The sequence below is a fragment of the Takifugu rubripes genome, unplaced genomic scaffold, assembly GCF_901000725.2.
Source record: "Takifugu rubripes unplaced genomic scaffold, fTakRub1.2, whole genome shotgun sequence".
Classification (NCBI taxonomy): Eukaryota; Metazoa; Chordata; class Actinopteri; order Tetraodontiformes; family Tetraodontidae; genus Takifugu; species Takifugu rubripes.
This window is the reverse complement of record NW_021821648.1, coordinates 513-143,010: the sequence shown is the minus strand read 5'-3', so window position 1 is coordinate 143,010 and position 142,498 is coordinate 513. Positions and strand designations below refer to the sequence as shown.

The window sequence follows — 142,498 nt, the reverse complement described above, 5'->3', positions numbered from 1 at the left end:
GAGAGCGAGCAGCAGACTGACGGAGTTGAGAGAGGAAGCTTGAACTGCTCGTCAGCTCTCCCTTGCAAGGCCTCTTGTTGTCTGTGTGGTTGATCTGAGTCTAGTAAACGAACAGCGCGGGTGACCAAACATCACCCTCACAGAGGACCACAGCTATCTCACAGCTAATTTTAATAAATCCTAATTTAAGATGGCTCATGGAGGTCCACAAATCTCTGAGTTCCAGTGACACCCAATCTTTGACTGTATTGGCTTCAGCAACCATAGGTCCCAAGGCCTTAGCCTGTCCTCCCATCGCTACGGCTAGTGTGATGTGTGGTGCTGAATCAGTACCCATCTTGTAATGTTGGAGTTGTTCTGGTGTAAGATGCACTGGTGTGACCACACCCTGCGGTCCAGGACGATGCCAGATACAGACACCACCCAATGCTGCCCATCCAGACTAGAGTTGAACCATTCTTGATATGTCAGGTCATTATCTTTATCATAAAAAGCGTCACATGTGGGGGGTCTGGAGGTGGCGAACAGGCCCAAAACTCCCTGATGAGGGGGCCCCACGTGCGAAACGCAGCCATGAGCGGGTTGTCCACAGGTCCCGTAAGAAGTCCCCAATAAATGTCAGCAGTGAGGAGGTCCCCGGGGTTTTCTGTGCCCAGCCACAGAAGAGTCTGAGTGTGTGCAGCCTTGTCGGAGCAGTGGAAGGATTCGCCATTGCGGAAGGTGATGACGGTCCCCCCGCCTTGATCAATGTCAATGTTGCAGCCCAAAAGTGTGAAAATGTCTCGCCCCAGAAGGTTAACAGGACAATCAGGACCATAGAGAAACGTGTGGCTGAAAGATTGTGCTCCTATTCGAACATCCAATGGGGCAGTTCGTTGCATGTACAGGCGTCAGCCTTCCACTCCCCTTAGTGGCACCTGCTCCGATGACAATGGCGGATCAGTTCCATGTTGCAGTGCAGACCATGTTGCACCCGTGTCCACTAGAAACAGTTTTTCAACACCATCCACCATCAGAGGAAGGAGGGGCTCGGCCAGGTTCCCTCCAGTGCCAGCTGGACCCCTCTACGGTACATTCCTCGTCCTTGAGGCGGGCCCCATCTGGGCTCGCCCCCATTTTGAGTCTCTTGGACCCCTCTTCCGGGACCTCTCCGAGCCCTGCAGTCCCTCGCCCAGTGTCCGAACCTACCGCAGTTGCCACACCTGTCACCCGGCGTGGACCCCTCCGCACACCCCATCGTCCCCCACGGTTCTGTCCCCATTGATTAATTGAGGGTGTGGCCTGATGTGTCATCCCCTGAAAAGCCGCCATTGGCGAGGCCTGAGCTCCTCCTGAGTTCTTTTTGCTTGTTTGTTTAACCTGTTCTAGCTGAATGTGTACCAAGCTGTTAGCTGCTGCTTGTTGTGATTGTGCTTGTTGGTGTATTTTCTCCCAGTGTTTCTGTAGCAGGGTGACGAGACACTGTGACCACTGGGACCATGGTGATCTAGCCATTAAAGGATTATCTAAAAGTTTTTCTTTTACTGGTGGTGGAACATTATTCAATAGTTTATCTTTGAGCATCACCATCGTGGGAGTATTATCAACTGGGGGCTCCCCGTCATCTGTACCCATTTCTGGCGAGCCTCGTGTAACCAAGTCTCTGGACTCACAGAACCATCATCCTTCCAGCGATGGAAAAATCTTCGATAGCCGCCACGCTAATTGGGAAGTGTAATCTCAGTGCATCACAGAAAGCGCCGATGTGGTCTGCAAATGGTGTAGTGTCTGGGCTCTGTTTCCCCCGTACTGAGGTGCCTGCCAGCTGCTCCACCCCGGCCAGCTTTTCTAATCCAACACATGCAGCTACAACCATGCGGCCATCCCCCATGCTAAGGGCACGCCCATTGTCAGTGCCTTGAAGGCTGCTATCCACGGTGCTGCTCCATTGGGAAGCGAGGGCAGCTCCAGCCTCAGGGCTGATCAATCCTGCAGTTTCCATGGTTTATACTGCGGGGCTCCCCCGCCTTGACTGGCCACCAGGGGGTATTGTCCTCCCACAGCTTCCTCCACTCGGGACCTGGTTACAGGTCCACCTCCCTGGGTGGGGGGGGCTGGAGTTTCTGATTGACTCGTGGCCCCGCCCTGTGGGGGGTTTCCCCACATGCGTTGGGGCCGCCTGCTGTGGAGGCGGCTCCCAGTTGAGCGTCAGCCCGTCACATGCCTTCACTCCGCCTCCAGTGCCTTCTTCCTCATCCTCACTCTCTTCCTCATCCTTACGTTTACGCCTGCCTTTCTTCCGTGCCTTAGCTCCACCCTCGTCTCGGGCCTTCACCAACATGTTCTCAATTCTCACTATCCATCCGACGATTCATGTCGTCCGATGCACTCTTCTGGTTTTTTTGTTCCTCTATCATGCTCCGCTGCGCAGCCAACCATCCATCGTCCTGTCCGCCCTCCTGTGTCGGACAGGACGAACGGGTTAACTGAAGACAAAGGTTGTTCAAACTCTCCCACTGTCAGCCATAATTCAGACCGCTCCTCCAGAACCAAGAAAACGTCTACAAATTTGGACCAATCTGTCCAAAAGCCAGGACCAACGTCCTCCAAACCCAGACCAAGCTGTCCAGAACCAAATTCGGACCAATCTGTCCGTAAACCAAGACCAATCTGTGGTTACTTCTCGGTCAAAACGGCCAAATGCCTCTCTTTACTCGTTTATTTTTTAAAATTTCAACGATCAACACAGTTCACTTGACATCATTCAGCACTTTCGATTTAACAGGCAGTGATTACCTCTTTAGTCAGGCGCCTTTTTCCGGATGATGCCAAGGACCGGTCGATCTGGGCCTTCGACGTGCGCGCCCGTCCTACTCTCCTCTGGAGCAGATCACGTCGGGGTCACCAAATTGTCGTCGAAATCTTCAGAAGTGTACTCAGACAGGCGCACGACCCTTCTCACATTTATCCATGAAACTACTCTACTTTAATTAAAATAGCTATAGCATAAAAGGCAATTCGCGATATTTTACAACAAACTACATCAAAATTTGACAAAATAATGAAAGAAAATAATTTTTTAAAGTCTGCTAGAATACTTACAAATTTATTACTGAACTGTTACAAACCAAAGGTGGTTCTTTAAAAATAAAACCTTCATGAGTTTGTCAATACTTGTAGTTTTCTTAGAAAACTCCCTCTATGTTTCAGGAAGTGGCGTAGGAGAATATTAGGAATGTCAGTGGATAAAGAAAGTACATATAATTCCTACTAGAGCAGACATATCATACATTACATTTTGCTTCGACCGATTCAGGGTGTTAATCGCGGGCAAATAACCAATGTAAGGTAAACAGTTAATATTTTTGGATTAGTGCATGCTTGGAATTTGACTTTGCACTTGCTAGCAGCTAGTCAAACAGTTTATTCTATCGTTGATTGTAAAAGAAATATACATAATAGTAATTATATTCTACAGTTGTGTTTGTGACGGTGAGGCCATGCTAGTGCTAATAATCGGCGGAGTCCTGTTTTTTTTTTAATATGGATTATTTCTCCTTGTTGTTATCGAGTGATTAGAATTCCCGAGTATTCAATTTTAAAGAAGTTTAAATAAAAGTGAAACCAACACACACGCACCCACGAACATTGAGAAGACAGGAAGTGACGCAATACGTTACCCAACGGAAGCAGGCCCGACCCTGCTTAGCTTCCCACTAAAGTTGTACATATAAAATAATCACCATCTGAGTTTAATCGGTGCTGAAGGCACACGATAGAGAAGGGGGTACTGTCATTCAACAGACTAACTTCATGTTATCTTAAAGTCTTTTTGGATGGATGAAAAAGTGTTAAGGTTTCGGTTTTTACAGGACCCGAAAGCAGGCAAAACGCAGTGATAAAAAGTCCAAAACTAGTCTTTATTTAACAAAATCAAACTGGCAATCCTCCTGGACCGCAGGGAAGCACTCGTCCAGTCTTCCGGGGCGCACAAAGAGCTCCAGAGCGGACCCAACACAGGAGTCAAGTCCTGCGCGTTCTCTAGTCCAGCAGGGCGGCGTGGAGACCTCAAACGAGCTGGGCTGGGGTGGGGTGGGGGAAACACCCAAACTCTCCGACGGTAGGGCAGGCGCCCTCCCAGGCTTATCCGGGTGGGCGCAGTAGAAGTCTCGGAGGAGGCTGTTGTCCAGTATGAAACGGCGGGGGACCCACGATCGCGTACCCCTCCCAGTCGACCAGGAACTGGAACTCTCGTCCTCGGTGACGGACGTCCAGGATGCTCCGACTGTGTCAGCAGGCCCCCCATCTACAACACGGGGGGGAGGGACCAGATCCGACTCAGCGACCGGCTTCACCTTGGAGACATGGAAACTTTTATGTGACAACATGGGCTTTGCTTATCTGACTATCTTAACTAGGTTAACTAGTCTTGAATGATCCGAATTTGTTTGAAATCCTAAAGGGCAAGAATGGCATCAATTGGAAAAGATGAAAAGAGATGATTGTAAGATTTACTGTTTTCTATATAATATGTGTGGTCAAAGGCAGGTGAGGAAGATATAAATAAAGTAGTTTATCAGCCTACATAAAAAAGACCTTGTGAAGCCTCCAAAACCCCTAATTTTACTTATTCTTGAAGAGAAATCTGCTGTTGAGTTCACCAAGGGGAAGTATAGAATTACTCTGAAAGACAGAGACCCCATGATTCCTTTCAGCTTGAGTCCAGGGGTGAGGTCTCTGGAATCAGGTCGGATGAAGTCTGCAAAAAGGGAAAAGCTTCTGCAAAGAAGGTGATGGATTTAATCAAGGAACATGATGTTTCTGAGATTAAAGACAAATTCCTTCTTTGTCGAGGTGATCTGTGGCAGACTGAAAAATTAGTGACAGTGACCCTGCAACAATAAAAAAATTAACAGTTTTCATTTACAAAAGTAAAGCTAACAATATAATGAAGTTATTTTTTAATAAAATGTGTGTCCCAGAGGCAGAATTTGAATGTGCAAATAATGCCGTTAAGTGCTGCTGATCAAATGCTGAATAATCTACTGTGTTCAGTTTATTTATTAGTCTGATGTGTTATTAACTTTGAAAAATAGTTCTTGAACTATCTCTCATGAGACTGAATTGACTGTCATGATCTGCCTATAAATGACATCCAGAACCACAGCCAACTGGGAAACGGTTGAACCGAGCTTTACGTGGATCCACTTCCCATCTTTTTCTGAACCTTTTATTGTGTATTCAGGCTCTCCCTCCCCAAAATCCAGTGTTTCCTCTCACCTGTTTTGAACCATTTCTCTCCACATTCTGGTCTTTACCAGAACGTTACAAGTCAATTTTGTTTAAAGGTTAACTTGTATCTTACAGGAGGTGACCCACTGGTGCTCCAGGACTTATGGGATTCTAAAATCAAGATGTCTTCAAGTGATGAAGGTAATTTTTAAGTTTTGAAAACTATTGTACACCTCAGTTACATCAGTGTAGTGATGAAATAGTAAAGTATTGAAGTCAATATATAAAGTTGAATTTATTAGGTTTATTTTATTTTTCTTCTGTATATTAAGATCAAAGTTCTCTGTGTATTTTGTTTCAGTGGCAGCTGAACTCACACTTGTGTTAGTTGGTGACACCAATTCCATGAAGACAGGATCACAAAACATCTTATTTGACCATGACAAGCAAGCAAATGTGAGCAGATTTCAGAGGGACTGTACGACTTATGTGGTCGTCACATCTCAGTCATTAATCTGCTCGGTCACCAAAACAGTGAAACGTGTCAGTTGAATAAAGGCGTTCATGCCTTTATTTTACTGGTGTCCAACAGTCATCATGAAAGCTCTTATAGAGCAGGACGTCAGTGGTTAGAGAAAGCTTTTGGAGAGGAATCGTTGCCATATTTGCTGACAGTTGTGACTCACGAGTCTGATGAACAATGTAAAAGTGCGTTGACAAACCTGAAAAGAGACGATAGTTTTAATGACAAAAGATACCACACATGCAAAAAAGGTATGACAGACCAGAGAAATGGTGACACTGTTGGAAAAGGTAGACGTCATGGTCCAAGAAAATAATCCCAGCTGTTACACCCGACCCAAGTGTGAGGGAGCCCATGAAGAAGACAAGATCAAGTCCTCAGAGTTCCAGGGAAATGAACAAGGTAAGTTTGACAGAGAGAGAGAGAGAGAGATGAAATAAGTGTAAATTACTCAGTTACATTGAGCAGCAAAAACAATCCCTCCAGCAATGTAATTAAAACTAATCTGAAAACAATCTCAAATTTCACTGCAACATTTTAAGAGAGGAAATCCACATTTTGGACAGCAACAATCAGGTTGGACTGTTAATATTGAGACACTTCCCATTAAGGTAACTCAAAACGTTCGTTGAGTTTTGAAAATAAGCTGTGGCTTGAATCTCCTGCAAAGGTCACTGTTTACACATGTATTACATGGTAATAAAGTCAGTATCAACAAAGGGTCAGACTTCAGATGGTTCATCACGTTAAACTGTTCCTCTCTCATCTCGTTCTGACTTTGTAATAATCACATTTAATATGTTTCAGATTCTTTACATCCAGCTATGGATGAAACCAGGAGAAAGGTAAAAAAAAAAACCCTCTAAATTCAGACACAGGAACAGTTCATTCGCATTCTGCAGTATTGTGCTACCTCGGGCTTCACAACATGCACAATTCTCTGCTTATTTGTAGCAGTTTGCCCAAGTCGTCTGATGAGTCTACTATGAAGAGACGAGAAGCTGAATTCTCCAGTCTCCTGGGAAGACTTTGCCTTCAAGACAAGTACAGACAGAAGTTGACTCCTGCTGACTTCCTTAAAATACGTCCACCTCTGGAAACAGGAGCCCTGGCACATGTGAGAAGGATGTTGTTCTTATGTTTTCACAGAGGTTGATGTTGTTAGACTACACAGCCAGATATATTCCTATCACACAAGATGATCCAGATCCAGGACAGTCAGATCTTGTTCCACAGTCCAGCACTGTTGAGGCAGAAAAAGATGGTTTTTGCTGCATTTTCTTGGTGTTCCAGACAGTATTGAATCAAAAACAGCAAAGTGTGCATCCCATGGACATACAAATGGCACTTTTCACTGCTCAGACAGCTTTTTAAAGCAGAATCTAATACTAAATTATCCCAGTGTCATACGCCCTACCTTTGCTTGTTCCTGACCCAGTCACGATGGATATCCAATGTCCATTGTGGACTTTCAGACAAATAAAGAAAACAAGGAAAGCAACAGGAAACCAAGATAAATTCAACACTGTCACATTGAAGACTGTGCCAATCTGCAACGCCAAGACACCCATGGTGTCATTTTTCCGCCTGGGTTCACTGTCGCTCTCCAAGTCTCAGCTGATAAACAATTTGATCAGCAGGCCGTCATAACAACCTTCTACCACAGAGACTGCCAGGGAAGCACCAACACTCGCCATTTGATGGAAGGAGTAGCAGAGATTGCCTGGTACTTGCCCTGCTGGTAAATCCAACGATGCGTTCACTGACTGCACTGCTTTCTGTAACCTTCACGGTGATGCTCGGCTTCTGGAAAAGCAGCGCAGCATACTGAGTGAAAAATCCTCAGTCACTGTTGTTCTCATCTCTGCTCGGACTGACAGAAGTGACAGAAACTTATCGAAAGACCTCATGAAGTCTACAAAGCCTCTAATTTACTTATTGTTGAAGAGAAATCCAATACTGTTCAGTTCAACCGAGGGGAAGTATTCATTGGTCTGAAAGACAGAGGCCAGTCAAATGTTTCTGAAGAGTTGAAAAGAATCATTCAAAATATTCTAGCTGGACCCCATGAGTTCCTTCAGCTTGAGTCCATGGCTACGGTCTCTGGAATCAGGCTGGATGAAGAAGACAAGCCTGCCAAAAGGGGAAAAGCTGCTGCAGAGAAGGTGATGGATTTAATCAAGGGACATGATGTTTCTTCTGCGATTAAAGAGAAATTCCTCACTTGTCAAGGTGAAATGTGGCAGAAGTGGTGTGACACAAACAAGAAACAGTATCGCCTCAAAGACCAAGCTGAGATGGATAAAAGCCAAAAGCAGCAGAAACTGAAAAGAAATTAGAGAAAGTCAATGTAGGATTATTTGTGGTGAACTTGTAAATGTATTTGTTGAAGGCATCTCATCTCTGACGCCCAGTGAGAAAGAAGTAATTTCCTGAAATGACCCAGCTCTTAATAGACGACCTCACCACAGAGAATGTCTCTTCAATTCTCCAAAACTATCATGGCACATGGTCAGAGGTGTTGATGTTGAAAGAGAAAAACTGAGCAGTCCGATCAGCTCAGAGCAAAGCAACAGGAGCTTGAACAAATATCAGAGAAACTACATAAAGCAACGTTCGGGCTTGGAGCACATCTATAGAGAAATGGGTCAGATCTATGAAGCCCATGCATCTCTGCAGAAACAACCACTGACAGGACAAACAGACTGGTCCCAGTACCCTGAACTGGCTGCAGAGCTGATGATATCAGGGCACCCAATCGAGCTGATGGATGGTGATGCAGGTCATGTGCCTATAACATGGATCCCAAGACTTTTAGAAGAAGTCATCCAAAAACTGGGTGACAAGAGAGTTTTTGTTTTGTCCGTTTTAGGCATCCAGAGCAGTGGAAAATCAACAATGCTGAATGCCATGTTTGGATTACAGTTTGCAGTGAGTGCTGGCAGATGCACAAAAGGTGCATTTATGCAGCTGCTCAAAGTGTCAGACGAGATGAGGGACCGTCCTGAGTTTGATTATGTTCTGGTGGTGGACACTGAAGGACTTTCGTGCTCTTGAGCTAGCAGGTGATAGTACTCTTCATCGTGACAATGAACTGGCCACATTTGTCGTAAGGTCTGGGAAACATGACACTGATCAACGTCTTTGGAGAGAACCCCTCTGAGATGCAGATGTTTTGCAAATTGTCGTCCAGGCTTTCATGAGGATGAAGGTCGTTAAACTTTCTCCCAGCTGTGTGTTTGTTCACCAGAATGTTGCAGATGTAGCAGCTGCAGACAAGAACATGGAGGGAAGGCGACGTCTGCAAGAAAAACTGGACAAGATGGTTCAACTAGCTGCAGAAGAGGAGGTTTATGACGCTCAAAGCTTCAGTAGAGTCATTTCATTTAATGTGCAGGAAGATGTCAAATACTTTGCCCAGTTGTGGGAGGGAAGCCCACCCATGGCTCCTCCCAATCCAGGTTACAGTGAAAGCATCCAAGATCTGAAGAACTTTATCATCTCTAAAGCTTCACAGTCCACTGGGATTACTTTAATCACAGTTCAAAAGCAAGTTCAGGACCTGTGGAATGCTCTGTTGAATGAAAACTTTGTTTCAGCTTCAAGAACACTTATGAAATATCAGTGTACAGAAAACTTGAGGTAGCGTATGGGAACTGGACCTGGACCCTGAGAAACAAGATGTTGGCTGTTGAAAAACCAGCTTTAACGTCAAAATTGAAAACAGGAAAAGTTGACAAAATCAGTCACCCTGATCTTCATAACCAACTCAACGAAGCATGGGAAAAAATAACAAAAAGTATGACAGATTATTTTGACAAGGATGGAGACAGTGAAGTACTGGCTCAGTGGCGAAGCCGGTTTGAGACCAAAATCAAAGAGTTTCTTGATGGAATGGTGGAGCAAGTTGCAAAAAAATTAAATGCTGTTATCCAACAGAAAGAAGCTTGTAAAAAACTTGATGAAAGGAAGACAGAGCTTGAGAAATCCTGCTACAGAAGAGCAAAGAGCTCGCTGTGACGTTAAAGGACAAAGATGAAGAGGAACTTCAGAAACACTTAACTCTCTTTGGACTGAATGGATTTCAGAACTAACAGCACACACAAACCGATTGCTGATATCAACATAGCAGACGATGTAACAGTCGTTCTGATGGAGCTCGGTTTTGAATGGAAAATGATTCATCAAAAAAGACCAGCGGCAGTTACAAACAAATCCCAGAGGCTGGAAATTACAGCTGTTATGTGACTAGAAAGCACAATAATCAAGACGAAGACCAAGTAAAAGAATATGCACGAATACGTTTGAACGAGCTAGACAATTTTTCATGAACGGAGGTCTGTCTAATGAGGAACAGAAACTGATCAGAGACTTGATCAGTGCCGTTGAAGAAGAGGCTCTCCACAACAATACAAGCAAACAAGTGGCAATAACAGGCTATAATATTACATACTTCATGAAGTAGGCAAAAATGTAATAAAAGAAGTGGAAGCCTTTCACTCTGGGAAGAAATTCACTCTGAACAAAGAGTTTAGTATTAAGCTGGTTTGTATGTATGTGAACAGATTAAAGAACTGGCTCGAAAACTCCCACAAAAATTCAAACACAACAACGATGTATCCATTTATGCTGAAAGCAAGAAACCACAATTCTTTAAAGCTTTCAAAGCCTTCTGCAAAGACAGCTCATCATCTGTGGTCTTTGGAGGATTGATCTGTGACCAACTGAAGGGTTCCACCATCGAGGCCTCCTATATCGACTCAGCCACAAATCTAGCTGATGAGATGAGATGTAACCATCCAGTGTTCAATGGGAACAGGACGAACCTGGAGAAGCACATGATGAAATTGTTGGCTGAGGATGAAGACGTTGATGGTTTCCATGACCTACATCCATACACCGAAGAAATATATGAAGACATTCATTGGAAAAGAAGTAGAGAAATACATCAAAGACAATAGATGAGGTACAAAATATTCTCAAGAGGAATGTTGAAAACATCACAAAGCTTCTGATAAAGCTTTGCACAATGCAACAAAAGCAGTAAAACACAGAGAGGAAACATTGAGATGTGGGTGAAAGAATTTTCCAGGCTGACTCAGCATAAGGTTAAATTGAGTATTAGTTGTGAAAGTTTCAGTGACATAGACAATTTTGACTTTCTTGAAGAGCAGATAGAAACAGGTCTCACATCCAACAAGGAGATGATGGGAGATCTCTCACCTGATGAGATCAAGAAATACAGGCTGCAGCCTGATCAGATCCTGATTGACCAGCTGTGTAACTGCTGCTGGGTCACTTGTCCATTCTGTTCAGCTGTTTGCACCAACACGGTAAAGGACCACAGTCCTGACAAACACAGCGTCCCTTTTCACAGACCCACTGGGGTCAACAGTTTCCGATATCGTGACACCAATATTTTTGTCGTTGATTCCTGCACAACTTTGGTTGCGAGTGACTGGGTCTTCTGCCCTGATCATGATCCAGATGTGTCCATACCTTACAAGCAATATCAAACAGCTGGAGAGTGGTATGCCTCATGGGAGATTACTTCTGATGGATCATTGCTGCCTTTTTGGAAATGGTTCACCTATCGATTTCAAAAGGAGCTTGAGAAGCGCTACGGCTTACGTTTCACTGGGAAAGGAGAAATCCCCAATAACTGGGGGAGAAATTAAGAAAGAAGATGCCATCAAAAGTCTGGATGAACTGTAGCCTCAAACACAAGCCTATGGTGGAGAACTGGAGGGTTGGTTGAAATCTTGGAGCAACAGCAACACTGAGCATGAAGCTATTCTCCAGTCTTTTGATGCAGAGTGGAAGGGAAGAGAAAACTGCTGACAAAATACTTTTGTTCCCTTTACAGCAGTATACATTCTTCATATAAAGCCTGCTTTAGAAGTGTTGCTATGATGATGTCTTGAAAAAATTCTATGTTAAATTCTATAAAAAATTGGATGTAAATTGAGTGACAGGATTTGACAAAAATGATTTGAAAATGTTGGGTTTCAAAATTCATGTATGATGTTTTGCTTTGAATGAAAAGGCAAAATGTTTTGGCTTCATTAAAGAAAGATAAGAGATTCATCTCTTTTGATTAGCTGGACTTTAAATCTAGTTTGCAAATTGTGCTTAAATTAAATAATCACCTTTGTGTTAGTTTTTGTTCTCACCTTTCATCAAATTGGGAAGGATCTTAGAAATCTGTTTTTTCTAGTTTTACACTTGTTTTTGTGTTCAGTTGTATTCAGAACTATAAAGTCACTTGCTGTCATCAGTAAATGTTAATCATCATGTTAATAATTCCAACATGTTGGCTTCACCTGCAGGTGAGGATCAAAGTGGGCAGGATGAAATATTATCCTCATTATTATCATCAACAGTTTAAAGGCTGTAAAATTAGGAACATTTTCAATAATAAATATATTACAGAATAATTAAAGTGTTGATTGATTTCTTTTTTACACACATTTTCTGTTGATATAAGAGCTGTCAGATTAATCAGGAATTGCCCTTTTTTTTACATTTCTTCCCTATTTTATTGGATTGGGGATGGATGGAAATGAAAGTGAACAGTTCAGCACTGATGTCCTTCAGCAAGGCCTCTACAACACCACCAGCCTCCTGCAGACATCAAGCATCGAGCATGGCTGGACACAGATTTGAACGGACCCACAAGATGCTACCAACGTCCTTTTTGACTCTTTTAGTTCTGATTGAAGGGGTTTAGCTAAGGTCTCAGCTTTTGATACACTGATGAGTTAAATGTATTTTTTAGTCAGCTCAAATTTCAACCTGCTCGGATCCACTGGTAAAAATACACATACACATTTGTGTATGAGCAAATATTCAGTGATCAAAAGCAGAACTCAACTTGGTTCAAATTTGACAGACCCTGTAAAAATCGAACCTACAATGTCAAACATTTTTCTTGTCCTATTTAGCTCCTTTTTGATCAACTACTTGGCTTAAAAAAGGAAACACACAACGATCTGAGATTTAAATGGTTTATGTTTCTCTGTCCTTGTGAATATTTATGGAATCGTAACCATCTAAATCCTTTAGTGATTATTGCCCTCCAGTGGAAGAGTCTGACCATGTAAGTATCTCTTAGCAGATCTTCAAAGATGTCAGTTTTGAAGTCTCCACCAATCCTGATGTAACTGATGACATCAACACTCTCCTGGTTTGGAAACTTGAATTCATGGTCATCGGTAATTTCCACTTCAAACACATCTCCAGCCAGCTTCAACACAATCTGAAGAAGAAAACAGAATAAATTAGAATGAAATGAGGTTCTGCTCCAGGCTGGTTATCACGATGTGATTGAGGGAATAGGTCTGCATTTCTTTCTATAAACTGTGGCAGCTTTTAGGACAAAAACATGACAACAACTCTCAACAAATCTCTCTTACCTTGGCTTCCTTGCCTCTGTGTAAGGGGTTGGGTGTTTCCCTTCTCACTTCACCGCAACACCCAGCTGTCTTTCAGTTAAAAACCAGAACAGATCCATCAGCGTTGTCATGGAAACGAGGGTTAAAATGGAGTGCCAGGTCATTTGCATCATTGCCATTTGGGAGGCAGGATGCGGTCAGGCAAGGAACAGGACTCCCCTAGGGGGAATAGACAAGAAAGGGCACCTGCTTGACTTTTCAAGAGCCTGTGCGACAGATTAGAGTGAAGTTAAAGTGACTAAAAAACAGAGCCCACCTGGTCTGATACAAGTGGGTGTTAGACGAGAAAAAAAGTGAGCTCTTCCTTCATTTTCTGCAGTATTGCAGTACTTCTCTTCACAACATGCATGATTCTCTGATTATTTGGACAGAAGATGACTCCTAGTGACTTCCTTAAAATATTTCAACCTCTGAAACAGGAGCCTGACTCATGTAAGAAGGATCTCGCTCTTACTTTTCTACAGAAGCTGATGTTGTTAGAGGTCCCTTGATATCAATGCTCTTGTGTTTGGAAACTTGGAAACAGGAATTTCCAGAATAAAATGAGGTTTTGCTCAAGGCTGGTTGTCAATATGTGATTGAGGAAATAGGTCTTTGTTTGTGGCAGCTTCTAGGACAAAACATGATGACATTTCTCAGCAACTCTCTCTTACCTTACCTTACCTTACCTCCTACCTCTTGTTTGATCCCAAATGAGATTATTAATCTGTATATTTTTAATATATTTATAAATAATATTAAAAGAACTATACATATATTACATGAAAACATATCACAAACAAATACAGGTTTGATTAAATATTAAAGCATTATACAGTTCTTAAAAACAAAAAAGTAAAAACCCGACAGTCACATTTCAGCTGAAACACACTTCGCTTATTTATTTTCTTATTTTTTGGCCAAAAATGTAAAGGTTACTCGATTGCATAACCTCAGTGGACCGAATCTTTGAGAATCTCCTCATTGTTATCAGCCTTTGTACTCATTTATTTGGCTTCTGCTCATTTTTGCTTAGTTCTAATTAGAGCAGAAAGTAGATGAGCTTGCGCTTATCAAATGGGTGTCATCAGCAGATGATGACCTCAGTCAGGAGGTAAAGTTGTTTGGTTTGTTCCCTGTATATAGTGTACAAGTAGACAGACGTACTGAATATGCTAATTGCGACAGGTATACCTTCTTGATTTGTTCTAGTCCCTACATCTGTGATCATGACAGGACATTTTAAGATGGGTGTTTCTGGGGAGGGTCCCTAGCAGGGGCTTATGGACACCTCAGATTCAGTAGATCTCAGCCCTCGTCACCAAGGTATTGAACCTGATCGACAACCTTGACTGACTACCGATTTACAGCAGCAATTTATTGCTGCTCCTACAGAAGGGGTTCTGGATCATTGAACTAAAGATCAGCTTCTAAAAATCACAATGGCGTGCAAAAATCAAACTGGCTCTGGCAGTGGTTTGAGAAGAGGAGATGCGAAAAACGTCTCAAAGGCAAACTGTTTGTAGAGTTACAACAGCATTGCCTGTTTTATTTTCAATCACGACAAACTTTTTCTGACCTGTAATACAGCAAAATGTATCTAAGTAAAATGCACAAGGTGTTTAACTGTGTCAAAAAGATCATTGTACCCAGATTGTGAATTGGAGTTTGCCTGTGCTTTATGACTTGTGTCAGTGGATAATGATCACCTGTCCTCGTGTCTGCTGAGTCACAGCTTTAAGAGAAAAGGAGCTGAATTTTACTTTCACTTGTGGCTCACGCAAAAACAAGAGTTCACTGAATGGCTAAAATGCACAGTGTGATCTCATGTAAAGCAACAGCAGAACCTAATCCATCGGATCAGCCTCCTTTGTTCCATGGTTCACCTCTGATGCTAAATAGGGAGAAACTGTATATTCTTAAGTTGTGCATATAAAATAATCACCATCTGAGATTCATCGGTGCTGAAGGCACACGAAGAGAAGGTGAGTGTTCTCATTCAACAGACTAACAAAATTGATATTATGCAAATATGCCATTAATGACTTCTAAATTTGAGGTCTGAGTAAAGAGCTACACACACAAAATTCCAACTATCTTCAATCATTATTCAAACTTGACACTTTGTGACAACATGGGCTTTCTGCTTATCTGACTATCTAACTAGTCTTGAATGATCCGAATTTGAAATCCTAAAGAGCAAGAACGGCATGAATTGGAAAAGATGATTTACTGTTTTCTGTATAATATGTGTGGTCAAAGGCAGGTGGGGAAGATATAAAAAAATAGTTTATCAGCCTACATAAAAAAGACCTTGTGAAGCCTCCAAAACCCCTAATTAGAGAAATCTAATGCTGTTGAGTTCACCAAGGGGAAGTATAGAATTACTCTGAAGACAGAGACCCATGATTCCTTTCAGCTTGAGTCCAGGGGTGAGGTCTCTGGAATCAGGTCGGATGGAGTCTGCAAAAAGGGAAAAGCTTCTGCAAAGAAGGTGATGGATTAATCAAGGAACATGATGTTTCTGAGATTAAAGACAAATTCCTTCTTTGTCGAGGTGATCTGTGGCAGACTGCAAAATTAGTGACAGTGACCCTGCAACAATAAAAAAAAAAAAGTTTCATTTACAAAAGTAAAGCTAACAATATAATGAAGTTATTTTTTAATAAAATGTGTGTCCCAGAGGCAGAATTTGAACGTGCAAATAATGCCGTTAAGTGCAGCTGATCAAATGCTGAATAATCTACTCTGTTCAGTTTATTTATTTATATGTCTGATGTGTTATTAACTTTGAAAAAATAGTTCTTGAACTATTTCTCATGAGACTGAATTGACTGTCATGATCTGCCTATAAATGACATCCAGAACCACAGCCAACTGGGAAACGGTTTGAACCGAGCTTTACGTGGATCCACTTCCCATCTTTTTCTGAACCTTTTATTGTGTATTTAGGCTCTCCCTCCCCCAAAATCCAGTGTTTCCTCTCACCTGTTTTGAACCATTTCTCTCCACATTCTGGTCTTTACCAGAACGTTACAAGTCAATTTTATTTAAAGGTTAACTTGTATTTTACAGGAGGTGACCCACTGGTGCTCCAGGACTTATGGGATTCTAAAATCAAGATGTCTTCAAGTGATGAAGGTAATTTTTGAAGTTTTAAAAACTATTGTACACCTCAGTGTAGTGATGAAATAGTAAAAGTATTGAAATCAATATATAAAGTTGAAATTTATTAGGTTTATTTTATTTTTTCTTCTGTATATTAAGATCAAAGTTCTCTGTGTATTTTGTTCAGTGGTAGCTGAACTCACACTGTGTTAGTTGGTGACACCAATTCCATGAAGACAGGATCACAAAACATCTTATTTGACCATGACAAGCAAGCAAATGTGGAGCAGATTTCAGAGGGACTGTACGACTTATGTGGTCGTCACATCTCAGTCATTAATCTGCTCGGTCACCAAAACAGTGAAACGTGTCAGTTGAATAAAGGCGTTCATGCCTTTATTTTACTGGTGTCCAACAGTCATCATGAAAGCTCTTATAGAGCAGGGACGTCAGTGGTTAGAGAAAGCTTTTGGAGAGGAATCGTTGCCATATTTGCTGACAGTTGTGACTCACGAGTCTGATGAACAATGTAAAAGTGCGTTGACAAACCTGAAAGGAGACGATAGTTTTAATGACAAAAGATACCACACATGCAAAAAAGGTATGACAGACCAAAGAGAAATGGTGACACTGTTGGAAAAGGTAGACGTCATGGTCCAAGAAAATAATCCCAGCTGTTACAAACAAACACCCGACCCAAGTGTGAGGGAGCCCATGAAGAAGACAAGATCAAGTCCTCAGAGTTCCAGGGAAATCAACAAGGTAGTTTTGACAGAGAGAGAGAGGGAGATGAAATAAGTGTAAATTACTCAGTTACAATGAGCATCAAAAACAATCCTTCCAGCAATGTAATTAAAACTAATCTAAAAAGAATCTCAAATTTCACTGCAACATTTTAAGAGAGGAAATCCACCATTTTGGACAGCAACAATCAGGTTGGACTGTTAATATTGTGACACTTTCCCATTAAGGTAAAATCAAAACGTTCATTGAGTCTTGAAAATAAGATGTGGCTTGAATCTCCTGCAAAGGTCACTGTTACACATGTATTACATGGTAATAAAGTCAGTATCAACAAAGGTTTAACTTCAAACTTGTTCTGACTTTGTGATAATCACATTTAAATATGTTTCAGATTCTTTACATTCAGCTATGGATGAAACCAGGAGAAAGGTAAAAAAAAAAAAAACCCTCTAAATTCAGACGCAGGACATTTCATTCACATTCTGCAGTATTGTGCTACCTCTGGCTTCACAACATGCACAATTCTCTGCTTATTTGTAGCAGCTGCCCAAGTCGTCTGATGAGTCTACTATGAAGACACGAGAAGCTGAATTCTCCAGTCTCCTGGGAAGACTTTGCCTTCAAGACAAGTACAGACAGAAGCTGACTCCTGCTGACTTCCTTAAAATACGTCCACCTCTGAAACAGGAGCCTGGCACATGTGAGAAGGATGTTGTTCTTATGTTTTCACAGAAGTTGATGTTGTTAGACTACACAGCCAGATATATTCCTATCACACAAGATGATCCAGATCCAGGACAGTCAGATCTTGTTCCACAGTCCAGCACTGTTGAGGCAGAAAAAGATGTTTTTGCTGCATTTCTTTATATGCCAGACAGTAGTGAATCAAAACAGCAAAGTGTGCATCCCATGGACATACAAATGGCACTTTTTCACTGCTCAGACAGCTTTTTTAAAGCAGAATCTAATAACTAATTATCCCAGTGTCAGTACGCCCTACCTTTGCTTGTTCCTGACCCAGTCACGATGGATATCCAATGTCCATTGTGGACTTTCAGACAATAAAGAAAACATGGAAAGCAACAGGAAACCAAGATAATTCAAACACTGTCACATTGAAGACTGTGCCAATCTGCAACGCCACGACACCCATGGTGTCATTTTTCCGCCTGGGTTCACTGTCGCTCTCCAAGTCTCAGCTGATAAACAATTTGATCAGCAGCCGTCATAACACCCTTCTACCACAGAGACTGCCAGGGAAGCACCAAAACTCGCCATTTGATGGAAGGAGTAGCAGAGATTGCCTGGTACTACTGCCCTGCTGGTAAATCCAACGATGCGTTCACTGACTGCACTGCTTTCTGTAACCTTCACGGTGATGCTCGGCGTCTCGAAAAGCAGTGCAGCATACTGAGTGAAAAATCCTCAGTCACTGTTGTTCTCGTCTCTGCTCGGAGTGAAAGTGACAGAAACCTTATTGAAGACCTCATGAAGTCTACAAAGCCTCTAATTTTACTTATTGTTGAAGAGAAATCCAATACTGTTCAGTTCTCTGAGGGGAAGTATAGAATTGGTCTGAAAGACAGAGGCCAGTCAAATGTTTCTGAAGAGTTGAAAAGAATCATTCAAAATATTCTAGCTGGACCCCATGATTCCTTTCAGCTTGAGTCCATGGCTACGGTCTCTGGAATCAGGCTGGATGAAGAAGACGAAGCCTGCCAAAAGGGAAAAGCTGCTGCAGAGAAGGTGATGGATTTAATCAAGGGACATGATGTTTCTGCGATTAAAGAGAAATTCCTCACTTGTCAAGGTGAAATGTGGCAGAAGTGGTGTGACACAAACAAGAAACAGTATCGCCTCAAAGACCAAGCTGAGATGGATAAAAGCCAAAAGCAGCAGAAACTGAAAGAAATTAGAGAAATTCAATGTAGGAATTTTGTGGTGAACTTGTAAATGTATTTGTTGAAGGCATCTCATCTCTGACGCCCAGTGAGAAAGAGTATTTCCTGAAATGGACCCAGCTCTTAATAGACGACCTCACCACAGAGAATGTCTCTTCAATTCTCCAAAACTATGATGGCACATGGTCAGAGTTGTTGATGTTGAAAGAGAAAACTGAGCAGTCCGATCAGCTCAGAGCAAAGCAACAGGAGCTTGAACAAATATCAGAGAAACTACATAAAGCAACGTTCGGCTTGGAGCACATCTATAGAGAAATGGGTCAGATCTATGAAGCCCATGCATCTCTGCAGAAACAACCACTGACAGGACAAACAGACTTGTCCCAGTACCCTGAACTGGCTGCAGAGCTGATGATGTCAGGGCACCCAATCGAGCTGATGGATGGTGATGCAGGTCATGTGCCTATAACATGGATCCCAAGACTTTTAGAAGAAGTCATCCAAAAACTGGGTGACAAGAGAGTTTTTGTTTTGTCCGTTTTAGGCATCCAGAGCAGTGGAAAATCAACAATGCTGAATGCCATGTTTGGATTACAGTTTGCAGTGAGTGCTGGCAGATGCACAAAAGGTGCATTTATGCAGCTGCTCAAAGTGTCAGACGAGCTGAGGGACCTCCTGAAGTTTGATTATGTTCTGGTGGTGGACACTGAAGGACTTCGTGCTCTTGAGCTAGCAGGTGATAGTACTCTTCATCGTGACAATGAACTGGCCACATTTGTCGTAGGTCTGGGAAACATGACACTGATCAACGTCTTTGGAGAGAACCCCTCTGAGATGCAAGATGTTTTGCAAATTGTCGTCCAGGCTTTCATGAGGATGAAGGTCGTTAAACTTTCTCCCAGCTGTGTGTTTGTTCACCAGAATGTTGCAGATGTAGCAGCTGCAGAAAGGAACATGGAGGGAAGGCGACGTCTGCAAGAAAAACTGGACAAGATGGTTCAACTAGCTGCAGAAGAGGAGGTTTATGACGCTCAAAGCTTCAGTAGAGTCATTTCATTTAATGTGCAGGAAGATGTCAAATACTTTGCCCAGTTGTGGGAGGGAAGCCCACCCATGGCTCCTCCCAATCCAGGTTACAGTGAAAGCATCCAAGATCTGAAGAACTTTATCATCTCTAAAGCTTCACAGTCCACTGGGATTACTTTATCACAGTTCAAAAGCAAAGTTCAGGACCTGTGGAATGCTCTGTTGAATGAAAACTTTGTTTTCAGCTTCAAGAACACTTATGAAATATCAGTGTACAGAAAACTTGAGGTAGCGTATGGGAACTGGACCTGGACCCTGAGAAACAAGATGTTTGCTGTTGAAAACCAGCTTTATGTTAAAATTGAAAATGGAACAGTTGACAAAATCAGTCACCATGATCTTCATAACCAACTCAACGAAGCATGGGAAAAAATAACAAAAAGTATGACAGATTATTTTGACAAGGATGGAGACAGTGAAGTACTGGCTCAGTGGCGAAGCCGGTTTGAGACCAAAATCAAAGAGTTTCTTGATGGAATGGTGGAGCAAGTTGCAAAAAAATTAAATGCTGCTATCCAACAGAAAGAAGCTTGTAAAAAACTTGATGAAAGGAAGACAGAGCTTGAGAAAATCCTGCTACAGAAGAGCAAAGAGCTCGCTCTGATGTTAAAGGACAAAGATGAAGAGGAACTTCAGAAACACTTTAACTCTCTTTGGACTGAATGGTTTTCAGAACTAACAGCACACACAAAACCGATTGCTGATATCAACATAGCAGATGATGTAACAGTCGTTCTGATGGAGCTCGGTTTTGAATGGAAAATGATTCATCAAAAAAAGACCAGCGGCAGTTACATAAAAATCCCAGAGGCTGGAAATTACAGCTGTTATGTGACTAGAAAGCACAATAATCAAGATGAAGACCAAGTAAATTATGTACAGCAAGGTTATAAATGGGTTAAACAATGTATCAGCAGAGGTCTTTCAAATGAGGAACAGAAACTGATCAGAGACTTGATCAGTGCCATTGAAGAAGAGGCTCTCACAACAATACAAGCCAAACCAGTGGCAATAACAGGCTATAATATTACATACTTGCGTGAAGTAGGCAAAAATGTAATAAAAGCAGTGGAAGCCTTTGACTCTGGGAAGAAATTCACTCTGAACAAAGAGTTTAGTATTAAGCTGGTTTTGTATGTATGTGACAGATTAGAGAGCTGGCTCGAAGACTCCCACAAAAAATTCAAACACAACAACAATGTATCCATTTATGCTGAAAGCAAGAAACCACAATTCTTTAAAGCTTTCAAAGCCTTCTGCAAAGACAGCTCATCATCTGTGGTCTTTGGAGGATTGATCTGTGACCAACTGAAGGATTCCACCATTGAGGCCTCCTGTATCGACTCAGCCACAAATCTAGCTGATGAGATGAGATGTAACCATCCAGTGTTCAATGGGAACAGGACGAACCTGGAGAAGCACATGCTGAAATTGTTGGCTGAGAATGAAGACTTTGTTGGTTTCATGACCTACATCCATACACCGAAACCATATATGGAGACATTCATTGGAAAAGAAGTAGAGAAATACATCAAAGACAATAGAGATAAGGTACAAAATATTCTCAGGAGGAATGTTGAAAACATCACAAAGCTTCTGATAAAAGCTTTGCACGATGCAACAGAAGCAGTAAAAACACAGAGAGGAAACATTGAGATGTGGGTGAAAGAATTTTCCAGGCTGACTGAGCATAAGGTTAAATTGAGTATTAGTTGTGAAGGTTTCAGTGACATAGACAATTTGGACTTTCTTGAAGAGCAGATAGAAACAGGTCTCACATCCAACAAGGAGATGATGGGAGATCTCTCACCTGATGAGATCAAGAAATACAGGCTGCAGCCTGATCAGATCCTGATTGACCAGCTGTGTAACTGCTGCTGGGTCACTTGTCCATTCTGTTCAGCTGTTTGCACCAACACAGTAAAGGACCACAGTCCTGACAAACACAGCGCCCCTTTTCACAGACCCAATGGGGTCAACGGTAGAAGGATTCGTGGCACAAATAATATCGTCGTTGAGTCCTGCACAACTTTGGTTGCGAGTGACTGGGTCTTCTACCCTCATGATTCAGATGTGAATTTTCCTTACAAACAATATCAAACAGCTGGAGAGATGTTTGCCTCATGGGAGATTACTTCTGATGGATCATTGCTGCCTTTTTGGAAATGGTTCATCTATCGATTTCAAAAGGAGCTTGAGAAGCGCTTCGACTTACATTTCACTGGGAAAGGAGAAATCCCCAATAACTGGGGAGAAATTAAGAAAGAAGATGCCATCAAAAGTCTGGATGAACTGTAGCCTCAAACACAAGCCTATGGTGGAGAACTGGAGGGTTGGTTGAAATCTTGGAGCAACAGCAACACTGAGCATGAAGCTATTCTCCAGTCTTTTGATGCAGAGTGGAAGGGAAGAGAAAACTGCTGACAAAATACTTTTGTTTCCCTTTACAGCAGTATACATTCTTCATATAAAGCCTGCTTTAGAAGTGTTGCTATGACGATGTCTTGAAAAAATTCTATGTAAATTCTATAAAAATTGGATGTAAATTGAGTGACAGGATGTGACAAAATGATTTGAAAATGTTGAGTTTCAAAATTCATGTATGATATTTTGCTTTGAATGAATAGGCAAAATGTTTTGGCTTCATTAAAGAAAGATAAGAGATTCCTCTCTTTTGATTTGCTGGACTTTAAATCTAGTTTGCAATTGTGCTTAAATTAAATAATCACCTTTGTGTTAGTTTTTGTTCTCATCTTTCATCAAATTGGGAAGGATCTTAGAATTCTGTTTTTTCTAGTTTTACACTTGTTTTTGTGTTCAGTTGTATTCAGAACTATAAAGTCACTTGCTGTCATCAGTAAATGTTAATCATCATGTTAATTATTCCAACATGTTGGCTTCACCTGCAGGTGAGGATCAAAGTGGGCAGGATGAAATATTATCCTCATTATCATCAACAGTTTAAAGGCTGTAAAATTAGGAACATTTTCAATAATAAATATATTACAGAATAATTAAAGTGTTGATTGATTTCTTTTTTACACACATTTTCTGTTGATATAAGAGCTGTCAGATTAATCAGGAATTGTCCTTTTTTTACATTTCTTCCCTATTTTATTGGATTGGGGATGGATGGAAATGAAAGTGAACAGTTCAGCACTGATGTCCTTCAGCAAGGCCTCTACACCACCAGCCTCCTGCAGACATCAAGCATCGAGCATGGCTGGACACAGATTTGAACGGAGCCACAAGATGCTACCAACGTCCTTTTTGACTCTTTTAGTTCTGATTGAAGGGGTTTTAGCTAAGGTCTCAGCTTTTGATAAACTGATGAGTTAAATGTATTTTTTAGCCAAGTTCACTGAATGAATTAAAATGCACAGTGTGATCTCATGTAAAGCAACAGCAGAAACTAATCCATCGGATCAGCCTCCTTTGTTCCATGGTTCACCTCTGATGCTAATTAGGGAGAAACTGTATATTCTTAAGTTGTGCATATAAAATAATCACCATCTGAGATTCATCGGTGCTGAAGGCACACGAAAGAGAAGGTGAGTGCTCTCATTCAACAGACTAACTTCATGTTATCTTAAAGTCTTTTTGAGTGGATGAAAGGAAAACAACAAAATTGATATTATGCAAATATGCCATTAATGACTTCTAAATTTGAGGTCTGAGTAAAGAGCTACACACAAAATTCCAACTATCTTCAATCATTTATTCAAACTTTTATGTGACAACATGGGCTTTCTGCTTATCTGACTATCTAAACTAGTCTTGAATGATCCGAATTTGAAATCCTAAAGAGCAAGAATGGCATAAATTGGAAAAGATGAAAAGAGATTGATTGTAAAGATTTACTCTTTCTATATAATATGTGTGGTCAAAGGCAGGTGAGGAAGATATAAAAAAAATAGTTTATCAGCCTACATAAAAAAGACCTTGTGAAGCCTCCAAAACCCCTAATTAGAGAAATCTAATGCTGTTGAGTTCACCAAGGGGAAGTATAGAATTACTCTGAAAGACAGAGACCCCATGATTCCTTTCAGCTTGAGTCCATGGGTGAGGTCTCTGGAATCAGGCCGGATGAAGTCTGCAAAAAGGGAAAAGCTTCTGCAAAGAAGGTGATGGATTTAATCAAGGAACATGATGTTTCTGAGATTAAAGACAAATTCCTTCTTTGTCGAGGTGATCTGTGGCAGACTGCAAAATTAGTGACAGTGACCCTGCAACAATAAAAAAATTAACAGTTTTCATTTACAAAAGTAAAGCTAACAATATAATGAAGTTATTTTTTAATAAAATGTGTGTCCCAGAGGCAGAATTTGAATGTGCAAATAATGCCATTAAGTGCTGCTGATCAAATGCTGAATAATCTACTCTGTTCAGTTTATTTATGAGTCTGATGTGTTATTAACTTTGAAAAATAGTTCTTGAACTATCTCTCATGAGACTGAATTGACTGTCATGATCTGCCTATAAATGACATCCAGAACCACAGCCAACTGGGAAACGGTTGAACCGAGCTTTACGTGGATCCACTTCCCATCTTTTCCGAACCTTTTATTGTGTATTTACACTCTAAAAAAAGACCGTGAAATGTACATAAAAACATTGTAAAATCCCTACAAAAAAATCTTGTAAACCCAAATACATATATTTTTTGTTTAAATCACTGTGAAATTTTGTAAACTATTAAACAGAATTTTTTGTTAGATTTACTACAACAATATGTGATTTAAATGGAATTTATTTGTTAAAATTACAAATATTGGTAAAAGAAACCGGGAAATACTGCAATACTCATAACAAAGCAACTTTGATAAATTGACGTGCAAATATTGCAAAAACTATTGTTTTAGTCTTTTTTAAAAAAAAAAAATACAAAAACTATATGTTATTCCCTTCACAAGTTTGTTCTTTTATCAAAATTATTCCTTTTAACATTGATGAAATTATGTTAATTGAGGTCAACCAAATGTGATTTCACACAAAATTTCATTGTAACGTGAAACCGTTTACTGCCTATCTATTTATATTTTTTAAAAATATAAACGTATAATGACATTGTTTTTAGTAGCCTATTGTACTGTTCAATCTTAACCCTTGCTTTATATATTTTTTGTCTTTAAATTTTAATGCATTACAGCCCATTATTATTATTGTTGTTATTATTATTAATAATACAATGATAATTATTAATATTATTGTATTTATTTATATAATAATTCAAATAGAAAGCCAGTACTGGTACAATATTCATAATACTCATAATGGGCAGTGCATCGTCATCACTGGCTAATCAACCTAACAGCGCCTCTCTCCAGAGGCTGATACCTGTGCAATAAAGCCGCCTCCTTCCGAGACTTATTTTTTTGAGTTTAAAATTGCGCGGGTTAAGCTCGTCTCTGATTGGATAATGATGGAAAGGCGCGAGCTCCTCGTTGACGGACACAACGGACACCACTCGCGAACGGGTCGGAACAGAGCAGAAATCGCAGAAATTTTTCATTTCAAAAGATTTTACAAAAAATCGACACACTACATACAAGATTTTGCAGGGTCTATAGTGACTGCGCAATTGGAAAGTCTAAAGTTTGCACGGTAAGTTTTCTTACTTTCTTTGGGAGACCTAGCAAAAATGTGTGCTAATAGCAAATGGCTTAAGTTAGCAATTCTCCATATTTCAGTACATCAGTTCGTAATTATTAAGCAGAAAGAGACAGACAAACACTTGAAATTTTAAAAATGATCACCTGTGTCTTTTGTAAAAAGAAATTGGTTACGTTAAGATGCTATGTGCAACATTGCAGAGTGCATAGGAATGAGCCACGCTGTCTTTTCAAATGTGTTGGCGCCAACTGTAATAAAACCTTTACTACTTACTCGGCTTTCAAGGGCCATTTTTACCGTGTGCACAATATACTTGAGCCACAAGCTGTACCTGTTGTTGTGGATTTAAAATGTGCGGTTTCTTTGTGTGTCCGCCATTTTCAAACAGTGAAAGAGCTAGTGTCACACTTAAAGGATCACATTGGTGAAGGCAGGTCTGTGTCATGTCCAGTAAGTGGTTGTAAGCACGTTTTTACAAAAAAATCCACATTTACTTCTCACATGTGTAGGAATCATAAAGAATGGATTTGAAGGGAAAAAGGCTTCTCAACTGCTTGACCACAGTTTGTGTCCACAAGAGCAAGAGATTCCATCAGACTTATGCAAGGCTTCAGAGGATGCAGGGACAGCATAGTGGCTGCTCAGAAGATGTGAAGGAGATGCTGCTGCTTCTGCTCAGCTACTTTGATGAGAAGGAGGAGTCCATGTTCTTCCATGTAGATGATACATGTCTGGCAGAAGAGGTTGAGCTAGGGCAGGTGCCTCTGACACCCACTATTATTGTCTCTGGTAAGTCTCTTGCATATGTGTCTGAATTTGTTATGTGAGTGACTGAGCTATGACCACCACACACTTATTAATATAACCTGTTAAATTATAGGCCAGTCCTGCTATTCCTCAACAAGGTACATGCTGAGTCTGGATCGGAACCTTGTCAACACAAACATCTCTTCCTTCATTTCTGCATTGTGGCTAATGTTTGGGAGCTACTACTGTTTCAACATCCATTATCCATCTGAGCTGGCTTCTACACTGGAGTTTCTTCAAAGGTGAGTAAACATTTCCTGGGACCTGGAGTCCGGACTGCACCCAGAGCCAAGGCCAAGAGTCAGACCCAGACTAAGAGCCGTAATCACACCTGGTCTTGGTGTGGGTCTGATTCTCGGCCTTGGCTCTGGGTGCAGCATTGGTTTTGATATGACTTTGAGTCTTGGCTCGGACCCAGACTCAGACTGTTTGTTTATATATGGATGTGTGTATTCATTCATTCCTATAGTCTCCTTTTACCTCATTAAAATGCTTAATATGTTTTTATATGCTTTTATTCTACTGGTGTTTTTTCTTGATAAACCCAGAAAAGGAACCAAAGTAGAGAATAAAAACTCAAAGCGTCGTCTCAACGTGAACCCTCGAGTTCTGACCCTGATGCAGGATCTCGCTGATCATGAGTGGCGTGAAGGCTAAACAAGCTGAGTGCACAGCACCCCTCGGCCTCCACGCTGGTTCTGGAAGCCGGCATCAACGACCTCAAATTCCAGCAGTCGGAGGTTCTGAAGCAGGACTTCATCTCCCTGGTGGACCGTCTGCTGGACACGGGGAAGCGGCTAATTATCTCCGGCCCGCTTCCCCCACCTCGCTACGGTGACGTCGTCACCAGCCGCCTCCGCCAGCTGCACCTGTGGCTGAAGGGGTACTGCTTGGGCAACAGTATCCCCTTCGTTGACAATTTTGCTGCCTTTTTAAATAGACCCCATCTTTTTAAACGGGACGGCCTTCACCTAAACCACGCGGGGTCCCGGCTTCTATCTTTGAACATTGACTTGACTGTCCGTTCCTGCGCAACACCCACCTCCTGACTATTGGTTAAAACACATGCACGCCAACACTCTGCCCCCCACTCACACTCACATATAGGCTCACCCCCCGCACGCCCCACCATACATGCCCCTCCACCACTACTCCCATGTCTGCCATCAACATCACAGATCACTCACTCCATTGACACCATCACTTCATACAGACAGAAACCCAGGACTGTTCCCAGACGTGACAGTGCTTTTATTATTCCTATAAAAAGACATGATGAGTGCACGTCCGGCGCGGACATAAAGATGGCCGTGCTGAACGTGCGCTCTCTTTTAAACAAATCTTTTATAATAAACGATTTAATTCTAGACAAAAACCTTGATGGTATTCTCCTTACTGAGACATGGCTTGGCACTGATGCACCTGCTGTTCTCACAGAGGCTTGCCCCCCAGATTTTAACTTTTTATTTTCTACAAGGGGGGGTAGGAAAGGAGGTGGAACCGCCTCAATAACAAGGACCGAAATGTCTTCACGCGAGGTCTCTTTTAATACGTTTCCATCATTTGAGCATCATGCGTTTGTTTTTAGCAGCCCTCCGATTTTAAGCATAACAGTTTACAGACCACCCCAATACTCCACCTCTTTTATCAGTCAATTCTCAGAATTTTTATCAATCATTTATGCTAAATACAATAGGATTTTAATAACTGGTGATTTTAATCTACACCTCAACAACGCCTCGGACCCAGTGTCCAGAGAATTTTTAAACCTCCTTCACAGTCTGGATTTTAAACAACATGTCACGCAGCCGACCCACAACAGAGGTCGCACCCTGGACCTGGTCATAACCTATGGCCTGTCCGTGGGTGGGTCCTCTGTTGTGGATCTGGCCGTGTCTGACCACTTTTGCGTGTTTTTTAACATCACCAGTTTTAATCAGCGGGGGGCCCCTGTGAGAGCGGTGAGGAGACGCTACCTGACTCCTGAAGTGGCTGCAAATTTTATCCAGATTTTACAGAGCACTCCTGCAGAAATTTTACCAGCACCGTGTGATTTTATTGTTGACACTTTTAACAATAAATTAAAGTCAACGCTGGACTCTGTGGCTCCACTTGTCACAAAAACTGTACGAACAAAACGTGCACCACCGTGGAGAAATGAAGAAACTAGAATACTGAAAAGAACCTGCAGGAGTGCTGAGAGGAGGTGGAGGAAATCCAAACTGACCATCCATAAAGAAATATTTTATCAACACCTCAAAACCTACAATAACACAATCAAGCAGGCAAGAACTTCTCATTTCAAAAAACTAATCTCCAACAATAAAAACAACCCCAAATTTCTATTCCACACCATTGAGCTTTTAACCAACGGTAATTTTAACAAGTGTCCCACAACAACGACTGACACCCTCTGCGAGGCCTTTGCAGACCACTTCAGGAGTAAAATCGATAATATTAGATCCAGTCTTTTATCACAGCAAATTTTTATCAACAACACCCCTGGATCATTGCTTCCACCTGAGGAGACACTGGAGAGTTTTGTCCTGGTTGATGCGAGGACACTTGGTCGAGTTTTCTCCCAAGTTAGGCCCACAACCTGCCTTTTAGATCCAATTCCCACACCGTTTTTCAAAACATTTTATGGATTCTTTGAGGAACATCTCTTATATATGGTGAATTGCTCTCTTCAGACAGGTGTCTTCCCCACCTCCTTTAAAACAGCGGTGGTGAAGCCCCTTCTGAAGAAGAGCAATCTAGACCACAGCGTTTTAAATAACTATCGGCCAGTATCCAACCTACCATTTTTAAGTAAGATTTTAGAAAAACTTGTTTTTAACCAAGTAAATGATTTTTTAAACTCAAATGATATTTTAGAGAGGCATCAGTCTGGTTTTAGGATGAACCACAGTACAGAGACAGCCCTTTTAAAGATTTTAAATGACATCAGGTGTAACCTAGACAACAAAAAGCTCACGGTGTTGGTTCTGCTGGATCTGACCGCCGCTTTTGATACAGTAGACCACCATATTTTATTGAATAGACTGAAGAACCTGGTCGGCCTCTCTGGTACTGTTCTTAACTGGTTCACCTCCTACCTTAGTGATCGAAGCTTCTTTGTAAGTATGGATACATGTTCCTCGAGAATCCATGAGACAAAGTGTGGGGTTCCCCAAGGGTCAATTTTAGGTCCAACCCTTTTTAATCTTTACATGCTTCCTCTTGGGGATGTCATCAGGAGCCACGGCATCAGCTTCCACAGCTATGCTGACGATACGCAACTGTACATTGCCGTGGCTCCTGATGACACAGGGCCAGTTGATGCCCTTTTTAACTGTATTTTAGATATCCAGTCATGGATGGCAGAAAACTTCCTACAGCTCAACCAGGACAAAACAGAAGCCTTAGTTATTGGTCCTGAAGGTCAGAGAGAGAAGATTTTTCCAAAATTGAAGGATTTTAAGCCATCTCAATCTGTAAAAAATCTGGGTGTGATCCTTGACTCTGAGCTTAGTTTTATTCCACACATCAAAAACATAACCAAGGTAGGTTTTTACCACCTGAAGAATATAGCCAGAGTCCGCCCGTTTCTCTCTCAGGCCAGCACGGAGGTACTGATGCACGCTTTTATCTCCTGTCGTTTAGATTATTGTAATGCCCTGCTCTCTGGTCTTCCAAAAAAGAGCATCACAAACCTACAATTACTACAAAACTCAGCTGCACGAGTGCTGACGAGGACCAGAGGGCGGGAGCACATCACACCAGTTTTAGAATCGCTGCATTGGCTACCCGTGCGTTTCAGGATCGATTTTAAGGTTCTTTTATTAGTTTTTAAATGTCTTAATGGTCTTGGCCCGACTTATTTATCTGACCTGCTTTTATTCTATCATCCCTCGCGGACTCTGAGGTCCTGCGACACCGGCCTTTTAACCATTCCACATGTAAGCACTAAAACGCACGGGGAAGCGGCCTTCAGTTATTATGGTCCCCGACTGTGGAACAGCCTGCCGGAGAACCTCAGGGCCGCAGAGACTGTTGAGATTTTTAAAAAGAGGCTCAAGACACACCTTTTTAATCAAGCCTTTAATTGATTTTCTGATTATTTTAAATTTATGTCTTATCCTTACTTTACTTGACACTTTTACTGTTTTACTCCCTCAGTTCTTAGTCTCTCAGTTTTTATTCTTTACACCTTTCATCTCATTTACTGTTTTAGTCTGTTTTAGTCTTAGTGCTGTTTTACTCCCTCAGTTCTTATTCCCAGTTTTTAGTCTTTACACCTTTTATCCCATTTACTGTTTTAGTCTGTTTTAGTCTTAGTACTGTTTTACTCCCTCAGTTCTTATTCCCAGTTTTTAGTCTTTATACCTTTTATCCCATTTACTGTTTCAGTCCTTCGGTCTTTAGCTCCAGTGTCTCCTCATGGTGTTTCCTCATGGGGGCCTGCCAGGCTGGGAGATGTTTCCGGTCTACCGCTGGAGGTGCTGTCCCATTGTCGACCCTGGCCTGGGTGGTTAGGGGGCTCTGTGCTTTGGTGTGAAGCCTCCGGTCTGTCCGGGTCGGGGTGGTCTTTGTGGCGGTACCACCTGTGGTCGCGGACCGTGACCTCCCTCGGCCTGGTGGGCCTCCAAAGGTGGCGTCTCCTTCGCCTCAGGTCTCGGTGCCCAGCCATGTCTCAGCTTGCCTCAGCTTGCTTATGTGTGTGGGTGTGTGTGTAAGTGTGTTGTATGCATGTGTGTGTGTCTGTCCTTTTCTTAATTCTGTTGTTCTCTTTGCTGTTTTTATCCTTTGTGAGGCACTTTGTGCTACCTAGCGTATGAAAAGTGCCATATAAATAAAGATTGATTTGATTTGATTTGATTTGAAGGACTCTGTGTTGACTCCTAGAGAAGAGGTGCTGTTAATTTTCACTTTGTTAAATGTACAACATGCAAGTTTTGTTTTAAAGGTGCATTTTGTAACTTTCTATGAAGAGGTTCTGCCACCTGCTTGTTGTCCTTGTTATCCAACAATGTTCCACAGTATTGTAAAAATCTTGTCTATCTTCAATTACTCAAATAGAATATGTTTTAGCAAAAAATAACACAGATAAAGTATGACTTGTAACTCTGTCTGTTCAGCAGTTAAAAAGAGCCAATGCTTGAAAGTTCTTTGTGTTGGGGTCCAGGGTTGTGTTGCTGGTTTCTTCCTGCAGTGGCGTGGAGGAGCCACTCATCAGCCACAGCTGGCGCCGCATGCAGACGCACCTGCGGGCTCTCTTCAATCTACCGTGCTATTTACCATGCTATCTTCCCTGCTTGTTCGAGGTCTCCATGTCGTCTGCTGGACCTGTGAATGTGCAGAATCGGACTCCTGAGATTCCTGCAGTCCAGGACTGCCTTTGTGTCCTTGGTGAACGTTCGCAGGTCCAGCAGACGACATGGAGACCTCGAACAAGCAGGGAAGACGCAAGGGAAACAGGCAGAACAAAGCATCAAAGCCACAACACACAGGGGTTCTGTCCTTAAATGGCACGGTAGATTGAAGAGAGCCCGCAGGTGGGTCTGCCTGTGGCGCCAGCCGTGGCTGATGAGTGGCTCCTCCACGCCACTGCAGGAAGAAACCAGCAACACAACCCTGGACCCCAACGTCTTTGCATGCTCTATATTTTGAAAAAATGAATCTAATTGTTTGCAACTAATCACAATGGCTGTTCAATAAATTTCCTAAAAGTGATATTCTCTTGTCTTTTATCATGATGTATTTTTGCATTTTTTTGGTGTAGTTCTAATCATTTTAAACTGATTATTAAAACATACAACTACTGCATATAATGAGTAGCTTGTATGTAGAATATACAGAACAGCTCCATTTAACATGCAAAGTTTTACTGTTCTACCAGTTTAAATCGTTTTTTGCCTGGTAGTTCCACATTAATTTTACAATTTATTGACGCATAATAAGTAGTTACATGTAAAAAGTACAGGAAATGATCTATTTATATACAACAATGATCCATGAAATTGATAGATTTTTTTTGTAGAATTAACAGTTCAGCCTTGGCATTCACTGTAAAACCATTTACATATTTTCTTTGTAAATTTATCTACTGTCCTGTTGGTTTTTTTACAGGAATTCTCTGGTAACCCCAGCTGCCAGCGTTTTCCTGTAAAAACGACGGTCTTTTTCTAACAGTGTAGGCTCTCCCTCCCCAAAATCCAGTGTTTCCTCTCACCTGTTTTGAACCATTTCTCTCCACATTCTGGTCTTTACCAGAACGTTACAAGTCAATTTTGTTTAAAGGTTAACTTGTATTTTACGGGAGGTGACCCACTGGTGCTCCAGGACTTATGGGACTCTAAAATCAAGATGTCTTCAAGTGATGAAGGTAATTTTTGAAGTTTTAAAAACTATTGTACACCTCAGTTACATCAGTGTAGTGATGAAATAGTAAAAGTATTGAAGTCAATATATAAAGTTGAGATTTATTAAGTTTATTTTATTTTTCTTCTATATATTAAGATCAAAGTTCTCTGTGTATTTTGTTTCAGTGGCAGCTGAACTCACACTTGTGTTAGTTGGTGACACCAATTCCATGAAGACAGGATCACAAAACATCTTATTTGACCATGACAAGCAAGCAAATGTGGAGCAGATTTCAGAGGGACTGTACGACTTATGTGGTCGTCACATCTCAGTCATTAATCTGCTCGGTCACCAAAACAGTGAAACGTGTCAGTTGAATAAAGGCGTTCATGCCTTTATTTTACTGGTGTCCAACAGTCATCATGAAAGCTCTTATAGAGCAGGACGTCAGTGGTTAGAGAAAGCTTTTGGAGAGGAATCGTTGCCATATTTGCTGACAGTTGTGACTCACGAGTCTGATGAACAATGTAAAAGTGCGTTGACAAACCTGAAAGGAGACGATAGTTTTAATGACAAAAGATACCACACATGCAAAAAAGGTATGACAGACCAAAGAGAAATGGTGACACTGTTGGAAAAGGTAGACGTCATGGTCCAAGAAAATAATCCCAGCTGTTACACCCGACCCAAGTGTGAGGGAGCCCATGAAGAAGACAAGATCAAGTCCTCAGAGTTCCAGGGAAATCAACAAGGTAAGTTCAACAGAGAGAGAGAGAGATGAAATAAGTGTAAATTACTCAGTTACATTGAACAGCAAAAACAAACCCTCCAGCAATGTAATTAAAACTAATCTAAAAAGAATCTCAAATTTCACTGCAACATTTTAAGAGAGGAAATCCACCATTTTGGACAGCAACAATCAGGTTGGACTGTTAATATTGTGACACTTTCCCATTAAGGTAAATCAAACGTTCATTGAGTCTTGAAAATAAGATGTGGCTTGAATCTCCTGCAAAGGTCACTGTTACACATGTATTACATGGTAATAAAGTCAGTATCAACAAAGGTTTAAACTTCAAACTTGTTCTGACTTTGTGATAATCACATTTTAAATATGTTTCAGATTCTTTACATTCAGCTATGGATGAAACCAGGAGAAAGGTAAAAAAAAAACCCTCTAAATTCAGACACAGGAACAGTTCATTCACATTCTGCAGTATTGTGCTACCTCGGGCTTCACAACATGCACAATTCTCTGCTTATTTGTAGCAGCTGCCCAAGTCGTCTGATGAGTCTACTATGAAGACACAAGAAGCTGAATTCTCCAGTCTCCTGGGAAGACTTTGCCTTCAAGACAAGTACAGACAGAAGCTGACTCCTGCTGACTTCCTTAAAATACGTCCACCTCTGGAACAGGAGCCTGGCACATGTGAGAAGGATGTTGTTCTTATGTTTTCACAGAGGTTGATGTTGTTAGACTACACAGCCAGATATATTCCTATCACACAAGATGATCCAGATCCAGGACAGTCAGATCTTGTTCCACAGTCCAGCACTGTTGAGGCAGAAAAAGATGTTTTTGCTGCATTTTTTTGTGTTCCAGACAGTAGTGAATCAAAACAGCAAAGTGTGCATCCCATGGACATACAAATGGCACTTTTTCACTGCTCAGACAGCTTTTTAAAGCAGAATCTAATAACTAAATTATCCCAGTGTCAGTACGCCCTACCTTTGCTTGTTCCTGACCCAGTCACGATGGATATCCAATGTCCATTGTGGACTTTCAGACAAATAAAGAAAACAAGGAAAGCAACAGGAAACCAAGATAATTCAAACACTGTCACATTGAAGACTGTGCCAATCTGCAACGCCAAGACACCCGTGGTGTCATTTTTCCGCCTGGGTTCACTGTCGCTCTCCAAGTCTCAGCTGATAAACAATTTGATCAGCAGCCGTCATAACACCTTCTACCACAGAGACTGCCAGGGAAGCACCAAAACTCGCCATTTGATGGAAGGAGTAGCAGAGATTGCCTGGTACTGCCCTGCTGGTAAATCCAACGATGCGTTCACTGACTGCACTGCTTTCTGTAACCTTCACGGTGATGCTCGGCTTCTGGAAAAGCAGCGCAGCATACTGAGTGAAAAATCCTCAGTCACTGTTGTTCTCATCTCTGCTCGGAGTGAAAATGACATAAACCTTATTGAAGACCTCATGAAGTCTACAAAGCCTCTAATTTTACTTATTGTTGAAGAGAAATCCAATACTGTTCAGTTCACCAAGGGGAAGTATTCAATTGGTCTGAAAGACAGAGGCCAGTCAAATGTTTCTGAAGAGTTGAAAAGAATCATTCAAAATATTCTAGCTGGACCCCATGATTCCTTTCAGCTTGAGTCCATGGCTACGGTCTCTGGAATCAGGCTGGATGAAGAAGACGAAGCCTGCCAAAAGGAAAAAGCTGCTGCAGAGAAGGTGATGGATTTAATCAAGGGACATGATGTTTCTGCGATTAAAGAGAAATTCCTCACTTGTCAAGGTGAAATGTGGCAGAAGTGGTGTGACACAAACAAGAAACAGTATCGCCTCAAAGACCAAGCTGAGATGGATAAAAGCCAAAAGCAGCAGAAACTGAAAGAAATTAGAGAAATTCAATGTAGGAATTTTTGTGGTGAACTTGTAAATGTATTTGTTGAAGGCATCTCATCTCTGACGCCCAGTGAGAAAGAGTATTTCCTGAAATGGACCCAGCTCTTAATAGACGACCTCACCACAGAGAATGTCTCTTCAATTCTCCAAAACTATGATGGCACATGGTCAGAGGTGTTGATGTTGAAAGAGAAAACGGAGCAGTCCGATCAGCTCAGAGCAAAGCAACAGGAGCTTGAACAAATATCAGAGAAACTACATAAAGCAACGTTCGGCTTGGAGCACATCTATAGAGAAATGGGTCAGATCTATGAAGCCCATGCATCTCTGCAGAAACAACCACTGACAGGACAAACAGACTGGTCCCAGTACCCTGAACTGGCTGCAGAGCTGATGATATCAGGTCACCCAATCGAGCTGATGGATGGTGATGCAGGTCATGTGCCTATAACATGGATCCCAAGACTTTTAGAAGAAGTCATCCAAAAACTGGGTGACAAGAGAGTTTTTGTTTTGTCCGTTTTAGGCATCCAGAGCAGTGGAAAATCAACAATGCTGAATGCCATGTTTGGATTACAGTTTGCAGTGAGTGCTGGCAGATGAACAAAAGGTGCATTTATGCAGCTGCTCAAAGTGTCAGACGAGCTGAGGGACCTCCTGAAGTTTGATTATGTTCTGGTGGTGGACACTGAAGGACTTCGTGCTCTTGAGCTAGCAGGTCATAGTGCTCTTCATCGTGACAATGAACTGGCCACATTTGTTGTAGGTCTGGGAAACATGACACTGATCAACGTCTTTGGAGAGAACCCCTCTGAGATGCAAGATGTTTTGCAAATTGTCGTCCAGGCTTTCATGAGGATGAAGGTCGTTAAACTTTCTCCCAGCTGTGTGTTTGTTCACCAGAATGTTGCAGATGTAGCAGCTGCAGAAAGGAACATGGAGGGAAGGCGACGTCTGCAAGAAAAACTGGACAAGATGGTTCAACTAGCTGCAGAAGAGGAGGTTTATGACGCTCAAAGCTTTAGTAGTGTCATTTCATTTAATGTGCATGAAGATGTCAAATACTTTGCCCAGTTGTGGGAGGGAAGCCCACCCATGGCTCCTCCCAATCCAGGTTACAGTGAAAGCATCCAAGATCTGAAGAACTTTATCATCTCTAGATCTTCACAGTCCACTGGGATTACTTTATCACAGTTCAAAAGCAAAGTTCAGGACCTGTGGAATGCTCTGTTAAATGAAAACTTTGTTTTCAGCTTCAAGAACACTTATGAAATATCAGTGTACAGAAAACTTGAGGTAGCGTATGGGAACTGGACCTGGACCCTGAGAAACAAGATGTTGGCTGTTGAAAACCAGCTTCACGTTAAAATTGAAAACGGAACAGTTGACAAAATCAGTCACCCTGATCTTCATAACCAACTTAATGAAGCATGGGAAAAAATAACAAAAAGTCTGACAGATTATTTTGACAAGGATGGAGACAGTGAAGTACTGGCTCAGTGGCAAAGCCGGTTTGAGACCAAAATCAAAGAGTTTCTTGATGGAATGGTGGAGCAAGTTGCAAAAAAATTAAATGCTGTTATCCAACAGAAAGAAGCTTGTAAAAAACTGGATGAAAAGAAGACAGAGCTTGAGAAAAACCTGCTACAGAAGAGCAAAGAGCTCGCTCTGACGTTCAAGGACAAAGATGAAGAGGAACTTCAGAAACACTTTAACTCTCTTTGGAGTGAATGGATTTCACAACTAACAGCACACACAAAACCGATTGCCAATATCAACATAGCAGACGATGTAACAGTCGTTCTGATGGAGCTCGGTTTTGAATGGCAAATGATTGATCAAACAAAGACCAGTGGCAGTTACAAAGAAATCCCAGAGGCTGGAAATTACAGCTGTTATCTGACTAGAAAGCACAATAATCACGACGAAGGCGAAGTAAAAAAATATTTCCGGATACATTTTGAATGGGCCAAACAATTTTTCATGAGCGGAGGTCTTTCTAATGAGGAACAGAAACTGATCAGAGACTTGATCAGTGCCGTTGAAGAAGAGGCTCTCACAACAATACAAGCCAAACAAGTGGCAATACCAGGCTATAATATTACATACTTGCATGAAGTAGGCAAAAATGTAATAAAAGCAGTGGAAGCCTTTCACTCTGGGAAGAAATTCACTCTGAACAAAGAGTTTAGTATTGAGCTGGTTTTGTATGTATGTGACAGATTAAAGAGCTGGCTCGAAGACTCCCACAAAAAATTCAAACACAGCAACGATGTATCCATTTATGCTGAAAGCAAGAAACCACAATTCTTTAAAGCTTTCAAAGCCTTCTGCAAAGACAGCTCATCATCTGTGGTCTTTGGAGGATTGATCTGTGACCAACTGAAGGATTCCACCATTGAGGCCTCCTGTATCGACTCAGCCACAAATCTAGCTGATGAGATGAGATGTAACCATCCAGTGTTCAATGGGAACAGGATGAACCTGGAGAAGCACATGATGAAATTGTTGGCTGAGAATGAAGACTTTGTTGGTTTCATGACCTGTATCCGTAAACCGAAAACATATATGGAGACATTCATTGGAAAAGAAGTAGAGAAATACATCAAAGACAATAGAGATAAGGTACAAAATATTCTCAGGAGGAATGTTGAAAACATCACAAAGCTTCTGATAAAAGCTTTGCACGATGCAACAAAAGCAGTAAAAACACAGAGAGGAAACATTGAGATGTGGGTGAAAGAATTTTCCAGGCTGACTGAGCATAAGGTTAAATTGAGTATTAGTTGTGAAGGTTTCAGTGACATAGACAATTGTGACTTTCTTGAAGAGCAGATAGAAACAGGTCTCACATCCAACAAGGAGATGATGGGAGATCTCTCACCTGATGAGATCAAGAAATACAGGCTGCAGCCTGATCAGATCCTGATTGACCAGCTGTGTAACTGCTGCTGGGTCACTTGTCCATTCTGTTCAGCTGTTTGCACCAACACGGTAAAGGACCACAGTCCTGACAAACACAGCGCCCCTTTTCACAGACCCACTGGGGTCAACGGCAGAAGGTTTAGTGGCACAAATAATATCGTCGTTGAGTCCTGCACAACTTTGGTTGCGAGTGACTGGGTCTTCTACCCTCATCATGATTCAGATGTGACCATACCTTACAAACAATATCAAACAGCTGGAGAGATGTTTGCCTCATGGGAGATTACTTCTGATGGATCATTGCTGCCTTTTTGGAAATGGTTCATCTGTCGATTTCAAAAGGAGCTTGAGAAGCGCTTCGACTTACGTTTCACTGGGAAAGGAGAAATCCCCAATAACTGGGGAGAAATTAAGAAAGAAGATGCCATCAAAAGTCTGGATGAACTGTAGCCTCAAACACAAGCCTATGGTGGAGAACTGGAGGGTTGGTTGAAATCTTGGAGCAACAGCAACACTGAGCATGAAGCTATTCTCCAGTCTTTTGATGCAGAGTGGAAGGGAAGAGAAAACTGCTGACAAAATACTTTTGTTTCCCTTTACAGCAGTATACATTCTTCATATAAAGCCTGCTTTAGAAGTGTTGCTATGACGATGTCTTGAAAAAATTCTATGTAAATTCTATAAAAATTGGATGGAAATTTAGTGACAGGATGTGACAAAATGATTTGAAAATGTTGAGTTTCAAAATTCATGTATGATGTTTTGCTTTGAATGAAAAGGCAAAATGTTTTGGCTTCATTAAAGAAAGATAAGAGATTCCTCTCTTTTGATTTGCTGGACTTTAAATCTAGTTTGCAATTGTGCTTAAATGAAATAATCACCTTTGTGTTAGTTTTTGTTCTCATCTTTCATCAAATTGGGAAGGATCTTAGAATTCTGTTTTTTCTAGTTTTACACTTGTTTTTGTGTTCAGTTGTATTCAGAACTATAAAGTCACTTGCTGTCATCAGTAAATGTTAATCATCATGTTAATAATTCCAACATGTTGGCTTCACCTGCAGGTGAGGATCAAAGTGGGCAGGATGAAATATTATCCTCATTATTATCATCAACAGTTTAAAGGCTGTAAAATTAGGAACATTTTCAATAATAAATATATTACAGAATAATTAAAGTGTTGATTGATTTCTTTTTTACACACATTTTCTGTTGATATAAGAGCTGTCAGATTAATCAGGAATTGTCCTTTTTTACATTTCTTCCCTATTTTATTGGATTGGGGATGGATGGAAATGAAAGTGAACAGTTCAGCACTGATGTCCTTCAGCAAGGCCTCTACACCACCAGCCTCCTGCAGACATCAAGCATCGAGCATGGCTGGACACAGATTTGAACGGACCCACAAGATGCTGCCAACTTCCTTTTTGACTCTTTTAGTTCTGATTGAAGGGGTTTTAGCTAAGGTCTCAGCTTTTGATAAACTGATGAGTTAAATGTATTTTTTAGTCAGCTCAAATTTCAACCTGCTCGGGATCCACTGGTAAAAAAATACACATACACATTTGTGTATGAGCAAATATTCAGTGATCAAAAGCAGAACTCAACTTGGTTCAAATTTGACAGACCCTGTAAAATCGAACCTACAATGTCATCAAACATTTTTTCTTGTCCTATTTAGCTCATTTTTGATCAACTACTTGGCTTAAAAAAGGAAACACACAACAATCTGAGATTTAAATGGTTTATGTTTCTCTGTCCTTGTGAATATTTTATGGAACTGTAACCATCTAAATGCTGTTAGTGATTATTGCCCTCCAGTGGAAGAGTCTGCCATGTAAGTATCTCTTAGCAGATCTTAAAAGATGTCAGTTTGAAGTCTCCACCAATCCTGATGTAACTGATGACATCAACACTCTCCTGGTTTGGAAACTTGAATTCATGGTCATCGGGAATTTCCACTTCAAACACATCTCCAGCCAGCTTCAACACAATCTGAAGAAGAAGAAAACAGAATAAATTAGAATGAAATGAGGTTCTGCTCCAGGTTGGTTATCACTATGTGATTGAGGGAATAGGTCTGCATTTCTTTCTATAAACTGTGGCAGCTTTTAGGACAAAACATGACAACAATTCTCAACAAATCTCTCTTACCTTGACTTCCTTGCCTCTGTGTAAGGGTTTGGGTATTTCCCTTCTCTCTTCACCCCAACACCCAGCTGTCTTTGAGTTAAAAACCAGAACAGATCCATCAGCGTTGTCAAGGAAACGAGGGTTAAAATGGAGTGCCAGGTCATTTGCATCATTGCCAAGGTCAATATGGAACCTGGTTTGATCCCAAATTAGATCATTAAAGTGTTGGAAATATATCTATGAAAGTATATTAGGTGTGTTTGTTTTACCTGTCTGCATCATGCAAAACAAACCCCTTAATCTTCAGCTGATCTCCAGTTCTCAGCATCACATCCTTTAATTCAAGTAGCTGTAGACATAGATATTAACGTTTGTTTTACCAACATTGTTTTATAAGCTCAAACGAAGTCATAAACAGTCAAGCATCAAACAGACATGAGAAAAATACATCTATAACCACTTTTTAAAAAACAACTGTATAATTATTATATATTTTTAAAAAAATACTGTACCATGCTCATTTTGGGTGTGGTTCAGACCTCTGGAGATATGGAAGCAGTTGATGGCAGCATCAATACGTCCTAGAAAGCAATATTGTACTTTTGAGACTGATGTTTTTCTCACTATATAGGGGGAGGAACAACAGCTCCTCTGAAGAGATTCTATGCATCTTTCTTTCGATATGACAGTTAATTGGATCATTTATTTCAGAACAACACTATACAATCTTTGTTATTTTCTTGCCAAACAGTTAATCTGATAATGATTAACACATAAAACGCTGTAAAAAAATGTCGCCTGTTTACCCGTGGATGCTATTTTATTGCAAAAACTTTATTACATTTGCATTGAGTTGTTCTTTATCTTTGATTAATGTCCAATGTCTCCCCTCTTGTGGTCAATACGGTAAACTGTTCCTCAACTCCAAGGCCACGCCCTTTACTTCCGGTATAAAAAACGTAACAAAACAGTCGAATCGGTCGAAATGGACACAATTTTTGAACATTCATCATAAACATTATTTCGTAACATTAACGTTTTTCCTGCTTATAACCACCTAGAGGAAATATATATGTATATGGAACTACATCAAATGTTGACAAAATAATGAAAGAATTTTTTTTTTAAGTCTGCTAGAATATTTACAAATTTATTACTGAACTGTTACAAACCAAACTTGTTTCTTTAAAAAAATAAAAACCTTCATGAGTTTGTCAATACTTGTTGTAGTTTTCTTACAGAAAACTCCCGCTTTGTTTCAGGAAGTGACGTTGGAGAACATTAGGAACTGTCAGTGGATACAGAAAGTACATATAATTCCTACTAGAGCAGACATATCATTACATTTTGCTTCGACCGATTCAGGGGTGTTAATCGCGGGCAAATAACCAATTTAAGGTAAACAGTTAATATTTTTGTATTAGTGCATGCTTGGAATTTGACTTCGCACTTGCTAGCAGCTAGTCAAACAGTCCAAAAACTAGTCTTTATTTAACAAAATCAAACTGGCAATCCTCCTGGACCGCAGGGAAGCACTCGTCCAGTCTTCCGGGGCGCACAAAGAGCTCCAGAGCGGACCCAACACAGGAGTCAAGTCCTGCGCGTTCTCTAGTCCAGCAGGGCGGCGTGGAGACCTCAAACGAGCTGGGCTGGGGTGGGGGAAACACCAAGACTCTCCGACGGTAGGGCAGGCGCCCTCCCAGGCTTATCCGGGTGGGCGCAGTAGAAGTCTCGGAGGAGGCTGTTGTCCAGTATGAAACGGCGGGGGACCCACGATCGCGTACCCCTCCCAGTCGACCAGGAACTGGAACTCTCGTCCTCGGTGACGGACGTCCAGGATGCTCCGGACTGTGTCGGCAGGCCCCCCATCCACAACACGGGGGGGAGGGACCAGATCCGACTCAGCGACCGGCTTCACCTTGGAGACGTGGAAACTTTTATGTGACAACATGGGCTTTCTGCTTATCTGACTATCTTAACTAGGTTAACTAGTCTTGAATGATCAGAATTGTCATGTGACAGTGACCCTGCAACAATAAAAAAAAAAAAGTTTTCATTTACAAAAGTAAAGCTAACAATATAATAAAGTTATTTTTTAATAAAATGTGTGTCCCAGAGGCAGAATTTGAATGTGCAAATAATGCCGTTAAGTGCTGCTGATCAAATGCTGAATAATCTACTCTGTTCAGTTTATTTATTTATTAGTCTGACGTGTTATTAACTTTGAAAAATAGTTCTTGAACTATCTCTCATGAGACTGAATTGACTGTCATGATCTGCCTATAAATGACATCCAGAACTACAGCCAACTGGGAAACGGTTGAACCGAGCTTTACGTGGATCCACTTCCCATCTTTTTCCGAACCTTTTATTGTGTATTTAGGCTCTCCCTCCCCAAAATCCAGTCTTTCCTCTCACCTGTTTTGAACCATTTCTCTCCACATTCTGGTCTTTACCAGAACGTTACAAGTCAATTTTGTTTAAAGGTTAACTTGTATTTTACAGGAGGTGACCCACTGGTGCTCCTGGACTTATGGGATTCTAAAATCAAGATGTCTTCAAGTGATGAAGGTAATTTTTGAAGTTTTAAAAACTATTGTACACCTCAGTTACATCAGTGTAGTGATGAAATAGTAAAAGTATTGAAGTCAATATATAAAGTTGAGATTTATTAGGTTTATTTTATTTTTCTTCCATATATTAAGATCAAAGTTCTCTGTGTATTTTGTTTCAGTGGCAGCTGAACTCACACTTGTGTTAGTCGGTGACACCAATTCCATGAAGACAGGATCACAAAACATCTTATTTGACCATGACATGGAGCAGATTTCAGAGGGACTGTACGACTTATGTGGTCGTCACATCTCAGTCATTAATCTGCTCGGTCACCAAAACAGTGAAACGTGTCAGTTGAATAAAGGCGTTCATGCCTTTATTTTACTGGTGTCCAACAGTCATCATGAAAGCTCTTATAGAGCAGGACGTCAGTGGTTAGAGAAAGCTTTTGGAGAGGAATCGTTGCCATATTTGCTGACAGTTGTGACTCACGAGTCTGATGAACAATGTAAAAGTGCGTTGACAAACCTGAAAAGAGACGATAGTTTTAATGACAAAAGATACCACACATGCAAAAAAGGTATGACAGACGAAACAGAAATCTTGGCACTGTTGGAAAAGGTAGACGTCATGGTCCAAGAAAATAATCCCAGCTGTTACACCCGACCCAAGTGTGAGGGAGCCCATGAAGAAGACAAGATCAAGTCCTCAGAGTTCCAGGGAAATCAACAAGGTAAGTTCAACAGAGAGAGAGAGAGAGAGATGAAATAAGTGTGAATTACTCAGTTATATTGAGTTTATTCTATCGTTGATTGTAAAAGAAATATACATAAATAGTAATTATATTCTATAGTTGTGTTTGTGACGGTGAGGCCATGCTAGTGCTAATAATCGGCGGAGTCTTGTATTTGTTTAATATGGATTATTTCTCCTTGTTATCAAGTGATTAGAATTTCCCGAGTATTCAATTTTAAAGAAGTTTAAATAAAAGTGAAACCAACACACACGGCGCACCCACGAACGTTGAGAAAACAGGAAGTGACGCAATACGTTACCCAACGGAAGCAGGCCCGACCCTGCTTAGCTTCCCACTAAAGTTGTACATATAAAATAATCACCATCTGAGTTTAATCGGTGCTGAAGGCACACGGTAGAGAAGGGGGGTACTGTCATTCAACAGACTAACTTCATGTTATCTTAAAGTCTTTTTGGATGGATGAAAAAGTGTTAAGGTTTCGGTTTTCACAGGACCCGAAAGCAGGCAAAACGCAGTGATAAAAAGTCCAAAAACTAGTCTTTATTTAACAAAATCAAACTGGCAATCCTCCTGGACCGCAGGGAAGCACTCGTCCAGTCTTCCGGGGCGCACAAAGAGCTCCAGAGCGGACCCAACACAGGAGTCAAGTCCTGCGCGTTCTCTAGTCCAGCAGGGCGGCGTGGAGACCTCAAACGAGCTGGGCTGGGGTGGGGGAAACACCAAGACTCTCCGACGGTAGGGCAGGCGCCCTCCCAGGCTTATCCGGGTGGGCGCAGTAGAAGTCTCGGAGGAGGCTGTTGTCCAGTATGAAACAGCGGGGGACCCACGATCGCGTACCCCTCCCAGTCGACCAGGAACTGGAACTCTCGTCCTCGGCGACGGACGTCCAGGATGCTCCGGACTGTGTCGGCAGGCCCCCCATCCACAACACGGGGGGGAGGGACCAGATCCGACTCAGCGACCGGCTTCACCATGGAGACGTGGAAACTTTTATGTGACAACATGGGCTTTCTGCTTATCTGACTATCTTAACTAGGTTAACTAGTCTTGAATGATCAGAATTGTCATGTGACAGTGACCCTGCAACAATAAAAAAAAAAAAGGTTTTCATTTACAAAAGTAAAGCTAACAATATAATAAAGTTATTTTTTAATAAAATGTGTGTCCCAGAGGCAGAATTTGAATGTGCAAATAATGCCGTCAAATGCTGAATAATCTACTCTGTTCAGTTTATTTATTTATTAGTCTGACGTGTTATTAACTTTCATGAGACTGAATTGACTGTCATGATCTGCCTATAAATGACATCCAGAACCACAGCCAACTGGGAAACGGTTGAACCGAGCTTTACGTGGATCCACTTCCCATCTTTTTCTGAACCTTTTATTGTGTATTCAGGCTCTCCCTCCCCAAAATCCAGTGTTTCCTCTCACCTGTTTTGAACCATTTCTCTCCACATTCTGGTCTTTACCAGAACGTTACAAGTCAATTTTGTTTAAAGGTTAACTTGTATTTTACAGGAGGTGACCCACTGGTGCTCCAGGACTTATGGGATTCTAAAATCAAGATGTCTTCAAGTGACGAAGGTAATTTTTGAAGTTTTAAAAACTATTGTACACCTCAGTTACATCAGTGTAGTGATGAAATAGTAAAAGTATTGTAGTCAATATATAAAATTGAGATTTATTAGGTTTATTTTATTTTTCTTCTGTATATTAAGATCAATGTTCTCTGTGTATTTTATTTCAGTGGCAGCTGAACTCACACTTGTGTTAGTTGGTGACACCAATTCCATGAAGACAGGATCACAAAACATCTTATTTGACCATGACAAGCAAGCAAATGTGGAGCAGATTTCAAAGGGACTGTACGACTTATGTGGTCGTCACATCTCAGTCATTAATCTGCTCGGTCACCAAAACAGTGAAACGTGTCAGTTGAATAAAGGCGTTCATGCCTTTATTTTACTGGTGTCCAACAGTCATCATGAAAGCTCTTATAGAGCAGGACGTCAGTGGTTAGAGAAAGCTTTTGGAGAGGAATCGTTGCCATATTTGCTGACAGTTGTGACTCACGAGTCTGAAGAACAATGTAAAAGTGCGTTGACAAACCTGAAAAGAGACGATAGTTTTAATGACAAAAGATACCACACATGCAAAAAAGGTATGACAGACCAAAGAAAAATGTTGGCACTGTTGGAAAAGGTAGACGTCATGGTCCAAGAAAATAATCCCAGCTGTTACACCCGACCCAAGTGTGAGGGAGCCCATGAAGAAGACAAGATCAAGTCCTCAGAGTTCCAGGGAAATCAACAAGGTAAGTTTGACAGAGAGAGAGAGAGATGAAATAAGTGTGAATTACTCAGTTACATTGAGCAGCAAAAACAATCCCTCCAGCAATGTAATTAAAACTAATCTGAAAACAATCTCAAATTTCACTGAAACATTTTAAGAGAGGTGCCAGAAAATCCAACATTTTGGACAGCAACAATCAGGTTGGACTGTTAATATTGTGACATTTTCCCATTAAGGTAAATCAAACGTTCGTTGAGTTTTGAAAGTAAGCTGTGGCTTGAATCTCCTGCAAAGGTCACTGTTACACATGTATTACATGGTAATAAAGTCAGTATCAACAAAGTTTCAGACTTCAGATGGTTCTGGCTTTGTGATAATCACATTTTAAATATGTTTCAGATTCTTTACATCCAGCTATGGATGAAACCAGGAGAAAGGTAAAAAAAACAACCTCTAAATTCAGACACAGGAACAGTTCATTCACATTCTGCAGTATTGTGCTACCTCGGGCTTCACAACATGCACAATTCTCTGCTTATTTGTAGCAGCTGCCCAAGTCGTCTGATGATTCTACTATGAAGAGACGAGAAGCTGAATTCTCCAGTCTCCTGGGAAGACTTTGCCTTCAAGACAAGTACAGACAGAAGCTGACTCCTGCTGACTTCCTTAAAATACGTCCACCTCTGGAACAGGAGCCTGGCACATGTGAGAAGGATGTTGTTCTTATGTTTTCACAGAAGTTGATGTTGTTAGACTACACAGCCAGATATATTCCTATCACACAAGATGATCCAGATCCAGGACAGTCAGATCTTGTTCCACAGTCCAGCACTGTTGAGGCAGAAAAAGATGTTTTTGCTGCATTTCTTTATATGCCAGACAGTAGTGAATCAGAACAGCAAAGTGTGCATCCCATGGACATACAAATGGCACTTTTTCACTGCTCAGACAGCTTTTTAAAGCAGAATCTAATAACTAAATTATCCCAGTGTCAGTACGCCCTACCTTTGCTTGTTCCTGACCCAGTCACGATGGATATCCAATGTCCATTGTGGACTTTCAGACAAATAAAGAAAACATGGAAAACAACAGGAAACCAAGATAATTCAAACACTGTCACATTGAAGACTGTGCCAATCTGCAACGCCAAGACACCCATGGTGTCATTTTTCCGCCTGGGTTCACTGTCGCTCTCCAAGTCTCAGCTGATAAACAATTTGATCAGCAGCCGTCATAACACCTTCTACCACAGAGACTGCCAGGGAAGCACCAAAACTCGCCATTTGATGGAAGGAGTAGCAGAGATTGCCTGGTACTGCCCTGCTGGTAAATCCAACGATGCGTTCACTGACTGCACTGCTTTCTGTAACCTTCACGGTGATGCTCGGCTTCTGGAAAAGCAGCGCAGCATACTGAGTGAAAAATCCTCAGTCACTGTTGTTCTCATCTCTGCTCGGAGTGAAAGTGACAGAAACCTTATTGAAGACCTCATGAAGTCTACAAAGCCTCTAATTTTACTTATTGTTGAAGAGAAATCCAATACTGTTCAGTTCACCAAGGGGAAGTATAGAATTGGTCTGAAAGACAGAGGCCAGTCAAATGTTTCTGAAGAGTTGAAAAGAATCATTCAAAATATTCTAGCTGGACCCCATGATTCCTTTCAGCTTGAGTCCATGGCTACGGTCTCTGGAATCAGGCTGGATGAAGAAGACGAAGCCTGCCAAAAGGGAAAAGCTGCTGCAGAGAAGGTGATGGATTTAATCAAGGGACATGATGTTTCTGCGATTAAAGAGAAATTCCTCACTCGTCAAGGTGAAATGTGGCAGAAGTGGTGTGACACAAACAAGAAACAGTATCGCCTCAAAGACCAAGCTGAGATGGATAAAAGCCAAAAGCAGCAGAAACTGAAAGAAATTAGAGAAATTCAATGTAGGGATTTTTGTGGTGAACTTGTAAATGTATTTGTTGAAGGCATCTCATCTCTGACGCCCAGTGAGAAAGAGTATTTCCTGAAATGGACCCAGCTCTTAATAGACGACCTCACCACAGAGAATGTCTCTTCAATTCTCCAAAACTATCATGGCACATGGTCAGAGGTGTTGATGTTGAAAGAGAAAACTGAGCAGTCCGATCAGCTCAGAGCAAAGCAACAGGAGCTTGAACAAATATCAGAGAAACTAGATAAAGCAACGTTCGGCTTGGAGCACATCTATAGAGAAATGGGTCAGATCTATGAAGCCCATGCATCTCTGCAGAAACAACCACCGACAGGACAAACAGACTGGTCCCAGTACCCTGAACTGGCTGCAGAGCTGATGATATCAGGGCACCCAATCGAGCTGATGGATGGTGATGCAGGTCATGTGCCTATAACATGGATCCCAAGACTTTTAGAAGAAGTCATCCAAAAACTGGGTGACAAGAGAGTTTTTGTTTTGTCCGTTTTAGGCATCCAGAGCAGTGGAAAATCAACAATGCTGAATGCCATGTTTGGATTACAGTTTGCAGTGAGTGCTGGCAGATGCACAAAAGGTGCATTTATGCAGCTGCTCAAAGTGTCAGACGAGATGAGGGACCTCCTGAAGTTTGATTATGTTCTGGTGGTGGACACTGAAGGACTTCGTGCTCTTGAGCTAGCAGGTGATAGTACTCTTCATCGTGACAATGAACTGGCCACATTTGTCGTAGGTCTGGGAAACATGACACTGATCAACGTCTTTGGAGAGAACCCCTCTGAGATGCAAGATGTTTTGCAAATTGTCGTCCAGGCTTTCATGAGGATGAAGGTCGTTAAACTTTCTCCCAGCTGTGTGTTTGTTCACCAGAATGTTGCAGATGTAGCAGCTGCAGAAAAGAACATGGAGGGAAGGCGACGTCTGCAAGAAAAACTGGACAAGATGGTTCAACTAGCTGCAAAAGAGGAGGTTTATGACGCTCAAAGCTTCAGTAGAGTCATTTCATTTAATGTGCATGAAGATGTCAAATACTTTGCCCAGTTGTGGGAGGGAAGCCCACCCATGGCTCCTCCCAATCCAGGTTACAGTGAAAGCATCCAAGATCTGAAGAACTTTATCATCTCTAAAGCTTCACAGTCCACTGGGATTACTTTATCACAGTTCAAAAGCAAAGTTCAGGACCTGTGGAATGCTCTGTTGAATGAAAACTTTGTTTTCAGCTTCAAGAACACTTATGAAATATCAGTGTACAGAAGACTTGAGGTAGCGTATGGGAACTGGACCTGGACCCTGAGAAACACGATGTTGGCTGTTGAAAACCAGCTTTACGTCAAAATTGAAAATGGAACAGTTGACAAAATCAGTCACCATGATCTTCATAACCAACTCAACGAAGCATGTGAAAAAATAACAAAAGGTCTGACAGATTATTTTGACAAGGATGGAGACAGTGAAGTACTGGCTCAGTGGCGAAGCCGGTTTGAGACCAAAATCAAAGAGTTTCTTGATGGAATGGTGGAGCAAGTTGCAAAAAAATTAAATGCTGTTATCCAACAGAAAGAAGCTTGTAAAAAACTGGATGAAAGGAAGACAGAGCTTGAGAAAAACCTGCTACAGAAGAGCAAAGAGCTCGCTGTGACGTTAAAGGACAAAGATAAAAAGGAACTTCAGAAACACTTTAACTCTCTTTGGGCTGAATGGTTTTCAGAACTAACAGCACACACAAAACCGATTGCCAATATCAGCATAGCAAAAGATGTAACAGTCGTTCTGACGGAGCTCGGTTTTGAATGGAAAATGATTAATCAAACAAAGACCAGCGGCAGTTACAAAAAAATCCCGGAGGCTGGAAATTACAGCTGTTATGTGACTAGAAAGCACAATAATCAAGACGAAGGCCAATTAAATTATGTACAGCAAGGTTATAAACGGGCTAAACAATTTTTCATGAGAGGACGTCTTTCTAATGAGGAACAGAAACTGATCAGAGACTTGATCAGTGCCGTTGAAGAAGAGGCTCTCACAACAATAAAAGCCAAACCAGTGGCAATAACAGGCTATAATATTACATACTTGCAAGAAGTAGGCAAAAATGTAATAAAAGCAGTGGAAGCCTTTGACTCTGGGAAGAAATTCACTCTGAACAAAGAGTTTAGTATTAAGCTGGTTTTGTATGTATGTGACAGATTAAAGAGCTGGCTCGAAGACTCCCACACAAAATTCAAACACAACAACGATGTATACATTTATGCTAAAAGCAAGAAACCACAATTCTCTAAAGCTTTCAAAGCCTTCTGCAAAGACAGCTCATCATCTGTGGTCTTTGGAGGATTGATCTGTGACCAACTGAAGGATTCCACCATTGAGGCCTCCTGTATCGACTCAGCCACAAATCTAGCTGATGAGATGAGATGTAACCATCCAGTGTTCAATGGGAACAGGACGAACCTGGAGAAGCACATGATGAAAATGTTGGCTGAGAATGAAGACTTTGATGGTTTCATGACCTACATCCGTAAACCGAAAACATATATGGAGACATTCATTGGAAAAGAAGTAGAGAAATACATCAAAGACAATAGAGATAAGGTACAAAATATTCTCAAGAGGAATGTTGAAAACATCACAGAGCTTCTGATAAAAGCTTTGCACGATGCAACAAAAGCAGTAAAAACACAGAGAGGAAACATTGAGATGTGGGTGAAAGAATTTTCCAGGCTGACTGAACATAAGGTTAAATTGAGTATTAGTTGTGAAGGTTTCAGTGACATAGACAATTGTGACTTTCTTGAAGAGCAGATAGAAACAGGTCTCACATCCAACAAGGAGATGATGGGAGATCTCTCACCTGATGAGATCAAGAAATACAGGCTGCAGCCTGATCAGATCCTGATTGACCAGCTGTGTAACTGCTGCTGGGTCACTTGTCCATTCTGTTCAGCTGTTTGCACCAACACGGTAAAGGACCACAGTCCTGACAAACACAGCGCCCCTTTTCACAGACCCAATGGGGTCAACGGTTTCCATTTTTGTGGCACAAGAATTTTTTCCGTTGAGTCCTGCACAACTTTGGTTGCAAGTGACCAGGCCTTCAAGCCTCATCGTGATTCAGATGTGACCATACCTTTCAAACAATATCAAAAAGCTGGAGAGAGACATGCCTCATGGGAGATTACTTCTGATGGATCATTGCTGCCTTTTTGGAAATGGTTCACCTGTCGATTTCAAAAGGAGCTTGAGAAGCGCTACGACTTACGTTTTACTGGGTATGGAGAAATCCCCAATAACTGGGGAGAAATTAAGAAAGAAGATGCCATCAAAAGTCTGGATGAACTGTAGCCTCAAACACAAGCCTATGGTTGAGAACTGGAGGGTTGGTTGAAATCTTGGAGCAACAGCAACACTGAGCATGAAGCTATTCTCCAGTCTTTTGATGCAGAGTGGAAGGGAAGAGAAAACTGCTGACAAAATACTTTTGTTTCCATTTACAGCAGTATACATTCTTCATATAAAGCCTGCTTTAGAAGTGTTGCTATGATGATGTCTTGAAAAAATTCTATGTAAATTCTATAAAAATTGGATGTAAATTGAGTGACAGGATGTGACAAAATGATTCGAAAATGTTGAGTTTCAAAATTCATGTATGATGTTTTGCTTTGAATGAAAAGGCAAAATGTTTTGGCTTCATTAAAGAAAGATAAGAGATTCCTCTCTTTTGATTTGCTGGACTTTAAATCTAGTTTGCAATTGTGCTTAAATTAAATAATCACCTTTGTGTTAGTTTTTGTTCTCATCTTTCATCAAATTGGGAAGGATCTTAGAAATCTGTTTTTTCTAGTTTTACACTTGTTTTTGTGTTCAGTTGTATTCAGAACTATAAAGTCACTTGCTGTCATCAGTAAATGTTAATCATCATGTTAATCATTCCAACATGTTGGCTTCACCTGCAGGTGAGGATCAAAGTGGGCAGGATGAAATATTATCCTCATTATTATCATCAACAGTTTAAAGGCTGTAAAATTAGGAACATTTTCAATAATAAATATATTACAGAATAATTAAAGTGTTGATTGATTTCTTTTTTACACACATTTTTTGTTGATATAAGAGCTGTCAGATTAATCAGGGATTGCCCTTTTTTTTTACATTTCTTCCCTATTTTATTGGATTGGGGATGGATGGAAATGAAAGTGAACAGTTCAGCACTGATGTCCTTCAGCAAGGCCTCTACACCACCAGCCTCCTGCAGACATCAAGCATCGAGCATGGCTGGACACAGATTTGAACGGACCCACAAGATGCTACCAACGTCCTTTTTGACTCTTTTAGTTCTGATTGAAGGGGTTTAATCAAACTGGCTCTGGCAGTGGTTTGAGAAGAGGAGATGCGAAAAACATCTCAAAGGCAAACTGTTTGTAGAGTTACAACAGCATTGCCTGTTTTATTTTCATCCATCCATCCATCCATCCTCGGCGGTAGAGGATGGATGTTTTATTTTCAATCACGACAAACTTTTTCTGACCTGTAATACAGCAAAATGTATCTAAGTAAAATGCACAAGGTGTTTAACTGTGTCAAAAAGATCATTGTGCCCAGATTGTGAATTGGAGTTTGCCCGTGCTTTATGACTTGTGTCAGTGGATAATGATCACCTGTCCTCGTGTCTGCTGAGTCACAAGCTTTAAGAGAAAAGGAGCTGAATTTTACTTTCACTTGTGGCTCACGCAAAAACAAGAGTTCACTGAATGGCTAAAATGCACAGTGTGATCTCATGTAAAGCAGCAGCAGAACCTAATCCATCGGATCAGCCTCCTTTGTTCCATGGTTCACCTCTGATGCTAAATAGGGAGAAACTGTATATTCTGATAGCTTTCTCTCAGAGCAGCACTGATTTTCTTTAGCAGTTTGAACTACAGTCACATGACCTCCCAGACCAGCTTCCACTCCAGGAATGTAGCGACGAGCCCTGGCTGCTCAGGACCCTTCACCACGGCTACTTCATTCAACCCCTTTTGAATGACCCTTGCCATTGCAGTGTGACCCTAATCAAATTAATTTAACCCTTTACATTAACTCTTTTTTGAAAATATTATTAATATTGCTATTGCTGCTGTTACTATGTTGTTGTATAACTATAAATAGGATTATTTTAGGATAATAATAATTATAAGAAGAAGAAGAATTAGTTTACAAGAAAGCAGACTGGCATTTACTTTTACCATTTTAAATGTGCACAGGTTTAGGGTTAGGTGATTGTTTTATATGCACAACTTCAGTGACCCTTGCACTGAAGTTGTGCATGTAAAATAATCACCATCTGATATTAATCGGTGCTGAAGGCACACGAAAGAGAAGGTGAGTGCTCTCATTCAACAGACTAACTTCATGTTATCTTAAAGTCTTTTTGAGTGGATGAAAGGAAAACAACAAAAATTGATATTATGCAAATATGCCATTAATGACTTCTAAATTTGAGGTCTGAGTAAAGAGCTACACACACAAAATTCCAACTATCTTCAATCATTTATTCAAACTTTTATGTGACAACATGGGCTTTCTGCTTATCTGACTATCTAAACTAGTCTTGAATGATCCGAATTTGAAATCCTAAAGAGCAAGAATGGCATAAATTGGAAAAGATGAAAAGAGATTGATTGTAGAGATTTACTGTTTTCTATATAATATGTGTGGTCAAAGGCAGGTGAGGAAGATATAAAAAAATAGTTTATCAGCCTACATAAAAAAGACCTTGTGAAGCCTCCAAAACCCCTAATTAGAGAAATCTAATGCTGTTGAGTTCACCAAGGGGAAGTATAGAATTACTCTGAAAGACAGAGACCCCATGATTCCTTTCAGCTTGAGTCCAGGGGTGAGGTCTCTGGAATCAGGTCGCATGAAGTCTGCAAAAAGGGAAAAGCTGCAAAGAAGGTGATGGATTTAATCAAGGAACATGATGTTTCTGAGATTAAAGACAAATTCCTTCTTTGTCGAGGTGATCTGTGGCAGACTGAAAAATTAGTGACAGTGACCCTGCAACAATAAAAAAATTAACAGTTTTCATTTACAAAAGTAAAGCTAACAATATAATAAAGTTATTTTTTAATAAAATGTGTGTCCCAGAGGCAGAATTTGAATGTGCAAATAATGCCGTTAAGTGCTGCTGATCAAATGCTGAATAATCTACTCTGTTCAGTTTATTTATAAGTCTGATGTGTTATTAACTTTGAAAAATAGTTCTTGAACTATCTCTCATGAGACTGAATTGACTGTCATGATCTGCCTATAAATGACATCCTGAACCACAGCCAACTGGGAAACGGTTGAACCGAGCTTTACGTGGATCCACTTCCCATCTTTTTCCGAACCTTTTATTGTGTATTTAGGCTCTCCCTCCCCAAAATCCAGTGTTTCCTCTCACCTGTTTTGAACCATTTCTCTCCACATTCTGGTCTTTACCAGAACGTTACAAGTCAATTTTGTTTAAAGGTTAACTTGTATTTTACAGGAGGTGACCCACTGGTGCTCCAGGACTTATGGGATTCTAAAATCAAGATGTCTTCAAGTGACGAAGGTAATTTTTTAAGTTTTAAAAACTATTGTACACCTCAGTTACATCAGTGTAGTGATGAAATAGTAAAAGTATTGTAGTCAATATATAAAGTTGAGATTTATTTTATTTTTCTTCTGTATATTAATATCAAAGTTCTCTGTGTATTTTGTTTCAGTGGCAGCTGAACTCACACTTGTGTTAGTTGGTGACACCAATTCCATGAAGACGGGATCACAAAACATCTTATTTGACCATGACAAGCAAGCAAATGTGGAGCAGATTTCAGAGGGACTGTACGACTTATGTGGTCGTCACATCTCAGTCATTAATCTGCTCGGTCACCAAAAGAGTGAAACGTGTCAGTTGAATAAAGGCGTTCATGCCTTTATTTTACTGGTGTCCAACAGTCATCATGAAAGCTCTTATAGAGCAGGACGTCAGTGGTTAGAGAAAGCTTTTGGAGAGGAATCGTTGCCATATTTGCTGACAGTTGTGACTCACGAGTCTGATGAACAATGTAAAAGTGCATTGACAAACCTGAAAAGAGACGATAGTTTTAATGACAAAAGATACCACACATGCAAAAAAGGTATGACAGACCAAAGAGAAATGTTGGCACTGTTGGAAAAGGTAGACGTCATGGTCCAAGAAAATAATCCCAGCTGTTACACCCGACCCAAGTGTGAGGGAGCCCATGAAGAAGACAAGATCAAGTCCTCAGAGTTCCAGGGAAATCAACAAGGTAAGTTTGACAGAGAGAGAGAGATGAAATAAGTGTAAATTACTCAGTTACATTGAACAGCAAAAACAATCCCTCCAGCAATGTAATTAAAACTAATCTAAAAAGAATCTCAAATTTCACTGCAACATTTTAAGAGAGGTGCCAGAAAATCCAACATTTTGGACAGCAACAATCAGGTTGGACTGTTAATATTGAGACACTTTCCCATTAAGGTAAATCAAACGTTCATTGAGCCTTGAAAATAAGCTGTGGCTTGAATCTCCTGCAAAGGTCACTGTTACACATGTATTACATGGTAATAAAGTCAGTATCAACAAAGGTTCAGACTTCAGATGGTTCATCACGTTAAACTGTTCCTGTCTCATCTCGTTCTGACTTTGTAATAATCACATTTTAAATATGTTTCAGATTCTTTATATCCAGCTATGGATGAAACCAGGAGAAAGGTAAAAAAAAAAATTCAGACACAGGAACAGTTCATTCACATTCTGCAGTATTGTGCTACCTCGGGCTTCACAACATGCACAATTCTCTGCTTATTTGTAGCAGCTGCCCAAGTCGTCTGATGAGTCTACTATGAAGACACCAGAAGCTGAATTCTCCAGTCTCCTGGGAAGACTTTGCCTTCAAGACAAGTACAGACAGAAGCTGACTCCTGCTGACTTCCTTAAAATACGTCCACCTCTGGAACAGGAGCCTGGCACATGTGAGAAGGATGTTGTTCTTATGTTTTCACAGAGGTTGATGTTGTTAGACTACACAGCCAGATATATTCCTATCACACAAGATGATCCAGATCCAGGACAGTCAGATCTTGTTCCACAGTCCAGCACTGTTGAGGCAGAAAAAGATGTTTTTGCTGCATTTCTTTATATGCCAGACAGTAGTGAATCAAAACAGCAAAGTGTGCATCCCATGGACATACAAATGGCACTTTTTCACTGCTCAGACAGCTTTTTAAAGCAGAATCTAATAACTAAATTATCCCAGTGTCAGTACGCCCTACCTTTGCTTGTTCCTGACCCAGTCACGATGGATATCCAATGTCCATTGTGGACTTTCAGACAAATAAAGAAAACAAGGAAAGCAACAGGAAACCAAGATAATTCAAACACTGTCACATTGAAGACTGTGCCAATCTGCAACGCCAAGACACCCGTGGTGTCATTTTTCCGCCTGGGTTCACTGTCGCTCTCCAAGTCTCAGCTGATAAACAATTTGATCAGCAGCCGTCATAACACCTTCTACCACAGAGACTGCCAGGGAAGCACCAAAACTCGCCATTTGATGGAAGGAGTAGCAGAGATTGCCTGGTACTGCCCTGCTGGTAAATCCAACGATGCGTTCACTGACTGCACTGCTTTCTGTAACCTTCACGGTGATGCTCGGCTTCTGGAAAAGCAGCGCAGCATACTGAGTGAAAAATCCTCAGTCACTGTTGTTCTCATCTCTGCTCGGAGTGAAAGTGACATAAACCTTATTGAAGACCTCATGAAGTCTACAAAGCCTCTAATTTTACTTATTGTTGAAGAGAAATCCAATACTGTTCAGTTCACCAAGGGGAAGTATTCAATTGGTCTGAAAGACAGAGGCCAGTCAAATGTTTCTGAAGAGTTGAAAAGAATCATTCAAAATATTCTAGCTGGACCCCATGATTCCTTTCAGCTTGAGTCCATGGCTACGGTCTCTGGAATCAGGCTGGATGAAGAAGACGAAGCCTGCCAAAAGGGAAAAGCTGCTGCAGAGAAGGTGATGGATTTAATCAAGGGACATGATGTTTCTGCGATTAAAGAGAAATTCCTCACTTGTCAAGGTGAAATGTGGCAGAAGTGGTGTGACACAAACAAGAAACAGTATCGCCTCAAAGACCAAGCTGAGATGGATAAAAGCCAAAAGCAGCAGAAACTGAAAGAAATTAGAGAAATTCAATGTAGGAATTTTTGTGGTGAACTTGTAAATGTATTTGTTGAAGGCATCTCATCTCTGACGCCCAGTGAGAAAGAGTATTTCCTGAAATGGACCCAGCTCTTAATAGACGACCTCACCACAGAGAATGTCTCTTCAATTCTCCAAAACTATCATGGCACATGGTCAGAGGTGTTGATGTTGAAAGAGAAAACGTAGCAGTCCGATCAGCTCAGAGCAAAGCAACAGGAGCTTGAACAAATATCAGAGAAACTACATAAAGCAACGTTCGGCTTGGAGCACATCTATAGAGAAATGGGTCAGATCTATGAAGCCCATGCATCTCTGCAGAAACAACCACTGACAGGACAAACAGACTGGTCCCAGTACCCTGAACTGGCTGCAGAGCTGATGATATCAGGTCACCCAATCGAGCTGATGGATGGTGATGCAGGTCATGTGCCTATAACATGGATCCCAAGACTTTTAGAAGAAGTCATCCAAAAACTGGGTGACAAGAGAGTTTTTGTTTTGTCCGTTTTAGGCATCCAGAGCAGTGGAAAATCAACAATGCTGAATGCCATGTTTGGATTACAGTTTGCAGTGAGTGCTGGCAGATGCACAAAAGGTGCATTTATGCAGCTGCTCAAAGTGTCAGACGAGATGAGGGACCTCCTGAAGTTTGATTATGTTCTGGTGGTGGACACTGAAGGACTTCGTGCTCTTGAGCTAGCAGGTCATAGTGCTCTTCATCGTGACAATGAACTGGCCACATTTGTTGTAGGTCTGGGAAACATGACACTGATCAACGTCTTTGGAGAGAACCCCTCTGAGATGCAAGATGTTTTGCAAATTGTCGTCCAGGCTTTCATGAGGATGAAGGTCGTTAAACTTTCTCCCAGCTGTGTGTTTGTTCACCAGAATGTTGCAGATGTAGCAGCTGCAGAAAGGAACATGGAGGGAAGGCGACGTCTGCAAGAAAAACTGGACAAGATGGTTCAACTAGCTGCAGAAGAGGAGGTTTATGACGCTCAAAGCTTTAGTAGTGTCATTTCATTTAATGTGCATGAAGATGTCAAATACTTTGCCCAGTTGTGGGAGGGAAGCCCACCCATGGCTCCTCCCAATCCAGGTTACAGTGAAAGCATCCAAGATCTGAAGAACTTTATCATCTCTAGAGCTTCACAGTCCACTGGGATTACTTTATCACAGTTCAAAAGCAAAGTTCAGGACCTGTGGAATGCTCTGTTGAATGAAAACTTTGTTTTCAGCTTCAAGAACACTTATGAAATATCAGTGTACAGAAGACTTGAGGTAGCGTATGGGAACTGGACCTGGACCCTGAGAAACAAGATGTTGGCTGTTGAAAACCAGCTTTACGTCAAAATTGAAAATGGAACAGTTGACAAAATCAGTCACCCTGATCTTCATAACCAACTCAACGAAGCATGTGAAAAAATAACAAAAAGTCTGACAGATTATTTTGACAAGGATGGAGACAGTGAAGTACTGGCTCAGTGGCGAAGCCGGTTTGAGACCAAAATCAAAGAGTTTCTTGATGGAATGGTGGAGCAAGTTGCAAAAAAATTAAATGCTGTTATCCAACAGAAAGAAGCTTGTAAAAAACTTGATGAAAGGAAGACAGAGCTTGAGAAAAACCTGCTACAGAAGAGCAAAGAGCTCGCTCTGATGTTAAAGGACAAAGATGAAGAGGAACTTCAGAAACACTTTAACTCTCTTTGGGCTGAATGGATTTCAGAACTAACAGCACACACAAAACCGATTGCTAATATCAACATAGCAGAAGATGTAACAGACGTTCTGATGGAGCTCGGTTTTGAATGGAAAATGATTGATCAAACAAAGACCAGCAGCAGGTACAAAAAAATCCCAGAGGCTGGAAATTACAGCTGTTATGTGACTAGAAAGCACAATAATCAAGACGAAGGCCAATTGAATTATGTACAGCAAGGTTATAAACGGGTTAAACATTTTATCAGCGGAGGAGGTCTTTCTAATGAGGAACGGAAACTGATCAGAGACTTGATCAGTGCCGTTGAAGAAGAGGCTCTCACAACAATACAAGCCAAACCAGTGGCAATAACAGGCTATAATATTACATACTTGCAAGAAGTAGGCAAAAATGTAATAAAAGCAGTGGAAGCCTTTCACTCTGGGAAGAAATTCACTCTGAACAAAGAGTTTATTATTGAGCTGGTTTTGTATGTATGTGACAGATTAAAGAGCTGGCTCGAAGACTCCCACAAAAAATTCAAACACAGCAACGATGTATACATTTATGCTGAAAGCAAGAAACCACAATTCTTTAAAGCTTTCAAAGCCTTCTGCAAAGACAGCTCATCATCTGTGGTCTTTGGAGGATTGATCTGTGACCAACTGAAGGATTCCACCATCGAGGCCTCCTATATCGACTCAGCCACAAATCTAGCTGATGAGATGAGATGTAACCATCCAGTGTTCAATGGGAACAGGACGAACCTGGAGAAGCACATGATGAAATTGTTGGCTGAGGATGAAGACTTTGATGGTTTCATTACCTACATCCATACACCGAAGAAATATATGAAGACATTCATTGGAAAAGAAGTAGAGAAATACATCAAAGACAATAGAGATAAGGTACAAAATATTCTCAGGAGGAATGTTGAAAACATCACAAAGCTTCTGATAAAAGCTTTGCACGATGCAACAAAAGCAGTAAAAACACAGAGAGGAAACATTGAGATGTGGGTGAAAGAATTTTCCAGGCTGACTGAGCATAAGGTTAAATTGAGTATTAGTTGTGAAGGTTTCAGTGACATAGACAATTTTGACTTTCTTGAAGAGCAGATAGAAACAGGTCTCACATCCAACAAGGAGATGATGGGAGATCTCTCACCTGATGAGATCAAGAAATACAGGCTGCAGCCTGATCAGATCCTGATTGACCAGCTGTGTAACTGCTGCTGGGTCACTTGTCCATTCTGTTCAGCTGTTTGCACCAACACGGTAAAGGACCACAGTCCTGACAAACACAGCGCCCCTTTTCACAGACCCACTGGGGTCAACGGTAGAAGTTTTCGTGACACAACAATTTTTGTCGTTGAGTCCTGCACAACTTTGGTTGCGAGTGACCAGGCCTTCTACCCTCATCATGATTCAGATGTGACCATACCTTTCAAACAATATCAAACAGCTGGAGAGGAATGTGCCTCATGGGAGATTACTTCTGATGGATCATTGCTGCCTTTTTGGAAATGGTTCAACTATCGATTTCAAAAGGAGCTTGAGCAGCGCTATGACTTACGTTTTACTGGGGATGGAGAAATCCCCAATAACTGGGGAGAAATTAAGAAAGAAGATGCCATCAAAAGTCTGGATGACCTGTAGCCTCAAACACAAGCCTATGGTGGAGAACTGGAGGGTTGGTTGAAATCTTGGAGCAACAGCAACACTGAGCATGAAGCTATTCTCCAGTCTTTTGATGCAGAGTGGAAGGGACGAGAAAACTGCTGACAAAATACTTTTGTTTCCCTTTACAGCAGTATACATTCTTCATATAAAGCCTGCTTTAGAAGTGTTGCTATGACGATGTCTTGAAAAAATTCTATGTAAATTCTATAAAAATTGGATGTAAATTGAGTGACAGGATGTGACAAAATGATTCGAAAATGTTGACTTTCAAAATTCATGTATGATGTTTTGCTTTGAATGAATAGGCAAAATGTTTTGGCTTCATTAAAGAAAGATAAGAGATTCCTCTCTTTTGATTTGCTGGACTTTAAATCTAGTTTGCAATTGTGCTTAAATTAAATAATCACCTTTGTGTTAGTTTTTGTTCTCATCTTTCATCAAATTGGGAAGGATCTTAGAAATCTGTTTTTTCTAGTTTTACACTTGTTTTTGTGTTCAGTTGTATTCAGAACTATAAAGTCACTTGCTGTCATCAGTAAATGTTAATTATCATGTTCATAATTCCAACATGTTGGCTTCACCTGCAGGTGAGGATCAAAGTGGGCAGGATGAAATATTATCCTCATTATTATCATCAACAGTTTAAAGGCTGTAAAATTAGGAACATTTTCAATAATAAATATATTACAGAATAATTAAAGTGTTGATTGATTTCTTTTTTACACACATTTTCTGTTGATATAAGAGCTGTCAGATTAATCAGGAATTGTCCTTTTTTTACATTTCTTCCCTATTTTATTGGATTGGGGATGGATGGAAATGAAAGTGAACAGTTCAGCACTGATGTCCTTCAGCAAGGCCTCTACACCACCAGCCTCCTGCAGACATCAAGCATCGAGCATGGCTGGACACAGATTTGGACGGACCCACAAGATGCTACCAACTTCCTTTTTGACTCTTTTAGTTCTGATTGAAGGGGTTTAGCTAAGGTCTCAGCTTTTGATAAACTGATGAGTTAAATGTATTTTTTAGTCAGCTCAAATTTCAACCTGCTCGGTAAAAAATACACATACACATTTGTGTATGAGCAAATATTCAGTGATCAAAAGCAGAACTCAGCTTGGTTCAAATTTGACAGACCCTGTAAAATCGAACCTACAATGTCAAACATTTTTTCTTGTCCTATTTAGCTCCTTTTTGATCAACTACTTGGCTTAAAAAAGGAAACACACAACGATCTGAGATTTAAATGGTTTATGTTTCTCTGTCCTTGTGAATATTTTATGGAACTGTAACCATCTAAATCCTGTTAGTGATTATTGCCCTCCAGTGGAAGAGTCTGACCATGTAAGTATCTCTTAGCAGATCTTAAAAGATGTCAGTTTGAAGTCTCCACCAATCCTGATGTAACTGATGACATCAACACTCTCCTGGTTTGGAAACTTGAATTCATGGTCATCGGTAATTTCCACTTCAAACACATCTCCAGCCAGCTTCAACACAATCTGAAGAAGAAGAAAACAGAATAAATTAGAATGAAATGAGGTTCTGCTCCAGGCTGGTTATCACTATGTGATTGAGGGAATAGGTCTGCATTTCTTTCTATAAACTGTGGCAGCTTTTAGGACAAAACATGACAACAATTCTCAACAAATCTCTCTTACCTTGACTTCCTTGCCTCTGTGTAAGGGGTTGGGTATTTCCCTTCTCTCTTCACCCCAACACCCAGCTGTCTTTGAGTTAAAAACCAGAACAGATCCATCAGTGTTGTCATGGAAACGAGGGTTAAAATGGAGTGCCAGGTCATTTGCATCATTGCCATTTGGGAGGCAGGATGCAGTCAGGCAAGGAACAGGACTCCCCTAGGGGGAATAGACAAGAAAGGGCACCTGGCTCGACTTTTCAAGAGCCTGTGCGACAGATTAGAGTGAAGTTAAAGTGACTAAAAAACAGAGCCCACCTGGTCTGATACAAGTGGGTGTTAGCCGAGAAAAAAAGTGAGCTCTTCCTTCATTTTCTGCAGTATTGCAGTACTTCTCTTCACAACATGCATGATTCTCTGATCGTTTGGACAGAAGATGACTCCTAGTGACTTCCTTAAAATATTTCAACCTCTGAAACAGGAGCCTGACCCATGTAAGAAGGATCTCGCTCTTACTTTTCTACAGAAGCTGATGTTGTTAGAGGTCACCTTGATATCAATGCTCTTGTGTTTGGAAACTTGGAAACAGGAATTTCCAGAATAAAATGAGGTTTTGCTCAAGGCTGGTTGTCAATATGTGACTGAAGAAATAGGTCTTCGTTTGTGGCAGCTTATAGGACAAAACATGATGACATTTCTCAGCAACTCTCTCTTACCTTACCTTACCTTACCTTACCTTACCTTACCTTACCTTACCTTACCTTACCTTACCTTACCTTACCTTACCTCCTACCTCTTGTTTGATCCCAAATGAGATTATTAATCTGTATATTTTTAATATATTTATAAATAATATTAAAAGACTATACATATATTACATGAAAACATATCACAACAAATACAGGTTTGATTAAATATTAAAGTATTATACAGTTCTTTAAAAAACAAAAAAAGTAAAAACCCGACAGTCACATTTCAGCTGGAAAACACTTCGCTTATTTATTTTCTTATTTTTTTGCCAAATGTAAAGGTTACTCGATTGCATAACCTCAGTGGACTGAATCTTTGAGAATCTCCTCATTGTTATCAGCCTTTTGTACTCATTTATTTGGCTTCTGCTCATTTTTGCTTAGTTCTAATTAGAGCAGAAAGTAGATGAGCTGCGCTTATCAAGTGGGTGTCATCAGCAGATGATGACCTCAGTCAGGAGGTAAAGGTGTTTGGTTTGTTCCCTGTATATAGTGTACAAGTAGACAGACGTACTGAAACATGCTAATTGCGACAGGTATACCTTCTTGATTTGTTTCTAGTCCCTACATCTGTGATCATGACAGGGCAGTTTAAGATGGATGTTTCTGGGGAGGGTCCCTAGCAGGGGCTTATGGACACCTCAGATTCAGTAGATCTCAGCCCTCGTCACCAAGGTATTGAACCTGATCGACAACCTTGACTGTCTACCGATTTACAGCAGCAATTTATTGCTGCTCCTACAGAAGGGGTTCTGGATCATTGAACTAAAGATCAGCTTCTAAAATCACAATGGCGTGCAAAATCAAACTGGCTCTGGCAGTGGTTTGAGAAGAGGAGATGCGAAAAACGTCTCAAAGGCAAACTGTTTGTAGAGTTACAACAGCATTGCCTGTTTTATTTTCAATCACGACAAACTTTTTCTGACCTGTAATACAGCAAAATGTATCTAAGTAAAATGCACAAGGTGTTTAACTGTGTCAAAAAGATCATTGTACCCAGATTGTGAATTGGAGTTTGCCCGTGCTTTATGACTTGTGTCAGTGGATAATGATCACCTGTCCTCGTGTCTGCTGAGTCACAAGCTTTAAGAGAAAAGGAGCTGAATTTTACTTTCACTTGTGGCTCACACAAAGACAAGAGTTCACTGAATGACTAAAATGCACAGTGTGATCTCATGTAAAGCAGCAGCAGAACCTAATCCATCGGATCAGCCCCCTTTGTTCCATGGTTCACCTCTGATGCTAAATAGGGAGAAACTGTATATTCTGAAGTTGTGCATATAAAATACGGTAATCACCATCTGAGATTCATCGGTGGTGAAGGCACACGAAAGAGAAGGTGAGTGCTCTCATTCAACAGACTAACTTCATGTTATCTTAAAGTCTTTTTGAGTGGATGAAAGGAAAACAACAAATTGATATTATGCAAATATGCCATTAATGACTTCTAAATTTGAGGTCTGAGTAAAGAGCTACACACACAAAATTCCAACTATCTTCAATCATTTATTCAAACTTTTATGTGACAACATGGGCTTTCTGCTTATCTGACTGTCTAAACTAGTCTTGAATGATCCGAATTTGTTTGAAATCCTAAAGAGCAAGAACGGCATAAATTGGAAAAGATGAAAAGAGATTGATTGTAAAGATTTACTGTTTTCTATATAATATGTTTGGTCAAAGGCAGGTGAGGAAGATATAAAAAACATAGTTTATCAGGCTACATAAAAAAGACCTTGTGAAGCCTCCAAAACCCCCTAATTTTACTTATTCTTGAAGAGAAATCCAATGCTGTTGAGTTCACCAAGGGGAAGTATAGAATTACTCTGAAAGACAGAGGCCCCATGATTCCTTTCAGCTTGAGTCCAGGGGTGAGGTCTCTGGAATCAGGTCGGATGGAGTCTGCAAAAAGGGAAAAGCTTCTGCAAAGAAGGTGATGGATTTAATCAAGGAACATGATGTTTCTGAGATGAAAGACAAATTCCTTCTTTGTCAAGGTGATCTGTGGCAGACTGAAAAATTAGTGACAGTGACCCTGCAACAATAAAAAAATTAACAGTTTTCATTTACAAAAGTAAAGCTAACAATATAATGAAGTTATTTTTTAATAAAATGTGTGTCCCAGAGGCAGAATTTGAATGTGCAAATAATGCCGTTAAGTGCTGCTGATCAAATGCTGAATAATCTACTCTGTTCAGTTTATTTATTTATTAGTCTGACGTGTTATTAACTTTGAAAAATAGTTCTTGAACTATCTCTCATGAGACTGAATTGACTGTCATGATCTGCCTATAAATGACATCCTGAACCACAGCCAACTGGGAAACGGTTGAACCAAGCTTTACGTGGATCCACTTCCCATCTTTTTCTGAACCTTTTATTGTGTATTTAGGCTCTCCCTCCCCAAAATCCAGTATTTCCTCTCACCTGTTTTGAACCATTTCTCTCCACATTCTGGTCTTTACCAGAACGTTACAAGTCAATTTTGTTGAAAGGTTAACTTGTATTTTACAGGAGGTGACCCACTGGTGCTCCAGGACTTATGGGATTCTAAAATCAAGATGTCTTCAAGTGATGAAGGTAATTTTTGAAGTTTTAAAAACTATTGTACACCTCAGTTACATCAGTGTAGTGATGAAATAATAAAGTATTGAAGTCAATATATAAAGTTGAGATTTATTAAGTTTATTTTATTTTTCTTCTATATATTAAGATCAAAGTTCTCTGTGTATTTTGTTTCAGTGGCAGCTGAACTCACACTTGTGTTAGTTGGTGACACCAATTCCATGAAGACAGGATCACAAAACATCTTATTTGACCATGACATGGAGCAGATTTCAGAGGGACTGTACGACTTATGTGGTCGTCACATCTCAGTCATTAATCTGCTCGGTCACCAAAACAGTGAAACGTGTCAGTTGAATAAAGGCGTTCATGCCTTTATTTTACTGGTGTCCAACAGTCATCATGAAAGCTCTTATAGAGCAGGACGTCAGTGGTTAGAGAAAGCTTTTGGAGAGGAATCGTTGCCATATTTGCTGACAGTTGTGACTCACGAGTCTGATGAACAATGTAAAAGTGCGTTGACAAACCTGAAAAGAGACGATAGTTTTAATGACAAAAGATACCACACATGCAAAAAAGGTATGCCAGACGAAACAGAAATCTTGGCACTGTTGGAAAAGGTAGACGTCATGGTCCAAGAAAATAATCCCAGCTGTTACACCCGACCCAAGTGTGAGGGAGCCCATGAAGAAGACAAGATCAAGTCCTCAGAGTTCCAGGGAAATCAACAAAGTAAGTTCAACAGAGAGAGAGAGAGATATGAAATAAGTGTAAATTACTCAGTTACAATGAGCAGCAAAAACAATCCCTTCAGCAATGTAATTAAAACTAATCTAAAAAGAATCTCAAATTTCACTGCAACTTTTTAAGAGAGGTGCCAGAAAATCCACCATTTTGGACAGCAACAATCAGGTTGGACTGTTAATGTTGTGACACTTTCCCATTAAGGTAAATCAAACGTTCGTTGAGTCTTGAAAATGAGCTGTGGCTTGAATCTCCTGCAAAGGTCACTGTTACACATGTATTACATGGTAATAAAGTCAGTATCAACAAAGGTTCAGACTTCAGATGGTTCATCACGTTAAACTGTTCCTGTCTCATCTCGTTCTGACTTTGTAATAATCACATTTTAAATATGTTTCAGATTCTTTACATCCAGCTATGGATGAAACCAGGAGAAAGGTAAAAAAAAAAACCCTCTAAATTCAGACACAGGAACAGTTCATTCACATTCTGCAGTATTGTGCTACCTCGGGCTTCACAACATGCACAATTCTCTGCTTATTTGTAGCAGTTGCCCAAGTCGTCTGATGAGTCTACTATGAAGACACGAGAAGCTGAATTCTCCAGTCTCCTGGGAAGACTTTGCCTTCAAGACAAGTACAGACAGAAGCTGACTCCTGCTGACTTCCTTAAAATACGTCCACCTCTGGAACAGGAGCCTGGCACATGTGAGAAGGATGTTGTCCTTATGTTTTCACAGAAGTTGATGTTGTTAGACTACACAGCCAGATATATTCCTATCACACAAGATGATCCAGATCCAGGACAGTCAGATCTTGTTCCACAGTCCAGCACTGTTGAGGCAGAAAAAGATGTTTTTGCTGCATTTTTTTGTGTTCCAGACAGTAGTGAATCAAAACAGCAAAGTGTGCATCCCATGGACATACAAATGGCACTTTTTCACTGCTCAGACAGCTTTTTAAAGCAGAATCTAATAACTAAATTATCCCAGTGTCAGTACGCCCTACCTTTGCTTGTTCCTGACCCAGTCACGATGGATATCCAATGTCCATTGTGGACTTTCAGACAAATAAAGAAAACAAGGAAAACAACAGGAAACCAAGATAATTCAAACACTGTCACATTGAAGACTGTGCCAATCTGCAACGCCAAGACACCCATGGTGTCATTTTTCCGCCTGGGTTCACTGTCGCTCTCCAAGTCTCAGCTGATAAACAATTTGATCAGCAGCCGTCATAACACCTTCTACCACAGAGACTGCCAGGGAAGCACCAAAACTCGCCATTTGATGGAAGGAGTAGCAGAGATTGCCTGGTACTGCCCTGCTGGTAAATCCAACGATGCGTTCACTGACTGCACTGCTTTCTGTAACCTTCACGGTGATGCTCGGCTTCTGGAAAAGCAGCGCAGCATACTGAGTGAAAAATCCTCAGTCACTGTTGTTCTCATCTCTGCTCGGAGTAAAAGTGACATAAACTTTATCGAAGACCTCATGAAGTCTACAAAGCCTCTAATTTTACTTATTATTGAAGAGAAATCCAATACCGTTCAGTTCTCGGAGGGGAAGTATTCAATTGGTCTGAAAGACAGAGGCCAGTCAAATGTTTCTGAAGAGTTGAAAAGAATCATTCAAAATATTCTAGCTGGACCCCATGATTCCTTTCAGCTTGAGTCCATGGCTACGGTCTCTGGAATCAGGCTGGATGAAGAAGACGAAGCCTGCCAAAAGGGAAAAGCTGCTGCAGAGAAGGTGATGGATTTAATCAAGGGACATGATGTTTCTGCGATTAAAGAGAAATTCCTCACTTGTCAAGGTGAAATGTGGCAGAAGTGGTGTGACACAAACAAGAAACAGTATCGCCTCAAAGACCAAGCTGAGATGGATAAAAGCCAAAAGCAGCAGAAACTGAAAGAAATTAGAGAAAGACAATGTAGGGATTTTTGTGGTGAACTTGTAAATGTATTTGTTGAAGGCATCTCATCTCTGACGCCCAGTGAGAAAGAGTATTTCCTGAAATGGACCCAGCTCTTAATGGACAACCTCACCACAGAGAATGTCTCTTCAATTCTCCAAAATTATGATGGCACATGGTCAGAGGTGTTGATGTTGAAAGAGAAAACAGAGCAGTCCGATCAGCTCAGAGCAAAGCAACAGGAGCTTGAACAAATATCAGAGAAACTACATAAAGCAACGTTCGGCTTGGAGCACATCTATAGAGAAATGGGTCAGATCTATGAAGCCCATGCATCTCTGCAGAAACAACCACTGACAGGACAAACAGACTGGTCCCAGTACCCTAAACTGGCTGCAGAGCTGATGATATCAGGGCACCCAATCGAGCTGATGGATGGTGATGCAGGTCATGTGCCTATAACATGGATCCCAAGACTTTTAGAAGAAGTCATCCAAAAACTGGGTGACAAGAGAGTTTTTGTTTTGTCCGTTTTAGGCATCCAGAGCAGTGGAAAATCAACAATGCTGAATGCCATGTTTGGATTACAGTTTGCAGTGAGTGTTGGCAGATGCACAAAAGGTGCATTTATGCAGCTGCTCAAAGTGTCAGACGAGATGAGGGACCTCCTGAAGTTTGATTATGTTCTGGTGGTGGACACTGAAGGACTTCGTGCTCTTGAGCTAGCAGGTCATAGTACTCTTCATCGTGACAATGAACTGGCCACATTTGTCGTAGGTCTGGGAAACATGACACTGATCAACGTCTTTGGAGAGAACCCCTCTGAGATGCAAGATGTTTTGCAAATTGTCGTCCAGGCTTTCATGAGGATGAAGGTCGTTAAACTTTCTCCCAGCTGTGTGTTTGTTCACCAGAATGTTGCAGATGTAGCAGCTGCAGAAAAGAGCATGGAGGGAAGGCGACGTCTGCAAGAAAAACTGGACAAGATGGTTCAACTAGCTGCAGAAGAGGAGGTTTATGACGCTCAAAGCTTCAGTAGAGTCATTTCATTTAATGTGCAGGAAGATGTCAAATACTTTGCCCAGTTGTGGGAGGGAAGCCCACCCATGGCTCCTCCCAATCCAGGTTACAGTGAAAGCATCCAAGATCTGAAGAACTTTATCATCTCTAGAGCTTCACGGTCCACTGGGATTACTTTATCACAGTTCAAAAGCAAAGTTCAGGACCTGTGGAATGCTCTGTTGAATGAAAACTTTGTTTTCAGCTTCAAGAACACTTATGAAATATCAGTGTACAGAAGACTTGAGGTAGCGTATGGGAACTGGACCTGGACCCTGAGAAACAAGATGTTGGCTGTTGAAAACCAGCTTTACTTTAAAATTGAAAATGGAACAGTTGACAAAATCAGTCACCGTGATCTTCATAACCAACTCAACGAAGCATGTGAAAAAATAACAAAAAGTATGACAGATTATTTTGACAAGGATGGAGACAGTGAAGTACTGGCTCAGTGGCGAAGCCGGTTTGAGACCAAAATCAAAGAGTTTCTTGATGGAATGGTGGAGCAAGTTGCAAAAAAATTAAATGCTGTTATTCAACAGAAAGAAGCTTGTAAAAAACTGGATGAAAGGAAGACAGAGCTTGAGAAAAACCTGCTACAGAAGAGCAAAGATCTCGCTGTGACGTTAAAGGACAAAGATGAAAAGGAACTTCAGAAACACTTTAACTCTCTTTGGACTGAATGGATTTCAGAACTAACAGCACACACAAAACCGATTGCCGATATCAACATAGCAGAAGATGTAACAGAGGTTCTGAAGGAGCTCGGTTTTGAACAGCAAATGATTAATCAAAAAAAGACCAGCGGCAGTTACAAAAAAATCCCAGAGGCTGGAAATTACAGCTGTTATGTGACTAGAAAGCACAATAATAAAGACGAAGGCCAATTAAATTATGTACAGCAAGGTTTTAAACAGGCTAAACGATTTTTCATGGGAGGAGGTCTTTCTAATGAGGAACAGAAACTGATCAGAGACTTGATCAGTGCCGTTGAAGAAGAGGCTCTCACAACAATACAAGCCAAACCAGTGGCAATAACAGGCTATAATATTACATACTTGCATGAAGTAGGCAAAAATGTAATAAAAGCAGTGGAAGCCTTTCACTCTGGGAAGAAATTCACTCTGAACAAAGAGTTTAGTATTAAGCTGGTTTTGTATGTATGTGACAGATTAGAGAGCTGGCTCGAAGACTCCCACAAAAAATTCAAACACAACAACGATGTATCCATTTATGCTGAAAGCAAGAAACCACAATTCTTTAAAGCTTTCAAAGCCTTCTGCAAAGACAGCTCATCATCTGTCTTTGGAGGATTGATCTGTGACCAACTGAAGGGTTCCACCATCGAGGCCTCCTATATCGACTCAGCCACAAATCTAGCTGATGAGATGAGATGTAACCATCCAGTGTTCAATGGGAACAGGACGAACCTGGAGAAGCACATGATGAAATTGTTGGCTGAGGATGAAGACTTTGATGGTTTCATGACCTACATCCATACACCGAAAACATATATGGAGACATTCATTGGAAAAGAGGTGGAGAAATACATCAAAGACAATAGAGATGAGGTACAAAATATTCTCAGGAGGAATGTTGAAAACATCACAAAGCTTCTGCTAAAAGCTTTGCACGATGCAACAAAAGCAGTAAAAACACAGAGAGGAAACATTGAGATGTGGGTGAAAGAATTTTCCAGGCTGACTGAGCATAAGGTTAAATTGAGTATTAGTTGTGAAGGTTTCAGTGACATAGACAATTTTGACTTTCTTGAAGAGCAGATAGAAACAGGTCTCACATCCAACAAGGAGATGATGGGAGATCTCTCACCTGATGAGATCAAGAAATACAGGCTGCAGCCTGATCAGATCCTGATTGACCAGCTGTGTAACTGCTGCTGGGTCACTTGTCCATTCTGTTCAGCTGTTTGCACCAACACGGTAAAGGACCACAGTCCTGACAAACACAGCGCCCCTTTTCACAGACCCACTGGGGTCAACGGTTTCCGTTTTCGTGGCACAACAATTTTTTTCGTTGAGTCCTGCACAACTTTGGTTGCGAGTGACTGGGTCTTCTACCCTCATCATGATTCAGATGTGCATTTTCCTTTCAAACAATATCAAACAGCTGGAGAGAGATATGCCTCATGGGAGATTACTTCTGATGGATCATTGCTGCCTTTTTGGAAATGGTTCACCTGTCGATTTCAAAAGGAGCTTGAGCAGCACTACGAGTTACGTTTTACTGGGTATGGAGAAATCCCCAATAACTGGGGAGAAATTAAGAAAGAAGATGCCATCAAAAGTCTGGATGAACTGTAGCCTCAAACACAAGCCTATGGTGGAGAACTGGAGGGTTGGTTGAAATCTTGGAGCAACAGCAACACTGAGCATGAAGCTATTCTCCAGTCTTTTGATGCAGAGTGGAGGGAAGAGAAAACTGCTGACAAAATACTTTTGTTGCCCTTTACAGCAGTATACATTCTTCATATAAAGCCTGCTTTAGAAGTGTTGCTATGACGATGTCACGAAAAAATTCTATGTCAATTCTATAAAAATTGGATGTAAATTGAGTGACAGGATGTCACAAAATGATTCGAAAATGTTGAGTTTCAAAATTCATGTATGATGTTTTGCTTTGAATGAAAAGGCAAAATGTTTTGGCTTCATTAAAGAAAGATAAGAGATTCCTCTCTTTTGATTTGCTGGACTTTAAATCTAGTTTGCAATTGTACTTAAATTAAATAATAACCTTTGTGTTAGTTTTTGTTCTCATCTTTCATCAAATTGGGAAGGATCTTAGAAATCTGTTTTTTCTAGTTTTACACTTGTTTTTGTGTTCAGTCGTATTCAGAACTATAAAGTCACTTGCTGTCATCAGTAAATGTTAATTATCATGTTAATAATTCCAACATGTTGGCTTCACCTGCAGGTGAGGATCAAAGTGGGCAGGATGAAATATTATCCTCATTATTATCATCAACAGTTTAAAGGCTGTAAAATTAGGAACATTTTCAATAATAAATATATTACAGAATAATTAAAGTGTTGATTGATTTCTTTTTTACACACATTTTCTGTTGATATAAGAGCTGTCAGATTAATCAGGGATTGCCCTTTTTTTTTAACATTTCTTCCCTATTTTATTGGATTGGGGATGGATGGAAATGAAAGTGAACAGTTCAGCACTGATGTCCTTCAGCAAGGCCTCTACACCACCAGCCTCCTGCAGACATCAAGCATCGAGCATGGCTGGACACAGATTTGAACGGACCCACAAGATGCTACCAACGTCCTTTTTGACTCTTTTAGTTCTGATTGAAGGGGTTTTAGCTAAGGTCTCAGCTTTTGATAAACTGATGAGTTAAATGCATTTTTTAGTCAGCTCAAATTTCAACCTGCTCGGGATCCACTGGTAAAAAATACACATACACATTTGTGTATGAGCAAATATTCAGTGATCAAAAGCAGAACTCAGCTTGGTTCAAATTTGACAGACCCTGTAAAATCGAACCTACAATGTCATCAAACATTTTTTCTTGTCCTATTTAGCTCCTTTTTGACAAACTACTTGGCTTAAAAAAGGAAACACACAACGATCTGAGATTTAAATGGTTTATGTTTCTCTGTCCTTGTGAATATTTTATGGAATCGTAACCATCTAAATCAGGGGTTTCCAAACTTTTTGCAAAGAGGGCCTGATTTGCTAACGTGAAGATGCCCGGGGGCCAGTAGATCCTTCTGATGTTTTTTTAACCAGAAAAGTTACATGCAAATGTACACTATTATAAAACAATTTTCATTGTCACAATTCTCTTTATTTTTCAAATGGCAATGTAACCAAATATAAGCCACTCAGGCAGACGTGAACGACTCTAAAAACACAATTCTGCCTTTAATTCATATCTGGAGAGTCAGATAACATTGAACACTGAACTGTATGGAATACCTTAAATTTCCATGAGTTTGATAAATGTAATGCAAAGTTGTCTGTTATCATTCACGTTTAAAACAAGTAAATTTTGCTCTTTTACAAGATCTACAAGAAAGGAGGAATTACATTTTAGTGATTTATTTTTTCTGTTAGTGCCAGCGGGCCATAAATAATACACTGTAAGACTGAAGTTGCGGGCCGTATGAAATCTTACCGCAGGCCGTGATTGGCCCCCGGGCCGGACTTTGGACATGCCTGATCTAAATCCTGTTAGTGATTATTGCCCTCCAGTGGAAGAGTCTGACCATGTAAGTATCTCTTAGCAGATCTTAAAAGATGTCAGTTTGAAGTCTCCACCAATCCTGATGTAACTGATGACATCAACACTCTCCTGGTTTGGAAACTTGAATTCATGGTCATCGGGAATTTCCACTTCAAACACATCTCCAGCCAGCTTCAACACAATCTGAAGAAGAAGAAAACAGAATAAATTAGAATGAAATGAGGTTCTGCTCCAGGCTGGTTATCACTATGTGATTGAGGGAATAGGTCTGCATTTCTTTCTATAAACTGTGGCAGCTTTTAGGACAAAACATGACAACAATTCTCAACAAATCTCTCTTACCTTGACTTCCTTGCCTCTGTGTAAGGGGTTGGGTATTTCCCTTCTCTCTTCACCCCAACACCCAGCTGTCTTTGAGTTAAAAACCAGAACAGATCCATCAGCGTTGTCATGGAAACGAGGGTTAAAATGGAGTGCCAGGTCATTTGCATCATTGCCAAGGTCAATATGGAACCTGGTTTGATCCCAAATTAGATCATTAAAGTGTTGGAAATACATCTATGAAAGTATATTAGGTGTGTTTGTTTTACCTGTCTGCATCATGCAAAACAAACCCCTTAATCTTCAGCTGATCTCCAGTTCTCAGCATCACATCCTTTAATTCAAGTTGCTGTAGACATAGATATTAACGTTTGTTTTACCAACATTGTTTTATAAGCTCAAACGAAGTCATAAACAGTCAAGCATCAAACAGACATGAGAAAAATACATCTATAATCACTTTTTAAAAAACAACTGTATAATTATTATATATTTTTTAAAAATACTGTACTATGCTCATTTTGGGTGTGGTTCAGACCTCTGGAGATATGGAAGCAGTTGATGGCAGCATCAATACGTCCTAGACAGCAATATTGTACTTTTGAGACTGATGTTTTTCTCACTATATAGCGGGAGAAACAACAGCTCCTCTGAAGAGATTCTATGCATCTTTCTTTCCTTATGACAGTTAATTGGATCATCTATTTCAGAACAACATAATCTATATAATCATTGTTATTTTGCTGCCAATCAGTTGATCTGATAATGATTAACACATAAAACGCTGTAAAAAAAAAAAAAGTCGCCTGTTTACCCGTGGATGCTACTTTATTGCATTTGCATTGAGTTGTTTTAACTGCCATAAATATCATTTATGTTGTCATTTTATGTCTGTAGAATATTTTATTTAACATTGTTTATTTTTATGAATATTTAATTCCTTTATTTAACACATCATACAGGCGGAAGTGGTTTCTGTTCTTTGTTTAGTGACGGACCTTTAATGTGGTACTCCACTTCACGAACTTTTATTTGAGGTAATACTGCAAGAAGAGGAAGTTGCAGAAGACATTCTTTTTAAGACATTTTTCTTTGCTCATGGTGGACTCATTCCCTCAGGGGTGCAGCCAGCGAGGTAATCTGTTTTTCTTATGTTGCGTTTGTACGTGTTGTATATGTGAAACCTGTTTAATTGTGTCTTGTGCTAAACAGTTCGACGGTGGTGATGGTGTTTACGGCGATGTCGTGCCAATAAATCATCTGTGTCAAAAGAACTGTGGTCCGTGCTTCTCTGACGGGAGTGATAGTCGAACTCGAGTCTGCTTCGACGGACCTGCTCGGGCCCAGCAAGGAGGCGCAGACGGCTCGTCAAGAAGGAAAAGCAGATAAGCCGATGTTTAACAAGAAGACACATGTTCAACGGTTTCCCATGAACGTCCACAAGTCAGACACACAAGTTAAAATGCTCTGAAAAGGGACACAAGTCTGGAAAACCACAAGGGACTGTGAAGTTTAGTGACAGTAGTCATAAGTTTAATGAGCAATTAATGTCGTTTACGTTTGATGTCTTATTTGAGCACCTCATTCGTTAAAGGGGTAATCTGTACATTTTGAAAGGTTTGAAATAATTCATGAGCATTTAAGTTTAGTCCTTTAATGCTTGCTTTAAGGGTTAATTAGAAGCAAAATTATCTTTAAGTTTATTGACCTGAGTGCCTCAAGAACATGTTTAGGGCTAAACTGCTTATGTCAGACAAGCTAATGACGTATAGTTAATTTCTAAGTAATTCATTTGTCAAAAGTAAAAACTGTCACTCTGAAGTAGCCTTCAAATGGCAGAACCAGAGCAGATAGATGAGCCTGATGATGCACAAGTAGTCCAGTTTGAAGAGCCTCGTAGAAGTGAAAGAGAAAAAGGAAAAGAATTTCACAAGGAAAAGACTAAAGGGCTACTTCTACGCTTTGACAGCATTTATGACCGCTGGAAAGCTCTCAGCAAGGTTGCTAAAAGGTCTGTAATAAAAGAGGACCCTAGCAACATTCTAGAAGAACATATCAGTACTGTTCAAAGGGAGTTGTCAGAGCTGAATATTGTTTATGATGAATATCGGAGGACTGACAGCCCAGAACATGAAATGCGCCGCAAGATGGATAAGTGTGTATCTGTCACAGGGATTGTGGTTCAGAATGCCCAATTTCAAATGCAAGGAACAGCAGAGAAGATTGTTTGGCCTGATGCTGGTTCTGTATTTGCGTCGTCTGTATCAAGCGGCTCACATTCAGCCTCTAAGTATTCTAAAGCTAATTCTGTTGTCTCTAATGTATCCTCAGCCAAAAGACAAGAAGCTGCAGCAGAATATGCAGCCACACAAGCTGTACTGAAGATTATGGCTGAACAAGAGGGTCACCAAGAGAAACTGCAAAGACTTGAGGTCGAGGACAAGCTGATAGCTGCAGACCAAGAAGCAGCTGCAGTATCTCGCCGTCTACAAGCAGAAAAGGAAGAAACTGAACGCAAAATAGAAAGAGAGAGAAAAGAAGCTGCACTTTTAAAGCAACAAGAAGAAGAAAGTGCAGCAAGAAAAAGGTCAGTCAAAGACTTAAAAAGAGAACTTGAGCGTTTGGAGGAGCTGAAAAGACTGAACTCAGCCAGAGCAAAGCTTCAAGTTTATGATGAAGGTGAGATGCTACACAATACAGAACTATCTACAGATATGCAAGCAACCAATCAGATGAATCCTGTGTATCAACACACACAACAAAGTGATTCAGCTCCAAGACATGTTGTTCAAGATAATTCAGGAGAGCTTGTCAAAGTTTTGGCTGAGGCCATATCAGCAAATAGGCTACCTATCCCAGAGCCTATCATCTTTAGCGGTGATCCACTCAAGTTTAACCACTGGAAGTCATCCTTCCATACACTGATTGAGAGGAAAAATATTCCAGCAGCAGAAAAAATCTTTTTCCTTCAGAAATATGTAGGAGGAGCTGCTAAAGAGGCTTTAGAAGGATATTTTTTGACTGATTCAGAAGACTCGTATCACGCAGCATGGGACTTGCTTAATGAACGATATGGTGAGCCCTTTGTAATTGCTAAAGCCCTCCGAGACAAACTACATGCTTGGTCAAAAATAGGCCCAAAGGAGAGTGCTGAACTGAGAAAGTTTGTGGATTTTTTACGTAACTGTAAATCTGCCATGACCCATAATGAGAGTTTAAATGTTCTTAATGATGGAATTGAGAATCAGAAACTTACTGCCAAGCTACCTGACTGGCTAAGTACCAGATGGAATCGGAAAGCTACTCAGTATCAGCTGGAACACAGAAGGTTCCCAAGCTTTGATTATTTTGTGACTTTCCTAAGCATGGAAGCTAGCATCGCATGTAACCCTATAATTTACAGCAGAGTGAATCTGAGAGACTAAAAGTTAAGAACCAAACCACAGTTGTTTTCAAGAATAGAACTGTTGGTGCAAAGATCCTCACAACTAACACTAGTGAGAAGAGCATAGTCACATGTGTGTTTTGTCAGAAAACAGGACGCAGCTTATATAAGTGCAGAAGATTCATTGAAAGGCCTCTATCTGACAGAGTAAAGTTTATTCAAGTCGAGAAATTGTGTTTTTGATGCTTAAGTCATGGCCATCAATCCAAGAGCTGCAGTAAGCGAATGGTGTGTGACATCTGCTCAAAACGTCACCCTACATGTCTTCATGAAGATCGCTTAAAACAAGAATCAAAGAAAGAAAATTCTGAAGCACAAAGTGTAACCAAAGAAATCACATCTAACAGAGTTGTACAAGACAGTAATAATACTCAGACTTCAACAATTATACCTTTTTATGTATCAACCTCAAGTGATTCAAGCAAGGAAGTTCTCATCTATGCACTGCTTGATTCACAAAGTGACTCGTCATTCATTCTTGAGGATGTGGCAGTTGTTCTAGATGTGAATTCAGAGCAAGTTAAACTGAAACTCTACTATGACATCAAAGAAAACAGTAGTCATATGTAAAAGACTGAAAGACCTACAAATAAGAGAGCTATTCTCCTCTAAGAAAATCACAGTGCCAACAACTTACACTCGTGAATTCATTCCTGCTAATCGCTCACACATTCCAACACCAGAGACTGCCAAGGCATGGCCTCACCTGATGCATCTTGCAGAGCACATTGCTCCACTATTGGAATGCGAGATTGGCCTACTGATCGGTTACAACTGCCCACAAGCACTGATGCCCAGAGAAGTTGTAATTGGGGAAGAGAACCAACCATTTGCTCAGAGAACTGATTTAGGTTGGAGCATAGTGAGTTATGGTGAACAAAAAGAAAATGAGATTGATGCAATTGGTGTAAGTCACCGCATCATTGTAAGGCAGGTAATACCAGCACACAAACCAACAGTCAAGCTCAAGAGTGAAGTTCACTATGTTTGTAACACTCGTATCAAAGAAGTGGTTACTCCAGATGATGTAATCAAAGTGCTGGAATCAGACTTCAGTGAGCGAGTGGGAGAAGAAGCAGTCTTCTCTCAGGAAGATCTCCAGTTCTTGAACAAGCTGAAAGATGGAATCAAACATAAACCGGATGGTCATTATGAAATGCCCTTACCCTTTAAACAAGACAAGCCAGACTTACCCAATAACATGCCATGTGCTGTTCATCGTTTGAAGTGTCTAGAACGAAAGCTCAAGAGAGACAAACAATACTGCATGGATTACATTAACTTCATGCAAGACATCATCACATGTGGTGATGCAGAAAAGGTCCCAGAAGAAGAACTCAACAATCATCCAGCCTGGTATATTCCCCACCATGGGGTATACCACCCTCAAAAGCCTGGGAAAATTGGTGTAGTCTTCGATTGCTCAGCGAGGTTCCAGGACACATAATTGAATGATCACCTTCTTACTGGACCAGATCTAACAAACAGCCGGGTGGGTGTCCTTTGCAGATTCCGTAAGGGCCCTGTTGCTGTTATTTGCGATGTTGAACGAATGTTTCATCAGTTCCATGTGAGACCTGAGGACCAAGACTACTTGAGGTTCTTATGGTGGGAGAATGGTGATCTCGAGTCTCCACCATCAGTTTTTCGGATGAGAGTTCATCTCTTTGGGGCAGCCTCTTCACCTGGGTGTGCCAATTTTGGTCTGAAACACATAGCTCTTGAAGGTCAAGACCAGGTTAGTCAAGACACTGTGAAATTTGTTCAGCAGAATTTTTATGTGGATGATGGGCTTGTTAGTGTGATGTCTGACTCAGAGGCTATCCAGCTTGTCGAAGAAGCTAGGAAGCTTTGCAGTGTAGGCAAGTTGAGGCTACACAAGTTCATCTCCAACAGTGACAAAGTGTTAAAGTCGATACCCAAGGAAGAATGTGCAGAAAGCGTGAAAAACCTGGATATGGCTTTTGGAGAGCCACTGATGGAATGTGCACTCGGCGTGCAGTGGTGCGTCTTCTCTGATGATTTTCAGTTCAGAGTTACTGTCAAGGAACGCCCACTGACCAGAAGAGGCGTGTTATCCACTGTAGCTTCCATCTATGACCCATTAGGGTTTGTTGCACCATTCATCCTCCGTGGAAAACTGCTTTTACAACAAATGTGTCGAGACAAAGTTGACTGGGATGAGCCACTCCCTGAAGAGCTCAGATCACAGTGGGAGTTATGGCTACAAGATCTTCAGAATTTATCTCGTGTAAAAATTAGGAGATGTTACATTCCAGAAAGGTTCACAGATGTTGAGAAGTACAAACTCCATCACTTTTCCGACGCCAGTGTCAAAGGTTATGGTGAGTGTAGTTATCTCAGAGCAGTTAGTGCTGAGGGAGAGGTTCATTGCTCGCTAGTGATGGCGAAAGCGCGTGTTGCTCCCACCAAAGTAACTACTATACCGCGCCTTTAGTTGTCTGCAGCGGTGGTAGCAGCAAAGATGAGTGTCATGCTCAGAAATGAGCTTGATATAGATGGTCTTCAAGAATATTTTTGGACAGACTCCAAGGTCGTTCTTGGATATATAAACAATGATGCCAAAAGGTTTCAAGTGTTTGTCGCAAACAGAATCCAGAGAATTAAGTCCATCACTGATGCTGAGCAATGGCAGTATGTGAAATCTGAAGATAACCCGGCAGATCACGCTTCAAGGGGCCTGATGGCACATCAGCTTGTCAGTTAAAATTGGCTCACTGGCCCAGAATTTCTATGGAAACAGGACCTACCTGCAGGAAATATCAAGGTGGGAGAAATCCAAGATGATGATCCAGAGCTATGGAAAGTTCAGGTTCTAAACACAAAAGCAAAGGAAGAGAAGACTTTGCTTGATTGTTTATCAAAGTTTTCTGACTGGAGAAGAGCTGTGAAAGCCATCGCCTGTCTTAAAAGATATGTACAGCAAAGAAAGGGTCTCAAAGCTAAGACTAATGAAACCACAAACATTGAAGAAAGACAGGAAGCGGAGCTTTTCATTATTAAACTGGTCCAAGAGGAAGCATTCAACTCTGAGATCAAAGGTATAAAGCAATGCAAGGAAGTAAGACCTAAGGATAAAACAAACAACTTACACAAGCTAAGTCCATTCTTGGATGAGCATGGTGTGCTCAGGGTAGGAGGACGTTTGACAAGGTCTAGTCTTCACCCACATGTCAAGCATCCTGTCATTTTGCCTAAGACAAGCCATGTATCTTTTTTACTTATCAAGCATTACCACCAAAAGGTGCATCATCAAGGAAGAGGCATAACTGTAAATGAACTAAGATCGAGTGGAATATGGATCATAGGCTGCAGTAGTGCAGTTGCCTCACACATCCACAAATGTATGATGTGCAGAAAGTACAGAAGAAACACACAAGATCCAAAGATGGCAGATTTGCCAGAAGACAGGATGGAAAGTACTCCTCCATTTACATATTGTGGCTTAGATTGCTTTGGACCATTCTACATGAAGGAAGCAAGAAAAGAACTCAAGAAATATGGTCTCCTTTTTACATGTATGTGTTCAAGAGCCGTACATATAGAAATGTTGGATGATCTTACCACAGATGCTTTCATCAATGCGCTGCACACATTCATTGCAATCCGTGGAAATGTGAGACAGCTGAGATGTGATCAAGGCACAAACTTTGTAGGGGCGAAAAGAGAGTTCATGAATGCAATGAAAGATCTGAACCATGAACAAATGAAGGGATATGGATGTGAGTTCCTAATGAACACCCCATCATCAAGCCATATGGGAGGTGTATGGGAAAGACAAATAAAGACAATCAGAAGTGTTCTCACTGCAATCCTGGATGAATCTGCTAAAAGACTTGACACTGCTTCATTTCGCACATTTCTGTATGAGGTGATGGCTGTTATAAACAGCAGGCCTCTAACAATTGAACACTTAAATGATCCCACAAGTGTCGAACCTTTGACTCCCAACCACATTCTCATGATGAAGTCTAGCATAGTGTATCCCCCTCCTGGTCAATTTGTGAAGCAGGATCTGTATATGCGTAAGAGGTGGCGACAGGTGCAGTTTCTGTCAAATGAGTTTTGGGTTAGGTGGAGGAAAGAATATCTCCTTAATCTTCAGCAGAGACAAATCTGGCAAACAGATAAGAGAGATACAAAGGTTGATGACATAGTTATCATTTGTGAGGACAGTTCTCCAAGAAATCAGTGGAAACTGGCAAGAGTGACAGAAGTGTATCCCAGTGCAGATGGAAAGGTTAGAAAAGTGAAACTGTTAGTCAGTGACTCAACCTTAGACAAACAAGGGAAGCGTAATACTAAGTCAGTGTATCTTGATCGGCCTGTGCAAAAGATTGTTGTATTGGTTGAAGCAGAATAAGTGTCATAGTTCACTTGTTACGTTAAATGTTACGTTAAAACGTAAGGTTGTAGCAAAGGTGTAAAGTGTGTATTGAAATCACAATAACTGATTTGGTGGGAGTTTAACTGCCATAAATATCATTTATGTTGTCATTTTATGTCTGTAGAATATTTTATTTAACATTGTTTATTTTTATGAATATTTAATTCCTTTATTTAACACATCATACAGGCGGAAGTGGTTTCTGTTCTTTGTTTAGTGACGGACCTTTAATGTGGTACTCCACTTCACGAACTTTTATTTGAGGTAATACTGCAAGAAGAGGAAGTTGCAGAAGACATTCTTTTTAAGACATTATTCTTTGCTCATGGTGGACTCATTCCCTCAGGGGTGCAGCCAGCGAGGTAATCTGTTTTTCTTATGTTGCGTTTGTACGTGTTGTATATGTGAAACCTGTTTAATTGTGTCTTGTGCTAAACAGTTCGACGGTGGTGATGGTGTTTACGGCGATGTCGTGCCAATAAATCATCTGTGTCAAAAGAACTGTGGTCCGTGCTTCTCTGACGGGAGTGATAGTTGTTCTTTATCTTTGATTAATGTCCAATGTTTCCCCTCTTGTGGTCAATACGGTAAACTGTTCCTCAACTCCAAGGCCACGCCCTTTACTTCCGGTATTAAAACGTAACAAAACAGTCGAATCGGTTGAAGAGGACACAATTTTTGAACATTCATGATAAACATTATTTCGTAACATGAACCCTTTTCCTGCTTGTAACCACCTAGAGGAAATATATATGTATATGGACAAAATAATGAAAGAAAATAATTTTTTTAAGTCTGCTAGAATACTTACAAATTTATTACTGAACTGTTACAAACCAAACGTGGTTCTTTCAAAAATAAAAACCTTCATGAGTTTGTCAATACTTGTAGTTTTCTTACAGAAAACTCCTGCTATGTTTCAGGAAGTGACGTAGAAGAATATTAGGAACTGTCAGTGGATAAAGAAAGTAAATATAATTCCTACTAGAGCAGACATATCATTAATTACATTTTGCTTCGACCGATTCAGGGGTGTTAATCGCGGGCAAATAACCAATTTAAGGTAAACAGTTAATATTTTTGTATTAGTGCATGCTTGGAATTTGACTTCGCACTTGCTAGCAGCTAGTCAAACAGTTTATTCTATCGTTGATTGTAAAAGAAATATACATAAATAGTAATTATATTCTACAGTTGTGTTTGTGACGGTGAGGCCATGTTAGTGCTAATAATCGGCGGAGTCCTGTATTTTTTTTAAATATGGATTATTTCTCCTTGTTGTTATCGAGTGATTAGAATATCCCGAGTATTCAATTTTAAAGAAGTTTAAATAAAAGTGAAACCAACACACACGGCACACCCACGAACATTGAGAAGACAGGAAGTGACGCAATACGTTACCCAACGGAAGCAGGCCCGACCCTGCTTAGCTTCCCACTAAAGTTGTACATATAAAATAATCACCATCTGAGTTTAATCGGTGCTGAAGGCACACGATAGAGAAGGGGGGTACTGTCATTCAACAGACTAACTTCATGTTATCTTAAAGTCTTTTTGGGTGGATGAAAAAGTGTTAAGGTTTCGGTTTTTACAGGACCCGAAAGCAGGCTAAACGCAGTGATAAAAAGTCCAAAACTAGTCTTTATTGAACAAAATCAAACCGGCAATCCTCCTGGACCGCAGGGAAGCACTCGTCCAGTCTTCCGGGGCGCACAAAGAGCTCCAGAGCGGACCCAACACAGGAGTCAAGTCCTGCGCGTTCTCTAGTCCAGCAGGGCGGCGTGGAGACCTCAAACGAGCTGGGCTGGGGTGGGGTGGGGTGGGGGAAACACCCAAACTCTCCGACGGTAGAACAGGCGCCCTCCCAGGCTTATCCGGGTGGGCGGAGTAGAAGTCTCGGAGGAGGCTGTTGTCCAGTATGAAACGGCGGGGGACCCACGATCGCGTACCCCTCCCAGTCGACCAGGAACTGGAACTCTCGTCCTCGGTGACGGACATCCAGGATGCTCCGGACTGTGTCGGCAGGACCCCATCCACAACACGGGGGGGAGGGACCAGATCCGACTCAGCGACCGGCTTCACCTTGGAGACGTGGAAACTTTTATGTGACAACATGGGCTTCCTGCTTATCTGACTATCTAAACTAGGTTAACTAGTCTTGAATGATCCGAATTTGTTTGAAATCCTAAAGAGCAAGAATGGCATAAATTGGAAAAGATGAAAAGAGACTGATTGTAGAGATTTACTGTTTTCTATATACCGTAATATGTGTGGTCAAAGGCAGGTGAGGAAGATATTGAAAAAATGGTTTATCAGCCTACATAAAAAAGACCTTGTGAAGCCTCCAAAACCCCTAATTTTACTTATTCTTGAAGAGAAATCCAATGCTGTTGAGTTCACCATGGGGAAGTATAGAATTACTCTGAAAGACAGAGGCCCCATGATTCCTTTCAGCTTGAGTCCGGGGGTGAGGTCTCTGGAATCAGGTCGGATGGAGTCTGCAAAAAGGGAAAAGCTTCTGCAAAGAAGGTGATGGATTTAATCAAGGAACATGATGTTTCTGAGATTAAAGAGAAATTCCTTCTTTGTCGAGGTGATCTGTGGCAGACTGAAAAATTAGTGACAGTGACCCTGCAACAATAAAAAAAATTAACAGTTTTCATTTACAAAAGTAAAGCTCACAATATAATGAAGTTATTTTTTAATAAAATGTGTGTCCCAGAGGCAGAATTTGAATGTGCAAATAATGCCGTTAAGTGCAGCTGATCAAATGCTGAATAATCTACTCTGTTCAGTTTATTTATTTATTAGTCTGATGTGTTATTAACTTTGAAAAATAGTTCTTGAACTATCTCTCATGAGACTGAATTGACTGTCATGATCTGCCTAGAAATGACATCCAGAACCACAGCCAACTGGGAAACGGTTGAACCGAGCTTTACGTGGATCCACTTCCCATCTTTTTCCGAACCTTTTATTGTGTATTTAGGCTCTCCCTCCCCAAAATCCAGTGTTTCCTCTCACCTGTTTTGAACCATTTCTCTCCACATTCTGGTCTTTACCAGAACGTTACAGGTCAATTTTGTTTAAAGGTTAACTTGTATTTTACAGGAGGTGACCCACTGGTGCTCCAGGACTTATGGGATTCTAAAATCAAGATGTCTTCAAGTGATGAAGGTAATTTTTTAAGTTTTGAAAACTATTGTACACCTCAGTTACATCAGTGTAGTGATGAAATAGTAAAAGTATTGAAGTCAATATATAAAGTTGAGATTTATTAGGTTTATTTTATTTTTCTTCTGTATATTAAGATCAAAGTTCTCTGTGTATTTTGTTTCAGTGGCAGCTGAACTCACACTTGTGTTAGTTGGTGACACCAATTCCATGAAGACAGGATCACAAAACATCTTATTTGACCATGACATGGAGCAGATTTCAGAGGGACTGTACGACTTATGTGGTCGTCACATCTCAGTCATTAATCTGCTCGGTCACCAAAACAGTGAAACGTGTCAGTTGAATAAAGGCGTTCATGCCTTTATTTTACTGGTGTCCAACAGTCATCATGAAAGCTCTTATAGAGCAAGACGTCAGTGGTTAGAGAAAGCTTTTGGAGAGGAATCGTTGCCATATTTGCTGACAGTTGTGACTCACGAGTCTGATGAACAATGTAAAAGTGCGTTGACAAACCTGAAAAGAGACGATAGTTTTAATGACAAAAGATACCACACATGCAAAAAAGGTATGCCAGACGAAACAGAAATCTTGGCACTGTTGGAAAAGGTAGACGTCATGGTCCAAGAAAATAATCCCAGCTGTTACACCCGACCCAAGTGTGAGGGAGCCCATGAAGAAGACAAGATCAAGTCCTCAGAGTTCCAGGGAAATCAACAAGGTAAGTTCAACAGAGAGAGAGAGAGATGAAATAAGTGTAAATTACTCAGTTACATTGAACAGCAAAAACAATCCCTCCAGCAATGTAATTAAAACTAATTTGAAAAGAATCTCAAATTTCACTGCAACATTTTAAGAGAGGTGCCAGAAAATCCACCATTTTGGACAGCAACACTCAGGTTGGACTGTTAATATTGAGACACTTTCCCATTAAGGTGAATCAAACGTTCGTTGAGTTTTGAAAATAAGCTGTGGCTTGAATCTCCTGCAAAGGTCACTGTTACACATGTATTACATGGTAATAAAGTCAGTATCAACAAAGGTTCAGACTTCAGATGGTTCATCACGTTAAACTGTTCCTGTCTCATCTCGTTCTGACTTGGTAATAATCACATTTTAAATATGTTTCAGATTCTTTACATCCAGCTGTGGATGAAACCAGGAGAAAGGTAAAAAAAAACTTCTAAATTCAGACACAGGAACAGTTCATTCACATTCTGCAGTATTGTGCTACCTCGGGCTTCACAACATGCACAATTCTCTGCTTATTTGTAGCAGTTGCCCAAGTCGTCTGATGAGTCTCCTATGAAGACACCAGAAGCTGAATTCTCCAGTCTCCTGGGAAGACTTTGCCTTCAAGACTTCAAGTACAGACAGAAGCTGACTCCTGCTGACTTCCTTAAAATACGTCCACCTCTGAAACAGGAGCCTGGCACATGTGAGAAGGATGTTGTTCTTATGTTTTCACAGAAGTTGATGTTGTTAGACTACACAGCCAGATATATTCCTATCACACAAGATGATCCAGATCCAGGACAGTCAGATCTTGTTCCACAGTCCAGCACTGTTGAGGCAGAAAAAGATGTTTTTGCTGCATTTTTTTGTGTTCCAGACAGTAGTGAATTAAAACAGCAAAGTGTGCATCCCATGGACATACAAATGGCACTTTTTCACTGCTCAGACAGCTTTTTAAAGCAGAATCTAATAACTAAATTATCCCAGTGTCAGTACGCCCTACCTTTGCTTGTTCCTGACCCAGTCACGATGGATATCCAATGTCCATTGTGGACTTTCAGACAAATAAAGAAAACATGGAAAACAACAGGAAACCAAGATAATTCAAACACTGTCACATTGAAGACTGTGCCAATCTGCAACGCCAAGACACCCATGGTGTCATTTTTCCGCCTGGGTTCACTGTCGCTCTCCAAGTCTCAGCTGATAAACAATTTGATCAGCAGCCGTCATAACACCTTCTACCACAGAGACTGCCAGGGAAGCACCAAAACTCGCCATTTGATGGAAGGAGTAGCAGAGATTGCCTGGTACTGCCCTGCTGGTAAATCCAACGATGCGTTCACTGACTGCACTGCTTTCTGTAACCTTCACGGTGATGCTCGGCTTCTCAAAAAGCAGCGCAGCATACTGAGTGAAAAATCCTCAGTCACTGTTGTTCTCATCTCTGCTCGGAGTAAAAGTGACATAAACTTTATCGAAGACCTCATGAAGTCTACAAAGCCTCTAATTTTACTTATTGTTGAAGAGAAATCCAATACCGTTCAGTTCACCAAGGGGAAGTATTCAATTGGTCTGAAAGACAGAGGCCAGTCAAATGTTTCTGAAGAGTTGAAAAGAATCATTCAAAATATTCTAGCTGGACCCCATGATTCCTTTCAGCTTGAGTCCATGGCTGCGGTCTCTGGAATCAGGCTGGATGAAGAAGACAAAGCCTGCCAAAAGGGAAAAGCTGCTGCAGAAAAGGTGATGGATTTAATCAAGGGACGTGATGTTTCTGCGATTAAAGAGAAATTCCTCACTTGTCAAGGTGAAATGTGGCAGAAGTGGTGTGACACAAACAAGAAACAGTATCGCCTCAAAGACCAAGCTGGGATGGATAAAAGCCAAAAGCAGCAGAAACTGAAAGAAATTAGAGAAAGTCAATGTAGGGATTTTTGTGGTGAACTTGTAAATGTATTTGTTGAAGGCATCTCATCTCTGACACCCAGTGAGAAAGAGTATTTCCTGAAATGGACCCAGCTCTTAATAGACGACCTCACCACAGAGAATGTCTCTTCAATTCTCCAAAACTATCATGGCACATGGTCAGAGGTGTTGATGTTGAAAGAGAAAACAGAGCAGTCCGATCAGCTCACAGCAAAGCAACAGGAGCTTGAACAAATATCAGAGAAACTACATAAAGCAACGTTCGGCTTGGAGCACATCTATAGAGAAATGGGTCAGATCTATGAAGCCCATGCATCTCTGCAGAAACAACCACTGACAGGACAAACAGACTGGTCCCAGTACCCTGAACTGGCTGCAGAGCTGATGATATCAGGGCACCCAATCGAGCTGATGGATGGCGATGCAGGTCATGTGCCTATAACATGGATCCCAAGACTTTTAGAAGAAGTCATCCAAAAACTGGGTGACAAGAGAGTTTTTGTTTTGTCCGTTTTAGGCATCCAGAGCAGTGGAAAATCAACAATGCTGAATGCCATGTTTGGATTACAGTTTGCAGTGAGTGTTGGCAGATGCACAAAAGGTGCATTTATGCAGCTGCTCAAAGTGTCAGACGAGATGAGGGACCTCCTGAAGTTTGATTATGTTCTGGTGGTGGACACTGAAGGACTTTGTGCTCTTGAGCTAGCAGGTGATAGTACTCTTCATCGTGACAATGAACTGGCCACATTTGTCATAGGTCTGGGAAACATGACACTGATCAACGTCTTTGGAGAGAACCCCTCTGAGATGCAAGATGTTTTGCAAATTGTCGTCCAGGCTTTCATGAGGATGAAGGTCGTTAAACTTTCTCCCAGCTGTGTGTTTGTTCACCAGAATGTTGCAGATGTAGCAGCTGCAGAAAAGAGCATGGAGGGAAGGCGACGTCTGCAAGAAAAACTGGACAAGATGGTTCAACTAGCTGCAGAAGAGGAGGTTTATGACGCTCAAAGATTCAGTAGTGTCATTTCATTTAATGTGCAGGAAGATGTCAAATACTTTGCCCAGTTGTGGGAGGGAAGCCCACCCATGGCTCCTCCCAATCCAGGTTACAGTGAAAGCATCCAAGATCTGAAGAACTTTATCATCTCTAAAGCTTCACAGTCCACTGGGATTACTTTATCACAGTTCAAAAGCAAAGTTCAGGACCTGTGGAATGCTCTGTTGAATGAAAACTTTGTTTTCAGCTTCAAGAACACTTATGAAATATCAGTGTACAGAAAACTTGAGGTAGCGTATGGGAACTGGACCTGGACCCTGAGAAACAAGATGTTGGCTGTTGAAAACCAGCTTTACGTCAAAATTGAAAACGGAAAAGTTGACAAAATCAGTCACCCTGATCTTCATAACCAACTCAACGAAGCATGGGAAAAAATAACAAAAAGTATGACAGATTATTTTGACAAGGATGGAGACAGTGAAGTACTGGCTCAGTGGCGAAGCCGGTTTGAGACCAAAATCAAAGAGTTTCTTGATGGAATGGTGGAGCAAGTTGCAAAAAAATTAAATGCTGTTATCCAACAGAAAGAAGCTTGTAAAAAACTTGATGAAAGGAAGACAGAGCTTGAGAAAATCCTGCTACAGAAGAGCAAAGAGCTCGCTGTGACGTTAAAGGACAAAGATGAAGAGGAACTTCAGAAACACTTTAACTCTCTTTGGACTGAATGGATTTCAGAACTAACAGCACACACAAAACCGATTGCTGATATCAACATAGCAGACGATGTAACAGTCGTTCTGATGGAGCTCGGTTTTGAATGGAAAATGATTCATCAAAAAAAGACCAGCGGCAGTTACAAACAAATCCCAGAGGCTGGAAATTACAGCTGTTATGTGACTAGAAAGCACAATAATCAAGACGAAGACCAAGTAAAAGAATATGCACGAATACGTTTTGAACGAGCTAGACAATTTTTCATGAACGGAGGTCTTTCTAATGAGGAACAGAAACTGATCAGAGACTTGATCAGTGCCGTTGAAGAAGAGGCTCTCACAACAATACAAGCCAAACAAGTGGCAATAACAGGCTATAATATTACATACTTGCATGAAGTAGGCAAAAATGTAATAAAAGAAGTGGAAGCCTTTCACTCTGGGAAGAAATTCACTCTGAACAAAGAGTTTAGTATTAAGCTGGTTTTGTATGTATGTGACAGATTAAAGAACTGGCTCGAAAACTCCCACAAAAAATTCAAACACAACAACGATGTATCCATTTATGCTGAAAGCAAGAAACCACAATTCTTTAAAGCTTTCAAAGCCTTCTGCAAAGACAGCTCATCATCTGTGGTCTTTGGAGGATTGATCTGTGACCAACTGAAGGGTTCCACCATCGAGGCCTCCTATATCGACTCAGCCACAAATCTAGCTGATGAGATGAGATGTAACCATCCAGTGTTCAATGGGAACAGGACGAACCTGGAGAAGCACATGATGAAATTGTTGGCTGAGGATGAAGACTTTGATGGTTTCATGACCTACATCCATACACCGAAGAAATATATGAAGACATTCATTGGAAAAGAAGTAGAGAAATACATCAAAGACAATAGAGATGAGGTACAAAATATTCTCAAGAGGAATGTTGAAAACATCACAAAGCTTCTGATAAAAGCTTTGCACAATGCAACAAAAGCAGTAAAAACACAGAGAGGAAACATTGAGATGTGGGTGAAAGAATTTTCCAGGCTGACTCAGCATAAGGTTAAATTGAGTATTAGTTGTGAAAGTTTCAGTGACATAGACAATTTTGACTTTCTTGAAGAGCAGATAGAAACAGGTCTCACATCCAACAAGGAGATGATGGGAGATCTCTCACCTGATGAGATCAAGAAATACAGGCTGCAGCCTGATCAGATCCTGATTGACCAGCTGTGTAACTGCTGCTGGGTCACTTGTCCATTCTGTTCAGCTGTTTGCACCAACACGGTAAAGGACCACAGTCCTGACAAACACAGCGTCCCTTTTCACAGACCCACTGGGGTCAACAGTTTCCGATATCGTGACACCAATATTTTTGTCGTTGATTCCTGCACAACTTTGGTTGCGAGTGACTGGGTCTTCTGCCCTGATCATGATCCAGATGTGTCCATACCTTACAAGCAATATCAAACAGCTGGAGAGTGGTATGCCTCATGGGAGATTACTTCTGATGGATCATTGCTGCCTTTTTGGAAATGGTTCACCTATCGATTTCAAAAGGAGCTTGAGAAGCGCTACGGCTTACGTTTCACTGGGAAAGGAGAAATCCCCAATAACTGGGGAGAAATTAAGAAAGAAGATGCCATCAAAAGTCTGGATGAACTGTAGCCTCAAACACAAGCCTATGGTGGAGAACTGGAGGGTTGGTTGAAATCTTGGAGCAACAGCAACACTGAGCATGAAGCTATTCTCCAGTCTTTTGATGCAGAGTGGAAGGGAAGAGAAAACTGCTGACAAAATACTTTTGTTTCCCTTTACAGCAGTATACATTCTTCATATAAAGCCTGCTTTAGAAGTGTTGCTATGATGATGTCTTGAAAAAATTCTATGTAAATTCTATAAAAATTGGATGTAAATTGAGTGACAGGATTTGACAAAATGATTTGAAAATGTTGGGTTTCAAAATTCATGTATGATGTTTTGCTTTGAATGAAAAGGCAAAATGTTTTGGCTTCATTAAAGAAAGATAAGAGATTCATCTCTTTTGATTAGCTGGACTTTAAATCTAGTTTGCAATTGTGCTTAAATTAAATAATCACCTTTGTGTTAGTTTTTGTTCTCACCTTTCATCAAATTGGGAAGGATCTTAGAAATCTGTTTTTTCTAGTTTTACACTTGTTTTTGTGTTCAGTTGTATTCAGAACTATAAAGTCACTTGCTGTCATCAGTAAATGTTAATTATCATGTTAATAATTCCAACATGTTGGCTTCACCTGCAGGTGAGGATCAAAGTGGGCAGGATGAAATATTATCCTCATTATTATCATCAACAGTTTAAAGGCTGTAAAATTAGGAACATTTTCAATAATAAATATATTACAGAATAATTAAAGTGTTGATTGATTTCTTTTTTACACACATTTTCTGTTGATATAAGAGCTGTCAGATTAATCAGGAATTGCCCTTTTTTTTTTACATTTCTTCCCTATTTTATTGGATTGGGGATGGATGGAAATGAAAGTGAACAGTTCAGCACTGATGTCCTTCAGCAAGGCCTCTACACCACCAGCCTCCTGCAGACATCAAGCATCGAGCATGGCTGGACACAGATTTGAACGGACCCACAAGATGCTACCAACGTCCTTTTTGACTCTTTTAGTTCTGATTGAAGGGGTTTAGCTAAGGTCTCAGCTTTTGATACACTGATGAGTTAAATGTATTTTTTAGTCAGCTCAAATTTCAACCTGCTCGGGATCCACTGGTAAAAAATACACATACACATTTGTGTATGAGCAAATATTCAGTGATCAAAAGCAGAACTCAACTTGGTTCAAATTTGACAGACCCTGTAAAATCGAACCTACAATGTCAAACATTTTTTCTTGTCCTATTTAGCTCCTTTTTGATCAACTACTTGGCTTAAAAAAGGAAACACACAACGATCTGAGATTTAAATGGTTTATGTTTCTCTGTCCTTGTGAATATTTTATGGAATCGTAACCATCTAAATCCTGTTAGTGATTATTGCCCTCCAGTGGAAGAGTCTGACCATGTAAGTATCTCTTAGCAGATCTTCAAAGATGTCAGTTTGAAGTCTCCACCAATCCTGATGTAACTGATGACATCAACACTCTCCTGGTTTGGAAACTTGAATTCATGGTCATCGGGAATTTCCACTTCAAACACATCTCCAGCCAGCTTCAACACAATCTGAAGAAGAAAACAGAATAAATTAGAATGAAATGAGGTTCTGCTCCAGGCTGGTTATCACGATGTGATTGAGGGAATAGGTCTGCATTTCTTTCTATAAACTGTGGCAGCTTTTAGGACAAAACATGACAACAACTCTCAACAAATCTCTCTTACCTTGGCTTCCTTGCCTCTGTGTAAGGGGTTGGGTGTTTCCCTTCTCACTTCACCGCAACACCCAGCTGTCTTTCAGTTAAAAACCAGAACAGATCCATCAGCGTTGTCATGGAAACGAGGGTTAAAATGGAGTGCCAGGTCATTTGCATCATTGCCATTTGGGAGGCAGGATGCGGTCAGGCAAGGAACAGGACTCCCCTAGGGGGAATAGACAAGAAAGGGCACCTGGCTTGACTTTTCAAGAGCCTGTGCGACAGATTAGAGTGAAGTTAAAGTGACTAAAAAACAGAGCCCACCTGGTCTGATACAAGTGGGTGTTAGACGAGAAAAAAAGTGAGCTCTTCCTTCATTTTCTGCAGTATTGCAGTACTTCTCTTCACAACATGCATGATTCTCTGATTATTTGGACAGAAGATGACTCCTAGTGACTTCCTTAAAATATTTCAACCTCTGAAACAGGAGCCTGACTCATGTAAGAAGGATCTCGCTCTTACTTTTCTACAGAAGCTGATGTTGTTAGAGGTCACCTTGATATCAATGCTCTTGTGTTTGGAAACTTGGAAACAGGAATTTCCAGAATAAAATGAGGTTTTGCTCAAGGCTGGTTGTCAATATGTGATTGAGGAAATAGGTCTTTGTTTGTGGCAGCTTCTAGGACAAAACATGATGACATTTCTCAGCAACTCTCTCTTACCTTACCTTACCTTACCTCCTACCTCTTGTTTGATCCCAAATGAGATTATTAATCTGTATATTTTTAATATATTTATAAATAATATTAAAAGACTATACATATATTACATGAAAACATATCACAACAAATACAGGTTTGATTAAATATTAAAGCATTATACAGTTCTTTAAAAAACAAAAAAAGTAAAAACCCGACAGTCACATTTCAGCTGAAACACACTTCGCTTATTTATTTTCTTATTTTTTTGCCAAATGTAAAGGTTACTCGATTGCATAACCTCAGTGGACCGAATCTTTGAGAATCTCCTCATTGTTATCAGCCTTTTGTACTCATTTATTTGGCTTCTGCTCATTTTTGCTTAGTTCTAATTAGAGCAGAAAGTAGATGAGCTGCGCTTATCAAATGGGTGTCATCAGCAGATGATGACCTCAGTCAGGAGGTAAAGTTGTTTGGTTTGTTCCCTGTATATAGTGTACAAGTAGACAGACGTACTGAAATATGCTAATTGCGACAGGTATACCTTCTTGATTTGTTTCTAGTCCCTACATCTGTGATCATGACAGGACATTTTAAGATGGGTGTTTCTGGGGAGGGTCCCTAGCAGGGGCTTATGGACACCTCAGATTCAGTAGATCTCAGCCCTCGTCACCAAGGTATTGAACCTGATCGACAACCTTGACTGACTACCGATTTACAGCAGCAATTTATTGCTGCTCCTACAGAAGGGGTTCTGGATCATTGAACTAAAGATCAGCTTCTAAAAATCACAATGGCATGCAAAATCAAACTGGCTCTGGCAGTGGTTTGAGAAGAGGAGATGCGAAAAACGTCTCAAAGGCAAACTGTTTGTAGAGTTACAACAGCATTGCCTGTTTTATTTTCAATCACGACAAACTTTTTCTGACCTGTAATACAGCAAAATGTATCTAAGTAAAATGCACAAGGTGTTTAACTCTGTCAAAAAGATCATTGTACCCAGATTGTGAATTGGAGTTTGCCTGTGCTTTATGACTTGTGTCAGTGGATAATGATCACCTGTCCTCGTGTCTGCTGAGTCACAAGCTTTAAGAGAAAAGGAGCTGAATTTTACTTTCACTTGTGGCTCACGCAAAAACAAGAGTTCACTGAATGGCTAAAATGCACAGTGTGATCTCATGTAAAGCAACAGCAGAACCTAATCCATCGGATCAGCCTCCTTTGTTCCATGGTTCACCTCTGATGCTAAATAGGGAGAAACTGTATATTCTTAAGTTGTGCATATAAAATAATCACCATCTGAGATTCATCGGTGCTGAAGGCACACGAAAGAGAAGGTGAGTGTTCTCATTCAACAGACTAACAAAATTGATATTATGCAAATATGCCATTAATGACTTCTAAATTTGAGGTCTGAGTAAAGAGCTACACACACAAAATTCCAACTATCTTCAATCATTTATTCAAACTTGACACTTTGTGACAACATGGGCTTTCTGCTTATCTGACTATCTAAACTAGTCTTGAATGATCCGAATTTGAAATCCTAAAGAGCAAGAACGGCATGAATTGGAAAAGATGATTTACTGTTTTCTGTATAATATGTGTGGTCAAAGGCAGGTGGGGAAGATATAAAAAAATAGTTTATCAGCCTACATAAAAAAGACCTTGTGAAGCCTCCAAAACCCCTAATTAGAGAAATCTAATGCTGTTGAGTTCACCAAGGGGAAGTATAGAATTACTCTGAAAGACAGAGACCCCATGATTCCTTTCAGCTTGAGTCCAGGGGTGAGGTCTCTGGAATCAGGTCGGATGGAGTCTGCAAAAAGGGAAAAGCTTCTGCAAAGAAGGTGATGGATTTAATCAAGGAACATGATGTTTCTGAGATTAAAGACAAATTCCTTCTTTGTCGAGGTGATCTGTGGCAGACTGCAAAATTAGTGACAGTGACCCTGCAACAATAAAAAAAAAAAGTTTTCATTTACAAAAGTAAAGCTAACAATATAATGAAGTTATTTTTTAATAAAATGTGTGTCCCAGAGGCAGAATTTGAACGTGCAAATAATGCCGTTAAGTGCAGCTGATCAAATGCTGAATAATCTACTCTGTTCAGTTTATTTATTTATATGTCTGATGTGTTATTAACTTTGAAAAATAGTTCTTGAACTATTTCTCATGAGACTGAATTGACTGTCATGATCTGCCTATAAATGACATCCAGAACCACAGCCAACTGGGAAACGGTTGAACCGAGCTTTACGTGGATCCACTTCCCATCTTTTTCTGAACCTTTTATTGTGTATTTAGGCTCTCCCTCCCCAAAATCCAGTGTTTCCTCTCACCTGTTTTGAACCATTTCTCTCCACATTCTGGTCTTTACCAGAACGTTACAAGTCAATTTTATTTAAAGGTTAACTTGTATTTTACAGGAGGTGACCCACTGGTGCTCCAGGACTTATGGGATTCTAAAATCAAGATGTCTTCAAGTGATGAAGGTAATTTTTTAAGTTTTAAAAACTATTGTACACCTCAGTTACATCAGTGTAGTGATGAAATAGTAAAAGTATTGAAGTCAATATATAAAGTTGAAATTTATTAGGTTTATTTTATTTTTCTTCTGTATATTAAGATCAAAGTTCTCTGTGTATTTTGTTTCAGTGGTAGCTGAACTCACACTTGTGTTAGTTGGTGACACCAATTCCATGAAGACAGGATCACAAAACATCTTATTTGACCATGACAAGCAAGCAAATGTGGACCAGATTTCAGAGGGACTGTACGACTTATGTGGTCGTCACATCTCAGTCATTAATCTGCTCGGTCACCAAAACAGTGAAACGTGTCAGTTGAATAAAGGCGTTCATGCCTTTATTTTACTGGTGTCCAACAGTCATCATGAAAGCTCTTATAGAGCAGGACGTCAGTGGTTAGAGAAAGCTTTTGGAGAGGAATCGTTGCCATATTTGCTGACAGTTGTGACTCACGAGTCTGATGAACAATGTAAAAGTGCGTTGACAAACCTGAAAGGAGACGATAGTTTTAATGACAAAAGATACCACACATGCAAAAAAGGTATGACAGACCAAAGAGAAATGGTGACACTGTTGGAAAAGGTAGACGTCATGGTCCAAGAAAATAATCCCAGCTGTTACACCCGACCCAAGTGTGAGGGAGCCCATGAAGAAGACAAGATCAAGTCCTCAGAGTTCCAGGGAAATCAACAAGGTAAGTTTGACAGAGAGAGAGAGGGAGATGAAATAAGTGTAAATTACTCAGTTACAATGAGCAGCAAAAACAATCCTTCCAGCAATGTAATTAAAACTAATCTAAAAAGAATCTCAAATTTCACTGCAACATTTTAAGAGAGGAAATCCACCATTTTGGACAGCAACAATCAGGTTGGACTGTTAATATTGTGACACTTTCCCATTAAGGTAAATCAAACGTTCATTGAGTCTTGAAAATAAGATGTGGCTTGAATCTCCTGCAAAGGTCACTGTTACACATGTATTACATGGTAATAAAGTCAGTATCAACAAAGGTTTAAACTTCAAACTTGTTCTGACTTTGTGATAATCACATTTTAAATATGTTTCAGATTCTTTACATTCAGCTATGGATGAAACCAGGAGAAAGGTAAAAAAAAAAAAACCCTCTAAATTCAGACGCAGGAACAGTTCATTCACATTCTGCAGTATTGTGCTACCTCTGGCTTCACAACATGCACAATTCTCTGCTTATTTGTAGCAGCTGCCCAAGTCGTCTGATGAGTCTACTATGAAGACACGAGAAGCTGAATTCTCCAGTCTCCTGGGAAGACTTTGCCTTCAAGACAAGTACAGACAGAAGCTGACTCCTGCTGACTTCCTTAAAATACGTCCACCTCTGAAACAGGAGCCTGGCACATGTGAGAAGGATGTTGTTCTTATGTTTTCACAGAAGTTGATGTTGTTAGACTACACAGCCAGATATATTCCTATCACACAAGATGATCCAGATCCAGGACAGTCAGATCTTGTTCCACAGTCCAGCACTGTTGAGGCAGAAAAAGATGTTTTTGCTGCATTTCTTTATATGCCAGACAGTAGTGAATCAAAACAGCAAAGTGTGCATCCCATGGACATACAAATGGCACTTTTTCACTGCTCAGACAGCTTTTTAAAGCAGAATCTAATAACTAAATTATCCCAGTGTCAGTACGCCCTACCTTTGCTTGTTCCTGACCCAGTCACGATGGATATCCAATGTCCATTGTGGACTTTCAGACAAATAAAGAAAACATGGAAAGCAACAGGAAACCAAGATAATTCAAACACTGTCACATTGAAGACTGTGCCAATCTGCAACGCCACGACACCCATGGTGTCATTTTTCCGCCTGGGTTCACTGTCGCTCTCCAAGTCTCAGCTGATAAACAATTTGATCAGCAGCCGTCATAACACCTTCTACCACAGAGACTGCCAGGGAAGCACCAAAACTCGCCATTTGATGGAAGGAGTAGCAGAGATTGCCTGGTACTGCCCTGCTGGTAAATCCAACGATGCGTTCACTGACTGCACTGCTTTCTGTAACCTTCACGGTGATGCTCGGCGTCTCGAAAAGCAGTGCAGCATACTGAGTGAAAAATCCTCAGTCACTGTTGTTCTCGTCTCTGCTCGGAGTGAAAGTGACAGAAACCTTATTGAAGACCTCATGAAGTCTACAAAGCCTCTAATTTTACTTATTGTTGAAGAGAAATCCAATACTGTTCAGTTCACCAAGGGGAAGTATTCAATTGGTCTGAAAGACAGAGGCCAGTCAAATGTTTCTGAAGAGTTGAAAAGAATCATTCAAAATATTCTAGCTGGACCCCATGATTCCTTTCAGCTTGAGTCCATGGCTACGGTCTCTGGAATCAGGCTGGATGAAGAAGACGAAGCCTGCCAAAAGGGAAAAGCTGCTGCAGAGAAGGTGATGGATTTAATCAAGGGACATGATGTTTCTGCGATTAAAGAGAAATTCCTCACTTGTCAAGGTGAAATGTGGCAGAAGTGGTGTGACACAAACAAGAAACAGTATCGCCTCAAAGACCAAGCTGAGATGGATAAAAGCCAAAAGCAGCAGAAACTGAAAGAAATTAGAGAAATTCAATGTAGGAATTTTTGTGGTGAACTTGTAAATGTATTTGTTGAAGGCATCTCATCTCTGACGCCCAGTGAGAAAGAGTATTTCCTGAAATGGACCCAGCTCTTAATAGACGACCTCACCACAGAGAATGTCTCTTCAATTCTCCAAAACTATGATGGCACATGGTCAGAGGTGTTGATGTTGAAAGAGAAAACGGAGCAGTCCGATCAGCTCAGAGCAAAGCAACAGGAGCTTGAACAAATATCAGAGAAACTACATAAAGCAACGTTCGGCTTGGAGCACATCTATAGAGAAATGGGTCAGATCTATGAAGCCCATGCATCTCTGCAGAAACAACCACTGACAGGACAAACAGACTGGTCCCAGTACCCTGAACTGGCTGCAGAGCTGATGATATCAGGTCACCCAATCGAGCTGATGGATGGTGATGCAGGTCATGTGCCTATAACATGGATCCCAAGACTTTTAGAAGAAGTCATCCAAAAACTGGGTGACAAGAGAGTTTTTGTTTTGTCCGTTTTAGGCATCCAGAGCAGTGGAAAATCAACAATGCTGAATGCCATGTTTGGATTACAGTTTGCAGTGAGTGCTGGCAGATGAACAAAAGGTGCATTTATGCAGCTGCTCAAAGTGTCAGACGAGCTGAGGGACCTCCTGAAGTTTGATTATGTTCTGGTGGTGGACACTGAAGGACTTCGTGCTCTTGAGCTAGCAGGTCATAGTGCTCTTCATCGTGACAATGAACTGGCCACATTTGTTGTAGGTCTGGGAAACATGACACTGATCAACGTCTTTGGAGAGAACCCCTCTGAGATGCAAGATGTTTTGCAAATTGTCGTCCAGGCTTTCATGAGGATGAAGGTCGTTAAACTTTCTCCCAGCTGTGTGTTTGTTCACCAGAATGTTGCAGATGTAGCAGCTGCAGAAAGGAACATGGAGGGAAGGCGACGTCTGCAAGAAAAACTGGACAAGATGGTTCAACTAGCTGCAGAAGAGGAGGTTTATGACGCTCAAAGCTTTAGTAGTGTCATTTCATTTAATGTGCATGAAGATGTCAAATACTTTGCCCAGTTGTGGGAGGGAAGCCCACCCATGGCTCCTCCCAATCCAGGTTACAGTGAAAGCATCCAAGATCTGAAGAACTTTATCATCTCTAGATCTTCACAGTCCACTGGGATTACTTTATCACAGTTCAAAAGCAAAGTTCAGGACCTGTGGAATGCTCTGTTAAATGAAAACTTTGTTTTCAGCTTCAAGAACACTTATGAAATATCAGTGTACAGAAAACTTGAGGTAGCGTATGGGAACTGGACCTGGACCCTGAGAAACAAGATGTTGGCTGTTGAAAACCAGCTTCACGTTAAAATTGAAAACGGAACAGTTGACAAAATCAGTCACCCTGATCTTCATAACCAACTTAATGAAGCATGGGAAAAAATAACAAAAAGTCTGACAGATTATTTTGACAAGGATGGAGACAGTGAAGTACTGGCTCAGTGGCAAAGCCGGTTTGAGACCAAAATCAAAGAGTTTCTTGATGGAATGGTGGAGCAAGTTGCAAAAAAATTAAATGCTGTTATCCAACAGAAAGAAGCTTGTAAAAAACTGGATGAAAAGAAGACAGAGCTTGAGAAAAACCTGCTACAGAAGAGCAAAGAGCTCGCTCTGACGTTCAAGGACAAAGATGAAGAGGAACTTCAGAAACACTTTAACTCTCTTTGGAGTGAATGGATTTCACAACTAACAGCACACACAAAACCGATTGCCAATATCAACATAGCAGACGATGTAACAGTCGTTCTGATGGAGCTCGGTTTTGAATGGCAAATGATTGATCAAACAAAGACCAGTGGCAGTTACAAAGAAATCCCAGAGGCTGGAAATTACAGCTGTTATCTGACTAGAAAGCACAATAATCACGACGAAGGCGAAGTAAAAAAATATTTCCGGATACATTTTGAATGGGCCAAACAATTTTTCATGAGCGGAGGTCTTTCTAATGAGGAACAGAAACTGATCAGAGACTTGATCAGTGCCGTTGAAGAAGAGGCTCTCACAACAATACAAGCCAAACAAGTGGCAATACCAGGCTATAATATTACATACTTGCATGAAGTAGGCAAAAATGTAATAAAAGCAGTGGAAGCCTTTCACTCTGGGAAGAAATTCACTCTGAACAAAGAGTTTAGTATTGAGCTGGTTTTGTATGTATGTGACAGATTAAAGAGCTGGCTCGAAGACTCCCACAAAAAATTCAAACACAGCAACGATGTATCCATTTATGCTGAAAGCAAGAAACCACAATTCTTTAAAGCTTTCAAAGCCTTCTGCAAAGACAGCTCATCATCTGTGGTCTTTGGAGGATTGATCTGTGACCAACTGAAGGATTCCACCATTGAGGCCTCCTGTATCGACTCAGCCACAAATCTAGCTGATGAGATGAGATGTAACCATCCAGTGTTCAATGGGAACAGGACGAACCTGGAGAAGCACATGATGAAATTGTTGGCTGAGAATGAAGACTTTGATGGTTTCATGACCTACATCCATACACCGAAGAAATATATGGAGACATTCATTGGAAAAGAAGTAGAGAAATACATCAAAGACAATAGAGATAAGGTACAAAATATTCTCAGGAGGAATGTTGAAAACATCACAAAGCTTCTGATAAAAGCTTTGCACGATGCAACAAAAGCAGTAAAAACACAGAGAGGAAACATTGAGATGTGGGTGAAAGAATTTTCCAGGCTGACTGAGCATAAGGTTAAATTGAGTATTAGTTGTGAAGGTTTCAGTGACATAGACAATTGTGACTTTCTTGAAGAGCAGATAGAAACAGGTCTCACATCCAACAAGGAGATGATGGGAGATCTCTCACCTGATGAGATCAAGAAATACAGGCTGCAGCCTGATCAGATCCTGATTGACCAGCTGTGTAACTGCTGCTGGGTCACTTGTCCATTCTGTTCAGCTGTTTGCACCAACACGGTAAAGGACCACAGTCCTGACAAACACAGCGCCCCTTTTCACAGACCCACTGGGGTCAACGGCAGAAGGTTTAGTGGCACAAATAATATCGTCGTTGAGTCCTGCACAACTTTGGTTGCGAGTGACTGGGTCTTCTACCCTCATCATGATTCAGATGTGACCATACCTTACAAACAATATCAAACAGCTGGAGAGATGTTTGCCTCATGGGAGATTACTTCTGATGGATCATTGCTGCCTTTTTGGAAATGGTTCATCTGTCGATTTCAAAAGGAGCTTGAGAAGCGCTACGACTTACGTTTCACTGGGAAAGGAGAAATCCCCAATAACTGGGGAGAAATTAAGAAAGAAGATGCCATCAAAAGTCTGGATGAACTGTAGCCTCAAACACAAGCCTATGGTGGAGAACTGGAGGGTTGGTTGAAATCTTGGAGCAACAGCAACACTGAGCATGAAGCTATTCTCCAGTCTTTTGATGCAGAGTGGAAGGGAAGAGAAAACTGCTGACAAAATACTTTTGTTTCCCTTTACAGCAGTATACATTCTTCATATAAAGCCTGCTTTAGAAGTGTTGCTATGACGATGTCTTGAAAAAATTCTATGTAAATTCTATAAAAATTGGATGGAAATTTAGTGACAGGATGTGACAAAATGATTTGAAAATGTTGAGTTTCAAAATTCATGTATGATGTTTTGCTTTGAATGAAAAGGCAAAATGTTTTGGCTTCATTAAAGAAAGATAAGAGATTCCTCTCTTTTGATTTGCTGGACTTTAAATGTAGTTTGCAATTGTGCTTAAATGAAATAATCACCTTTGTGTTAGTTTTTGTTCTCATCTTTCATCAAATTGGGAAGGATCTTAGAATTCTGTTTTTTCTAGTTTTACACTTGTTTTTGTGTTCAGTTGTATTCAGAACTATAAAGTCACTTGCTGTCATCAGTAAATGTTAATCATCATGTTAATAATTCCAACATGTTGGCTTCACCTGCAGGTGAGGATCAAAGTGGGCAGGATGAAATATTATCCTCATTATTATCATCAACAGTTTAAAGGCTGTAAAATTAGGAACATTTTCAATAATAAATATATTACAGAATAATTAAAGTGTTGATTGATTTCTTTTTTACACACATTTTCTGTTGATATAAGAGCTGTCAGATTAATCAGGAATTGTCCTTTTTTTACATTTCTTCCCTATTTTATTGGATTGGGGATGGATGGAAATGAAAGTGAACAGTTCAGCACTGATGTCCTTCAGCAAGGCCTCTACACCACCAGCCTCCTGCAGACATCAAGCATCGAGCATGGCTGGACACAGATTTGAACGGACCCACAAGATGCTACCAACGTCCTTTTTGACTCTTTTAGTTCTGATTGAAGGGGTTTTAGCTAAGGTCTCAGCTTTTGATAAACTGATGAGTTAAATGTATTTTTTAGTCAGCTCAAATTTCAACCTGCTCGGGATCCACTGGTAAAAAAATACACATACACATTTGTGTATGAGCAAATATTCAGTGATCAAAAGCAGAACTCAACTTGGTTCAAATTTGACAGACCCTGTAAAATCGAACCTACAATGTCATCAAACATTTTTTCTTGTCCTATTTAGCTCATTTTTGATCAACTACTTGGCTTAAAAAAGGAAACACACAACAATCTGAGATTTAAATGGTTTATGTTTCTCTGTCCTTGTGAATATTTTATGGAACTGTAACCATCTAAATGCTGTTAGTGATTATTGCCCTCCAGTGGAAGAGTCTGCCATGTAAGTATCTCTTAGCAGATCTTAAAAGATGTCAGTTTGAAGTCTCCACCAATCCTGATGTAACTGATGACATCAACACTCTCCTGGTTTGGAAACTTGAATTCATGGTCATCGGGAATTTCCACTTCAAACACATCTCCAGCCAGCTTCAACACAATCTGAAGAAGAAGAAAACAGAATAAATTAGAATGAAATGAGGTTCTGCTCCAGGTTGGTTATCACTATGTGATTGAGGGAATAGGTCTGCATTTCTTTCTATAAACTGTGGCAGCTTTTAGGACAAAACATGACAACAATTCTCAACAAATCTCTCTTACCTTGACTTCCTTGCCTCTGTGTAAGGGGTTGGGTATTTCCCTTCTCTCTTCACCCCAACACCCAGCTGTCTTTGAGTTAAAAACCAGAACAGATCCATCAGCGTTGTCAAGGAAACGAGGGTTAAAATGGAGTGCCAGGTCATTTGCATCATTGCCAAGGTCAATATGGAACCTGGTTTGATCCCAAATTAGATCATTAAAGTGTTGGAAATATATCTATGAAAGTATATTAGGTGTGTTTGTTTTACCTGTCTGCATCATGCAAAACAAACCCCTTAATCTTCAACTGATCTCCAGTTCTCAGCATCACATCCTTTAATTCAAGTAGCTGTAGACATAGATATTAACGTTTGTTTTACCAACATTGTTTTATAAGCTCAAACGAAGTCATAAACAGTCAAGCATCAAACAGACATGAGAAAAATACATCTATAACCACTTTTTAAAAAACAACTGTATAATTATTATATATTTTTAAAAAAATACTGTACCATGCTCATTTTGGGTGTGGTTCAGACCTCTGGAGATATGGAAGCAGTTGATGGCAGCATCAATACGTCCTAGAAAGCAATATTGTACTTTTGAGACTGATGTTTTTCTCACTATATAGGGGGAGGAACAACAGCTCCTCTGAAGAGATTCTATGCATCTTTCTTTCGATATGACAGTTAATTGGATCATTTATTTCAGAACAACACTATACAATCTTTGTTATTTTCTTGCCAAACAGTTAATCTGATAATGATTAACACATAAAACGCTGTAAAAAAATGTCGCCTGTTTACCCGTGGATGCTATTTTATTGCAAAAACTTTATTACATTTGCATTGAGTTGTTCTTTATCTTTGATTAATGTCCAATGTCTCCCCTCTTGTGGTCAATACGGTAAACTGTTCCTCAACTCCAAGGCCACGCCCTTTACTTCCGGTATAAAAAACGTAACAAAACAGTCGAATCGGTCGAAATGGACACAATTTTTGAACATTCATCATAAACATTATTTCGTAACATTAACGTTTTTCCTGCTTATAACCACCTAGAGGAAATATATATGTATATGGAACTACATCAAATGTTGACAAAATAATGAAAGAATTTTTTTTTTAAGTCTGCTAGAATATTTACAAATTTATTACTGAACTGTTACAAACCAAACTTGTTTCTTTAAAAAAATAAAAACCTTCATGAGTTTGTCAATACTTGTTGTAGTTTTCTTACAGAAAACTCCCGCTTTGTTTCAGGAAGTGACGTTGGAGAACATTAGGAACTGTCAGTGGATACAGAAAGTACATATAATTCCTACTAGAGCAGACATATCATTACATTTTGCTTCGACCGATTCAGGGGTGTTAATCGCGGGCAAATAACCAATTTAAGGTAAACAGTTAATATTTTTGTATTAGTGCATGCTTGGAATTTGACTTCGCACTTGCTAGCAGCTAGTCAAACAGTTTATTCTATAGTTGATTGTAAAATAAATATACATAAATAGTAATTATATTCTATAGTTGTGTTTGTGACGGTGAGGCCATGCTAGTGCTAATAATCGGCGGAGTCTTGTATTTGTTTAATATGGATTATTTCTCCTTGTTATCAAGTGATTAGAATTTCCCGAGTATTCAATTTTAAAGAAGTTTAAATAAAAGTGAAACTAACACACGGCGCACCCACGAACGTTGAAAAAACAGGAAGTGATGCAATACGTTTCCCAACGGAAGCAGGCCCGACCCTGCTTAGCTTCCCACTAAAGTTGTACATATAAAATAATCACCATCTGAGTTTAATCGGTGCTGAAGGCACACGATAGAGAAGGGGGTACTGTCATTCAACAGACCAACTTCATGTTATCTTTAAGTCTTTTTGGATGGATGAAAAAGTGTTAAGGTTTCGGTTTTTACAGGACTCGAAAGCAGGCAAAACGCAGTGATAAAAAGTCCAAAAACTAGTCTTTATTTAACAAAATCAAACTGGCAATCCTCCTGGACCGCAGGGAAGCACTCGTCCAGTCTTCCGGGGCGCACAAAGAGCTCCAGAGCGGACCCAACACAGGAGTCAAGTCCTGCGCGTTCTCTAGTCCAGCAGGGCGGCGTGGAGACCTCAAACGAGCTGGGCTGGGGTGGGGTGGGCTGGGGGAAACACCAAGACTCTCCGACGGTAGGGCAGGCGCCCTCCCAGGCTTATCCGGGTGGGCGCAGTAGAAGTCTCGGAGGAGGCTGTTGTCCAGTATGAAACGGCGGGGGACCCACGATCGCGTACCCCTCCCAGTCGACCAGGAACTGGAACTCTCGTCCTCGGTGACGGACGTCCAGGATGCTCCGGACTGTGTCGGCAGGCCCCCCATCCACAACACGGGGATGGGGGGCCTCTGTTCAGTTTATTTATTTATTAGTCTGACGTGTTATTAACTTTGAAAAATAGTTCTTGAACTATCTCTCATGAGACTGAATTGACTGTCATGATCTGCCTATAAATGACATCCAGAACTACAGCCAACTGGGAAACGGTTGAACCGAGCTTTACGTGGATCCACTTCCCATCTTTTTCCGAACCTTTTATTGTGTATTTAGGCTCTCCCTCCCCAAAATCCAGTCTTTCCTCTCACCTGTTTTGAACCATTTCTCTCCACATTCTGGTCTTTACCAGAACGTTACAAGTCAATTTTGTTTAAAGGTTAACTTGTATTTTACAGGAGGTGACCCACTGGTGCTCCTGGACTTATGGGATTCTAAAATCAAGATGTCTTCAAGTGATGAAGGTAATTTTTGAAGTTTTAAAAACTATTGTACACCTCAGTTACATCAGTGTAGTGATGAAATAGTAAAAGTATTGAAGTCAATATATAAAGTTGAGATTTATTAGGTTTATTTTATTTTTCTTCCATATATTAAGATCAAAGTTCTCTGTGTATTTTGTTTCAGTGGCAGCTGAACTCACACTTGTGTTAGTCGGTGACACCAATTCCATGAAGACAGGATCACAAAACATCTTATTTGACCATGACATGGAGCAGATTTCAGAGGGACTGTACGACTTATGTGGTCGTCACATCTCAGTCATTAATCTGCTCGGTCACCAAAACAGTGAAACGTGTCAGTTGAATAAAGGCGTTTATGCCTTTATTTTACTGGTGTCCAACAGTCATCATGAAAGCTCTTATAGAGCAGGACGTCAGTGGTTAGAGAAAGCTTTTGGAGAGGAATCGTTGCCATATTTGCTGACAGTTGTGACTCACGAGTCTGATGAACAATGTAAAAGTGCGTTGACAAACCTGAAAAGAGACGATAGTTTTAATGACAAAAGATACCACACATGCAAAAAAGGTATGACAGACGAAACAGAAATCTTGGCACTGTTGGAAAAGGTAGACGTCATGGTCCAAGAAAATAATCCCAGCTGTTACACCCGACCCAAGTGTGAGGGAGCCCATGAAGAAGACAAGATCAAGTCCTCAGAGTTCCAGGGAAATCAACAAGGTAAGTTCAACAGAGAGAGAGAGAGAGAGATGAAATAAGTGTGAATTACTCAGTTATATTGAGTTTATTCTATCGTTGATTGTAAAAGAAATATACATAAATAGTAATTATATTCTATAGTTGTGTTTGTGACGGTGAGGCCATGCTAGTGCTAATAATCGGCGGAGTCTTGTATTTGTTTAATATGGATTATTTCTCCTTGTTATCAAGTGATTAGAATTTCCCGAGTATTCAATTTTAAAGAAGTTTAAATAAAAGTGAAACCAACACACACGGCGCACCCACGAACGTTGAGAAAACAGGAAGTGACGCAATACGTTACCCAACGGAAGCAGGCCCGACCCTGCTTAGCTTCCCACTAAAGTTGTACATATAAAATAATCACCATCTGAGTTTAATCGGTGCTGAAGGCACACGGTAGAGAAGGGGGGTACTGTCATTCAACAGACTAACTTCATGTTATCTTAAAGTCTTTTGGATGGATGAAAAAGTGTTAAGGTTTCGGTTTTTACAGGACCCGAAAGCAGGCAAAACGCAGTGATAAAAAGTCCAAAAACTAGTCTTTATTTAACAAAATCAAACTGGCAATCCTCCTGGACCGCAGGGAAGCACTCGTCCAGTCTTCCGGGGCGCACAAAGAGCTCCAGAGCGGACCCAACACAGGAGTCAAGTCCTGCGCGTTCTCTAGTCCAGCAGGGCGGCGTGGAGACCTCAAACGAGCTGGGCTGGGGTGGGGGAAACACCAAGACTCTCCGACGGTAGGGCAGGCGCCCTCCCAGGCTTATCCGGGTGGGCGCAGTAGAAGTCTCGGAGGAGGCTGTTGTCCAGTATGAAACAGCGGGGGACCCACGATCGCGTACCCCTCCCAGTCGACCAGGAACTGGAACTCTCGTCCTCGGTGACGGACGTCCAGGATGCTCCGGACTGTGTCGGCAGGCCCCCCATCCACAACACGGGGGGGAGGGACCAGATCCGACTCAGCGACCGGCTTCACCTTGGAGACGTGGAAACTTTTATGTGACAACATGGGCTTTCTGCTTATCTGACTATCTTAACTAGGTTAACTAGTCTTGAATGATCAGAATTGTCATGTGACAGTGACCCTGCAACAATAAAAAAAAAAAAGTTTTCATTTACAAAAGTAAAGCTAACAATATAATAAAGTTATTTTTTAATAAAATGTGTGTTCCAGAGGCAGAATTTGAATGTGCAAATAATGCCGTTAAGTGCTGCTGATCAAATGCTGAATAATCTACTCTGTTCAGTTTATTTATTTATTAGTCTGACGTGTTATTAACTTTGAAAAATAGTTCTTGAACTATCTCTCATGAGACTGAATTGACTGTCATGATCTGCCTATAAATGACATCCAGAACTACAGCCAACTGGGAAACGGTTGAACCGAGCTTTACGTGGATCCACTTCCCATCTTTTTCCGAACCTTTTATTGTGTATTTAGGCTCTCCCTCCCCAAAATCCAGTCTTTCCTCTCACCTGTTTTGAACCATTTCTCTCCACATTCTGGTCTTTACCAGAACGTTACAAGTCAATTTTGTTTAAAGGTTAACTTGTATTTTACAGGAGGTGACCCACTGGTGCTCCTGGACTTATGGGATTCTAAAATCAAGATGTCTTCAAGTGATGAAGGTAATTTTTGAAGTTTTAAAAACTATTGTACACCTCAGTTACATCAGTGTAGTGATGAAATAGTAAAAGTATTGAAGTCAATACATAAAGTTGAGATTTATTAGGTTTATTTTATTTTTCTTCCATATATTAAGATCAAAGTTCTCTGTGTATTTTGTTTCAGTGGCAGCTGAACTCACACTTGTGTTAGTCGGTGACACCAATTCCATGAAGACAGGATCACAAAACATCTTATTTGACCATGACATGGAGCAGATTTCAGAGGGACTGTACGACTTATGTGGTCGTCACATCTCAGTCATTAATCTGCTCGGTCACCAAAACAGTGAAACGTGTCAGTTGAATAAAGGCGTTCATGCCTTTATTTTACTGGTGTCCAACAGTCATCATGAAAGCTCTTATAGAGCAGGACGTCAGTGGTTAGAGAAAGCTTTTGGAGAGGAATCGTTGCCATATTTGCTGACAGTTGTGACTCACGAGTCTGATGAACAATGTAAAAGTGCGTTGACAAACCTGAAAAGAGACGATAGTTTTAATGACAAAAGATACCACACATGCAAAAACGGTATGCCAGACGAAACAGAAATCTTGGCACTGTTGGAAAAGGTAGACGTCATGGTCCAAGAAAATAATCCCAGCTGTTACACCCGACCCAAGTGTGAGGGAGCCCATGAAGAAGACAAGATCAAGTCCTCAGAGTTCCAGGGAAATCAACAAGGTAAGTTCAACAGAGAGAGAGAGGGAGAGATGAAATAAGTGTAAATTACTCAGTTACATTGAGCAGCAAAAACAATCCCTCCAGCAATGTAATTAAAACTAATCTAAAAAGAATCTCAAATTTCACTGAAACATTTTAAGAGAGGAAATCCAACATTTTGGACAGCAACAATCAGGTTGGACTGTTAATATTGAGACAGGTTCAGACTTCAGATGGTTCATCACGTTAAACTGTTCCTGTCTCATCTCGTTCTGACTTTGTCATAATCACATTTTAAATATGTTTCAGATTCTTTACATCCAGCTATGGATGAAACCAGGAGAAAGGTAAAAAAAACAACCCTCTAAATTCAGACACAGGAACAGTTCATTCACATTCTGCAGTATTGTGCTACCTCGGGCTTCACAACATGCACAATTCTCTGCTTATTTGTAGCAGTTGCTCAAGTCGCCTGATGAGTCTACTATGAAGACACCAGAAGCTGAATTCTCCAGTCTCCTGGGAAGACTTTGCCTTCAAGACAAGTACAGACAGAAGCTGACTCCTGCTGACTTCCTTAAAATACGTCCACCTCTGAAACAGGAGCCTGGCACATGTGAGAAGGATGTTGTTCTTATGTTTTCACAGAAGTTGATGTTGTTAGACTACACAGCCAGATATATTCCTATCACACAAGATGATCCAGATCCAGGACAGTCAGATCTTGTTCCACAGTCCAGCACTGTTGAGGCAGAAAAAGATGTTTTTGCTGCATTTCTTTGTGTGCCAGACAGTAGTGAGTCAAAACAGCAAAGTGTGCATCCCATGGACATACAAATGGCACTTTTTCACTGCTCAGACAGCTTTTTAAAGCAGAATCTAATAACTAAATTATCCCAGTGTCAGTACGCCCTACCTTTGCTTGTTCCTGACCCAGTCACGATGGATATCCAATGTCCATTGTGGACTTTCAGACAAATAAAGAAAACATGGAAAACAACAGGAAACCAAGATAATTCAAACACTGTCACATTGAAGACTGTGCCAATCTGCAACGCCAAGACACCCATGGTATCATTTTTCCGCCTGGGTTCACTGTCGCTCTCCAAGTCTCAGCTGATAAACAATTTGATCAGCAGCCGTCATAACACCTTCTACCACAGAGACTGCCAGGGAAGCACCAAAACTCGCCATTTGATGGAAGGAGTAGCAGAGATTGCCTGGTACTGCCCTGCTGGTAAATCCAACGATGCGTTCACTGACTGCACTGCTTTCTGTAACCTTCACGGTGATGCTCGGCTTCTGGAAAAGCAGCACAGCATACTGAGTGAAAAATCCTCAGTCACTGTTGTTCTCATCTCTGCTCGGAGTGAAAGTGACAGAAAGTTTATCGAAGACCTCATGAAGTCTACAAAGCCTCTAATTTTACTCATTGTTGAAGAGAAATCCAATACTGTTCAGTTCACCAAGGGGAAGTATTCAATTGGTCTGAAAGACAGAGGCCAGTCAAATGTTTCTGAAGAGTTGAAAAGAATCATTCAAAATATTCTAGCTGGACCCCATGATTCCTTTCAGCTTGAGTCCATGGCTACGGTCTCTGGAATCAGGTTGGATGAAGAAGACGAAGCCTGCCAAAAGGGAAAAGCTGCTGCAGAGAAGGTGATGGATTTAATCAAGGGACATGATGTTTCTGCGATTAAAGAGAAATTCCTCACTTGTCAAGGTGAAACGTGGCAGAAGTGGTGTGACACAAACAAGAAACAGTATCGCCTCAAAGACCAAGCTGAGATGGATAAAAGCCAAAAGCAGCAGGAACTGAAAGAAATTAGAAAAAAACAATGTAGGAATTTTTGTGAACTTGTAAATGTATTTGTTGAAGGCATCTCATCTCTGACACCCAGTGAGAAAGAGTATTTCCTGAAATGGATCCAGCTCTTCATAGACGACCTCACCACAGAGAATGTCTCTTCAATTCTCCAAAACTATGATGGCACATGGTCAGAGGTGTTGATGTTGAAAGAGAAAACTGAGCAGTCCGATCAGCTCAGAGCAAAGCAACAGGAGCTTGAACAAATATCAGAGAAACTACATAAAGCAACGTTCGGCTTGGAGCACATCTATAGAGAAATGGGTCAGATCTATGAAGCCCATGCATCTCTGCAGAAACAACCACTGACAGGACAAACAGACTGGTCCCAGTACCCTGAACTGGCTGCAGAGCTGATGATATCAGGGCACCCAATCGAGCTGATGGATGGTGATGCAGGTCATGTGCCTATAACATGGATCCCAAGACTTTTAGAAGAAGTCATCCAAAAACTGGGTGACAAGAGAGTTTTTGTTTTGTCCGTTTTAGGCATCCAGAGCAGTGGAAAATCAACAATGCTGAATGCCATGTTTGGATTACAGTTTGCAGTGAGTGCTGGCAGATGCACAAAAGGTGCATTTATGCAGCTGCTCAAAGTGTCAGACGAGATGAGGGACCTCCTGAAGTTTGATTATGTTCTGGTGGTGGACACTGAAGGACTTCGTGCTCTTGAGCTAGCAGGTCATAGTACTCTTCATCGTGACAATGAACTGGCCACATTTGTCGTAGGTCTGGGAAACATGACACTGATCAACGTCTTTGGAGAGAACCCCTCTGAGATGCAAGATGTTTTGGAAATTGTCATCCAGGCTTTCATGAGGATGAAGGTCGTTAAACTTTCTCCCAGCTGTGTGTTTGTTCACCAGAATGTTGCAGATGTAGCAGCTGCAGAAAAGAACATGGAGGGAAGGCGACGTCTGCAAGAAAAACTGGACAAGATGGTTCAACTAGCTGCAGAAGAGGAGGTTTATGACGCTCAAAGCTTCAGTAGAGTCATTTCATTTAATGTGCAGGAAGATGTCAAATACTTTGCCCAGTTGTGGGAGGGAAGCCCACCCATGGCTCCTCCCAATCCAGGTTACAGTGAAAGCATCCAAGATCTGAAGAACTTTATCATCTCTAGAGCTTCACAGTCCACTGGGATTACTTTATCACAGTTCAAAAGCAAAGTTCAGGACCTGTGGAATGCTCTGTTGAATGAAAACTTTGTTTTCAGCTTCAAGAACACTTATGAAATATCAGTGTACAGAAAACTTGAGGTAGCGTATGGGAACTGGACCTGGACCCTGAGAAACAAGATGTTGGATGTTGAAAACCAGCTTTATGTTAAAATTGAAAATGGAACAGTTGACAAAATCAGTGACCATGATCTTCATAACCAACTCAACGAAGCATGGGAAAAAATAACAAAAAGTATGACAGATTATTTTGACAAGGATGGAGACAGTGAAGTACTGGCTCAGTGGCGAAGCCGGTTTGAGACCAAAATCAAAGAGTTTCTTGATGGAATGGTGGAGCAAGTTGCAAAAAAATTAAATGCTGTTATCCAACAGAAAGAAGCTTGTAAAAAACTTGATGAAAGGAAGACAGAGCTTGAGAAAAACCTGCTACAGAAGAGCAAAGAGCTCGCTGTGAAGTTAAAGGACAAAAATAAAAAGAAACTTCAGAAACACTTTAACTCTCTTTGGACTGAATGGATTTCAGAACTAACAGCACACATAAAACCGATTGCCAATATCAACATAGCAGACGATGTAACAGTCGTTCTGATGGAGCTCGGTTTTGAATGGAAAATGATTGATCAAAAAAAGACCAGCGGCAGTTACAAACAAATCCCAGAGGCTGGAAATTACAGCTGTTATGTGACTAGAAAGCACAATAATCAAGACAAACGCCAAGTAACTAAATTTGTACAGAAAAGTTATGAATGGGTTAAACAATGTATCAGCGGAGGTCTTTCTAATGAGGAACAGAAACTGATCAGAGACTTGATCAGTGCCGTTGAAGAAGAGGCTCTCACAACAATACAAGCCAAACAAGTGGCAATAACAGGCTATAATATTACATACTTGCATGAAGTAGGCAAAAATGTAATAAAAGCAGTGGAAGCCTTTCACTCTGGGAAGAAATTCACTCTGAACAAAGAGTTTAGTATTGAGCTGGTTTTGTATGTATGTGACAGATTAAAGAGCTGGCTCGAAGACTCCCACAAAAAATTCAAACACAACAACGATGTATACATTTATGCTGAAAGCAAGAAACCACAATTCTTTAAAGCTTTCAAAGCCTTCTGCAAAGACAGCTCATCATCTGTGGTCTTTGGAGGATTGATCTGTGACCAACTGAAGGGTTCCACCATCGAGGCCTCCTGTATCGACTCAGCCACAAATCTAGCTGATGAGATGATATGTAACCATCCAGTGTTCAATGGGAACAGGAGGAACCTGGAGAAGCACATGATGAAATTGTTGGCTGAGGATGAAGACTTTGATGGTTTCATGACCTACATCCATACACCGAAGAAATATATGAAGACATTCATTGGAAAAGAAGTAGAGAAATACATCAAAGTCAAGAGAGATAAGGTACAAAATATTCTCAGGAGGAATGTTGAAAACATCACAAAGCTTCTGATAAAAGCTTTGCACGATGCAACAAAAGCAGTAAAAGCACAGAGAGGAAACATTGAGATGTGGGTGAAAGAATTTTCCAGGCTGACTGAGCATAAGGTTAAATTGAGTATTAGTTGTGAAGGTTTCAGTGACATTGACAATTTTGACTTTCTTGAAGAGCAGATAAAAAAAGGTCTCGAATCCAACAAGGAGATGATGGGAGATCTCTCACCTGATGACATCAAGAAATACAGGCTGCAGCCTGATCAGATCCTGATTGACCAGCTGTGTAACTGCTGCTGGGTCACTTGTCCATTCTGTTCAGCTGTTTGCACCAACACGGTAAAGGACCACAGTCCTGACAAACACAGCGCCCCTTTTCACAGACCCAATGGGGTCAACGGTAGAAGGTTTCGTGGCACAAACAATTTTGTCGTTGAATCCTGCACAACTTTGGTTGCGAGTGACCGGGCCTTCTACCCTCATCATGATTCAGATGTGACCATACCTTACAAACAATATCAAACAGCTGGAGAGGAATGTGCCTCATGGGAGATTACTTCTGATGGATCATTGCTGCCTTTTTGGAAATGGTTCAACTATCGATTTCAAAAGGAGCTTGAGAATCACTACGACTTACGTTTTACTGGGAAAGGAGAAATCCCCAATAACTGGGGAGAAATTAAGAAAGAAGATGCCATCAAAAGTCTGGATGAACTGTAGCCTCAAACACAAGCCTATGGTGGAGAACTGGAGGGTTGGTTGAAATCGTGGAGCAACAGCAACGCTGAGCATGAAGCTATTCTCCAGTCTTTTGATGCAGAGTGGAAGGGAAGAGAAAACTGCTGACAAAATACTTTTGTTTCCCTTTACAGCAGTATACATTCTTCATATAAAGCCTGCTTTAGAAGTGTTGCTATGACGATGTCTTGAAAAGATTCTATGTAAATTCTATAAAAATTGGATGTAAATTGAGTGACAGGATGTGACAAAATGATTCGAAAATGTTGAGTTTCAAAATTCATGTATGATATTTTGCTTTGAATGAAAAGGCAAAATGTTTTGGCTTCATTAAAGAAAGATAAGAGATTCCTCTCTTTTGATTTGCTGGACTTTAAATCTAGTTTGCAATTGTGCTTAAATAATCACCTTTGTGTTAGTTTTTGTTCTCATCTTTCATCAAATTGAGAAGGATCTTAGAAATCTGTTTTTTCTAGTTTTACACTTGTTTTTGTGTTCAGTTGTATTCAGAACTATAAAGTCACTTGCTGTCATCAGTAAATGTTAATCATCATGTTAATAATTCCAACATGTTGGCTTCACCTGCAGGTGAGGATCAAAGTGGGCAGGATGAAATATTATCCTCATTATTATCCTCAACAGTTTAAAGGCTGTAAAATTAGGAACATTTTCAATAATAAATATATTACAGAATAATTCAAGTGTTGATTGATTTCTTTTTTACACACATTTTCTGTTGATATAAGAGCTGTCAGATTAATCAGGGATTGTGCTTTTTTTACATTTCTTCCCTATTTTATTGGATTGGGGATGGATGGAAATGAAAGTGAACAGTTCAGCACTGATGTCCTTCAGCAAGGCCTCTACACCACCAGCCTCCTGCAGACATCAAGCATCGGGCATGGCTGGACACAGATTTGAACGGACCCACAAGATGCTACCAACGTCCTTTTTGACTCTTTTAGTTCTGATTGAAGGGGTTTAGCTAAGGTCTCAGCTTTTGATAAACTGATGAGTTAAATGTATTTTTAGTCAGCTCAAATTTCAACCTGCTCGGGATCCACTGGTAAAAAATACACATACACATTTGTGTATGAGTAAATATTCAGTGATCAAAATCAGAACTCAGCTTGGTTCAAATTTGACAGACCCTGTAAAATCGAACCTACAATGTCATTGTACATTTTTTTCTTGTCCTATTTAGCTCCTTTTTGATCAACTACTTGGCTTAAAAAAGGAAACACACAACGATCTGAGATTTAAATGGTTTATGTTTCTCTGTCCTTGTGAATATTTTATGGAACTGTAACCATCTAAATCCTGTTAGTGATTATTGCCCTCCAGTGGAAGAGTCTGACCATGTAAGTATCTCTTAGCAGATCTTAAAAGATGTCAGTTTGAAGTCTCCACCAATCCTGATGTAACTGATGACATCAACACTCTCCTGGTTTGGAAACTTGAATTCATGGTCATCGGGAATTTCCACTTCAAACACATCTCCAGCCAGCTTCAACACAATCTGAAGAAGAAGAAAACAGAATAAATTAGAATGAAATGAGGTCCTGCTCCAGGCTGGTTATCACTATGTGATTGAGGGAATAGGTCTGCATTTCTTTCTATAAACTGTGGCAGCTTTTAGGACAAAACATGACAACAATTCTCAACAAATCTCTCTTACCTTGACTTCCTTGCCTCTGTGTAAGAGGTTGGGTATTTCGCGTCTCTCTTCACCCCAACACCCAGCTGTCTTTGAGTTAAAAACCAGAACAGATTGTGAGGGCGAAGTTTTGGTCACCCGCGCTGTTCGTTCACTAGACTCAGATCAACCACGCAAACAACAGGAGGCCTTGCAAGAGAGCTGACGAGCAGTTCAAGCTTCCTCTCTCAACTCCGTCCGTTTGCTGCTCGCTCTCCTCTTTTATTTGGTGCACACAAGATTTATGTCAATCTGACCTCATGATTCCTTCTCCTCCTATCTCTACGACTTCCTCGTGTCCTTGAACATGGTACCTCTCAGCTTCAATACTTGATCCAAACACTCATACATTCCTTTTAATTAAACATTCTAAATCTACTTACTATACTTACTATAGCATTGAAACGATAATAGTAATAACAACAATAATTCTTTTCACACAGATCCATCAGCGTTGTCATGGAAACAAGGGTTAAAATGGAGTGCCAGGTCATTTGCATCATTGCCAAGGTCAATATGGAACCTGGTTTGATCCCAAATTAGATCATTAAAGTGTTGGAAATATATCTATGAAAGTATACTAGGTGTGTTTGTTTTACCTGTCTGCATCATGCAAAACAAACCCCTTAATCTTCAGCTGATCTCCAGTTCTCAGAATCACATCCTTTAATTCAAGTTGCTGTAGACATAGATATTAACGTTTGTTTTACCAACATTGTTTTATAAGCTCAAACGAAGTCATAAACAGTCAAGCATCAAGCAGACATGAGAAAAATACATCTATAAGCAATTTTAAAAAACAACGGTATAATTATTATATATTTTTTAAAATACTGTACCATGCTCATTTTGGGTGTGGTTTGGACCTCTGGAGATATGGAAGTAGTTGATGGCAGCAGCAATATGTCCTAGACAGCAATATTGTACTTTTGAGACTGATGTTTTTCTCACTATATAGGGGGAGGAACAACAGCTCCTCTGAAGAGATTCTATGCATCTTTCTTTCCTTAAGACAGTTAATTGGATCATTTATTTCAGAACAACACTATACAATCATTGTTATTTTCCTGCCAATCAGTTGATCTGATAATGATTAACACAGAAAACGCTGTAAAAATGTCGCCTGTTTACCCGTGGATGCTATTTTGTTGCAAAAACTTTGTTACATTTGCATTGAGTTGTTCTTTATCTTTGATTAATGTCCAATGTCTCCCCTCTTGTGGTCAATACGGTAAACTGTTCCTCAACTCCAAGGCCACGCCCTTTACTTCCGGTATTAAAACGTAACAAAACAGTCGAATCGGTCGAAAAAGACACAATTTCTGAACATTCATCATAAACATTATTTCGTAACATTAACGTTTTTCCTGCTTGTAACCACCTAGAGGAAATATATATGTATATGGAACTACATCAAATGTTGACAAACTAATGAAAGAAAATAATTTTTTAAAGTCTGCTAGAATACTTACAAATTTATTACTGAACTGTTACAAACCAAACTTGTTTCTTTAAAAAAATAAAAACCTTCATGAGTTTGTCAATACTTGTAGTTTTCTTACAGAAAACTCCCGCTATGTTTCAGGAAGTGACGTAGGAGAATATTAGGAACTGTCAGTGGATACAGAAAGTACATATAATTCCGACTAGAGCAGACATATCATTAATTACATTTTGCTTCGACCGATTCAGGGGTGTTAATCGCGGGCAAATAACCAATTTAAGGTAAACAGTTAATATTTTTGTATTAGTGCATGCTTGGAATTTGACTTCGCACTTGCTAGCAACTAGTCAAACAGTTTATTCTATCGTTGATTGTAAAAGAAATATACATAAATGGTAATTATATTCTACAGTTGTGGTTGTGACGGTGAGGCCATGCTAGTGCTAATAATCGGCGGAGTCCTGTATTTGTTTAATATGGATTATTTCTCCTTGTTCTTATCGAGTGATTAGAATTTCCCGAGTATTCAATTTTAAAGTTTAAATAAAAGTGAAAGCAACACACAGCGCACCAACGAACATTGAGAAGACAGGAAGTGACGCAATACGTTACCCAACGGAAGCAGGCCCGACCCTGCTTAGCTTCCCACTAAAGTTGTACATATAAAATAATCACCATCTGAGTTTAATCGGTGCTGAAGGCACACGATAGAGAAGGGGGTACTGTCATTCAACAGACTAACTTCATGTTATCTTAAAGTCTTTTTGGATGGATGAAAAAGTGTTAAGGTTTCGGTTTTTACAGGACCCGAAAGCAGGCAAAACGCAGTGATAAAAAGTCCAAAAACTAGTCTTTATTTAACAAAATCAAACTGGCAATCCTCCTGGACCGCAGGGAAGCACTCGTCCAGTCTTCCGGGGCGCACAAAGAGCTCCAGAGCGGACCCAACACAGGAGTCAAGTCCTGCGCGTTCTCTAGTCCAGCAGGGCGGCGTGGAGACCTCAAACGAGCTGGGCTGGGGTGGGGGAAACACCAAAACTCTCCGACGGTAGGGCAGGCGCCCTCCCAGGCTTATCCGGGTGGGCGCAGTAGAAGTCTCGGAGGAGGCTGTTGTCCAGTATGAAACGGCGGGGGACCCACGATCGCGTACCCCTCCCAGTCGACCAGGAACTGGAACTCTCGTCCTCGGTGACGGACATCCAGGATGCTCCGGACTGTGTCGGCAGGCCCCCCATCCACAACACGTGGGCGGGGACCAGATCCGACTCAGCGACCGGCTTCACCTTGGAGACGTGGAAACTTTTATGTGACAACATGGGCTTTCTGCTTATCTGACTATCTTAACTAGGTTAACTACTCTTGAATGATCAGAATTGTCATGTGACAGTGACCCTGCAACAATAAAAAAAAAAAAGTTTTCATTTACAAAAGTAAAGCTAACAATATAATAAAGTTATTTTTTAATAAAATGTGTGTCCCAGAGGCAGAATTTGAATGTGCAAATAATGCCGTTAAGTGCTGCTGATCAAATGCTGAATAATCTACTCTGTTCAGTTTATTTATTTATTAGTCTGACGTGTTATTAACTTTGAAAAATAGTTCTTGAACTATCTCTCATGAGACTGAATTGACTGTCATGATCTGCCTATAAATGACATCCAGAACCACAGCCAACTGGGAAACGGTTGAACTGAGCTTTACGTGGATCCACTTCCCATCTTTTTCTGAACCTTTTATTGTGTATTTAGGCTCTCCCTCCCCAAAATCCAGTGTTTCCTCTCACCTGTTTTGAACCATTTCTCTCCACATTCTGGTCTTTACCAGAACGTTACAAGTCAATTTTGTTTAAAGGTTAACTTGTATTTTACAGGAGGTGACCCACTGGTGCTCCAGGACTTATGGGATTCTAAAATCAAGATGTCTTCAAGTGATAAAGGTAATTTTTGAAGTTTTAAAAACTATTGTACACCTCAGTTACATCAGTGTAGTGATGAAATAGTAAAAGTATTGTAGTCAATATATAAAATTGAGATTTATTAGGTTTATTTTATTTTTCTTCTGTATATTAAGATCAATGTTCTCTGTGTATTTTATTTCAGTGGCAGCTGAACTCACACTTGTGTTAGTTGGTGACACCAATTCCATGAAGACAGGATCACAAAACATCTTATTTGACCATGACAAGCAAGCAAATGTGGAGCAGATTTCAGAGGGACTGTACGACTTATGTGGTCGTCACATCTCAGTCATTAATCTGCTCGGTCACCAAAACAGTGAAACGTGTCAGTTGAATAAAGGCGTTCATGCCTTTATTTTACTGGTGTCCAACAGTCATCATGAAAGCTCTTATAGAGCAGGACGTCAGTGGTTAGAGAAAGCTTTTGGAGAGGAATCGTTGCCATATTTGCTGACAGTTGTGACTCACGAGTCTGATGAACAATGTAAAAGTGCGTTGACAAACCTGAAAAGAGACGATAGTTTTAATGACAAAAGATACCACACATGCAAACAAGGTATGACAGACCAAAGAGAAATGTTGGCACTGTTGGAAAAGGTAGACGTCATGGTCCAAGAAAATAATCCCAGCTGTTACACCCGACCCAAGTGTGAGGGAGCCCATGAAGAAGACAAGATCAAGTCCTCAGAGTTCCAGGGAAATCAACAAGGTAAGTTTGACAGAGAGAGAGAGGGAGATGAAATAAGTGTGAATTACTCAGTTACATTGAGCAGCAAAAACAATCCCTCCAGCAATGTAATTAAAACTAATCTGAAAACAATCTCAAATTTCACTGCAACATTTTAAGAGAGGTGCCAGAAAATCCAACATTTTGGACAGCAACAATCAGGTTGGACTGTTAATATTGTGACATTTTCCCATTAAGGTAAATCAAACGTTCGTTGAGTTTTGAAAATGAGCTGTGGCTTGAATCTCCTGCAAAGGTCACTGTTACACATGTATTACATGGTAATAAAGTCAGTATCAACAAAGGTTCAGACTTCAGATGGTTCATCACATTAAACTGTTCCTGTCTCATCTTGTTCTGACTTTGTAATAATCACATTTTAAATATGTTTCAGATTCTTCACATCCAGCTATGGATGAAACCAGGAGAAAGGTAAAAAAAAAAAAACCCTCTAAATTCAGACACAGGAACAGTTCATTCACATTCTGCAGTATTGTGCTACCTCGGGCTTCACAACATGCACAATTCTCTGCTTATTTGTAGCAGCTGCCCAAGTCGTCTGATGAGTCTACTATGAAGACACGAGAAGCTGAATTCTCCAGTCTCCTGGGAAGACTTTGCCTTCAAGACAAGTACAGACAGAAGCTGACTCCTGCTGACTTCCTTAAAATACGTCCACCTCTGGAACAGGAGCCTGGCACATGTGAGAAGGATGTTGTTCTTATGTTTTCACAGAGGTTGATGTTGTTAGACTACACAGCCAGATATATTCCTATCACACAAGATGATCCAGATCCAGGACAGTCAGATCTTGTTCCACAGTCCAGCACTGTTGAGGCAGAAAAAGATGTTTTTGCTGCATTTCTTTATATGCCAGACAGTAGTGAATCAAAACAGCAAAGTGTGCATCCCATGGACATACAAATGGCACTTTTTCACTGCTCAGACAGCTTTTTAAAGCAGAATCTAATAACTAAATTATCCCAGTGTCAGTACGCCCTACCTTTGCTTGTTCCTGACCCAGTCACGATGGATATCCAATGTCCATTGTGGACTTTCAGACAAATAAAGAAAACATGGAAAACAACAGGAAACCAAGATAATTCAAACACTGTCACATTGAAGACTGTGCCAATCTGCAACGCCAAGACGCCCATGGTGTCATTTTTCCGCCTGGGTTCACTGTCGCTCTCCAAGTCTCAGCTGATAAACAATTTGATCAGCAGCCGTCATAACACCTTCTACCACAGAGACTGCCAGGGAAGCACCAACACTCGCCATTTGATGGAAGGAGTAGCAGAGATTGCCTGGTACTGCCCTGCTGGTAAATCCAACGATGCGTTCACTGACTGCACTGCTTTCTGTAACCTTCACGGTGATGCTCGGCTTCTGGAAAAGCAGCGCAGCATACTGAGTGAAAAATCCTCAGTCACTGTTGTTCTCATCTCTGCTCGGAGTGAAAGTGACAGAAACCTTATCGAAGACCTCATGAAGTCTACAAAGCCTCTAATTTTACTTATTGTTGAAGAGAAATCCAATACTGTTCAGTTCACCAAGGGGAAGTATAGAATTGGTCTGAAAGACAGAGGCCAGTCAAATGTTTCTGAAGAGTTGAAAAGAATCATTTAAAATATTCTAGCTGGACCCCATGATTCCTTTCAGCTTGAGTCCATGGCTACGGTCTCTGGAATCAGGCTGGATGAAGAAGACGAAGCCTGCCAAAAGGGAAAAGCTGCTGCAGAGAAGGTGATGGATTTAATCAAGGGACATGATGTTTCTGCGATTAAAGAGAAATTCCTCACCTGTCAAGGTGAAATGTGGCAGAAGTGGTGTGACACAAACAAGAAACAGTATCGCCTCAAAGACCAAGCTGAGATGGATAAAAGCCAAAAGCAGCAGAAACTGAAAGAAATTAGAAAAAAACAATGTAGGGATTTTTGTGGTGAACTTGTAAATGTATTTGTTGAAGGCATCTCATCTCTGACGCCCAGTGAGAAAGAGTATTTCCTGAAATGGACCCAGCTCTTAATAGACGACCTCACCACAGAGAATGTCTCTTCAATTCTCCAAAACTATGATGGCACATGGTCAGAGGTGTTGATGTTGAAAGAGAAAACTGAGCAGTCCGATCAGCTCAGAGCAAAGCAACAGGAGCTTGAACAAATATCAGAGAAACTACATAAAGCAACGTTCGGCTTGGAGCACATCTATAGAGAAATGGGTCAGATCTATGAAGCCCATGCATCTCTGCAGAAACAACCACTGACAGGACAAACAGACTGGTCCCAGTACCCTGAACTGGCTGCAGAGCTGATGATATCAGGGCACCCAATCAAGCTGATGGATGGTGATGCAGGTCATGTGCCTATAACATGGATCCCAAGACTTTTAGAAGAAGTCATCCAAAAACTGGGTGACAAGAGAGTTTTTGTTTTGTCCGTTTTAGGCATCCAGAGCAGTGGAAAATCAACAATGCTGAATGCCATGTTTGGATTACAGTTTGCAGTGAGTGTTGGCAGATGCACAAAAGGTGCATTTATGCAGCTGCTCAAAGTGTCAGACGAGATGAGGGACCTCCTGAAGTTTGATTATGTTCTGGTGGTGGACACTGAAGGACTTCGTGCTCTTGAGCTAGCAGGTGATAGTACTCTTCATCGTGACAATGAACTGGCCACATTTGTCGTAGGTCTGGGAAACATGACACTGATCAACATCTTTGGAGAGAACCCCTCTGAGATGCAAGATGTTTTGGAAATTGTCGTCCAGGCTTTCATGAGGATGAAGGTCGTTAAACTTTCTCCCAGCTGTGTGTTTGTTCACCAGAATGTTGCAGATGTAGCAGCTGCAGAAAAGAACATGGAGGGAAGGCGACGTCTGCAAGAAAAACTGGACAAGATGGTTCAACGAGCTGCAGAAGAGGAGGTTTATGACGCTCAAAGCTTCAGTAGAGTCATTTCATTTAATGTGCAGGAAGATGTCAAATACTTTGCCCAGTTATGGGAAGGAAGCCCACCCATGGCTCCTCCCAATCCGGGTTACAGTGAAAGCATCCAAGATCTGAAGAACTTTATCGTCTCTAAAGCTTCACAGTCCACTGGGATGACAAACAAGATGTTGGCTGTTGAAAACCAGTTTTACGTCAAAATTGAAAATGGAACAGTTGACAAAATCAGTCACCCTGATCTTCATAACCAACTCAACGAAGCATAAGAAAAAATAACAAAAAGTCTGACGGATTATTTTGACAAGGATGGAGACAGTGAAGTACTGGCTCAGTGGCGAAGCCGGTTTGAGACCAAAATCAAAGAGTTTCTTGATGGAATGGTGGAGCAAGTTGCAACAAAATTAAATGCTGTTATCCAACAGAAAGAAACTTGTAAAAAACTTGATGAAATGAAGACAGAGCTTGAGAAAAACCTGCTACAGAAAAGCAAAGAGCTCGCTGTGAAGTTAAAGGACAAAGATGAAGAGGAACTACAGAAACACTTTAACTCTCTTTGGACTGAATGGTTTTCAGAACTAACAGCACACACAAAACCGATTGCCAATATCAACATAGCAAAAGATGTAACAGTCGTTCTGAAGGAGCTCGGTTTTGAACAGCAAATGATTGATCAAACAAAGACCAGCGGCAGTTACATAGAAATCACAGATGCTCGAAATTACAGCTGTTATGTGACTAGAAAGCACAATAATCAAGACGAAGACCAATTAAAAGAATATGTAAAGAAAGGTTTTAAACGGGCCAAACAATTTTTCATGGGAGGACGTCTTTCTAATGAGGAACAGAAACTGAGAGACTTGATCAGTGCCGTTGATGAAGAGGCTCTCACAACAATACAAGCCAAACCAGTGGCAATAACAGGCTATAATATTACATACTTGCATGAAGTAGGCAAAAATGTAATAAAAGCAGTGGAAGCCTTTGACTCTGGGAAGAAATTCACTCTGAACAAAGAGTTTATTATTAAGCTGGTTTTGTATGTATGTGACAGATTAGAGAGCTGGCTCGAAGACTCCCACACAAAATTCAAACACAACAACGATGTATACATTTATGCTGAAAGCAATAAACCACAATTCTCTAAAGCTTTCAAAGCCTTCTGCAAAGACAGCTCATCATCTGTGGTCTTTGGAGGATTGATCTGTGACCAACTGAAGGATTCCACCATTGAGGCCTCCTGTATCGACTCAGCCACAAATCTAGCTGATGAGATGAGATGTAACCATCCAGTGTTCAATGGGAACAGGACGAACCTGGAGAAGCACATGATGAAAATGTTGGCTGAGAATGAAGACTTTGATGGTTTCATGACCTACATCCGTAAACCGAAAACATATATGGAGACATTCATTGGAAAAGAAGTAGAGAAATACATCAAAGACAATAGAGATAAGGTACAAAATATTCTCAGGAGGAATGTTGAAAACATCACAAAGCTTCTGATAAAAGCTTTGCACGATGCAACAAGAGCAGTAAAAACACAGAGAGGAAACATTGAGATGTGGGTAAAAGAATTTTCCAGGCTGACTGAACATAAGGTTAAATTGAGTATTAGTTGTGAAGGTTTCAGTGACATAGACAATTTTGACTTTCTTGAAGAGCAGATAGAAACAGGTCTCACATCCAACAAGGAGATGATGGGAGATCTCTCACCTGATGAGATCAAGAAATACAGGCTGCAGCCTGATCAGATCCTGATTGACCAGCTGTGTAACTGCTGCTGGGTCACTTGTCCATTCTGTTCAGCTGTTTGCACCAACACGGTAAAGGACCACAGTCCTGACAAACACAGCGCCCCTTTTCACAGACCCACTGGGGTCAACGGTAGTAGGATTACTGGCACAAATAATATTGTCGTTGAGTCCTGCACAACTTTGGTTGCGAGTGACGATGCCTTCAAGCCTCATGATCCAGATGTGACCATACCTTACAAACAATATAAAAAGGCTGGAGAGAGACATGCCTCATGGGAGATTACTTCTGATGGATCATTGCTGCCTTTTTGGAAATGGTTCACCTATCGATTTCAAAAGGAGCTTGAGGAGCGCTACGACTTACGTTTTACTGGGAAAGGAGAAATCCCCAATAACTGGGGAGAAATTAAGAAAGAAGATGCCATCAAAAGTCTGGATGAACTGTAGCCTCAAACACAAGCCTATGGTGGAGAACTGGAGGGTTGGTTGAAATCTTGGAGCAACAGCAACACTTAGCATGAAGCTATTCTCCAGTCTTTTGATGCAGAGTGGAAGGGAAGAGAAAACTGCTGACAAAATACTTTTGTTTCCCTTTACAGCAGCATACATTCTTCATATAAAGCCTGCTTTAGAAGTGTTGCTATGATGATGTCTTGAAAAAATTCTATGTAAATTCTCTAAAAATTGGATGTAAATTGAGTGACAGGATGTGGCAAACTGATTCGAAAATGTTGGGTTCAAAATTCATGTATGATGTTTTGCTTTGAATGAAAAGGCAAAATGTTTTTGCTTCATTAAAGAAAGATAAGAGATTCCTCTCTTTTGATTTGCTGGACTTTAAATCTAGTTTGCAATTGTGCTTAAATTAAGTTAAATTAGTTTTTGTTCTCATCTTTCATCAAACTGGGAAGGATCTTAGAAATCAGTTTTTTCTAGTTTTACACTTGTTTTTGTGTTCAGTTGTATTCAGAACTATAAAGTCACTTGCTGTCATCAGTAAATGTTAATCATCATGTTAATAATTCCAACATGTTGGCTTCACCTGCAGGTGAGGATCAAAGTGGGCAGGATGAAATATTATCCTCATTATTATCATCAACAGTTTAAAGGCTGTAAAATTAGGAACATTTTCAATAATAAATATATTACAGAATAATTAAAGTGTTGATTGATTTCTTTTTTACACACATTTTCTGTTGATATAAGAGCTGTCAGATTAATCAGGAATTGCCCTTTTTTTTTTACATTTCTTCCCTATTTTACTGGATTGGGGATGGATGGAAATGAAAGTGAACAGTTCAGCACTGATGTCCTTCAGCAAGGCCTCTACACCACCAGCCTCCTGCAGACATCAAGCATCGAGCATGGCTGGACACAGATTTGAACGGACCCACAAGATGCTACCGACGTCCTTTTTGACTCTTTTAGTTCTGATTGAAGGGGGTTTAGCTAAGGTCTCAGCTTTTGATAAACTGATGAGTTAAATGTATTTTTTAGTCAGCTCAAATTTCAACCTGCTCGGGATCCACTGGTAAAAAATACACATACACATTTGTGTATGAGCAAATATTCAGTGATCAAAAGCAGAACTCAACTCGGTTCAAATTTGACAGACCCTGTAAAATCAAACCTACAATGTCATCAAACATTTTTTCTCCTATTTAGCTCCTTTTTGATCAACTACTTGGCTTAAAAAAGGAAACACACAACGATCTGAGATTTAAATGGTTTATGTTTCTCTGTCCTTATTCCCTGTCAATATTTTATGGAATCGTAACCATCTAAATCAGGGGTGTCCAAACTTTTTGCAAAGAGGGCCAGATTTGATAACGTGAAGATGCCCGGGGGCCAGTAGATCCTTCTGATGTTTTTTTAACCAGAAAAGTTACATGCAAATGTACACTATTATGAAACAATTTTCATTGTCACAATTCTCTTTATTTTTCAAATGGCAGTGTAACCAAATATAAGCCACTCAGGCAGACGTGAACAACTCTAAAAACACAATTCTGCCTTTAATTCATATCTGGAGAGTCAGATAACATTGAACACTGAACTGTATGGAATACCTTAAATTTCCATGAGTTTGATAAATGTAATGCAAAGTTGTCTGTTATCATTCAAGTTTAAAACAAGTAAATTTTGCTCTTGTCTTTTACAAGATCTACAAGAAAGGAGGAATTACATTTTAGTGATTTATTTATTCTGTTAGTGCCAGCGGGCCATAAATAATACATTGTAAGACTGAAGTTGCGGGCCGTATGAAATCTTACCGCAGGCCGTGATTGGCCCCCGGACCGGACTTTGGACATGCCTGATCTAAATCCTGTTAGTGATTATTGCCCTCCAGTGGAAGAGTCTGACCATGTAAGTATCTCTTAGCAGATCTTAAAAGATGTCAGTTTGAAGTCTCCACCAATCCTGATGTAACTGATGACATCAACACTCTCCGCGTTTGGAAACTTGAATTCATGGTCATCGGGAATTTCCACTTCAAACACATCTCCAGCCAGCTTCAACACAATCTGAAGAAGAAGAAAACAGAATAAATTAGAATGAAATGAGGTTCTGCTCCAGGCTGGTTATCACGATGTGATTGAGGGAATAGGTCTGCATTTCTTTCTATAAACTGTGGCAGCTTTTAGGACAAAACATGACAACAATTCTCAACAAATCTCTCTTACCTTGACTTCCTTGCCTCTGTGTAAGGGGTTGGGTATTTCCCTTCTCTCTTCACCCCAACACCCAGCTGTCTTTGAGTTAAAAACCAGAACAGATCCATCAGCGTTGTCATGGAAACGAGGGTTAAAATGGAGTGCCAGTTCATTTGCATCATTGCCAAGGTCAATATGGAACCTGGTTTGATCCCAAATTAGATCATTAAAGTGCTGGAAATATATCTATGAAAGTATATATCACTCCCGTCAGAGAAGCACGGACCACAGTTCTTTTGATACAGATGATTTATTGGCACGACATCGCCGTAAACGCCATCACCACCGTCGAACTGTTTAGCACAACACACAATTAAACAGGTTTCACATATACAACACGTACAAACGCAACATAAGAAAAACAGATTACCTCGCTGGCTGCACCCCTGAGGGAATGAGTTTACCATGAGCAAAGAAAAACGTCTTAAAAAGAATGTCTTCTGCAACTTCCTCTTCTTGCAGTATTACCTCAAATAAAAGTTCGTGGAGTGGAGTACCACATTAAAGGTCCGTCACTAAACAAAGAACAGAAACCACTTCCGCCTGTATGATGTGTTAAATAAAGGAATTAAATATTCATAAAAATAAACAATGTTAAATAAAATATTCTACAGACATAAAATGACAACATAAATTATATTTATGGTTAAAGTATACTAGGTTTGTTTGTTTTACCTGTCTGCATCATGCAAAACAAACCCCTTAATCTTCAGCTGATCTCCAGTTCTCAGAATCACATCCTTTAATTCAAGTTGCTGTAGACATAGATATTAACGTTTGTTTTACCAACATTGTTTTATAAGCTCAAACGAAGTCATAAACAGTCAAGCATGAAACAGACATGAGAAAAATACATCTATAAGCAATTTTTAAAAAAACAACTGTATAATTATTATATATTTTTTACAAATACTGCACCATGCTCATTTTGGGTGTGGTTCAGACCTCGGGAGATATGGAAGCAGTTGATGGCAGCATCAATACGTCCTAGAAAGCAATATTGTACTTTTGAGACTGATGTTTTTCTCACTATATAGGGGGAGGAACAACAGCTCCTCTGAAGAGATTCTATGCATCTTTCTTTCGATATGACAGTTAATTGGATCATTTATTTCAGAACAACACTATACAATCTTTGTTATTTTCCTGCCAATCAGTTGATCTGATAATGATTAACACATAAAACGCTGTAAAAAAAAAGTCGCCTGTTTACCCGTGGATGCTATTTTATTGCAAAAACTTTATTACATTTGCATTGAGTTGTTCTTTATCTTTGATTAATGTCCAATGTCTCCCCTCTTGTGGTCAATACGGTAAACTGTTCCTCAACTCCAAGGCCACGCCCTTTACTTTCGGTATTAAAACAACAAAACAGTCGAATCGGTCGAAAAGGACACAATTTTTGAACATTCATCATAAACATTATTTCGCAACATTAACGTTTTTCCTGCTTGTAACCACCTAGAGGAAATATATATGTACTGTATATGGAACTACATCAAAATTTGACAAAATAATGAAAGAAAATAATTTTTTAAAGTCTGCTAGAATACTTACAAATTTATTACTGAACTGTTACAAACCAAACGTGGTTCTTTCAAAAATAAAAACCTTTATGAGTTTGTCAATACTTGTAGTTTTCTTACAGAAAACTCCCGCTATTTTCAGGAAGTGACGTAGGAGAATATTAGGAACTGTCAGTGGATAAAGAAAGTACATATAATTCCTACTAGAGCAGACATATCATAAATTACATTTTGCTTCGACCGATTCAGGGGTGTTAATCGCGGGCAAATAACCAATTTAAGGTAAACAGTTAATATTTTTGTATTAGTGCATGCTTGGAATTTGACTTCGCACTTGCTAGCAGCTAGTCAAACAGTTTATTCTATCGTTGATTGTAAAAGAAATATACATACATGGTAATTATATTCTATAGTTGTGTTTGTGACGGTGAGGCCATGCTAGTGCTAATAATCGGCGGAGTCCTGTATTTTTTTTTAATATGGATTATTTCTTCTTGTTGTTATCGAGTGATTAGAATTTCCCGAGTATTCAAAAGAAGTTTAAATAAAAGTGAAACCAACACACACGGCGCACCCACGAACATCGAGAAGACAGGAAGTGACGCAATACGTTACCCAACGGAAGCAGGCCCGACCCTGCTTAGCTTCCCACTAAAGTCACTAAAGTTGTACATATAAAATAATCCCCATCTGAGTTTAATCGGTGCTGAAGGCACACAATAGAGAAGGGGGGTACTGTCATTCAACAGACTAACTTCATGTTATCTTAAAGTCTTTTTGGGTGGATGAAAAAGTGTTAAGGTTTCGGTTTTTACAGGACCCGAAAGCAGGCAAAACGCAGTGATAAAAAGTCCAAAAACTAGTCTTTATTTAACAAAATCAAACTGGCAATCCTCCTGGACCGCAGGGAAGCACTCGTCCAGTCTTCCGGGGCGCACAAAGAGCTCCAGAGCGGACCCAACACAGGAGTCAAGTCCTGCGCGTTCTCTAGTCCAGCAGGGCGGCGTGGAGACCTCAAACGAGCTGGGCTGGGGTGGGCTGGGGGAAACACCAAAACTCTCCGACGGTAGGGCAGGCGCCCTCCCAGGCTTATCCGGGTGGGCGCAGTAGACGTCTCGGTTGTTGTCCAGTATGAAACGGCGGGGGACCCACGATCGCGTACCCCTCCCAGTCGACCAGGAACTGGAACTCTCGTCCTCGGCGACGGACGTCCAGGATGCTCCGGACTGTGTCGGCAGGCCCCCCATCCACAACACGGGGGCGGGGACCAGATCCGACTCAGCGACCGGCTTCACCTTGGAGACGTGGAAACTTTTATGTGACAACATGGGCTTTCTGCTTATCCGACTATCTTAACTAGGTTAACTAGTCTTGGATGATCAGAATTTGTTTGAAATCCTAAAGAGCAAGAATGGCATAAATTGGAAAAGATGAAAAGAGATTGATTGTAGAGATTTACTGTTTTCTATATAATATGTGTGGTCAAAGGCAGGTGAGGAAGATATAAAAAACATAGTTTATCAGCCTACATAAAAAAGACCTTGTGAAGCCTCCAAAACCCCTAATTTTACTTATTCTTAGGAGAAATCCAATGCTGTTGAGTTCACCAAGGGGAAGTATAGAATTACTCTGAAAGACAGAGACCCCATGATTCCTTTCAGCTTGAGTCCAGGGGTGAGGTCTCTGGAATCAGGTCGGATGAAGTCTGCAAAAAGGGAAAAGCTTCTGCAAAGGTGATGGATTTAATCAAGGAACATGATGTTTCTGAGATTAAAGACAAATTCCTTCTTTGTCAAGGTGATCTGTGGCAGACTGAAAAATTAGTGACAGTGACCCTGCAACAATAAAAAAAATTAACAGTTTTCATTTACAAAAGTAAAGCTAACAATATAATGAAGTTATTTTTTAATAAAATGTGTGTCCCAGAGGCAGAATTTGAATGTGCAAATAATGCCGTTAAGTGCTGCTGATCAAATGCTGAATAATCTACTCTGTTCCGTTTATTTATTTATTAGTCTGATGTGTTATTAACTTTGAAAAATAGTTCTTGAACTATCTCTCATGAGACTGAATTGACTGTCATGATCTGCCTATAAATGACATCCTGAACCACAGCCAACTGGGAAACGGTTGAACCGAGCTTTACGTGGATCCACTTCCCATCTTTTTCCGAACCTTTTATTGTGTATTTAGGCTCTCCCTCCCCAAATTCCAGTGTTTCCTCTCACCTGTTTTGAACCATTTCTCTCCACATTCTGGTCTTTACCAGAGCGTTACAAGTCAATTTTGTTTAAAGGTTAACTTGTATTTTACAGGAGGTGACCCACTGGTGCTCCAGGACTTATGGGATTCTAAAATCAAGATGTCTTCAAGTGACGAAGGTAATTTTTGAAGTTTTAAAAACTATTGTACACCCCAGTTACATCAGTGTAGTAATGAAATAGTAAAAGTATTGAAGTCAATATATAAAATTGAGATTTATTAGGTTTATTTTATTTTTCTTCTGTATATTAAGATCAAAGTTCTCTGTGTATTTTGTTTCATTGGCAGCTGAACTCACACTTGTGTTAGTTGGTGACACCAATTCCATGAAGACAGGATCACAAAACATCTTATTTGACCATGACAAGCAAGCAAATGTGGAGCAGATTTCAGAGGGACTGTACGACTTATGTGGTCGTCACATCTCAGTCATTAATCTGCTCGGTCACCAAAAGAGTGAAACGTGTCAGTTGAATAAAGGCGTTCATGCCTTTATTTTACTGGTGTCCAACAGTCATCATGAAAGCTCTTATAGAGCAGGACGTCAGTGGTTAGAGAAAGCTTTTGGAGAGGAATCGTTGCCATATTTGCTGACAGTTGTGACTCACGAGTCTGATGAACAATGTAAAAGTGCGTTGACAAACCTGAAAAGAGACGATAGTTTTAATGACAAAAGATACCACACATGCAAAAAAGGTATGACAGACCAAAGAGAAATGTTGGCACTGTTGGAAAAGGTAGACGTCATGGTCCAAGAAAATAATCCCAGCTGTTACACCCGACCCAAGTGTGAGGGAGCCCATGAAGAAGACAAGATCAAGTCCTCAGAGTTCCAGGGAAATCAACAAGGTAAGTTTGACAGAGAGAGAGAGATGAAATAAGTGTAAATTACTCAGTTACATTGAGCAGCAAAAACAATCCCTCCAGCAATGTAATTAAAACTAATCTGAAAACAATCTCAAATTTCACTGAAACATTTTAAGAGAGGTGCCAGAAAATCCAACATTTTGGACAGCAACAATCAGGTTGGACTGTTAATATTGTGACATTTTCCCATTAAGGTAAATCAAACGTTCGTTGAGTCTTGAAAATAAGCTGTGGCTTGAATCTCCTGCAAAGGTCACTGTTACACATGTATTACATGGTAATAAAGTCAGTATCAACAATGGTTCAGACTTCAGATGGTTCTGGCTTTGTAATAATCACATTTTAAATATGTTTCAGATTCTTTACATCCAGCTATGGATGAAACCAGGAGAAAGGTAAAAAAAACCTCTAGATTCAGACACAGGAACAGTTCATTCACATTCTGCAGTATTGTGCTACCTCGGGCTTCACAACATGCACAATTCTCTGCTTATTTGTAGCAGCTGCCCAAGTCGTCTGATGAGTCTACTATGAAGAGACGAGAAGCTGAATTGTCCAGTCTCCTGGGAAGACTTTGCCTTCAAGAGAAGTACAGACAGAAGCTGACTCCTGCTGACTTCCTTAAAATACGTCCACCTCTGGAACAGGAGCCTGGCACATGTGAGAAGGATGTTGTTCTTATGTTTTCACAGAAGTTGATGTTGTTAGACTACACAGCCAGATATATTCCTATCACACAAGATGATCCAGATCCAGGACAGTCAGATCTTGTTCCACAGTCCAGCACTGTTGAGGCAGAAAAAGATGTTTTTGCTGCATTTCTTTATATGCCAGACAGTAGTGAATCAAAACAGCAAAGTGTGCATCCCATGGACATACAAATGGCACTTTTTCACTGCTCAGACAGCTTTTTAAAGCAGAATCTAATAACTAAATTATCCCAGTGTCAGTACGCCCTACCTTTGCTTGTTCCTGACCCAGTCACGATGGATATCCAATGTCCATTGTGGACTTTCAGACAAATAAAGAAAACATGGAAAACAACAGGAAACCAAGATAATTCAAACACTGTCACATTGAAGACTGTGCCAATCTGCAACGCCAAGACACCCATGGTGTCATTTTTCCGCCTGGGTTCACTGTCGCTCTCCAAGTCTCAGCTGATAAACAATTTGATCAGCAGCCGTCATAACACCTTCTACCACAGAGACTGCCAGGGAAGCACCAAAACTCGCCATTTGATGGAAGGAGTAGCAGAGATTGCCTGGTACTGCCCTGCTGGTAAATCCAACGATGCGTTCACTGACTGCACTGCTTTCTGTAACCTTCACGGTGATGCTCGGCTTCTGGAAAAGCAGCGCAGCATACTGAGTGAAAAATCCTCAGTCACTGTTGTTCTCATCTCTGCTCGGAGTGAAAGTGACAGAAACTTTATTGAAGACCTCATGAAGTCTACAAAGCCTCTAATTTTACTTATTGTTGAAGAGAAATCCAATACTGTTCAGTTCACCAAGGGGAAGTATAGAATTGGTCTGAAAGACAGAGGCCAGTCAAATGTTTCTGAAGAGTTGAAAAGAATCATTCAAAATATTCTAGCTGGACCCCATGATTCCTTTCAGCTTGAGTCCATGGCTACGGTCTCTGGAATCAGGCTGGATGAAGAAGACGAAGCCTGCCAAAAGGGAAAAGCTGCTACAGAGAAGGTGATGGATTTAATCAAGGGACATGAAGTTTCTGCGATTAAAGAGAAATTCCTCACTTGTCAAGGTGAAATGTGGCAGAAGTGGTGTGACACAAACAAGAAACGGTATCGCCTCAAAGACCAAGCTGAGATGGATAAAAGCCAAAAGCAGCAGAAACTGAAAGAAATTAGAAAAAAACAATGTACGAATTTTTGTGGTGAACTTGTAACTGTATTTGTTGAAGGCATCTCATCTCTGACGCCCAGTGAGAAAGAGTATTTCCTGAAATGGACCCAGCTCTTCATAGACGACCTCACCACAGAGAATGTCTCTTCAATTCTCCAAAACTATGATGGCACATGGTCAGAGGTGTTGATGTTGAAAGAGAAAACTGAGCAGTCCGATCAGCTCAGAGCAAAGCAACAGGAGCTTGAACAAATATCAGAGAAACTACATAAAGCAACGTTCGGCTTGGAGCACATCTATAGAGAAATGGGTCAGATCTATGAAGCCCATGCATCTCTGCAGAAACAACCACCGACAGGACAAACAGACTGGTCCCAGTACCCTGAACTGGCTGCAGAGCTGATGATATCAGGGCACCCAATCGAGCTGATGGATGGTGATGCAGGTCATGTGCCTATAACATGGATCCCAAGACTTTTAGAAGAAGTCATCCAAAAACTGGGTGACAAGAGAGTTTTTGTTTTGTCCGTTTTAGGCATCCAGAGCAGTGGAAAATCAACAATGCTGAATGCCATGTTTGGATTACAGTTTGCAGTGAGTGCTGGCAGATGCACAAAAGGTGCATTTATGCAGCTGCTCAAAGTGTCAGACGAGATGAGGGACCTCCTGAAGTTTGATTATGTTCTGGTGGTGGACACTGAAGGACTTCGTGCTCTTGAGCTAGCAGGTGATAGTACTCTTCATCGTGACAATGAACTGGCCACATTTGTCGTAGGTCTGGGAAACATGACACTGATCAACGTCTTTGGAGAGAACCCCTCTGAGATGCAAGATGTTTTGGAAATTGTCGTCCAGGCTTTCATGAGGATGAAGGTCGTTAAACTTTCTCCCAGCTGTGTGTTTGTTCACCAGAATGTTGCAGATGTAGCAGCTGCAGAAAAGAACATGGAGGGAAGGCGACGTCTGCAAGAAAAACTGGACAAGATGGTTCAACTAGCTGCAGAAGAGGAGGTTTATGACGCTCAAAGCTTCAGTAGAGTCATTTCATTTAATGTGCATGAAGATGTCAAATACTTTGCCCAGTTGTGGGAGGGAAGCCCACCCATGGCTCCTCCCAATCCAGGTTACAGTGAAAGCATCAAAGATCTGAAGAACTTTATCATCTCTAGAGCTTCACAGTCCACTGGGATTACTTTATCACAGTTCAAAAGCAAAGTTCAGGACCTGTGGAATGCTCTGTTGAATGAAAACTTTGTTTTCAGCTTCAAGAACACTTATGAAATATCAGTGTACAGAAGACTTGAGGTAGCGTATGGGAACTGGACCTGGACCCTGAGAAACACGATGTTGGCTGTTGAAAACCAGCATTACGTCAAAATTGAAAACGGTACAGTTGACAAAATCAGTCACCATGATCTTCATAACCAACTCAACGAAGCATGTGAAAAACTAACAAAAAGTCTGACAGATTATTTTGACAAGGATGGAGACAGTGAAGTACTGGCTCAGTGGCGAAGCCGGTTTGAGACCAAAATCAAAGAGTTTCTTGATGGAATGGTGGAGCAAGTTGCAAAAAAATTAAATGCTGTTATCCAACAGAAAGAAGCTTGTAAAAAACTGGATGAAAGGAAGACAGAGCTTGAGAAAAACCTGCTACAGAAGAGCAAAGAGCTCGCTCTGACGTTAAAGGACAAAGATAAAAAGGAACTTCAGAAACACTTTAACTCTCTTTGGGCTGAATGGTTTTCAGAACTAACAGCACACACAAAACCGATTGCCAATATCAACATAGCAGACGATGTCACAGTCGTTCTGACGGAGCTCGGTTTTGAATGGAAAATGATTAATCAAACAAAGACCAGCGGCAGTTACAAAAAAATCCCAGAGGCTGGAAATTACAGCTGTTATGTGACTAGAAAGCACAATAATCAATACGAAGGCCAATTAAATGAATTTGTACAGCAAGGTTATAAACGGGCTAAACAATTTTTCATGAGAGGACGTCTTTCTAATGAGGAACAGAAACTGATCAGAGACTTGATCAGTGCCGTTGAAGAAAAGGCTCTCACAACAATAAAAGCCAAACCAGTGGCAATAACAGGCTATAATATTACATACTTGCAAGAAGTAGGCAAAAATGTAATAAAAGCAGTGGAAGCCTTTGACTCTGGGAAGAAATTCACTCTGAACAAAGAGTTTAGTATTAAGCTGGTTTTGTATGTATGTGACAGATTAAAGAGCTGGCTCGAAGACTCCCACAAAAAATTCAAACACAACAACGATGTATACATTTATGCTAAAAGCAAGAAACCACAATTCTCTAAAGCTTTCAAAGCCTTCTGCAAAGACAGCTCATCATCTGTGGTCTTTGGAGGATTGATCTGTGACCAACTGAAGGGTTCCACCATTGAGGCCTCCTGTATCGACTCAGCCACAAATCTAGCTGATGAGATGAGATGTAACCATCCAGTGTTCAATGGGAACAGGACGAACCCGGAGAAGCACATGATGAAAATGTTGGCTGAGAATGAAGACTTTGATGGTTTCATGACCTACATCCGTACACCGAAGAAATATATGGAGACATTCATTGGAAAAGAAGTAGAGAAATACATCAAAGACAATAGAGATAAGGTACAAAATATTCTCAGGAGGAAAGTTGAAAACATCACAAAGCTTCTGATAAAAGCTTTGCACGATGCAACAAAAGCAGTAAAAACACAGAGAGGAAACATTGAGATGTGGGTGAAAGAATTTTCCAGGCTGACTGAGCATAAGGTTAAATTGAGTATTAGTTGTGAAGGTTTCAGTGACATAGACAATTTTGACTTTCTTGAAGAGCAGATAGAAACAGGTCTCACATCCAACAAGGAGATGATGGGAGATCTCTCACCTGATGAGATCAAGAAATACAGGCTGCAGCCTGATCAGATCCTGATTGACCAGCTGTGTAACTGCTGCTGGGTCACTTGTCCATTCTGTTCAGCTGTTTGCACCAACACGGTAAAGGACCACAGTCCTGACAAACACAGCGCCCCTTTTCACAGACCCATTGGGGTCAACGGTTTCCGTTTTTATGGCACAAAAATGTTTGTCGTTGAGTCCTGCACAACTTTGGTTGTGAGTGACGATGCCTTCTGCCCTCATCATGATTCAGATGTGACCATACCTTACAAACAATATAAAAAAGCTGGAGAGAGATATGCCTCATGGGAGATTACTTCTGATGGATCATTGCTGCCTTTTTGGAAATGGTTCACCTATCGATTTCAAAAGGAGCTTGAGCAGCACTACGACTTACGTTTTACTGGGAAAGAAGAAATCCCCAATAACTGGGGAGAAATTAAGAAAGAAGATGCCATCAAAAGTCTGGATGAACTGTAGCCTCAAACACAAGCCTATGGTTGAGAACTGGAGGGTTGGTTGAAATCTTGGAGCAACAGCAACACTGAGCATGAAGCTATTCTCCAGTCTTTTGATGCAGAGTGGAAGGGAAGAGAAAACTGACAAAATACTTTTGTTTCCCTTTACAGCAGTATACATTCTTCATATAAAGCCTGCTTTAGAAGTGTTGCTATGACAATGTCTTGAAAAAATTCTATGTAAATTCTATAAAAATTGGATGTAAATTTAGTGACAGGATGTGACAAAATGATTTGAAAATGTTGAGTTTCAAAATTCATGTATGATGTTTTGCTTTGAATGAAAAGGCAAAATGTTTTGGCTTCATTAAAGAAAGATAAGAGATTCCTCTCTTTTGATTTGCTGGACTTTAAATCTAGTTTGCAATTGCGCTTAAATTAAATCATCACCTTTGTGTTAGTTTATGTTCTCATCTTTCATCAAATTGGGAAGGATCTTAGAAATCTGTTTTTTCTAGTTTTACACTTGTTTTTGTGTTCAGTTGTATTCAGAACTATAAAGTCACTTGCTGTCATCAGTAAATGTTAATCATCATGTTAATAATTCCAACATGTTGGCTTCACCTGCAGGTGAGGATCAAAGTGGGCAGGATCAATCAATCAATCAATCTTTATTTATATAGCTGTCTTATACAATCAAAATTGTTCAAGGGCGCTTTCCAGAATCCCAGGGCCTGACCCAGACAAGCAACAGTGGCAAGGAAAAACTCCCCTTTAACAGGAAGAAACCTTGAGCAGGACCAGGCTCATGTAGGGGGACCCTCCTGCTGATGGCCCGGCTGGGTAAAGAGAGAGGAGAAGAGGGAGGACAGGTAGAGGATAGGATAGGTAGGAGAGGTGAGGGGTAGAGGAGAGGAGAAGTAGAGTGAAGGGGAGGTAGAGGAGAGGAGAAGGAGGAGGAGGAGGAGGGGAAAGAGGAGAGGAAAGAAGAGGAGAGGGAGAGGAAAAGGAGAAGGAGAGGAGAGGAGAGGAGAGGAGAGGAGAGGAGAGGGAGAGGAGAGGAGAGGCACAGAGCACAGAAACACACACAAAAAAGGATGAAATATTATCCTCATTATTATCATCAACAGTTAAAGGCTGTAAAATTAGGAACATTTTCAATAATAAATATATTACAGAATAATTAAAGTGTTGATTGATTTCTTTTTACACACATTTTCTGTTGATATAAGAGCTGTCAGATTAATCAGGAATTGCCCTTTTTTTTTTACATTTCTTCCCTATTTTATTGGATTGGGGATGGATGGAAATGAAAGTGAACAGTCAGCACTGATGTCCTTCAGCAAGCCTCTACACCACAGCCTCCTGCAAACATCAAGCATCGAGCATGGCTGGACACAGATTTGAACGGACCCACAAGATGCTACCGACGTCCTTTTTGACTCTTTTAGTTCTGATTGAAGGGGTTTAGCTAAGGTCTCAGCTTTTGATAACTGATGAGTTAAATGTATTTTTAGTCAGCTTCAAATTTCAACCTGCTCGGGATCCACTGGTAAAAAATACACATACACATTTGTGTATGATGTTGAGAATTGTCTTTATCTTGTTGTTATGTGTTTCACCATATGTTCCTGTCTTCCCTTAGAGTTAGGCAAGGTAGACTAAATGTAATTAAGAACAGAGACATTTGCAGGATTGTTGTTTGATCTACTGTTATCTCAGGAGCCAGTCAGGCAGGGGGTGTCAAACACTCATTGTAAACAGGACATCAGGGGGGTTGATGATGATCACATTTGCATGAAGAATGGGATCTGGCCTGGGAAAAACAATGGAAGAGAAGAACTCTACCAACACCAAAGGGACTGGAGGAAGAGGACGAGGACATCTCAGCAGGGGATCTGGAGTGGATTGCATGGACATTGTGAATTTGCATGTGTGTGACTATAAAGGACTGGGCCAAGGGATAGTTAGGTTGTCAGACTTCGTGCCCTGACAATTAACTTTGTTGTTGCTAGGGTTATGAACTGGCCCGGAGCTCTGTAATATTTGTGTCTGGAATTGATTCTATTGTTAAATACATTTTGAAATTGGTACTTTACTTCTCGAAGTCTTCATTCAACGAACACGCGGATCGGCAGCTACATACAGGAGGTATCGCGATCCAACAATTTGGTGACCCCGACGTGATGAAGAGAGAAGTCATTTGAGGCAAAGAATTCAACAACGGTCACTTCGGAGGACAACTGACGACAAGGGATCCCTAATAAAAAGGTAAGCAGACACCTGTTTAATCAAGCTCTGCAGATTGGCTATTTCCAAAAATTTGTCGTCACTGTCAATTGAAGTGTCCTAGTTATAAATTCCAGATACAAATATTGAAACGACTGAAATAAGTACGGTTAGAGTCTGTAAATAAGTACGGTTAGAGTCCGTTAAGAATTACGGTTAGAGTCCGTTAGGAATTACGGTTAGAGTCCGGAAAATAGACGGTTAGAGTCCGGAAGTGCTGTTGAGAAAACAGGGAATAGACGGTTAGAGTAAACCGTAACTAGTACAGTGCTGTATTGCTGTATACAGTGCACTGTATATGAAAAAGATTTGGGTTGGGACTCGGAGCGCAGTTGACGGGACGGACACTCCGACGCCCAAGATTTGTGTTTTTGTGTGGGGTGGAAAAGTGCCAGAGTGAACGTGAATTAAAAGGCTCTTTGTCCTTGGGAATTAACCCCCAGAGTGGAACCGGATCAAAGACGTTTGATCTAGAAGCTTGTTTCACTGAGGCATTGAGTTGACCGTTGGAGTCATTCACATTCAATCTCACTTGGGAGCATAGTTAAAGATGAAACTGGATTGTGGAAAAGCGTGTAGGGATCAGGGAGAATGTTCTCCCTATCCTCGGTCTGTGGAAGAACAGTGGAAGTGGACTCTTGATCAGGTGGTGAGTGGCATGAAAGAACGGGACAGGAAAAGAGAATTGGATGCAATAAAAAAGTTGTGGAAGAAAGCTCAGAAGCAAAAGATCCTTCCCCCTCCAGAGGTGAAGGTTAATTTAACTGAAGCATTGTGTAAGTGGAGTCAGAAATTCACACTAGATTACAAGATCATTTGGATAATCCAAAATCAGGGTTTATAACAGGGAAATCATGGCAAAAACAGGGTAAGGAGTTAGAAGAGAGGCGTCGAAGGATACATGTTGTGGCTGTGGCATGTGCAGCGGTGCACTATTGCAGATCTGGGGGGGTCACACGAGTGCCTAATGTTGAGAAGCCTCCATTAGAAGATTTAAATCAGACATTGACACTTAACACCACTCTTTACCCATCATTGCCTACTACTATTTCCCCACCCCCATATCAATTGCCAGTTTTGACTAATAACAGTGGTCAGTTAGGTGTGGACAGAGATGAAGAACTGCAGGACTTACGTGAGACAGTGTGTGAACTTTGGAGACAGGTTAGAAGGATCAAACAGAGACAGAAAGAGGTTGGAGATAAGTTAGGAAACAATGAATTTAGAGAGGAAGCTCAGGTGGTTCGCTCTAAACTCTCCCAACAAACTACATTTAAAAAACAGGATAGTCAAAAATCTACATTAAATATCTTTAAAACACTTAGCAATCATATAAAACAAGTGAAAAGAGCTGATCCCTCAGGAGGATTTGCCAGGGCTGAGTGCAGGGAGGAGAAGGCAAGATTGATTTATGGCAGTGATAAAGAGGAGAGTGAGAATAAGACAGACACCTTCAAACTTCCGGCTACATTTATTGGGGAATTGGAGCATCAGGAGCATGTTCATCCTCAGACAGAATTATATGAAAAGGATCAGGGTTCAAGTATGGGGAATTGTGAATTAGAATTATGGGAAGAGAGTGAGTGTGAGTATAGAGGTGAACCGTTGACAGGGGCCATAAATAATGAGGAGGTGGGTCAAATACACACGCGGAGTAAGGGGCCCGTTTCAGGAATGCCACAGTTCCAGGCCCCTCTGATACAGAAAAGAGGAGGACAGGAACCGGTATATGTTCCATTTGCAATTACAGACATCAATTGTTTAGTGGATAAGATGCCCCCACCCGCAGAGGGAGGCGGCAAGTGGATGTCCAGACTTTTTAGTTTAACACAGAGCATGCAGCTGGCGATGGGAGACTTTAGAGGAATTCTAGGGAGACAAGTCTCTCTCTGGGATTTGGATAAAGTTGAAGTAGCAGCAGGCATTAAAGACAGACCTAATGCTGCACGTTTTGGACCTTGTGCAACCAGGGTTGGTGAAGCTATGAGACAGGTATTTCCAATATCTCCAGGAGCAATGCAGAATCTAAGATTTAAGTGGGAGGAAAGTGAGTCGGCACATGGGTTCCTTACGAGGTGTAAAGAGGAATGGATGTGTGCCACAGGGTGCCATCCTGGCTCAGATAATCTACACACCACTTTGTTCCGTCAGGCCATAATTTTAGGACTTCCACAATCAGTAAAAGAAGCTATGGAAGGAAATCCTGACCTTCCAGGCAGTACGGCGGATGTCTGGGAGAGACATCTTTCACACCATATCAACACATTTAAAGTTAAACAACAGGGAAAGAAAGAGGAGGTGATGACAGCGCAGGAACAGCTCCTAAAAATTCAGTTAGATGAAGCACTGAAAAAGCTTAATGATAAACAAAAGGAAGAGAAACAGATGGTTCAGCAGTTTCCTCGGCAGGTGCAGCCAGATCAGTTATGTCCGCAACAAGATTTTGCTCCGATAAACCCGTATTGGGTCAGTCCAAGGGGAGGCATGTGTGGGAGACACGGCGGGCAGGGATACGGCTTGATAGGCGGGTACTTAGGCCGAGATCAGTGTCATGCCTGCAAAGGGTATGGT

At 40.7% G+C, this 142,498-nt stretch overlaps 7 protein-coding genes and 7 long non-coding RNA genes across 27 annotated transcripts; 10 read left to right on the top strand and 4 right to left on the bottom strand.

Moving 5' to 3' along the window:
* Window positions 1-3,294: 3,294 nt before the first annotated feature.
* Window positions 3,295-5,612, top strand: LOC115248685 (uncharacterized). Its single transcript, XR_003887462.1, has 3 exons — window positions 3,295-3,327; window positions 5,347-5,412; window positions 5,573-5,612. It is a non-coding gene; the product is annotated as an uncharacterized lncRNA (long non-coding RNA).
* Window positions 5,613-24,660: 19,048 nt separating this feature from the next.
* On the top strand, window positions 24,661-26,968 carry LOC115248684 (uncharacterized). 3 transcript variants are annotated; one of them, XR_003887460.1, is made up of 4 exons: window positions 24,661-25,610; window positions 26,008-26,053; window positions 26,129-26,408; window positions 26,500-26,968. It is a non-coding gene; the product is annotated as an uncharacterized lncRNA (long non-coding RNA). The 3 variants fall into 3 exon arrangements; XR_003887459.1 differs by having other exon boundaries at window positions 26,008-26,408; XR_003887458.1 differs by having other exon boundaries at window positions 24,661-26,053.
* A 13,132-nt stretch (window positions 26,969-40,100) lies between these two features.
* LOC115248680 (galectin-1-like) lies at window positions 40,101-41,931 on the bottom strand. 2 transcript variants are annotated; one of them, XM_029832445.1, is made up of 5 exons: window positions 41,712-41,931; window positions 40,985-41,053; window positions 40,742-40,821; window positions 40,494-40,665; window positions 40,101-40,334 (listed from the first exon to the last, which is right to left on the bottom strand). In XM_029832445.1, exons 2-5 carry the CDS (start codon window positions 40,991-40,993, stop codon window positions 40,188-40,190), a joined length of 408 nt encoding a protein of 135 aa, XP_029688305.1. In that variant the 5' UTR covers window positions 40,994-41,053; window positions 41,712-41,931; the 3' UTR covers window positions 40,101-40,187. The 2 variants fall into 2 exon arrangements, with proteins under 2 accessions (XP_029688305.1, XP_029688304.1); XM_029832444.1 differs by having other exon boundaries at window positions 40,985-41,931.
* Window positions 41,932-58,404: 16,473 nt separating this feature from the next.
* On the top strand, window positions 58,405-91,518 carry LOC115248675 (interferon-induced very large GTPase 1-like). Its single transcript, XM_029832431.1, has 2 exons — window positions 58,405-59,239; window positions 89,530-91,518. The coding sequence occupies exons 1-2, from the start codon at window positions 58,585-58,587 to the stop codon at window positions 90,909-90,911; spliced, it is 2,037 nt and encodes a 678-aa protein (XP_029688291.1). The 5' UTR covers window positions 58,405-58,584; the 3' UTR covers window positions 90,912-91,518.
* On the bottom strand, window positions 61,896-74,547 carry LOC115248678 (galectin-1-like). 2 transcript variants are annotated; one of them, XM_029832440.1, is made up of 5 exons: window positions 74,366-74,547; window positions 74,124-74,203; window positions 73,876-74,047; window positions 73,577-73,716; window positions 61,896-62,010 (listed from the first exon to the last, which is right to left on the bottom strand). In XM_029832440.1, exons 1-5 carry the CDS (start codon window positions 74,372-74,374, stop codon window positions 62,004-62,006), a joined length of 408 nt encoding a protein of 135 aa, XP_029688300.1. In that variant the 5' UTR covers window positions 74,375-74,547; the 3' UTR covers window positions 61,896-62,003. The 2 variants fall into 2 exon arrangements, with proteins under 2 accessions (XP_029688300.1, XP_029688299.1); XM_029832439.1 differs by lacking the exon at window positions 61,896-62,010 and having other exon boundaries at window positions 73,402-73,716; window positions 74,366-74,534.
* On the top strand, window positions 74,946-80,404 carry LOC115248676 (uncharacterized). Of its 2 annotated transcripts, none has more exons than XM_029832432.1 (2): window positions 74,946-74,989; window positions 75,067-80,404. In XM_029832432.1, exon 2 carries the CDS (start codon window positions 75,687-75,689, stop codon window positions 77,277-77,279), a length of 1,593 nt encoding a protein of 530 aa, XP_029688292.1. In that variant the 5' UTR covers window positions 74,946-74,989; window positions 75,067-75,686; the 3' UTR covers window positions 77,280-80,404. Both variants share the same exon structure in this region, with proteins under 2 accessions (XP_029688292.1, XP_029688293.1).
* Window positions 85,590-86,374, top strand: LOC115248686 (uncharacterized). Its single transcript, XR_003887463.1, has 3 exons — window positions 85,590-85,602; window positions 86,013-86,050; window positions 86,160-86,374. It is a non-coding gene; the product is annotated as an uncharacterized lncRNA (long non-coding RNA).
* An 11,305-nt stretch (window positions 91,519-102,823) lies between the features above and the next one.
* On the bottom strand, window positions 102,824-129,287 carry LOC115248679 (galectin-1-like). Of its 7 annotated transcripts, none has more exons than XR_003887451.1 (5): window positions 128,672-129,046; window positions 128,429-128,508; window positions 127,724-127,895; window positions 127,366-127,564; window positions 102,824-103,123 (listed from the first exon to the last, which is right to left on the bottom strand). XR_003887451.1 is itself a non-coding variant. In XM_029832443.1 (5 exons), exons 1-5 carry the CDS (start codon window positions 118,333-118,335, stop codon window positions 116,027-116,029), a joined length of 231 nt encoding a protein of 76 aa, XP_029688303.1. In that variant the 5' UTR covers window positions 118,336-118,550; the 3' UTR covers window positions 115,841-116,026. The 7 variants fall into 7 exon arrangements, 3 of the variants coding, with proteins under 3 accessions (XP_029688303.1, XP_029688302.1, XP_029688301.1); XM_029832443.1 differs by lacking the exons at window positions 102,824-103,123; window positions 127,366-127,564; window positions 127,724-127,895; window positions 128,429-128,508; window positions 128,672-129,046 and adding exons at window positions 115,841-116,036; window positions 116,196-116,264; window positions 116,813-116,892; window positions 117,053-117,121; window positions 118,333-118,550; XM_029832442.1 differs by lacking the exons at window positions 102,824-103,123; window positions 127,366-127,564 and adding an exon at window positions 115,841-116,036.
* LOC115248677 (galectin-1-like) lies at window positions 103,143-105,827 on the bottom strand. Of its 2 annotated transcripts, none has more exons than XM_029832436.1 (5): window positions 105,252-105,827; window positions 103,972-104,040; window positions 103,729-103,808; window positions 103,481-103,652; window positions 103,143-103,321 (listed from the first exon to the last, which is right to left on the bottom strand). In XM_029832436.1, exons 2-5 carry the CDS (start codon window positions 103,978-103,980, stop codon window positions 103,175-103,177), a joined length of 408 nt encoding a protein of 135 aa, XP_029688296.1. In that variant the 5' UTR covers window positions 103,981-104,040; window positions 105,252-105,827; the 3' UTR covers window positions 103,143-103,174. The 2 variants fall into 2 exon arrangements, with proteins under 2 accessions (XP_029688296.1, XP_029688298.1); XM_029832438.1 differs by lacking the exon at window positions 105,252-105,827 and adding an exon at window positions 104,699-104,749.
* LOC115248682 (uncharacterized) lies at window positions 104,735-106,457 on the top strand. Its single transcript, XR_003887456.1, has 3 exons — window positions 104,735-104,857; window positions 106,170-106,235; window positions 106,399-106,457. It is a non-coding gene; the product is annotated as an uncharacterized lncRNA (long non-coding RNA).
* LOC115248683 (uncharacterized) lies at window positions 107,546-108,803 on the top strand. Its single transcript, XR_003887457.1, has 3 exons — window positions 107,546-108,012; window positions 108,535-108,600; window positions 108,764-108,803. It is a non-coding gene; the product is annotated as an uncharacterized lncRNA (long non-coding RNA).
* LOC115248681 (uncharacterized) lies at window positions 117,538-119,815 on the top strand. Its single transcript, XR_003887455.1, has 3 exons — window positions 117,538-117,938; window positions 119,528-119,593; window positions 119,757-119,815. It is a non-coding gene; the product is annotated as an uncharacterized lncRNA (long non-coding RNA).
* Window positions 120,348-122,017, top strand: LOC105419454 (interferon-induced very large GTPase 1-like). Of its 2 annotated transcripts, none has more exons than XM_029832435.1 (2): window positions 120,348-120,773; window positions 120,888-122,017. In XM_029832435.1, the coding sequence occupies exons 1-2, from the start codon at window positions 120,753-120,755 to the stop codon at window positions 121,968-121,970; spliced, it is 1,104 nt and encodes a 367-aa protein (XP_029688295.1). In that variant the 5' UTR covers window positions 120,348-120,752; the 3' UTR covers window positions 121,971-122,017. The 2 variants fall into 2 exon arrangements, with proteins under 2 accessions (XP_029688295.1, XP_029688294.1); XM_029832434.1 differs by having other exon boundaries at window positions 120,885-122,016.
* Window positions 129,288-129,415: 128 nt separating the features above from the next.
* Window positions 129,416-133,117, top strand: LOC105419258 (uncharacterized). Its single transcript, XR_003887461.1, has 4 exons — window positions 129,416-129,561; window positions 131,595-131,660; window positions 132,766-132,803; window positions 132,909-133,117. It is a non-coding gene; the product is annotated as an uncharacterized lncRNA (long non-coding RNA).
* Window positions 133,118-142,498: the final 9,381 nt, after the last annotated feature.

Excerpts from the sequence above, each read along its gene's own strand:
- LOC115248680 (XM_029832444.1), bottom strand. Across the intron at positions 40,666-40,741 it reads GTTTTGCATGATGCAGACAG|GTTCCATATTGACCTTGGCA; the intron begins GTAAAACAAACA and ends GGATCAAACCAG. Across the intron at positions 40,335-40,493 it reads ACAGAGGCAAGGAAGTCAAG|ATTGTGTTGAAGCTGGCTGG; the intron begins GTAAGAGAGATT and ends CTTCTTCTTCAG.
- LOC115248675 (XM_029832431.1), top strand. The coding sequence starts at position 58,585 with ATGTTGGCTGTTGAAAACCAGCTTTACGTCAAAATTGAAAATGGAACA. Across the intron at positions 59,240-89,529 it reads ACATTTTATCAGCGGAGGAG|GTCTTTCTAATGAGGAACAG; the intron begins GTCTTTCTAATG and ends TCATGAACGGAG.
- LOC115248678 (XM_029832440.1), bottom strand. Across the intron at positions 74,048-74,123 it reads GTTTTGCATGATGCAGACAG|GTTCCATATTGACCTTGGCA; the intron begins GTAAAACAAACA and ends GGATCAAACCAG. Across the intron at positions 73,717-73,875 it reads ACAGAGGCAAGGAAGTCAAG|ATTGTGTTGAAGCTGGCTGG; the intron begins GTAAGAGAGATT and ends CTTCTTCTTCAG.
- LOC115248676 (XM_029832432.1), top strand. The coding sequence starts at position 75,687 with ATGGCAGAACCAGAGCAGATAGATGAGCCTGATGATGCACAAGTAGTC.
- LOC115248677 (XM_029832436.1), bottom strand. Across the intron at positions 103,653-103,728 it reads GTTTTGCATGATGCAGACAG|GTTCCATATTGACCTTGGCA; the intron begins GTAAAACAAACA and ends GGATCAAACCAG. Across the intron at positions 103,322-103,480 it reads ACAGAGGCAAGGAAGTCAAG|ATTGTGTTGAAGCTGGCTGG; the intron begins GTAAGAGAGATT and ends CTTCTTCTTCAG.
- LOC105419454 (XM_029832434.1), top strand. The coding sequence starts at position 120,753 with ATGGATGAAACCAGGAGAAAG. Across the intron at positions 120,774-120,884 it reads TGGATGAAACCAGGAGAAAG|CAGCTGCCCAAGTCGTCTGA; the intron begins GTAAAAAAAAAA and ends GCTTATTTGTAG.
- LOC115248679 (XM_029832442.1), bottom strand. Across the intron at positions 127,896-128,428 it reads GTTTTGCATGATGCAGACAG|GTTCCATATTGACCTTGGCA; the intron begins GTAAAACAAACA and ends GGATCAAACCAG. Across the intron at positions 116,037-127,723 it reads ACAGAGGCAAGGAAGTCAAG|ATTGTGTTGAAGCTGGCTGG; the intron begins GTAAGAGAGATT and ends CTTCTTCTTCAG.